At 39.7% G+C, this 122,905-nt stretch overlaps 1 protein-coding gene across 11 annotated transcripts; it reads left to right on the top strand.

Annotated features, from left to right (window-relative positions):
* Positions 1–2,038: 2,038 nt before the first annotated feature.
* FGD4 (FYVE, RhoGEF and PH domain containing 4) lies at positions 2,039–117,057 on the top strand. 11 transcript variants are annotated; one of them, XM_080553513.1, is made up of 18 exons: positions 2,039–3,231; positions 3,473–3,618; positions 72,264–72,428; positions 80,203–80,383; positions 83,018–83,504; positions 93,083–93,172; positions 94,918–95,063; positions 100,651–100,807; positions 101,954–102,092; positions 102,712–102,770; positions 103,374–103,520; positions 104,922–105,094; positions 107,891–107,921; positions 108,096–108,191; positions 108,600–108,725; positions 109,908–110,048; positions 110,822–110,962; positions 111,047–117,057. In XM_080553513.1, exons 1-18 carry the CDS (start codon positions 2,879–2,881, stop codon positions 111,302–111,304), a joined length of 3,036 nt encoding a protein of 1,011 aa, XP_080409639.1. In that variant the 5' UTR covers positions 2,039–2,878; the 3' UTR covers positions 111,305–117,057. The 11 variants fall into 11 exon arrangements, with proteins under 11 accessions (XP_080409639.1, XP_080409642.1, XP_080409648.1 ...); XM_080553516.1 differs by lacking the exon at positions 2,039–3,231 and adding an exon at positions 3,277–3,300; XM_080553522.1 differs by lacking the exon at positions 2,039–3,231 and adding an exon at positions 46,747–46,813 and having other exon boundaries at positions 3,554–3,618.
* The last annotated feature ends 5,848 nt before the right edge of the window (positions 117,058–122,905 follow it).

Raw genomic sequence — 122,905 nt, 5'->3', positions numbered from 1 at the left:
GAGGCCATAACCTGAAGCCAGGAACATAGACTGAATTCAGGAACAGATTTAACTGTAACTCAGATGAAAATAAAGATAAGCTCTAGCAGAAATAAAGAAACTTGACCAGATGCAAAAATAGAAAGAAGCGGTCTCAAGCAGTCAAAATCCAGTCTTCTGAAGGTTGTTTCCATTAGGAAAAGAAAAGGTTGCCACAAAGAAGTTTCCTGAGAGCCCAATGTTTTACATACAGAAAAAGTGAAGCATTTTACAAACTAAAGAAAGATTGACTTCAAGGTCCTGTTTCCCTGAATGCTCTGGTCATCCAGCAGCACAAATTGAATGGTTTCAAGCCCTTCACTTGCTCTTAAATTTTATTTTATTTTATTTTTTTTCCTGAGGCTGAAGCTTGCCAGCGCTCCTTGCCACCTTTTGCACCTCTGTGGGCTTCCATATGGTTCCTGTTGTACCTCCCACATGCAAATAGGTATAATTAAATGAGTTCTCCACCACTGCATTTCTCACCACCCTCACAGAAAGATTTAGAGCCAGATGGCCCAGCTATTGCCCACACTTGAATGTGGGTTAGCTGTGGGTTACCTCTCTTGCTATAGAGCAAAGGGGTATGTAACTCTTCCCACACACTGTCTAGGGTGGGAGGTCCGATGCAGGACTTTTAGTCAAGTAATGTCACATACTTTAAGCAGAATAGGCAGCTTTGTCTGTGTTTAAGCTTATTCAGTATTTTCTTTTCTCAGATCCTGTTTCCTATTATAACACTAAACTTTTCATCATTCAGGGTGATGTTTTCCAAGATAACATCTCTCTCTGATTTTTATACTTAGAAAGATGTTGTTTCTCTTCCTGACGTTGCCAGAAGTCTGTCTGTTTCTCCCCAGAGATGGAGAACATGAGAGACTGAGAGCAGTGTGTTAAAAAAGGGAAGGGCATGCCAGAAGGGAGGCCGGTTGTTACCATGTGGTAGCAGGCAGAACATACGTGTTGCTGGTGGACAGCAGTTCAGAGCCAGCTTCAACCAACTGGCCCAGGTCTGTGCTGCGGCTAACTGAGAGGGAGAGGGACAATTACCTACTCTGAGAAGCCTGTGCTGCACCACAGTGTACAAATGCTCTAAAATTACCACAAATCCACTGACTGCATGACTTCCTTCTATCTCACACTGTCACCTCACTGTATTACATACCTCAGAGTCCTTCTGAAAAAGGATTTGCCAAAGAAAATGAGTTTTTGCAGCCAATCTCCTAATGCTATAGCACAGAGTTACCAGGATTCTCTGAGGTATTCTCTTTTGTTCTGAGGTATTTTCTTTATTTTCCCAAGTCACATTGCAATAATTTACCACTCACTGATAACATCATACAAAACAAAGTTAATGTAGTTCATACCATTTAGGTAGGATTTGTGGGGTGTGCGTGCTTGTCCTTGTTTTTTAGCTGTTTTCCTTTCAGAAGCAGAACTCCATGTTTGAAGGGGCAAGCACAAAATTTAATAACAAGTGATAATTATGCCTGGCTAATGATTGGCAATTTGAGCAATCAGGTAATAACTTCAGTTGATGTCAGTTTAGTTATCATATATAACACAAACAGGGAAAGGTCTTCTATTTTCAGTCTCACTTTCCCATAAATTACCATTTTGTATTCTATTACTGTACTGGCATCTTGGACAACTTTGACCAAGTAACTTCTCCCTGTAATAGCTCATTTTCCTCCCATCAAATGAGGCTCATACTTGCCTGCTCAGTGAAGTGCTTTGGGAATTACTAATGAGAAATTCTCTGCCTTTCTTCTCTCTCCATGCTTAAATACTGAAGATTACTCAGTATGAGTCCAGATGAAGAATTAAGTGTGTGCCAGTCTTCTGGAACAAGATACTTATCTGAACAAGTTAATGATTGATCCTTACTACATATCCATTAACTGTACATAGCTAGTTTACAAGAACCTGTAGCTCTCCTGGTGCAATGAAGTCAGCAGGAGTACCTTCTGCTCTTCATAACACAGGTATAGTCATTTCCATATGCCCAGCCCAGGTCAGGTGACTGAAGTCAGGAAATAAATCAGTCTTTTACCTCTGAGTCACAGCTTCTTTGTATGTTTGCAAAAGGAAACCCCAGTGTTTGCAAGAACACGAAATCCAGGAGGTGATCTGACTACCTCATTTTTGTTGGACTTGAAAGAGGGGGCTGCAAGATATCGACCTTCTATTGGAAGAGAATGATTTCACTGAGAACAAAAGAGGAAGCAAGTAAGCGGCCCGACAGATTCAAAGGCTCTCATCCTGCGTACAACAGTCTGCGATTTTTCAGCTTCATGGTGGCAAAAGCGCAGACGTTCTGCTCTGCCTGCTAACATCGTGTCCCAGCTAAGCAGATAAATAGGGACTTTCCGACACTGTTGTGAACCTAACCGCAGCTCTCACACCAGCATAGCCTTCTGATTGCCTGTCTCGGCCTTAATTCATATTTACAGGGGGAGGCAAAAGCTTTGGCCTGAATGAGCTGTTTTAGATGGAATTACTATGAGTGCAAGTATTGTAGCTCTGTCCCTGGCATCAAAACTCACTCACTTTTCAGTGGTAGGATTGAGATGTCTTTGAGAATTTTCAAGAGGTCCCAGTTGACTAGGCTGGGTGTTAGGGAAAGGTTCTGCATCCAGAGGGTGGTCAGGCACTGGGACAGGCTGCCCGGGGCAGTGGTCACAGCACCGAGCCGCCAGAGTTCATGAAGCGTTTGGACAACACTCTCAGATATAGAGTCTGGTTTTTGGGTGGTCCTGTGTGGAGCCAGGAGTTGGACTCAGTGATCCTCGTGGGTCCCTTCCAGGTCAGGATACTCTGTGATTCTCTAATTTTCTCTTTAGAAGACGGGTAACACCTTATGGCCAATCTCTTCTACATACACCAACAAATCCCGCAGGAAGTGGACGTCCTTCTAGGGAAGGCATTTCAGAGGTGCCCAATGACAGAGGGCAGCAGTACGGCGAGAAGAGGGGAACACCTATTGAAATGGACACGGCGCAGGCGGTTAAACCCCTCAGCTCCCTGTCCCGGCCCCAGCTGGCAGCGGCTGCCCTCCCGCGGCGCCCACTTCCCCGCGGGGAACTCGCTCCTGCGGCCGGCGGGCGGGCGGCTCGGGGAAGTTCCCACACGGCCCCGGCCGGGCTGGGCGGCGGCCGCGGGCTCTCCGTGCAGCCGGGGGGGCCGAGCCTGGGGCCGGCGGCTGCCGGGCAGGTACCGCAGGCAGGGCAGGGCAGGGCAGGGCTAGGCAGGCAGGAGGGGAGGGCGGGGAGCGGCGGGCAGGTAAGGGGCCGGCTCAGGAGGCGGCCGCAGCCGCGGTGCGGGCGGGGGACGGAGGCGCTGCCGCTGCCCTGGCGGCTATGCCGGTCCCGCCGGACCGCGGGCGGGAGGGGCGCTGAGGACCCGTCGGCTTTTCCCTCACTCTGCCTCTCTCTGTCTCTCCCCCCGCCCCGAGGATGAGCGGAGCCGAGGGCATAAACTTCAGGCGGACGGCCATCCGCAGGAAATCCAGCCCGGGCTTCGCCGCCGTCTCCAGCGGAGCAGCGCGCACCTGCCCCGCCGGCCCCCCGCGGGGGGAGGCCGCCCGGGGGCCGCCGGCAGGTAACGGCCCCTATCAGCTCCCCACGGCCCCTGTCCCGAAGCCCTTCGCCCCGGGGACACGGCTGGGGGTGCCTGGCAGTGCCCGGCTCGCTCGTACCCCCAGCCCCCGGCCGGGCCGGGCTTGCCGCGGTGGTGAACCCGCTTGGTGCTTGTACCCGCTGTCGGGCTGCGGGAGGGCACTGTCGCGACCCACTCTCACGACCGGGACAGCCACCGCAGCCGTGGCTGCCCCTCGCTCTCCTCCTCTCCTCGCCCCTTTCAGTAGCACACCTGTGCCAGGAGAGTTTCACCTGTCACGCTTCACAAGGCAGCCGCATCAGCTTAGCGCAGCGCGGTTAGAAGGGACGATAAGGTCAGGCTGGTTGCAGGTGTTACGTTGGGCTGGCTGTAATAGTAAGCTGTCTTAAAATCCATGCAGGAATTGCAGAAAGTTTTTGCTCCTGAGCAGATTAATGCACACCCCCATATATACATTATATACATATATATGTATGCATGTACATGTATACAGCACGTGATCCTGCGATGTGATGGCAGTGAGCGCTCCAGCAGGCGTGACGTGCTGTGCTTGTGTCGCAGCAGCTTGGCTTTATGGATGTGGAAGGCCAAAGTGGACAAAACAAAGCCTGAAATTTCCAGCGCACGTGTGCTGTATTGCTGGGAATGACATCGTGTGAAATATACAGAACAGGATGTCGGGGGATGTCTTTTCAGGGATTCCCAGGCAAGAGGCATGCTTAATTTGAAAGTATGCACAAATAAGAACAGACTGTCATGGTGTTGTTCATAGTGTGCTTTATTTTAGCATTAACGTGTAATGGCCTTGGCCATGTGCATAAATACACTTCTTTTTTTTTATTATTGGTGGTGGGATTTTTTTTTTCCAAGGCTTCAACTGCATATTTACATCTGGAAATAGGAATTAGCAGCTGTATTTGTAGTTGGAAGACTTAATGGATTTCATCCTCCTGTAACACTGATCAATTTGAACAGGAGCCCTGTGTTTTGTGTTAATTTTTACTTTAATTTCATCAGGCTTCTGCAGGTGCTTGTCATTACCCCAGAGTTCTGAGTAATAATTTCATACAAAACTACAGTCCTTTATTGTTGCCCTTTTCAGCCATGCACACACTAAACCCACAGGTGATTGGTATTTATTCAGTGTACACACAATGCATAGTTTGTCAGTGTTTGTACAAAGTTCTTGTGATTTCTGGATGTCAGCAAGGTGCTGAGGACCACAACAGGAGCACCACACTTTTTATCAGGTGGCTTTGCATTACAGTAATGAATATCATAGTACTTCCTTGCATCATGATTGCTAATATGATCGCTAATATGAAAAAAGTAACAAAATGAAGAGGAGGAAATGAGGGTTTTAATGGGTCTTTGGCTCCTTACCTGCTCCTCTGGTTAGCAGTGACTACTGCGGAATGTGCTCCAGCACCCTGTAATTCCAGGATAGTTTCATAGCCTAGTTTCATAGCCTCTTTGTGGTCAGAATGCAACCTGCACCTGCTGCTGATAAAAGGTGATTTATGATTCTTGCCTTGATTCTGCAAGTACAAACTTTAATCCTCAGGTGCAACATAAAGCTGGGTGTGCTCTTTCTCCTGTTAAAAAAAAATAAAATCCAGTGCTTATGTTTTCTTTTCCAGCTTACAAAACACTAACTGGATTTTAAGAGGCCTTGTAAAGCCAGAGCATACCTTTGGCCTGCTTGAAATCCTTTCTGGAGAGAAGGAGGAGTTACTATAGACCTCAGATCTCCAGTCAGTCTCCGCCAGGTGTTGTGAAATACAGTAGTTATTTATGTTTTGCCTGAGGACTGGACTCTTATAGTTGTCTCAGGTCAGCATCTGACGAACAAGTGAAGAAACTAGGTGTATCACATGAGTTATTGTAGTGTATAAACACATTGAAAGAAAATCTGGATTTTGTATATGGCAAGCTTATCGGAGGTCTTCTCAGATTACTAGTGTGTTATTTAGTGAGAAGACTTAAGACCTAGTGCAGTTGCCTTACGCTTAAGAATGTCCTCACATCCTTTGACGTTGGCCTGGTGAAGAAGGGAATATTGCAGATTTTCTGTGCTGGGAGATAAGATCTGGAAGCAATTCCATTCATGGTGGTGTTTGAAAATGCCTTTAATGATGAAATGGGCTACTTAAGTTGTATCTTACGGCATCAGTCTTTTATTGTGTCTTGCAATCTAAGTGTCCAACTTCTAATGGAAATATCTTTCTCCTCTTCAACATACTATTGTCCAAATCATTCAGGTTCACTGTCATAAGCAAAATTGCAGTTGAGTTCTGTTAGCATTGAAGTTTGAAAAAGAATGGTGTGTTTAACTATCTACAGGACCTTTTAGAATTTTACACTAATTTAAGGGCTTGAACAAAAGAGTACTTGAATCTTCAGAGATACTTTGAAATGGTCAGGAAATGTCAAGGCTGATATCTGGAGACAGTTTAAAGAAGAGCTTTTGGTGGAGTTAGCATGATTATTCCCATCAAAAATGGATTATTAACCATTGGGGATTGATTTTTTTTGTCCTGTGCCGAGTTAGAATTCATAGTTGGTACTAACTGGAGCAAATCTTCAAATGCAAGTATGTGTTTTAACTCAAAATTAGCTGTCTGCCAAGAAGTAGGTGTAAGTTATTGCTTGCTTGTTCAGCACCTTTTGCAAGCCAACAGCTCTGCAAAATGTGAGCATAGCAGTACTTTGATACCGCATTGGATTAAACTGTCCTGGAAGGTTGTATATCCACTGATTTAACTTGATTTATCTGTGTAGTGAAAACAGTTCTGAACACAAGGACACAGTAACTTGCTTTCATAGAAATAAATAGCTTTTTTTTTCTTTTTTTCTTTTTTTTCTGTTACCGGTATATTCACCTCTATCCTTGCTACACATAGACTAGGTTAACTTCCTGTGAACTTCAGATCTTGCACTGGTTCCTTGGTTTTGTTCACTTAAATGCAAATTTACACCCTTTCTGGACTGTTTGTCCCATTCTCTGTTGCCTAAATACGCCTGCTGGCATTGTGCTGTACATTAGTGTTCTCAGACATTACAGCATGGTTCTTGGGAAGCTGAGGTAATTTGCATTCAGGACAGCACTCACTGTAGCAAGGTATCTGCATAACACTGACAGGCAAAAAAAAAAAATCCTGCTGCTGGTATTATATCCCTGCCTGTTAAATTGATATGATTTTATGGGATTATGTTAACAAAACTTCTTTAGTCCTTTGGGTTTCCTTCTTGCAGTATGAGATAGCTAAGTAAGACTGTAGTAGCATCCTGTTCTAGTCTGTGATAATTGCCTGCCTGGTTGATTTTCATTGTTGCTGGTTTTCTTTAGTTTAATTTTTGAAAATTAATTAATTTTGGACTATCATTCTCCTTGCTCTTGCCTTTGTGTTACCTGCTGTATGATGTTGACTGGTCTGCAGTGACTGAAAATCTGCTTGCTATTGAGTGTGTTCAAGGAAAACCTGTATGATCGTTAGGGATAATCCAAGCAATGGTTGGGATCTCTAGATGCTTTAGAGGCCACTGCAAAAAACCTGATTGCCTTGTATGCTTTCCTGGTGAATGCAGGGTTTTTGAAATCTTTCTAAAGTTGAAATACCTCAAGGAGAGCTGATACTTCACAATATTGAGGAAGGAGGGTGATCATATAGGAATTTGCTTCTAAATATTCCATTCCCTTCAAAAAATAAGGGAATGTAAAGTACAGAACTTGCACAGGAATACATTAGCTATTAAATTTCCCTGTTTGCTGTTATTAGACAACTTCCTGTTTGTGTGGGCCAAATTAAACTTGTGTGCCTTCTGTTGAAGTCAATGTGTTGTGTGGAAGGTGGCAGGAAATGAAACTTAGTTTCCAGAATATAATTGTACGGTTTTCTGAGTCTTTTCTTTTCCTTTTCTTCTCCTCCAAATATTTAGGATCAAGGTAAACCCTTTGAGTGCACAGTTCAGTTTACAATCTATCAGGAAAGTTGCTTGTCTCTATATTTTGGGTTGGCTTGGTGTGTCTGTTTTGCCTTTGCTAGGCAACATCTACTTTAACCAGTAATTTTTGTTGGTCTTGTAATACTGACTTCCTGGAGATTAGGATGGTGATTCCCCTAAATAAATTCAATTTCTTATTCACAACTGCTTGACTTGCTAATGGTTTGAACCACAGAGGGTTTCAAAGAAGAATTTGACAGGGGTTTGCTAATAATATAAATCTGCTCCTTGCTGGAAAGGTTTCTCTGGAGCGTACCACCCAAAATGAAAGTGCTGGTAAACACCATTCCTGAAGTGCTTTTAGGGATAGCAAAATTAGGAAGGTAATAGCTCGCATACATGATCCAGATTAGTTTGTTATACAGAAATCACAGGATCAGACTGCTTTTGCAGATTAAAAAAAAAAATGGTTTGGAGATTTTTGAATTGGAGGAGAACCTGCTTAGGGACTGTTATTTTTGGGCAACCAGTAGATCAAAAATATTGAAAAAGCAAGCTGTTCATACAGGAAAATAATGCTTTGCCCTTTGGTTGTTTTGTCCTTTGTCTGTCAATATCTGTGCTTCTTAAAACTGAAGTTGTCAGACTTTTCACCCACTTCTTAACTCGTGGTGATGAGCTATCTCATCTCCCAGCATTTCAGTCAAAATCCCATTCTGGGCAGTATTTTTATTTGATGCTGTTTGTCAGTATGTGTTGAGTACAGTGTGAGCTGTGATAAAGCATTTTAACTGCTGTATTTAGCACTGTTATGTCTTAAAGAAATGTTAAGTATTTGCTGTAGAAGACAAATTATCTTCCTGGCATGATGTATTTGTCAGAGGTAAAGGAAGGAAAAATACAAAGCAAATTATTTTAAAATAAGATTTTTTTTTCTTCCCTCTTCTATTTATCTTGTTAGTGGGTAGATTTTCTTTGGAACATTATTATCAATTCAATACTTTATGCCAATTACTGACTACAAATCTTGTAGCTGACACTCCTCTGTGAGGTGAAAAATGGCGTTCTCTCCCAGTGTGGGACACTGCATATAGTATTTCTCTTGAATGTAAGTCAATCTAGGATGTATAATTGCACTTAGATGATCGTAATGATCTCTTCCATCATGTGAAATCTAGAATTAAGCTTTGCCTCAAGCTCTTGATGGTAGAAGCGTTTTAATCAAATGTGTAGCTGTGGACGTCTTGATATATTCAGGCCATTATCAACAAACTTACATGCTTCTGACAAGGGGAGACAGAATTCTGTTCAGAGAGGGTATCCCAGAGCTATAGTTCTGTCAATCACCCAAGCAAATAAAAAGAGGAAATTGAAAAAGGATTTTTTAATGTTTTGTTGAAGTAGCTGCTTTGGAAGTAGCGTTTTAATGCAGGTAGCTTCAGCAGAAGAAACTACTTTGGAAATTAGTGTGGAGAAGGGAGTTTGGGGCTCTGTTGAAATGTTGATGTATGAAATAGAAATCAGACATGTCGTCTCAGTGTACAAATAAACAACAGTAAGGCAATACCAGAAGATGCGGAGAAATGAGTGGAAGCAGAAGAGGAGAGGGACTAAATTGCTGCAGTAGTTTGCAAAGCAAGAAATGTAAAGAAAGATGTATATATTTTTAATGAGTTTTGGAGCAGTTTGCCTCTGATTACACTGAATTTGATGAAATGGAGTTTAAAATGGATTAAAATTGGAGGCAAAAGACATGGAGTAGAAGCTAGGGCAGAGTGATGAGAAAGTGTTAGTTACGAAGTATTAATGCTGAGCGTGTCACAGATGTTAATATAAAATATGCTAAATAGCCTTGAAAGGAGGGAAAATGTGGTGGAACTCTAATCTGTGACATGAAATCCTATGATTTATTCCTGACTTCTGTATAAATGTTGTCTTGAAGCATAGATGATAATGCATCAGATTTACAGGTCTAGCCTTCTCTTCATGGATAATTAAAGGCATGGGCCCCCCTTTCAAATAGATGCCAGTGTACCCAGAGCTAGATGAATATTGGGGAGAGAAACTGTTTACTAGCAATTAAAAGTAATTTTGACTGATTCAGAGGCTTGATTTCTTCTAGCTTCATAAAATATTTGGCTTCTCCTTAGTGGAGTGTGTGAAGTTTCCATGATTCTTTTTGATTCTGTTAGTCACCATCATGACCGAGTCCTCCTGGTCAGGAGTTTCAGCTATACCCAGCCTTGTAGCTATGTAATGACGTGGTAACTACATCCAGCTACAGACTACTTGAAACTTAGGGAGTCTGAGGTGCCTCTGAGTGCTATTTGTGGTGCTGCAATACCAGGCCTGTCCCAGGGTTGCTGTGGGCAGTTGTCCTAGCTTAGTGGTGAACCTCTCACTTGGGTTAGAGTGGTGTGCTTTTTCTGGACTAGCTGGATTTTTGATGGAGCTTCTGCGTGATCTCTTTAGGGACCTTGCAGCGCTTGAAACACAAGTCAGTAGAGAATTTTCAAAGGAGGTGGAAGGTGTCCCTGCCCATGGCAGGGGGATTGGAACTAGGTGATCTTTAAGGTCCCTTCCAAACCAAACCATTCTATGATCTGTGATCTTTTGGTACGTCTTCTATGAGGTGAGAAATATCAAGATCTGGGCAAAACTGCAGACCTGAGAGGAGATCATCGTGATGGTACCCAGTGACTTCTGGAGGTAGAAGAGGGAGAGACAATGCAGAGCCCCCTGCTGATTCTGACCGACTGAGCTCTCTTCCCTCTGGGAAGTGTCAATTCTTTAAGCTCCAGCCCATATGCAAGAGAAGGGTGACTTTTTTCCCATTTGCTTCATGATTATATTGGTAACCTTTATTTTCCTTCTGGGCTGAGTCATTCAGTCGCTAATGCTATTTCAGTCTCCTAAGTTCTCTTCCACCACGGAAAACTGTTTTCTAAATCAAAAAACAAAGTTTGAGTCTACAAGAGATTTGAAAAAAAAAAAAACAACACCACCTATAAATGACCCAAATTGTAAAATTGTTAAATAATAATATTTGAAGATAAGACTCTCTTTAAATGTTTTGTCTGTATTAGAAGGACTTGATGTCAACTTCTTGCAGTGAATAATCAGACTATTTTTCCTCTTTGTGCTTACGTACTGTAGTTCACTGTTTTGTCTATGGTACTTCAGTTTCTAAGTTGAATATTAATATGCACATTATTTTTGTTAACATCAGTAATTGAGTTAGGAAATGAAACTTAATGGCTAATTACGTTCATCTTCAGAACTGGAGATTTGAGAATCAAAACAAAGCTACTGATACAGGAAGCCTAAGTTGTTTTGAATAGAGCTGAAACCCTTTTTTTTTTTTTTTTTCCAGTTGTATGCAATTATACTGCTAGACTTTCTTCAGAAGACTCTTGCCAAAACGCCCCTATTTTAATAGTTTACATTCCTTTTTAAACAGTCTGATACTAACTCTGGTCATTGAGAAATCACATTCCCTCTGTGAGGGTAGAATCCTCATAGGTAAATGCTTACCTATTTTAGCAGTTCTACTGTATTCAAGAAAGTTATGTGGGAGGACAGATACCTGGGGATGGTTTTCAAGAGTTAAGGGTCCTTTTAATTTGCTCTTTCAAGAAAGAGGGCTTTTATCTCTTTAAAAGAAAAGCTTAGAAATTCTCAGGTGAAAACAGGATTCCAGGGCAGTCTTTATAAAACATAAGATTTTGTGGTATAAACAATAAAATGAGAACTGTTGTTAGTGCATAAAATCATACAGCATTCATGTTTTGGCTTATTTTGCTTCTAAATGTATAACTGTGAATTAAGATGCATTTTAAATTTTACAGCAGTTAAGCTGCATCTACTTACCCTTAAAAATAGCTGTTCCTGTTAGAAACTGGAACAGCCATTCCTGTTCATTACTGCAGAAGCTTAAGTTGATTTTCATCAAGTTCTCCTGGTTATCTGGACCAACTGTTGCTTTGTAATTACCTTCACGTTTTCTTGAGTGACAAGTGATTGTGCAGTAAACACTGTTCTTTATAATTTATTAATGTACATCTGATCCAGTGGACAAATATGCTCGCCAGGCTTAAAAGTGAAGGGCATGCTTATGACTGAGCTGGCTGTTCACACGCTGTTCAGGGACTGCCACGCCAGGTCAGGGAGCAGAAGGTAATGGCACTAGGACTCTATTGCGGCTTTTGTGGTTGGGTAGAATGGAAGGATGTAAGCAAGTCAAAACACAGCAGTCCAAGGGGCTGGTTGTGCACATCACCTGTTTCAGAACTTCCTTATATCCTTCCCTGGACCCATATCAAGCCTAAAGGATACCTTCAGAATAACTCCGCTGACATGCAGTTGAAGGAGGGAGTTCAAAGTCCATCCTGTCTGCTCTGTGTAGCCAGCAAGAAACCTAGCTGATGTTGGCACGGGCTGTCCTTGGCGTTCAACCTCAGTGTTGAGAATTATCCCTTTCCCTTTAAGTGTTTATCTTTCTTACTGTCTGTGAGAGCTTACTGCTTGTGCACAGGATATACTAAAAGACTTTTGATGATAAGAATGAGAATGATACTCGCATTCAGTGCGTTAATAGGGAAGTTGAAATTTACAAGCCCAGATGAACTAGTTGGCTCTTCTGAGGGTTTTGATACAGCTTAAATAACCAAGTGTCTGTTGACCTTAAAACTAGGAAGTAATAATTCCACACAATTAATATCTGCTTACTTTTAACAGTATAATCTCTGTTTTTCTTATGTGGCTGACACTGTGTAGTTAACTAGGTTTATATGGGGTTGCTTCGGTTGTTTTCAGCAAATGCAGATGAGCTGCAACAGAAATGTAGGCTTATCATTTTAAACTCTGAATATTAGCTGTATTTTGAAATGAGGTACATAACATGTGAATCTTAGCACCGTGAATATTGTATCCTCTTTATTTCCTAAATGCCATTCAGCAGATGGGCTGAACTGGATCCTGAGTAAAACTAATTTTAATTGTGTTTTTTTTTTTTTTTTCCATGTAACTTACAAAAATGTTGAGATACAAAGGTGATAGGTCTTATATGCAGTGAAACCATTTAATCTTTCTCATTTATTTTATGATTTGCTGATTTAAGTATTTACATCATTTAGAAAACCAAAGATTATTTCTATGGATGACCCATGCATCTCAAATTGTCAGATTTTTTTTTCTGCACGTGGTTAGGTAGTGATGTTTAAAGGCATTTTCTCAGCCCTTATCGATTGCTTCCGCTCAGGTCAAGGCGACATGTTCAGCGTTCATGTGAAATAGCATGCGGTATTTGAAAACTGTGAGCCCAGCTGAGATCCTCCAATATAGGACATCACACAGCTTTCATAGTCTTCTAAAATTTCTTTGGTACAAATAATTTAGACTCTTATTCTTTAAAATCCATAGTTTTCATTATGGTTTTATGAGAGAATGTTAAAGTAGTCCTTTCAAAAATGAAAGTGATTTTAAAGCTGACACTGAGAAAAAATCCCCAGTGTCAGCAAAACTGCCTTGGTAGTGCTGCTGAAGTATCTGCATGGGGAACAAATCTGGGATGCAGCAGTTTAACTTAACTCTTTTCCAGGTAGTACATCTGGCCATGTCCTGAATATGGTCAAGTTACAGACTCCAACCCTTCACTTGTAGAGAAGTGAATGTAGGACACCGCAAATGAAAAATCAACCTCTGTTGTTCATGCCTAGTAAGTGTCATAAGTGCCACTTTCATTTCACCTGGAGGTGTCTGGGAGATATTCTTCAGTTCAGTAACAAATTACAGAAATTCTCTTTTAGAATAACATTTTGGAGCAAGTTTGCTGCAGAAAAAAAAATCAGCTTCCCTCTGCTGCCCTGTTGTGTAGAGTGCTATTGTTAACACCAGTGTTGGCTTAAAAAAAAAAATAAAAATAAAAATCTCACAATTTCCTTCCTTTGGTCCCTGGGAAGGAGATTAGAGAACTGAGCAGAAGTAGATAGCTTGTGCTCTTAGGAAACTATGGGGGTGCAAGTATTTAGTAGTTTTCTATCTCATACAGTGCTCGGTTCAGCTCTGCTATTGGAAAAGTACATACCAGAAAAAAAAAAAAAAAGCATACCTGCCCCTATCTGCTTCCCATATGTTCGTTATTCATGCCAGTAATATTCAGGCTGTCTGTATGCCCCATGTGCTACCCTGAATCTATAGTTTAGGATGAAAACGGAGAAATTTCTTTTCTTTCCCCCCCTTAAGAGATCAAAGTAGTTCTTTGCTGTCAAATATTAACTTCTGTTTAAGGAAGGGAAAATACTTTTTAAATGTGAAAAGTGAGGATATATCAAGCTTGACAAGAAGTGCATACTTAGTAAGATGTAGGTAAGGCTAACAGAGCTGGAACCTGCAATGCAAATAGCTGAAGTAACTGCAGTGTTACAGTTGGAGGCTTTTTTGTACACGTGCAAGGGCAGGTTGTTTGAAGTTGAAATACAATGTTGTTTACAGTGGCTAAGGGTGTAGAAGCAGGATCAGCTTTCTGATAAGGGTTTTTCCAGTTACAGTACACAAGGGGTTAGAAAAGCAGGAGCAATTTAGTAACTACAAGTCAGGAGAGTGGACTGCAAGCTGAGTGCACGGTGCTGAAATAACTCTTTACGCAAGTAATTTTTTCTTTTTAACTTTTCTTGGTGTGTGGGCTTACATTGGAAGATCTCTCTGAGAGAAGGCAGGAGAATTCTGATAACTGGTAAGCATGTTAAACTTTAAATAAAAACTGTTAAACTACTTTACAGCAGCTGCTAACAAGACACATAGAATAAAACTAGGTAATCCACTGCTAATGAAAAGGAGCCTCTGTTTTTACCATAGACTCTTCAGTTATACATATTCAAGTAGATAGAAGCAAATCGTCCATGTTTATGTGCAGATATATATTCTTCACGTATCTTTTTCTAGATGTGGATGTTATGCCACTGAATGATCTGTGGTTTATATTATCTGGGAGGTGTGATCCTTAACTGTAGCATGGCTCCTGTTAGTGGATTGTTGAGTGTTTGTTTGTTTTTAAACCCTGTTATGGAAATATAACCTGTTAAGTTAGAATTTGTCAGGAAATTGACCCTGCAGGTCAATTGAAAGGTTATAACATCTTAAATGTTATGTGAAATAAAGAGGCTTGTTATTCTTAGCTTTTTTCAAAATGTTATAGGAGACTTGCCACACCTAAACTTCAGTGGAAAAAAATTGGATTTTTTCCCCCAAAGAAGCATTGGGTTAGTGTTTACCCATTTGGGAGATGAAAGCAAACAAATATTACCTAAAGTTCCTGGAAAATAAGGAACACTGTTAAAAGTTAAAGCAGGAAAGAAAGAACTAAAAAATGTCATTAAGAAAATACAAACTTCTCTGAGAAGAATGTGTCAAATGCTAGGTGTCTGCTAGCTCACAGTGCTCCTATTGCAGTGGCAGCTGCAGTGAGCTGCTCTGCTGCCTTGTGGTGCTGAGGGGTATGGTTTCCTGATGCGTTGACTTTGTCACGGGCATTGCAGTATAGCAGTTTTTAAGCAGCTTTTGTTGGTAATCTAAAAATATTCTCTATACATAAAACAACAGGGCCATTATAATCCCTAATGTGATTTGATAGACCAAAATTAAGCTAAGTGTTTGGATACAGTTGGATATGGATATGTTTTGGGTTTAAATGTTTGGATATGGTTAATGCCTTCAAGTGTATAATGTCATTTTTTCAGACATTAAGCCTAGTTTGCTGTTCTTCATATTAACAAGTAAAGGGCAGGAACTATGCCTCTTAGCTGCTGTTTTCTATATTGCATTGGGTATAACTGTGTTGGCCATATATTTAAGGAGTAACAGGGAAAAAGACTGAAGAAATTGAGGATCTTCAGGGTTATCTGCCCTGTATGTTTAAATAATACTGCCTGCTTACCCTGTTAACAAAGTGGCTATTGTGCAGGAGGCCAAAGGTAGCAACCTGAGAGACAGTGAAGTTACCAGTTCTTTTTATCGTTGGCTTTGGAATATTTTCTATTGACAGCAGCGTGTAAGGCTAGTTAGTTTGTTTGTTTGTTTGTTTTTTCAGATAACATACAGAATTTAAGTAGAAAATGTTCATGCTTGTCTACGTACTAGAGGCAAACTGTGTATTTAGATGTTGAAGGTAATGGTTAATGTATATCTGGTGTTATAGGGTAACTTAATAGATTATAGAAAAGTGTCTGGCAGTCAGATTTTCCTTTCCATTTTTATTTTCCCCCTTCCATTAAAAATGTTGATGACAACTCACTGGGGACTTGCATTTGTCTATTGATACAGAAATCAAATCTAGAAATATATCAGGAGCCTGAAATACTTTCTAAAGCTAAAGTTTCCCCCTTTTCAAGTGGTTACTGTAGCTGTGCTTTTATCAGCATAGTGCAGTTTGCAGAATGCTCTCTGGCTGACCTTTCTGTAGGTGCTTTGACCAACAGCATCTGCAGCAGCTGTTGTCTTCCGCAGTCTTGGGGAGCTGGCACAGGAAGCAGCAGTTTCTGTGGTACTGGAGCCATGTCTGCTGAGGTTCTCCTCCTGTTGCCTTTCTTTGCCTCAGCACTGGGTAGAAAGAAAACAGGCTCTTTCTGTTCTGAACAAATGGAATGAATAATGAAAATGCAACAATCTCTCTAAAGAATGGTTGTCTCTTTTTTTTTTTTTAATGTTACATAGCATGATGAGATCCAAATACATATTGGTATTGTAAAATATTATCAAAGAATTCACTACCAAACAATTTAGCAGCAGTTGGGTTGCCTTTTTGAGTCTTGTATGATGGTTGCTGCAATGATTATAATGTGAAAGAAATAAATTGAAGATCCTTTTTGCACAGCATATTGATTCACTGAGAGATTTTTCTTAATGCAAGCTTAGACAGATTTGCTTTTTCCTTCAACTGATTGCTACCTGTGGTTATTTTTCTTTAGCAAAAACACCATATGAAGAGCAAAGCCGAGTCTCTTACTTTTTGGTCTGTATTAACTTGGAAAGTGATTTAAAAAATACATATTTTTTAGTATTAACCTGTTTCCTAATAAACCATACACACCTGTTTTGCATCTCCTGAGGCTGAAATGAAGGTAACTTTATATTCTGAATTTATACTTATGACAAGAATTTGATTTTTGAAGTCTAATGCTGAATTTTACCCAAGTTCTGTTAAGGTAATTTTAATATAATAAAGGTAATTTATATTTAAGTAATTTTATTTAGTTTCTTTGAAAACGTGAGTGCACACACAATTCAGAATTGCTATGTTGAAAATGTGAATATTCCCTATTAGTACATGGTACCTATGGAGCCTTAAAATGGGAGCAGCTGCCTATAGCCCTCTGTTGATGGAGATGGATAAAGCACTCGGTGAGGTCCACCAACATGAAGGCAAGACACGCGTTGAAGCCAGCATCGCTCTGGGGTCGACTGCTGGCTTCCAGCAGTGGCAGGCTCCTCTGGCCTGTGCGCCGTGCCCTGATTTAGCAGCAGCATAACTTGAGGAGCTCCTTAGAGGTGGTGAGGTCTTAATACCTAGTGAGAAAGGCGAGCTGGTAGCAGCATTGGTTGTATGCAAAGTGCTTGTGACCGCACTGAGGAGCATAATGGATGACGAAGGGTCCTATGACTCTGAGTGCTGTGGTCACCCCATTTGTCCACCATCAAATAAATCTATTTTGCATGCTTTCCTTTATCTTCTTTTTTCTGGGTCTTCCAATGAAGCACCTCACTTGGCATTGCTTGTAATAAAACAGAAAATGGAGTGACGTGGGAAAGAACTACACCTGAGACTAATGTTCATACGTTGACCTTGTTTGAAGTCTTTGAAACTCCTGAGTACTGGTTTACAGCCAGTAAACTGGGTTTAGTTTCTCTGAGGTTTAGTTTAACTGTGAATCTTTTGCAAATGTTCTGTGCCTGGTAATGCTACGATTCAATAGAAGTGGTCATGTTGACTAAATAGGCCACGTGATAAGAAAAGGTAAGGGGATTTGTACTTAATCAGCTCTATGTTTATTTCATATCAGGCCTGGTCTTTTTTCTGTTCAAGGTGAAAGTAATACAAACAGGCAGAACATAGGTTTGCTCCCTACAGACTTCATTTTTCTTTTTAAAAGATTTCCCTTCCACAGATTAATCTGTTTGGACTGTGTATATATTCAAGATTATACTTACATCATAAAATGGTTACATTTAGCAGTAGTTTAGCGTGTCAATTTTCTATCCTTAGTTCAAAGCCTGGAATGAAAACGCACCAATTTACCTTCATATTTCTTTCTTTGTGAGTGGCTAACTTGGAGCTAGAAATTAATGGCAAAAAAAATGGAATTGAGAATAGACTTTCTGTGGAGGTGGACAAAGATGATTACAGCTGGTGGAAGACCCTTAACCTTGTAGCATTCCTTCTGCTATGATCCCTATACTGTCCTTTTCATATGTGGATTGCACCTACTCAATTTTGAACAGGGAAACCTTTCTAAAACTGTTTTGCCTGCTGCTTCCATGGCAATAGATGTCTTTGCATTTGAACTTTTTTTTTTTTGTAATATTCTCCTCTTCCCAGGTTATAAGTACTTAGAAGTTCAGTGTAGTCTCTGAAAGGTTAGAGAATCCTGCTCTGAACTGCTGATGGCTGGCAAAATAAATTTGTCTCAGCATTTTTCTCTCCTGTCCTTCCTTTTTAGTGCTGAGCAGCATAAAAAGGAATGACATAATGGCTATATTTTTGGATATAAGAAGCAGACGTTACCCATTAAGTGTACTTGCCTCTGTATAAGAACATACAACCCACAGGACTTTTCTGTCCAGCTGTAGGCCAAAACGCTGGATCCTTTACTGTTTTGTGTCCAGTGTTAGTAAAAATATTTGTCCTGTGGTTTTGAATTAATAGTTGTGTGCTACTATGCTAAAGAAACTTAAAAATCATATTTCATCTGCACCAAGCATATCCTGTTGCCCACTTCAAAACATGGCTGGAAAATTCAGTCCTAGTTGTACTAAGTTATTGCACCAAGTTATCAGCTGTAGCCCTCAGCACAGGGATGGTAGATTCTGAAGATGCCAGGGAGCTCTCTGAGATAAATCATATCACACAGTACTGTATGATGATGAATATTGCTGGGCTGACTGTTACAGAAAACTGAAATGTTCTGTTTGTCCACAGACGGTAGATGCAGTTGTAGATTGGCTGGCTGCTGTGAAATCGCTGGTGTTTTAATTGAGAACTGTGGAGTGTTTTCAAATGAAATGGAAAAATGGTATATTTTAGGTCTCATTAAAATAAGTATTGGTATTTTAACAGAAAATTACTCATATTTTAAGCTTAAAAACAAATAAACCTGCTCTTGTACTGTTTTAGTTAATTGATATCTCTGGTATTGGACAAATAGGCATTGAAACTTTGTTGCTGAATAAACCACTCCAAAACAGTATGGTACACAAGATTAAAAACAATGTTTCTATATATATATTTTAGGGTGTTTTCACACCACAGGCTCTTAAATTAGAAAAACCAGAACTACCTGCTTCGTTATAACATTTAGACTGCTCTTGCTGATTTTGAGAATGCTTCAACAGCATTGTGGTGAAGAGACATCCTGCAAAATTATTGACCTTGTATGCTATTAGTACAAGATATTTCAGCTGCAGGGCTACTCCAAAACTGTTTGATATGATCTCACAACACTGCTTGTGAAACTGAGAAGAAGTAACTGGAAGTCGTAATGCCTTCTGTGCCCTACATCTCCAATGAAAATGACTTTGTCCTTTAACCAAACAAGTGGTGTAAGATGAAACATATTTACGGCAATCTTTTTTATATTTTCAATAGGGATGTCTTTTTTTTAAAGATAAACTGGCATTTTTGAAGATACTTGGTGGTCCTCAGATAGGGGTGATAAAAACAAACAAAAAACCTTATTGATGTTGGCTGAGGCTTTCTTACAGAAATAATAGGCAATGCTCAGTAGGCAACCAGCTCACTTTAAACAATGGTGAAGTGCAGTCTAACAAGATATTCTTTTGGTAGCTACAGTAGTGTGCTTTCAGTTCAACCAAACAGACTTTCATGTTCCCTTAAGTATCCACTGTCTGGAGTACATGTTAAGCATTCAGATTGCAGCAGTAAGAATGAAGGAGAAGTCTTCTGATATTGTGCTAAATGTTGGCATCTTTGTACGTGTCCCTAGATCAGAGCAAATTAATGTTAGAGGAAGTGTCAAAACATAAGAATAAAGCTCTCACTTTTCAATTGTTTTATGAATATACTGTTTTTTCAGAAATATGATATTCTGGTGAACAAAACCTCTCCCTCTTATTTTGGTCTTGAAAGCCACAAAAGGAAGTGAAAGACAGCGAGCCCTTCAGCATATAGGCTGTACGGCTTTCTTTCGTGTGAATATTGAGGATGCAAACAGGAAGCAAATATCATTTAGAAAGAACTGTGTTTTGACCCAAGCAGAAGAAACAAATCCATAATTCTTAACAAATGCTCTTAGATATCTTCAATGGTAAGTTAATATATTACTGTGATTAGATAAAAAATGCTTTAGATTAGCAAGGGTATGGTAGGGGTGTCATCATTTTTAACTGAGTTTCTTTTCCTAAAGCAGTCATTTAATGTAGTGAATGTTTAAGCGAAAAAATAGTTGTGGATTTCTCTACCTTGGAATGTTAAGGGGAAAAAAAGTTATTTAAACTATATTGTTTTTTGACAACGATGTTACTCAGAATTAAAATGGCTTTTTTAATTCCCGACTGTAGCTCATTAGGGCTGAGAATCTCTTTCTAAATAATAATGCATAAGGAAAGCATAAGTGTTTATCAGTGTGATTAAGTAGAGTTAAGAGCAAGGTTGAAATTATTTATTTCTATAGACAAGATGTTCTGTACAAATTTAATAGTTAAATAGCCTGGTTTTCTGAGGTAATGAGTTTGAGCTCTTTTGAAAACTGGTTCACTAATTTACAAGTCTAAATACTGGATTTGTATATTCTAACTTTAGGCATGCAAACTAACAGATTCAGGTACATAACTTGAAAGACTAGCATCAGTAAATACATGCCAAAGTATTGTGGCTTTTTGAAAATCTGAAAAGTATATTTTATCTATTTAGATAAATAAATAAGATTGCTTGTGTCTTTTCGGAGTGTTAAATTGCTAGTACAAGCAAAATCTGAACTGTGCAAATGGCATCTGCACACTGCTGAGATTTGTAGTGCAGTGAAAATGTAAGGTCTAGAATGCAGTAATTAGAGATGGTAGTCAATACTTGTTAATGAAGATGGTGCTTGTGATCCATCTTTGAAGGGAGAGCAAAGCAGTGCTGTCCTGCCTGTGGTGCCCTTACTGACCTCCCGCCGCAGCTGCTCTCTGCTTCCATGGCTCAATCATTGAATAATTGGCATGTTTCCTTTAAGAATAAATAGTCTGTTTTCCAAAAGTGGTGGAAATACTTTGAGAAAAATGGAAGACTTATGACTGAAAGGGGTATGTCTGGGTATGTAGTTTGTGTGCATAATTTCATGATTTTTTTTTGTAGGGTTTACAAAATCTGATAGCTGGCATTCACTTTGTGGTGTTTTTTTTTTTTTTTTTTTTTTTCAGTGTGGCTTTGCTTTTTGTTAAATAGATCAGTCTAACACAGGTTTTTACACCTTATAACCTGAAGGAAGGACACAGTCTGTGAACTGCTTGTTGCTGCTAAAGGATAAATGAAGTAAGAGGTGTTTGGCAAACAAGCGTTAGATATTCATCACTGAGAGACTGGTGCTGCTTAATTCCACTATCTGTATGGGAAGCCTATGCAACAGCCAGGCATGTTACTGCACTTGAACATGTGTTTTGTCTACTCCTCTATTTGTACAGTTCCCATGGGCTGTTTTTCTGCTTTTTCCTGGGAGGCCAACTTCTAGGAGGTGATCAGAAGAGTTGGCCTGTGACAGTAACCTCTTCTTTATTGTAGCTGTCAAAGCAAGTTTGCCAGGATCAAAGTTGATGAAATGGTTTCTCATAGAAAGGGAGTCTTTGCATAGTGTTTCTTTTGAGGCTATTCTAAATCTGGCTTAAGATGAAGAATATGTCATTGAGGTGTCTGTCATACTATTTAGTTCCACTGTTACAGGAGAAAGTACTAAAGATGGAGAGCTGTTCATTTTCCCGTAAAAGAGCAGAATGATTACTTTTTCCTTTTGGAGTAAGGTAAATAAAATAGATACCTTTGGGGAATTCCTTTATGAAGAATCTGTAGTTCATTGTAATCAGTTTTATTCAGGGTGAGTGCACTGCAGTGAGCAAGAAAAACTACTCAAAAAAACAAGTTCTACTTCAGTTTATCATGCTTGTTATGCTTATTAGCATGATTTGGTAGTAATCAAGGATGTTCTCAGAAATTTTTATAGCAGCCTATAAACACAACTGGTGATACAGTGCAGTACTCCCAGAGCAGCTACGTCCAAAGGAAAACGTCCCTTGCCTCTGCTGACCCCTGGGCCTGCATTGTTCTTGATAGCTGAATCTATTACTTGCAAGCTTACATTGATGTAGATTTAAAAAAAAAAAAAGTTACAGATATTTAAGATATTGTTCTCAGCATTGGGAAAGAAAATGACAATTTAATGGAAAAAGACTTATTGAATGTGACTTTTGTCAGGACTGCTCTAAGTTAATAATTGCAAGATGGTACAGTGACAGACTGCTGATGCTAATGGCGGTCTTTAGATTGTCAGCCTAATCCTGTGGACTTTTAGAACTTACTTGCTTTGATGTTTACAAGATGCCTACATAAACTTGTAGATGTTTGAACTGCTGGTGTGGTGAAATCACTTACAGACATGTATTTATCAATTGCTTTCTCTGTAGACGGCTTATGTTCTGATATTAGCAGAACTTTTTTGTGCTAAAGTTAATTAAGTGGGATCTTGATCTTAATGTGGAGGCTACTCCCAATAAACTTTCTGTGCTCATAGATAAAGTTTATGAATTCAGCCAGGCTGGAGCCACAGGAGAGGTAGTGTCTTTTGCACTGATAACATGACTGAGGAGAGAAGAAGGGATAGGAAGTTGAGCTTTTGACTGCACCAAAGCACTGGGAAAGTCCAAACCAAAGTTGAAAGCTGCAGTTTAGGCTTATTTTTCCTTCTCTGCCTCTCTTTATTTTTTCCTCCTCTCTCTGGTAAATCTTCTTGCAATACTTAACTTGAAGTGTAGCTCGGGCTTTGTTTGAGGAAATGTCAAAGCACAAGTCTTGTATGATTAAAGAATGAGCTATATTGGGTCTGTTTGTACTATATGACACATGAAAGGCCTTATTTAAATTTAGATGCTTCCTGTGCTGCCTTGGTGGAACCATGAAGTCCTTCTCCTTAGATGGGGTTCTGTATGCTTTGAAATAAGGAGGGAAGACAATGATGCTTTAAACAAGGCATTTGTGTTCTAGTAGAACTTCTGGGAACACGGAGAGAACTGATGTTCTGAGCAACAAATACAATTTTCAAGGGAATATGTTTGCTTAGAAGAAAGTATATTAAGAGTATGTTGCCAATTCCAGTTCTGAAAATTTTATGGAAGCCAGACATAGGGAGCAGAGGGAGTTCAGTAAATCCAAAGAACAAAGCATGGTTGACTGATACATTTATCACTGTTTCTAGATGAAGTGCTGCCTGTTGCCCATTTAAAAACAAGCAAAAAAACCCTTCCTGTCTTCCTAAGACTGAAACCAAAGCAACTGCATTCAGAAAATTTAAAAAACAAACAAAAAACTTATTTTGTGCCAATCCTATAGTCACTTGTTTTGTAAGGTTTACCAGATGGGGGATTTCAGAATTCTTAGTAAGAAGCTCCTATTACCAATGTGTTAATTTTGACAAAGGAAAAGCTTGTACAGGAGGGTCCTGCATTGCCCTAGGGGTAATGCTACTTGCAATCTGCAAAGCGGAGCCTTCACATGAGGCTTAAGCATTGCTGTCACCATGCTTCTTCCACACTTGCTTCCATGGACTGCTGGCTGCAGAGTAGAGTTGTTGGTGATGGGTACTGCAAGTTGGATAGAATGAGCGTGTATGCGTGTTTGTTTGTGTGCCTGTATGGGTGGGAGACTGATGATACACAGCCATCCAGAAAGGGAAATGAAGGCATATTGAGGGAGAGTAGACTGGAAGAAGAGAGAATAGAAAACGTTGTGTGTGAGGTGACCGGGTGAGTAGAGTAGGTAAGAAGGTAGACTGTGTGTCTGTTGTCCTTTCATTATAGGACCAATTGTCTCCTTTGCTTGCAATTTGCTTTGGGAGTGAATATATATATATATGTTCTGCTATGATTAAATTCCGTAGGTAATCTTTGCACACTATTACCAGAACCGAAATGACTGTCTTGTGGACTTCTAACATTCCTGTGTTTCTAACATATTTATACAGAATGAGAAATACGCCATGTTTGTTTTGTAAAGTGAAGTCCCGAAGAGTTTTGTTTAGAGACTTACAGCCCAGTACCTTTCAGTTTCCATACTTGGCCTCAGTTGTCACCAAGTTTTTCCCCATCCTATTGAAGACTGATGCGTGAAAGCAGCCCACCTGCTGGTTCTTTGGTGCTTCTGATAGACCTCCTGTCCTGCAGGTGGAACGGTGGCACCCTCTCTTGAAAGGTCAGTCTGGTAGGGTGGTTCTGTCAAGAGCTTTGAGACTAAAATGTGAATGATTCTTCAAAGTCAAAAGGTACGAAAAATTAAAACTCTTGTATAGATTCTGGCTCAGGTAAGAACAGATCAGGATTCTTTCTTTAATGATCTGCTTCGGGGCTTGCCAGCCATTGCTTTGTGCAGGGTGCTGGTTGGCTTAAAAGTTATTGTTCTTTCCTGTCTTCCTGGGACTCTTGGAAGTGCTTTTATCTGAGTTGCCTGCCATAATGCATGAAGTCCTAGCCTTGTTGTCCTTTGCCTGCTGCTGTGTCATCTGAGCCTCCCGTGAATTTTCATCCTTTTTTTTAGGATCCTGGCATTGCCTTGAGATAGCTCATGGTCTATTTTCTTTTTTTTCCCTCCATCAAACTGCACCAAAACAGTGAGATCTGTGGAGCAGAAAGACTGTAGTATGTAACACTGTAACTGCAATGCAAAATACTTCTGATGAAATACATTCTTATGTATTGGAGTGATTGTCCTAGGTATCGCAGAGAACAGCTTGTTCCTTTATGAAACTTGTCACTTACTTGATTTGAAAAAGTAAATGTTCCTCAGTAATGGTTTATCTCCCTGTAATAGTCAAAATGAAACCAGTGAGCCAATGGCAGTGTTTGCAATTTGGTTTATTTTTAAAACTTCCTTCTTTTTCTTGAATGTATTCCAGATAACTATGCTTATTTTCATACCTCAGGGAGCTACAGCCGGTGTCTGATAGATACCTCTAAATTAGATAAACCTACTTTCAACTTTCACTCTTTTTGACACTTGAATTTTTAAATGTCATTGGTGTAAATATATGTGTACCAAAGGAAAGCACCGGCTTAGAAACAGTTCGTTTGTCAAGGCTTTTTTTTAAACTGACCTGCACGTAGCAAATATTTTTTAATGTTGAAGTTGTTTTTTTTTTTTTATGCTCTTGAATGTAGTCAAAATGTACTTATGACAAACCTCTTTGATCGGCTGTTCAGTCTTTAGTATTTTCCCTTTCCTGCTGCGTCCCTTGATACTGTTCTTGAGGGTCAAGAAGGATTTTGAGGTTCCTGTTTTGTGGCCTAGTTTGTTCTGTAAGTAGAAAATTAAATGCGTGGTTGGCAGCTTTTTCAATAGGAAGTGTTTACAGCCTTAGAGATTTGTCTGACCATCACTGAAAGAGACAGCTATGCTGATCACTCTGAAACAGCAACGAGCTACAATAACCATGATTTAATTGTTTCTGTTGCGATAATGGTTCAATGCTGTAGTGAACTGTTAGATAGCACTAGAATTCTGCCTTTTCTTTGTTAAGGTTGTATGGTTCCATTTTCTTCACGGTTGTTACATAGGTAAGTTTTTATAACAATACTTGTCGATAGGCACCTAGTCTTCCTGGCAAATAATCACCTTTGATATGGAGTACCCTTCCCCACACACACAGGGTACTGTTCACCCTTGTAACTACAGAGGAACAAAATTACATCTGCCTGTTCCCTCAAAACTAGTAAATTTCAGATCAGTCAGTTGCTTCTCATTGAAGAGAATGGGCAGCCGAACTTCTGGCTACAATTTAAGCTGGAATAAATATTTCCTGGTTGTTTTGAGTGATTAAAGTAAGTGACAGCTGTTTCTTGGGGGGGTGTTAAAGGACATTATTCTATGCTTGTGGATCTGAATTTCTTCCTGCATCTGTCTTTGCTACACTTTTTCCAGCTGATGCTGTATGTGATGTATTTGAAAACAAGGTGCAGATGTTTTATAATGAATCATTTTGTTTTTGGTTTGCACACCTTTACATCACTTCTTCCTTCGTCATCTGTTTGATGGGTTCCTGTTAAGCTCTCACAAATATCACAAAAGCAATATACTCATCCTTCGCATCGGTTTTGGTATCAGTGCCATGCTTTACAGACAAATTTTTGTTTAAAAAAAATATATGAGAAAAGTCATACTTTATGTTTTAGTTGCAAACATACTGCTATGTGGGAAAAATCTTGTTACTTTTTCTTGGGTAGTTTTTGACTAGATTTAGCTCTTCTAAGTCCTAAAATAGTTGGAAATATGCTCATTATCAATGCTTCTCTAAAAATATTGAGAGCACATTGCTGAGAGCCTTGAACATGAATAATCTTAAAATACTGAGACAAATTTTGTATCTGCTGTCTTACCAGAAGCACTATGCGTTGCCCAGTAAAAATAGATTTGTGATAATATACTAGCAGCAACATTCTCAGTCTAGAAGTACTCTCCTTTGGAATGGGGTGTGCAGATCTGAATTCAGATCAGCACATGGGGCACTGGCAACTCTTTAAGTACGGATGTGAGCAGAAAAAAAAAAGGAACATTGGTTGCATTTTTGGAATAGCTGTTTTCATGCTGAACCTGGGAATTTGCAAGATGAATCTTAACCAAATTCCTGGTATCCTGGAAATTCACGGTCTTCTTCATGGAATTTTTCCTTACAAGGTCAGTATTTGAACTCCCTAATGGCATTTTTCTAATATACTTTTAGAACAGCTTACTCTTTAAACTTGGCAGAGGCAGGCAGCTGCAGCCCTAAAATGATCCTTGGCAGTTGACTGCTGCTTTCCCCAGCTGGCAAGTTTTCCTGTTGTTTTCCTTTTCCCTTTTGTGTCAGCCAGTTGATGATATTTGTTTGTTCTCTAATGGAGAAACAGTTTCCTCCATCCAATATTAGAACAAAGTCTGATTTTTATTTTGATTTCTGGGTCACTTTTTTTCTCATGTAGCTGCTTAAAAACACCACGTGTGCCATCCGGAATTGTGTGTGTGTTTTCCTTGGTTTATATTCCTTGTTTTAAAATATCTGAACAACCTCAAGTAGTTAATGATTGTTTTCTCCTTGTATCTTCATAGCCAGTGGGATTATTAAAGCTATGGTTACCTGCAGAGAAGTCTGCACAAAGAGTGAAGGAATAAGTTGAGGACAAAAAACCAAACAACAAAGAAAAACAACCTCATTGCAGAGCTGAAGAATTTGAACTTAGATTTCTTAAGGTAATTCAGTAACTTACTGTCAGGCTGTTCTCTTTTGTCGTGGAGTTTTGGCATTTTAAATTCACCATGCAGATGATAACACAGTAATTCCTTCATTAATTCCTATTTGGATTACAGTGTTTCCTAGTTCTTCTCATGGATAGCTTTTTGTTTTCTTGGTTCAGAGCATCACTAAGATGAGTGCAGATTTTTGTAAACTGCACTCTTGAATGTGAGGAGGACACAGTGGTGTGGTGAACTTTCTTCTTTATAAAGGATTAATATGTCCTATGCTACACTTCAGTTTTTAATGGACCTCATTTATCTCACAGAATGTGAAGCCGCCTGTCTGAATTGACAGATTTACTAAACTGACTTCTAAATGTTTTCTATGCTACGGTCTTGATCATCTATGACCTCATGTTTAGGCTTAATCTTTCTGTTGCCCCAGGGTAGTTATCATAAAAGTTATTTATCCCTGCCCTACGTAAACTATTTAAAAATTAATATTTAGACATAAGCAAAAAATTCCATGTCACTGAAGAAGAGTGCAGAAGTCATTTTTTTTCAGAGGTATGAACTGCATTGTTTTGTGAAGTATCTTAGCAGTTGTCTATTTATGTCACGTGGTATTCCAGAGAAATTGCTTATGACTTCAGCTAAGGTCCAAGGTTGTGGTGGTGCATGTCATCCATGGAACTTCTCTGCAAACTTATTTTCTGCAAATAATAATATATTGGTATTGTCATTGTTTAGGTTTTCCTGCTTCCTCCTGTTCCCTACCCCTTTCACCACTGAATAAAAGTCAAAGACCCCAAACATAAAATGTCAATTTGACATTTAGTGTGTCCATACTTTTTTCATGCAAATAGTTGTGCAATGCTTTTGTACAACAAAAATGTAAAAATCCTTGCCCTTCTATAAGGTTACTGATATCCAGCTCCTCAGTGTACCCTTTGGGAAAGAAACCCACCAAAGCAGTTTTGCAAGGTTCTTCTTGGCTCTTTCTTGTTTGTTTTCTTTCTGTCCTATACACAAACAGTTCAGGGCAGGAAAAGGCTTAAGAAACACAAGAAACTCAGCAGATGAAGTGTAATAGGTAACAATCACTGTTGATGTTATTATTATATTTTAAATAATATTCAGAGTAAAGTAATTTAGGATTATATTGTGGTATTTGAGTTTGGAGGAGGAGCCACCTTATCCTGCTGTGCTTATATTTCATGAAATATTGTTCTTTGGGTAGGGACAAGGTGGTAAGAGTGATTCTGGGGGTGATTCTGGCTCCCAAAGCAATTTCAGTCATTCTCTGGAAGACACTGTTCAGATGATAGGCTAGCCAGTTTACAGATACTGCCTGGAAGACAGGAAAACAGTAATTCCTTTTTCCTGGATTAATTCTGGGGCTGACGCTGTTCCATCTTAATGACAATTAACTAGCTGGACAATGGGAAGGAGGGCATCCTCAGCAAGTTTGTGGATGATATTGAATGGAGGCAGAGTAGTCGATACGAGTAGGGTAGGGATCCTGTTCAGAAGGACCTTGTCAGGCTGGACAGATGGATTGGCAGAAATCTCCTGCAGGCCATCATGGGCAAATAAAAATGTTAGTACCTGGTATGGATCATCTCTGGACAATAAGACAGGCTGGTGGTTGGAGAGCAGCACTGTGGAAAAATATGTGGGGAACTGGTGAAGAAGTTGTATGTGAGTCAGTAGTGTGCCCTTGTGGTGAGACAGAACCAACTGCGTTAGGTCAAGTAAAGTGGTTATTACAGTGATGGCTCTGTACCTATCAAACCAAACCTGGAGCACTGTGTCTGTTTTTGGGCTCCCTGGTGCAAGGAAGGTACTGTGAAACTGGAGCAAGTCCAGTGGAAGGCCCTGAGGTTATAAAGGCTGAAACATATGACATACTAGCTCAATACAACTGGATTTGTCCAGAAGAGAGACATCTACAGTGTTATTTTTTACTATTTTTTGACCCCTAATGGGGGTGTATGGAGATAACAGAGACAGCAGACACAACTGCAGCTAAGGAAGTTTTAACTGCACATGGCGGTGGGAAATTTGGCATCAGAGTAGTGAAATGCTGAAATGGGTGCCCATAACGAGCAGATACTTGGAAGTCAATTGGGAAGGCCTCGAGCAATTTGATCTAAGCTGGTTCTACTCTGAGCAGGGCATTGGACCAGATGAGCTTTGAGGTTCCTTCACAACTAAATTACTTCACAAACTGAGGTAGGGGAGGGAGGGACTTGAACCAGATGGGGTCTGACAACATTTCTTTGATCAACTGTTGTGATTTGGAGGTGGGCTTATCAGAGTATAGACGCCTGAATGCTTGGCTGAAAATATAAATGACCCCCAAAATACAGTAGTTTTCAATCTTTTTTTTTTTTTATTTAACTGCATTCAATAATACGCACTGGCACATAGAAGAGTGACTTGTCTTACATATGCAGGACAATAAGAACACATCTTACAGGAGAGGCTGTACTGAAAGTGCATGCATACCGAGATAGTCTTTGTCATTGCTGTTTTATTGTAAACATGAATTAATTGTGACTGCCTCCTACAGGAAAGAAAGAAGCACGAACTTCTGTGTCTTGCATAGCAAAAGAAACCGTACAGAGTGTTGTGGTAATATTTCAAGCTCTCTCTAGTCCGGCACCTTAGCTGCACAAAACTTTCCTCCTCCTCCCCCTTCCACATCCTCATTTTGTAGGGAAGTTATTCAATTATATATTCATTGAATATATCATACAATAGATGCTACTATACTTTGAGAGGCCTTCCTTCATCTTCTGGTTACTGTGATAGTCTGTACTGAAGGAAACATAGTTTGAATATAACATTCCTTCTTGAACAGTCATTTTTCCTTCTAGGTATCCTAGAAGGAAAGGTACATAAAATAAAATGCCAGAGAAGATGATAATGTGCTCTATGAGCCAGATCTTGCAAAAGGGGATTCCTCAAATGCAAGCAGCAAATGCTCATGTCAGTTATTTGGTGTCAGTTATTTAGTTATTTAGATTTTTGAATTGATTGCCCAACTTCAGGCATCTGCTTTGAAAGTGTTTTGTGAGAATATCACCACACAGATAAGTAATTTAGGTTCTGGAAGAGCTAAAAAGTCATCCTTTTTCCCCACCTGCCATCTCCATCCTGGTCATGGTAATTGATAGAAAGGATCAACAATCTATTTCTGACAAATGTCTAAGGCATATTGCAATACCATAAACCTGTGCAAGGCTCATGCAGAAAAGATTAAAGAAATCCTTGGAAAAGGCAAAACCAACTTTTTTCTTTGTGTGGTTTGTAGAGGCTTTATTATTAATAAAGGTGTGAGTGTAGAACATGGTGCTCTTCTAGGCTGTAGTATTTCTTTATGGGTGTAACTGATTTCAAAGTAACAGCGAGGATGAGCTGAACCATAGAAAGAGTAGGAAGCAGCTAAAGAGTAAGTAGCAGTGTTGGCACTCTAAAATAGTGAGTCAGAGCCATGGGGGAACAAAACTTTGACAAGAGTAAAGAGTTTTTGAGGTAGTTCAGCTCTGTGGACTATTTTCAGTTTTCTTGGCTCTTTCTGCATGAAAATGTTGTGTGCTATGACTGATTAATATAATTTACCTTTTTAAATCAAATGGATGCATACAGAATGTACAAGTGTAAGGACAGTCAGACACCGGCAACCTGATGTGACTTGAACGTGATTGCTAGGAACTGTGCAGGGCCTGGCTTGTTTACAGACACCTTCCTCCCCACCCTCACTTCCCCCAAAAAAAGCAGCAACAAGAGCAAAACAAACAAACAAACAAACAAAAAACCCACAAACTAACATCCTCTGAAATAAAAGCAAACTTCCTGGACTTATGAGCATGTCTGTGTTCTCCAGCTCCTCTTTTCCTTTACTTTCCTTGATTGCAAATTGAGGTGGACTGTATGAAGTTCATTTGTTACCAGAAATTCATGGGTTTTTTCTTCTTATTGGCTATTCTACTGAAATTGGATGCTGAGTAGATGAGTCTAAAATTCTGCCAAGCCACTGTTTCCAGAATACCTTGTCTCCTAGTTGTGAAGTAGTGTATAAAGCAACAGAAAAAGGGAATATTCATTCATCTTGGTTGCTTATTCAAAAAAAAAAAGGCTTATTGAATATAATTAAACTTGGCTATTGTTCTGTCTCTGGAAATGGGAGAGACTGTGGTGTGAACATAGCAACAATTCTCGGAACGCTCACACCATTTTTGCTTGTTTTCAGTTAGCATTTGGTAGTCTTCCTAAAATACAGTTCCTTAGCACACTTTAGTTTCAATATTGAGTGAAGATGTATGCTGTTGAAGGGGGAAGGGAAAATAGCAAGGATGTTTACCATCATGTACTGCACTTACGTAGGCTTACTGTGTATCCCTAAGAGAACTTCTCAGATCTTTCTGCTCCCAAATCTAAACAACGTAATCCCTCAAATCTCCAGAAATTTCTGAGGAAGACAGTATGGCTTCTTGTGGTTTACGGTGTCCTCATAGTCTAAATAACTATGACTGGAGTCTTTCAGCTATTACTTTAGCATTTCCTGAGTTCTTGGTGACAACAAAATAGTTGCATTTTCCTTTTCGAAATAAAATATTGAGTAGTCTCTCTCTCCAGTCAGTGAGCAACAGAGGTGTTTCTGCCAGCTGCTGCTTTATAGGAAGGTGGCAAATGCATAGAATGTATATTATGTGCAGAGGAACACACGGTCAGTTTGGCAGTGTCTCCCACTGCTTCTAAATTATGTGGAGTCAAATGAAGTATTTATGTCCATTTTTAGCATCGCTTTTGATAAATCCCAAATGTAGATGCCTCTGGTCTGACTCTGTCTTAAATTTGGATGTGCTAAATCTTCCTCTGAATTGAGGAGTAGATGCATTTTGGAGATTACTTGCTTTCAATCATGTAAGACTGAACTAAAAATCTATTCTGGGGTTTCCTTTCTGTCAGTTCTGTAGCTTCCAGGTATGAACGTCACAACTTATTAAAGTCTTTACTTGTTACAGAATAGATTGACTGATTAATAACTCAATCTGAAACGCATTAGATGAGAGATTTCTCTATACTGTGTACCATCATAGTACGGGATTACCTTAAAATTACATGATGATGGTTTACCGAAGCAATAGAAATAGGAGGAGACAGAAAAATTGCTGTTATAGGGTGCAGCCTTAATCATTATTTGTTTGTTAAAGTTATATTAAGCCTTCTATAAAATAATAAAAGTTAAAATGTATGGCAGTGTAACATATGATATAATGCTGTTATATTCTAGGTAATCATGGTCTGGATGAATAATTGCTCTTTGTAGACTGTCAGATGCAGTCACTCCTTTTGTTGATGATAGCAATCACTCTTAATCATTACAGGGCTTAAATCAAATGTAACCCTGCAAAACGAAAAGCAGAATTTTATGGTGGTTTCTTTAATTTCTGTTCAGATACAACTTCTTCCTGCAATTTCAGGTTATAGAAAGAAATAGAATATAAAAATTCACTGTCTGCTGTTAAAGTAGGAGGAGATTAGTAGAACAAACATGACCAAAACCGTGGCTATAATTCATACAGAACTTTTAATGACTAGCTACAGGGCTTGAAGGTTAGGAGGGTTTCTGGGTGAAATAGTGGATGGTGTTGAAGATGATGATGTTTAAACTCCAATTTGACTGGGAATGCTGAGGATCTTAGCTCAGCCAGTAGCAGGAGAAAATGGTTGACTTATGTTAGTACCATCAGATGGCTTTCTTAGTGAAGGCCTGTTAATAGACAATTCACAAATTCACCAGCTGAACTGTCTGGCTGCACTGTGTTATTGTTTCTCTTCTGTTAGACTGAGGTAGGTGTAGTGCATGCATGTGATGATGTAGCGTTGTCATAGCCATCTTCCTGGGACGGACTAAGCATACTCAGTGTGCTTCAGGACTGAGCACTAGATTCTGTGGTCTCCTAAAATTTCATCCATTCGTGTATTTCCTTAGTTATCTTATGTGCTGATCATAAAATGACAATTTTCTGAAATCCAAGTTTTCATACTTCATAAAGCAATAGTGCAGTACACACATGCTCAGAATGTTGTTTTAGCTGATAGTTCTTTCTGTTTTCAAAAACGAATTTGAGAAGATGGTACTCTAGTGGATGTTACTAGAGTCTTCTTATTTCAGCCTTTTCTGAAGTGCTCTGTTTTGTGGGGACCCTTACCATGTAGGGGGGAATTCCTTTTTGCAAACCTTTATCCATTTGTTTCTCTTCTTTACTGTACGGTAAAACCTCCCCTGGTGCAACTTGAGGCCGTTCCCTCTAGTCCTATCACTAATTATCTGCGAGAAGAGACCGACCCCCAGCTCCCCACAACTTCCTATCAGGGAGTTGTAGAGAGCATCAAGGTCTCCCCTGAGCCTCCTCATCTTCAGACTAAACAACCCCAGTTCTCTCAGCCACTCCTCACAGGACTTGTGTTCCAGGCCCTTCACCTGATTCATAGCCCTTCTCTGGGCACGTTCCAGAGCCTTGATGTCCTTCTTGTACTGAGGGGCCCAAAGCTGAACACAGCACTTGAGGTGTGGCCTCACCAGAGCAAAGTACAGAGGGACAATGACTTCCCTGGTCCTGCTGGCTACTCTGTTCCTGATACAAGCCAGGATGCCATTGGCCTTCTTGGCCACCTGGGCACACTGCTGGCTCATGTTCAGGTGAGTATCGACTAGCACCCCTAGATCCTTTTCCTCTGCACAGCCTTCCAGCCACTCTGGCCCAAGCCTGTAGCATTGCATGAGGTTGTTGTGACCAAAGTGCAGGACCCGGCACTTAGCCACGTTGAACCTCATCCCATTGGCCTCTGCCCATTGATCCAACCCATCCAGGTCCCTCTGCAGGGTCTTCCTACCCTCCGGCAGATCAACACTTCCCCAGGTAGGTGTCATCTGCAAACTTACTGAGGGTGCACTCAATTCCTTCATCCAAGTCATCAATAAAGTTATTAAAGAGGATGAGCCCCAAGACCAACCCCTGGAGAACACCACTGGTGACTGGTTGCCAGCTGGATTTCACACTGTTCACCACTACTCCCCTGGCCCAGCCATCAAGCCAGTTTTTAACCCAGCAAAGACTGTACCTGTCCAAGCCATGGGCTGCCAACTTCTCCAGGTGAATACTGTGGGAGACTGTGTCAAAGGCCTAGGTAGATTACATCAATAGGCTTTTCCTCATCCACCAAGAGTGTTGCCTGGTCATAGAAGGAGATGAGGTTGGTCAGGCAGCACTTGTCTTTCACAAACCCATGCTGGCTGGGCCTGAAATGAAAAATGAAAGAGCGCTAAATGCAACTTACATGATTGTCATATTTATGAGTTTTCTGATACTGAAAGGTAATAACTTACTGCTAGACATGATACTACTATGACAACAGTAGTGAGACTATAAGTGGAAGCAGCTTATACAAATCCTTTCTCTGTATTTATTTGGGTGTTTATAGTTCTTCACAATCTAAAACACAGAACCCCTTACACACAGAGTGACAGTCATTTTGCATAGCCAGAGTTGTCCATCACTTTCTTAATAAATGAGGGCTCTTAAACTCTTCAAGATGCAATTAGACTGTAACTCAGATAATGTGGGATAGAACATAGCTATAGGATTCTACTTATTGGCAGTACTGAGGCAAGTGAATCTTAACCTGTAAGGATTTTTTTTCTTTTTAAAGAAACATTTGCTCTGACTTATGTGCCCACTCGCACAATCTGCTGTTAGTCTGTTAGTGTGTGTTGAAATATTTCTTGTTGCGTGTTTCCTGGGATATGTCAGTGAGTTATGAAATCCAGAGCTTCCTTTTTTTATATAAGTTGACAATGCTTGTTCTAAGCCCAGTTTAAAGACTTCCTCCTAGATGGGCAGAGTTACTTGCACCAAAACATTGGAATGTAAGGAGTTCTGTTCATGGTAATGGCGTTCCAATATAAGGCATGGGTAGCTGTAAGTAGACTTCTCTTTTTGCCTTTTTGTTTTTTCCTTTTTGTTTTTAATAGCTCACTCTTTTTGATGTGAATTACTGACCTGGGGGATAGTCTCCGAAATATCTGAAAGTAAAGATATACATAGCTTTCTCATCCTGGCCTGTAGCTGATATTGGATCTCTCTTGAAGCATTGTAGGACAGCAGGAGTCAAATAGGATCTGTTCTAGCCTGTGATCAAGCTTCTCCTTGTAGGAGTGTGTTTTGTAGCCTAGGCGTAGTTTTTCTGCTAATAACAAGAAGAATGCTTGTTTCTCGCTGTCACTGAGGAAGGAGAAGTAATCTGTCAGTGTCCGAGGGCTTTGAAAACTGGGGCAGTTGCTCTGAATTGAACTCTCATCGCATGGATGAGCAGCAACGGAAGCAGAACATGAGAGCACTGATCAAAGGCAGCTATCACTGCAGTGAGAAGTAGAACCTCGTGACCTTCCTCACAGCACACGATGGGTTTCTGTTCAAATTTGAGCCTATTTTCTGTCACTTTTCTGCCTTTTCCTTCCTATTTTTCTGTCACACACAGTCTGGGATTAGTGATGTTTGCTGTGGGTGTGGGTTTGGGGGATGAATGCTACTTCAGCCCACCCACATCATTAGCTGGCAGTGTATCACCAAGTAGTCTCTTCTCTCAAACCTGAAATTTAGATAATACTTGTATCTACTGCTGTGCCTATATTCTAGCTGTTTAAAATGTAAACATAAGCTGAATAAAGAGTATTTCACTGTAGTGTACATATATAATGTATATGCATAGATATACATACACAACATTTGCACTATTTTGTATTACTTGAGGGACATAGAGATGCTGTTAAATATTCATCCACTTTGTAGTGGATGGTCTTTTGACCCAATGAGCTCATCAGTGTTTATAGCAAAGACAGTAAATGAAACTTTTAAGCTAAAAAGTTTTGATTCCAAAAATTTTTTTAGTGTGCAAGGTCAGTTTATTAGTTCTGTTCTGTATGTATCGGTATCAGTCACTATTAATTTCTTGGAAAGTATAGGGGGTTTGGGGTTTGGAATCTTTGTTTATATGTACATCTTGATAGATTTTGTTCATTTTTTTTTCTGTATCCTTATGTGTACTGAGAACTTTAGCATTAATGACGAATTATAAGAAGTCTAGATTTTTCAAGGAATGGGAGTGACCTGTGTGCCAATATCCTTTCTTTCCCCACATTATAGCAAATGAATAAAATCCCTGAAAGCTATTGCTCCCTCTTTGTTGTACTATATGTCAGTAGTAAAAGTACAAACCTCCATGATATCCTTGTCTCAAGCAAAATGCTGTACAGTAGTAAGCTATACTAAACCTATTACTTATATTGAAAATAATCTGAAAGAGATGACCTGTGTTTTCTTGCTGTGTGCTTTTAATGCTCTATATCTGTCATGGGTCTGCCTGGATGGAAACCCCAGCAGTGATCAAGACCCCCCAGTATTCTTCAGACTTGTTTATGTAGTCTCTTCCAAAACCTTCACTTCTTTTTTTTTTCCTCCAGCTGCAGAGTTGGTTGCTCATCCTTTTGGGAAGGGGTAGACTGCATTGGGAGTTTTGAGCCGTTGACACACATACAAAATAAAACCACAGGAATATTTTGGGTGACAGCAGTGTAATGTGTACTTGCTGTCAGCCTAAGCAGTACTGTAAAACAGGGTTGCTTTTTAAAAAAAAAAAAAAAAAAAAAAAACTCACTTGTGTAAGCTGGTATGGGATGTGGGTGGAATTTTTGGCATTCGGTGGTGTGGCTGTGGCAGCTACCAGTAAATCCTGCACTGCTGGTTTTCCTTGTGCTGGCAATGGAGCTGATCCCTGTGGGCTGGGATGGGACAGGGGACTCAGGACGTTCTCCGCCACGGCCTGAGTAAGTACCACAGCGGGTTTCCTAGGCAGCTGCCTGATATGTTGATCCGCTGGAGGAGCTTCAGGCGATGGAAAAGGAAGGTGTTTTTGTAAAAACTAATCTGGTGCTTTGTCAGAGGACTGTTATGGATGGCTCGGAGAAGTGTTTGTGTTGGATCTAGCACAGGTGTTTCTCAATCTTAGAAGCCTGTGACAGATCAGTGCCTGATGAGTTTGGAGAGGAATTTGAATGGAATCAAAGTGTATTATATGAATGCGTCTGCTAAATGCATTTTAAGATATTTTGTTTCCCTGGGTTCTTTGCCACTAATAGGTTAGCCACCTGTAATGGGCTAAGGCATGAGGGTGCTGAGGCAATATTTAGTGCAGCTTGAGCACCACTGCTCCAGCTGTACCTCAGATTGCCTCTGTGAAGCATCAGCTGAAGTTCTGCAGTTACAACGACTTATTTTCTTCCCAAGTTTAATTTCTAAAGAGCAAGAATGAGTTTTGGCGGGACTTTTCCAAGCCACAGCAGCCCAGCTGTCCTCTGGTTCCCATCCAGGCTTCTCAGAAACTCTTCAGTAAAGCCTAAGGAGAGAGGAAGGTCCCATGGCCATGCTTCCCACCCATGTGCTACTTGCATGTCTGTTCTGCTTTCACTGGGATCTTAACCGGTAAATAAAGAACATCGGGCAGAACCCCTGGGGTCAGCTGCTCCCCCAGAGCTGGTTTTAGTCCCACGTTGCTCAGAACCCCGTCCAAAGAGCCGCCTGTGATCTCTCTTCGAGCCTTGCATGTCTGAGCTTTGGCTGGCTTGGTTGTCAGACACTGAATGTGTCAAACCAGAAGGCTGCTGCTTTTCCATGGAAACGCTTTATGCAATTGCAGAAATAATCAGGCACGTCTGCTGGTTGCTGTGCCCTGTTGTTGGACCCTTCCAGACACCAAATTGAATTGTCTTACCTTGATAAACTGAGTTTTCAGCAAAAATCCAGTGCTGCTTTTGTCGTTCCTCTTGCTTTTTTTTTTTTTTGAATGCAGATGGATTGGAAAGTGTTAGTGTCAGTTTATTCTGTTGTTGTAATGTAAGTCCCTTGATGTTGTCTGTCCCTTTTCCCCTCTGTTCATGTACGTCTTGCAAAACAAGCGCCAGACCTCTTGCTTCTGGGTACCACCAGTATGAGCTGTCTCATGCCTTCTGTGTGCTAGGCCTGAGCTGCTGAGTCCTCTTCAGGGAGGCTGTGCTATTGTATGTTCTCCTTAAAAACTCTCACTTGCACTGCTTTCTACTGTTGATATTAAAATAATAATCATTGTTTATAGAACCAAACTTATTAAAATAACTGTTGCTTTGTGCTTAGCAATTTCCAAGAAATTGTTCTAATCTCAGACTTTTGGGTTGGCAAGTGGATTTTTTTTTGATTGGCTTTTTAAATTATTATTTCTTAATTGGCTTTCTATAAATCATATCTATAGATATGATTTGCTGTTGGCTTTAAAGAAAAAAGCCAACATCCGTCCCTACAGGCATATTACTAAATTGAAGACACAACTGATACAGCTCGGTGGGAGAGGTGCCTTAAAGTATTCGGAAACTAAAGAACTTGCAGATAATGGAATAAGTGTTTCAGTGTATTGGGCTGGTGCTGCTCTTAGGTGTTTGGAGACATAACAGTGGAAGTCGTGACTTTTCTTCTTCCGTAAAAAAAAAAAAAAAAATAATTTCCTAAGTTGAAAGCTGTGCTGTAGGACAGCCTGTGAAGGAATAATAACTTTCAGGCTTGCATACCAAATGCTTGTGGGTCACTAAGATGGCCTAGCGTGAGCTCTGTCCATGTTTCTTTGTTGTCCTTTAATGATAGCTGCCAAAAATAAACATCCACATAAACAGCTGTTGTAACCTTTGGAAGAATGATTTGCTGCAGAGACTGGAGACGGTCCATGTCACTGAACTGGTGAGAAGGAGTTAGCTTGTCTTCCTATTGTGAATCCTGCTTTTATAAGCAGTAACAGTTTGGAAGGGAAATGTTTATCACTCAAAACACTTAATCAAATAGTGGTCTTAACAACAAAAACAGTTGCTGCCTCTTCTCTCATCTCCAACATGTGCAGCTCCAAGTCTGTGGAGCACGGTGTGAGAAAAGAGGAAACTCAATAGTCTTGCTGCTTTTGTGACTTTCAGGAAGCATGTGCTGACTGGAAACCATGGGGTCTGGAAACACTTGGGAAGTAAGGGGAGTGTTTTATATCTGTAGAGGTGCTGCTGAGAAAGTACTTGCTGTCAGCAAGGTTTAATTCATTGCTTTCCTTCTGCAAAGTACAGTGGTACAATTTGGGAAGAGAGCCAATTGAGATAGGATTGGAACAGCATCACTGTTGCACAAAGGAATCTTAAAGGACCAGTGCGGGAGCCTTACCCCTTCTATGTTGATCACCAAAAATGCTGAATCTTGGAAGTTTTTATATTGTAGATGAGTAAAAAGAAAACTTGTGAATTTTGGCCCTTACAATTGCTTACACGCATAATTTTTTTATACTCTTAAAAAGTTAGACATCCTACTTCCCTTAAAGTGAACTTCCTCAATACTATATGCTGTCAAGTTAAAAGAAATGTATATATGTTATGTTGAAGGTATTACTCAACGATAATATACCAGACTTACCACTTACTATACCACTGAGTTTTTTCACAAAAGGTATTCCTCCTCTTTTGAAGCAAGTGTGAGAATTTAAAGTATGCTTATGCCTTTTAAAGTTATATGTTACATTCTGGTATGTTGGATAGTTGGTTTTTTTCCTCACCAAAGTTACAAATGTTCATGAAATGCACAGCTGTATCCCCCTGTTTAGAACATTAATTATAAAATTAAGTTCACATTGAAGAGTTAAAAAATTATCTTTCTTTTCAGAAACAGGTGATAGTGGATCAATGGTCTATTGTAGTGTTTTATCTCTGGCACTAACTTACGTTGACACCACTGCCAGGACTTACAGGGTGTTTTTAGTAAAACTGTAAAAACAGGTATGAGAAATGGGCAAAAGTTCAAAACCAAGCACATGTGAGGCCTGCTGTTGGTTACCTAAATTAAGTGGTTCGCTTTATAAATACAGCTTTTAGGTCTTCCACAGAGAATGGAGACTAACACCTGTTAAATATTTTTCTCAGGTTAATAACATACATTATTCTAAACTCATGTGATTGATTTTGGATTAATAGGTTTTCCTCAGTCAAAAAAAATCCTATTTAAATAACATACAGTTCTAAAATCCAGTTTGAGTCTCAGTCAACTTCAGTAAAATACCAAAGTTTCCATCTATCAGATGGCGTCTGGGACTGGAAAAAGCTGAAGTGTACATGGCGTCATCATTATAAAAGACACTCCCTTTATGGGATAACCTTCAATGAAATAAATTCAGGACACAGGATGTCAATATGTTGCTCATTTTTCATTGACGCATTCTGACTAAAACCAATTTATTACTGAACTCTGGCCCAGATGGGGCTAAAGAATAAAGGGAGATGGGTATGTTTCCTTTCCATCCTCCCATTTCTCCTCAAAAGCATTCTGAATGTGCTGTTTTCCTGTCTCTATTTCAAGCAGTTTAAATTAAATATTTGTCAAATATGCAGAGGGTTCTTTTTAATATTGCTGCACGTAACTTACCTATTGCTTCTACCAAGATTTATAGTGCCCCCTATTACCTTTTTTGTGATGAGCATTGCGTTTAGCTTGTTAAAACTGTTTAAAATTAGACTTAAGAATTAAAAAAAAATTAAGTGGATATTGACTGTTGTTGCCCTCTATTCTGCTAGCAATCCTTCTGTGGTGAGTACAACTAGTACTTGTAGAAGTACAGCTTGAGAAATTATGTCAGTGTCTGGAATGGGTTTTCTGACGCCCAAGTTGTTTGCAGTATTTCAGTAATGATTTTTTTAAGCAGTCAGAATTAACATAAATCTAAAAAAAATACTTTGCATGAGGTCTCTCCTTAAGGAAAAAAGACTAAAACTGAACTGGAACCTCGGTAATTTTGAAGTCAGTGTGTTTGCCAAGAACTGAAATTGCTACATTTTATTTTTCCAGAAATGCATAAATACATAAAATAGACAAATATATAAAACTCTTTTTTTGAGCCATGTTCTTTACTTTTAAGAGAAAAAGCGAGAAATGTTACGCGTTTCATAACGCTTAAACACTGAAAAGTTTTTATTTTAATATTTGGCAAATTAAATAGGAAATTGGCTTCCTTCCTTACATTATTTTACCTTTGTTGGCAGTGGATGAGTAGGATTGGTGCCCATACTTGATCAAGATGTTTTTGGTGATGTAAAAATGGCTTATTTAGAAGCAGAAAATGCATTGAGAGGTTTTTCTTCCATCTTTGACAACGTGAGAGTAAATGAAAAGTGACATGCACAGCCCCGAGCGCACACCGTGGTGCCGGGAGGAGGTGGGAGCAGCGGGTGGGAAGGAACGGTGTGAGGCACAATGATCTGATAGCCCTGGGGTGGGAGTTGGCAGACCCAGGTTTTCTTCCTCGTCTGTCACCTGTGAGTGGTGTGAGTCCCTTCCCAAGGCTGGGTGCTGTTTGGCTGCCAGGCTTGGCTTGGCTGTGGGGATGGCCCCGTGGGTGGGTGCAACACCTCACCAGTGGGGCTCTGGCCGCGATCATCGGAGAGGCTTCCAGCACTAGCCATGTAGTAGTGGGGTCTCTTATCAGTGTAAGAAAAACTTAACTGCGCTTGTGAAACAAAACTACCTTCCTTACGCAGTGAGGCAGAGGGAAACTGAAAATTTAAAGGGGGAAGAAAATCATTGACATCTGCTTGGAGTCACCCACAGGAACAGATGAGCTTCTTTGTGATGGGGGATTCTGGTGCAGGGTTTTGTGTCCTTCTGTAGGAACCAGTGCTGCCCTGCAGGACCAGCTACAAGATCAAAGGTGTCATTAGGGGAGAAATGAAACCATTTTCTTTTCCTCAAAAGAGTAACTTGCCAGGCCTAAGTTAGCATGTAGGAACTTGAAGTCCAAATTTGGCAGTTTTAAATAAAGTTACCCACAGACTTTTGACGCACTGTTAGTCATATGCCTTGCGTGGCTTCGAGAGCGAGGGAGAGAAAAGTTGAATATCAGCACATTCAGTCCATGGGCTACTGCACAGTATGCTTTTCACATCCAGGAGTAGGACCTTAAATATTTTGGGATGAGGTCCTGTACAACTCACAGGTAAGTAAAGCCTGTGTTCTTTTGTAGCTGTTCTTATTTTGTGGACAGGACTGTTGCTGGTTGGTCTTGAAAACCCACTTCCTTCTCTTCCCCGGAGGAGGGGTGTGGGAATCTGGCTACGTGCTGAGTCGGTGCACACCACTGCTGGAGTGCGTAGCGGTGTGAGATCTGGTCCGGTGAGAGCTGTGGTTTCAGGTACAGCTTTGAGGCCAAATAAATAAATAAAGCTTTTCCAGCCACACCCCCGCTGGCAGCCTGGATGCACAGCAGAGAAACAGCGTCTTCTGCCTGCTGAATCAGCATCAGCCTTGGCAGATGCAGGAGCAGATAAACCTCAGCAGCTGTGAGACCAAAAGCAAGGAATTGGTCAATTCTTGGTGGCTAAAACCCAAACTGGGAGTTTATAGGATGCTCTGGGAGCGCTGTTGCAGGGTCCAGGAGGCTCCCATTCAAGGCAAATATGCCTTCTTTCAGAAAATAATCTTGTTAAGGGGAAAAGTGCCCCCAGTTAATTTCTCTGAACCCTTCCATGCTTTATAAACACACGAAAATAATTGCTATCCCCGCCTCCACCTTAGCGTGTGCTTTACGCCCCTTATTCCCTGGCGTGGCACGGGCCCAGGCAGCGTCAAGGTTAAACCTGGCGGAGAGCTTTGTTAAGGTGCTCCGTGCCTGCCTGCGAAGGCAGGGCACCTGCTAGGCATGCCCAGTGAGCGCCGCGAGCTGGCTCTCCCTTCCTGACGGATCTGCGAGGCTGAAGCACAAAGAGCCCTTGTTGCCTGCTCCCCGGTAGTCTCCCAGTGCTCCCACTAGCTGGGAAGGACTGGTTACCATGGAGGCTGCCATCTGTTCGCTCCCCGCTGGAATGTGATTATCCGTGCTGGGTTGGGAACCGGCACAAGCAGGGGAGCGTGTGCTGGCTGCAATTATCTGCAATGGAGTGTGGTAATGGAAGGCTTGAATGAGCGAGCTGGAGCAGCACATAAAAGGATTTTGCCCAAACTGTTAATGGTTTCTAGCCAAGAGGAGTAAATGCGGCTTTTTGTAAGGTCAGTGCTAAATTCATAATGTGTTCAGTTAATTTTTAATGGGGGCGATGTATTTATGATTTAAGGACGATAGTACCATGGTAATAGTGCTTATTGTTAAGAGTGCAACGGGGAGGGGGGGTGGCTGTGTTTTAAAGATTTCTGTTTCTCTGTTTCAGTTCAAGCAGTTTAATTTGGGGTCATTAAAGTAGTAAGTCAGAACAATAACTGGTCAAACTGACACAAATGAAGCAATTCATATCTCTTGTCTTTATGAAATGCTGTTCGCTGCCAAATCCGTTTGATTTACATGCCTCTTCATGTTGATTGCTTTTTGTCTGAGTGATTTTTATTTTCCTTTGGATGCAATAAGTGTTTTGTTTCTCATACTGGAATGACGGGTGAGAGATGGGGCTGAAGCAGAGCCAGTGGTACAATAGACCTTTGGGGTGTTTTGTGCAGTTTGCTCGGAGGAAGCAGTGTAAGGTAAGCAGAATGCAGTAGCAGGTTTTTCACTCTTCGCTCCCACCCTTTGCCCCTGCTTCCAACTCGTAAACTGACCAAAAATTTTGGAGTCTTCCTCTCATATCGCTTAATTGCACCGAGACTTTTCACAAGTTTTTCAGGATGTTCTGCAAATATTTGGGCTGTTTTGGTGGGAGGATTTCATGGAAAGGAACGCAAATCCGAAGAGTATGCTTGTAAGGCTTTTGTGTCTTCTAAAAGCCATGTTTGTTATGGTCTAGGTATATTATTTTTTTTTTTCCATAAATGCACGATGAATGTTTGTGTGCAGTTCAAATTATAGTGTTAAACAAGGGGCACTGAAATTGACTCCTTAGAGCCCTGTTGTACACCACATACATAAAATGTTACAGCAGCAGATATTTTTAGTAGGGGCTTTCCCATTTCAAATAAAGCTCTTACGCTGCATCCCTTTTGGCAGGACTGCCATTTTTATTTGGTACAGGGGAGGATACTGCTGGAGGCTTTTAATTAACACTGTGTCAGTCCTAATTTTGCCCTCTGCTTTGTGCCCTTAAAATGTCAGTGCATTGGCGTCTGGGAGAAAAGTTCCCAATGTGGTTAATAAGTTGCTATTGCAACAGAGTTGACTATGACAAATTTTTAACCTACAAGAGGCTTCACAAGTCCTTGTGCCTAACAAAAGCAGGGGGGAGGAGAGAGGAAGAGAGGGGCTGAGTTTTTTTTTTTTTTTTTTTTTTTTTTTCCCCATTTCTTTGAGTACTCAGAACTGTTGGGTGTATATGAGGTTTTCTTATGCCCATGGGAGCCTGGTGTATGTGCCTGAAGTCCTTTCAGATGTTCCTTGTGCACGTTGGTGGAACTGGGTGAGTCTTCTCAATGCAGGCTGCCTCACCCTTGTGATTTAAAATATTTCTTTTTAACGCCTTCCTTCTTCAGAATTTAAGCATTCTGTTGCCATTGGAGCGGGTGATTTATGCCAAATGTGCTTTTAATGGGCTGCAGTGGACTTGTTCACACGTGCCAGTTGCACGTCTGTAATTGCGTTGTTAGAGAGAGCGTAGGGGGCAGATTGGCTTTTGTGCTTGGGAAGAGATCAGACTTTCACCCTTCAGAAGCTAGGCTGAAGCTTGCTGAGAGCCATCGGGAGGGAAGGGTAACCACCCCAGGGTTAGTTATCCTGGAGCTGGTGTGGGATGTGTTTCTGTTCTCTGTTTGGTTTCTGGTAAGGTAGCTGTGGGGCCATGGGTGGGAATTACTGGCTCATTGGCAAGTCTTCACAGAAAGCTATGATCATATTGACATAAAGGTAATGTCTTGTATACTCCTCCTGGAGGTGATTTCTCCTGATTGCTAAGCTGGTGGTGTGCTGAGAAGCTTGCTTTTCCACTGCCTTTGCTAAACCTTTTCCAAGAATAAACAGGGGGACTTTCCTCTTGGCATTCCCCAGCTCTGCTTCTTCTATTCTCTGACAAGCACTGTGTAAAGGTCCAAATGGTCTTGAGCAAACGATTTTTTTATATTTATTTCCTTTTCTGAATGGTTTATATGTAGCTGTTGAATATACATATTTTTTACTATTAAATTTTACTTTAGGTCACTGGGTCAGCTTTGTTTTGCAGATATGGGATTTAAAGACTAGACACTCTTTTAATCCATTTGAGCATCTGGCTTTTCATAGTGGGCATCCCATTTCCATGTAGCAGAGGAACTGTTAAATGTCTGTTTGAAATTAATTATTTTTTAAAGATTTTTTTTTTAATCTTTGGTGGATTATTACAATCAGCTCTGATGTTTATGCGTAATGCAAACAAATAAGGGTCAGTGTAATGTGCTACATGATCCCTTGAAGGAGATTTGTTCTAAAATACTGTCTTGGGGGCCAGCAGAGACGGTGATGTGTTGTACTCAGTAGTGGTATTATTTTAAGATGGTAAGCTCAATTTTGGTATATCAGCTCACAAAAAAGGCACTTTGAATGAACTCCCAACTGTATATAGTATTTAGGAATGCAACCTATTAAACAGTGGGCTTTTCATGATTTTGTTTATAATAGATATACATATCAAGCTTTCAGGGAGGCTTGTCACTAAATGTTGAAATCCTGAGTCAATATATAGGAGGCTGGCTTGCATATAAACGATCACAATTGTTTTCTTCAAACAGACAAGTCTTTCTGCTTTTCCTTCGACGCATGACTGTGGAATGCTGTTTGACATGACTTGCTTTCATTTATACATTGTCTTCAGGCTGCTACTTTGCAGAGCTTTTAAACATGCTCAGTGTTTGATTCACTTTTTTCCTGCCATTTACTGCTGTATTCTGAGTGTTAAAACAATAAAAAGCTGAGGGTCTGTACTGTCTCCTCACAGTACATTGCTATTAAAGCCTGCAGTTCCCCTTGAAGAGCTCACTGTTTTGGAAAGTCTGGGTGCCTGTTTACAAACTGTTCTCTTTGCAGCTCCCATGGAATAATGGAGTCCTCGGGGTACGGGATGTGGGAAGACAAACCTGCTGACACAGCACTGCCGCTCTTGGTTTGTTCACAGGGCCTTGCATCTTTTATGCTTTGTATGGGTGGAGACAAAATGCAGGCATTAACACTTTTTTGATGATACTAGAAATTGTTGTGCCAGATTTTAGAAAACATGAAATTTGTTGAATTGGTTCTAAAGCAGATCTCCATACTAAACCGGTGCAGTGAGGCTCTTCTTTACGCATGGCTGGATGTGAGAGGCTGGCAACGTGCAGAGTAATGACACACCTGTGAATTGGAGCAGTTTGTTTTTGGTGTTTTTTTTTTTTTTTCACCATTCTGAGGGTCTTGCATTTAGTAAAGACGTACATTTGTCCTGTCCTTTGCAGTGTCTCACTGAAGACTCTGAAGGCTCAGAGCTGTTCTGCAAATGACTTCAGAAAACATTCCTTCCAGGTAATCACTGCTCAGACTTGGCAGTTAGGAGGAGAACAGGGTGGGGGTAAATGACCGCGATCCAGCAAACAAATGTCTCGAAGTGGCATTTTTTCCCAAGGTGTTCAGTTCATCCAGTTGCTCTAAAGTACAAAAATACTACTTAGTCTGGTAGAAACATGAGAATTGTTTACTTTGTGATGAACATCTGAGCAGAGCAAATACTTGAGTACATTTGGGAAAGTGGAGCTCAGAACTGGAAGTGATGTGATGATGATGGTCTATCCCTTAGTCACTGAGAGGGATGCTTTTGTGTGTGGGCTGTATCATGTGAGCCTTCTCAGCTCATGACCTCTGCCTAAAGTCAGGATTGAGGCTTCAGAAGTCCTGAATTCCATTTTTTTTCTGTAGCTGGGGGACTTTGTTTGGCAGGCACTGAGTTAGTGCCATGGGCAGTGTGGTATGTTTCTGAGTGCTGTCGATCACAGCTGCTGTTGGAGTGGTGGAGGGAAGATTAGCTCCAGGGCTTGTGTTACCGCTTTGAGGAACAAGTTGATTCTGTACTGAGTTATTCCTGCAGGGCAGGACCTGAACTTCTCACTTGGAATTTTCCTGGCTCATGTCTCTTCCTCTGTCCCAGCACTGCTTTTGTGCTGCCACGTTCCTGCCCCGCTTCCTATGTGGGTTAATGTTTTTGTCATCCTTTTCTTAAGGAGATCATTGATGCTAAAGGAAATGAGTGAAGGCATGAAGTGTGCTTTCTGCAATGCAAAATAGTTTATGAAGGCTTCCCATATCATGCTTGCAGTAGTTACATTTAGACTGAGATCTATCACTTAGAAGAAATATTTTGATGCTATTTTTACTTTATTATTTACAGCATGGTTGAGTATTGTACAGCTGTTATTAAGCTTGCAAAATATATAAACTATGAACCCTTTCGATGAGTACCTTTCTTTTTTTTTTTTTTTTTTTAAAGATCCCATGCCACTTTTCTTTACAGCTTTAATAGTTCTCTGGCAGCTCTAAGTGCCAAGTTAGCTTCCATGACTAATTTTGATGTTGATTCTCTTCAGTAGCTCTTGTTCATGCAATTGCTCGGAGCCTTATTTTGCTGTTATGACTTGGACACCCACTGTAATGCAACTCACAAATTTTTTTTGTCCTTTTGGCTTGTCAAGATTTCTGTGTGTGAGTCAGTTTTAACTGTGGAAGCTGCTAAAAGCAAACTCAAAGATCACAGAATCACAGAATCGTCTAGGTTGGAAGAGACCTCCAAGATCACTCAGTCCAACCTCTTAACTAATACTAACAAGTCCTCCACTAAACCATATCACTAAGCTCAACATCTAAACGTCTCTTAAAGACCTCCAGGGAAGGTGACTCAACCACTTCCCTGGGCAGTCTATTCCTATTCTTCTATAACAGCAGATAGCTGCTATAAGCCAAAATAAAATGGAAGGCTTACTGCCGGAGTTAGAGCTTTATCTAAAACTCAAAATACAACACATCCCAATATGATGAAATATTCAGAGGTAGCCATGTGAGCACTGTTTGCATGCAGTGAAGTCACCAGTGCTGCACTGCTCTGTTGACGTTATGTTATTTTTGGTACATATTCTTTGGAAAAAAATCATCCAGGACACTGTAGACAAAACACCATTTTTTTCCTCATTTTACTATTTATTCTAAATGCTACGGCATTGCTGCTGGCATAAGAGGATGATTGCTGGTTTCATTTCTAATTTTTGGGGGGGTATGTGTTTCTATAAATCATAAATATTTATAAGTATTATAAAATATGGTCTTTCTAAACAATCAACTTAAATTTTCCAGACTTGTCTTATTGTTGATGATGGTCTGGTATGACTGAGAATACTCCAAAATGTTTCTACTGTTGAAAATTTACGAAAATTGTAAAATGTTTTTTTGCTTGCTGTTTTAGTACAGGAATAAAACTTCAGTTGGTAGCTGAGTTGTGTTTTTGTGTGTGTGTATACATGTGCCTTCTGTGTAACGTCCTCAGTGTGTGTGAATGATGCACAGAGATAACAAGTGTGATACATACTGCAATTTCACATTAGATGTTTTCAGTGTAAAACAATGCATGGGGAACAGTCATTATGGGAAGGAAAAGCTGCTCAATCCAATGTGATCTCCTTACAGTTCTTTGATACTGTAGTCTATTGATCGTGTTTTGATGTATGAAGATTTTCTTTGTAGGTCACTGGAACTGCTTTAATCCATGTTTATCTCAAAATTGGGTGGAATTTTAGAATCCCTTTCCATAAGAAAGGCAACGATGACATTTTACGGTGTATGTTTTATAACTGGCATCTTTCCTGATGCTAGTTTTTCTTGAGTTCATAAATAGCAGTAAAAGAACTGTGGGGAAAAGCTTATTGATTGCTTTTGTGTTAAAATAAATGATGAAAAGCTATTACCAGCTGGCTGATGAGGTCTGGGGTGTGGCTAGTAATACTTTAAAGAAAATTATAGTTTCATTAGTGCTGATGTTGTCTCTGAAGTATGTGTTTAACTAGCTGTATAACTTTGCTATGTAAAATGGAGAGTCATGACTGTCATTGATCTTCCACCTTTATGGTATCAAAAGCTGAAATTCTGTCACTTGTCACCACTGTCTGTATCATTACCTCCTTTTCTGAAACAATTTGGTTGGGGAATCCCTTTTGATCATTTTCCTTTGGACACTTGAATTTAGTAAGGCCAGATGGATTGGAAAAAAAGCAGCAATATGTATTAATGGCAGGAGCTAAAAAGACTGTGAAGAAGGTCCCAGTTTGCTGACTGTCCTGTAAGTACTAGGTTAGGCTGGTGTAAATATGACAAAGTCAAGAGACTAAAGCTGTTTGTTTTCTGGAAAAAAGTTACCCTGATGCCTTTTAGAATGTGATGGGGATGATGGAGAAGGGTGGAAGGGAAAGGGCAATACCACTGTGCCATCAGGCTTCTCTTCTCCAGAAAGCACGAAGTCAGAGTTGAGGTAGAACAGGTTGAAAATGCCTATACTGTTGCATATTCCGTTCAAGAAATACAAATGGGACTCAGGAAGAGACTAAATAAATTTGCAGTGAATATGCCTGTCAGCAGCTGTAAAACACAGTTGCACAAACACATCTGCTGACTCTGGTGATCCTAGACATCTGATGCATGAAGCCATGGAGATTGAAGGAAAAATCATCGTGTGCTAGCTGCCTTCTGATGTAGGTTACCCAAACATTTGCTACTGGTTCTTTTCAGACATGCAATATTTGATTGAATGATTTCTTATTTTTTTTCCTGGCCATCATTCGTAGTTCGTGTGCCCTTATCTGATCTGGAAATGTACTGATGTGTTCCCCTCTGGTGTCTATTGTGAATTTGTCATGCTGTTTTTCATTAACTCAAAGCAAGAATAATTAGTACTTTTATACTTAGTATCTGATGCTGCCCAAACTTTTTTTTTAACATGTTTATATGAAAGTTAAATCACTGTTACTGCATGCTGACCAGCTTCACTTGTGAGTCTTTCTACTGTCTGGATTTCTAACATGGTGGGGTAATTTTTAAGCTGAGGATGCAGCCTTTCACTAACTGCTAAATTTAAAGAAAAGTCTGTGTGCTGGTCTTTCTGGTTTGAATTATGTTTTTTCTGCTTGTTTTGCTTCGTCTTTTTTTTTTTGGGGGGGGGTGGGGGGGGATAGGGGTGGGTTTTTTTGTGAATGTGTAATGTGTGACCAAAAGCTAAATTAACTAGAAAATGAGTCTGTGTCCTTCAGCTGTTTTGCAAAGTTGTTAAATGAGCGATACGTTTAGTCTTTGAAGGTGAAGAACGATGGGTGGCACAACACTATTAGGGTAGGTTGCAAGCTTTTTCTCCTCTCTCCACTTCCCTTTTTCCCCATCCTTTCTTAAATAAGTGTGTGGGTTTCTGTGGTAGCAACTGACATGTGGTTCCCACCTGGTGAGGCATGAGGGCTGCTCTACTGGCCTCGCACCGCCGGCCTTTGTTAGCTTGGTCCTCCTGCCTGGCTGCCAACAGAGCGTGGTGGCAACTGGGACCATCCCCGCGGGAGGTAGTGGGGCCACTGGGGAAGAGACAGCAGCTGCGGTGCAGGCAGGGGCCTGGAGCCTTCTCCAGGGGGAAGGCAAGAGGAGGAGAAAGCAGCGAAGACAACGTAAGAAAAGGGAGAGATGCTGGGTCATAGGGTCTTTGCTTGGTATTTATTTACTGTGTGTTAGTGTAACAGAAAGCTATAAAGCTGCTATAAAAAGTAATTTCCTTGTCCCTAAATTGTAACACGAAGCTTTTCTCCCAATTTTGTAAAAAAAAAAAAAAAAAAAAAAAAAAAAAAAAAAAAAAAGTTGTAAGAAATAGTGAACTGTTAAGCCATTTTTTAAAACATGAGAATTAAACCCAGTTGATAAGCAAAGCCTTTGTCTGCTTCTCAGATATAAAAACAAAACTTATTTAACAATTGCTGATCTTAGTCTGCTAGAAAAGATTACTTGGAAGAATGAATCACAGATTCCTGGATTTTTGGTAAATATGGGAAATACTTTAAGTGACAGGAACACAGCTTTATATGGTTAGTGTAAAACATACAGTTGCCATAACAAATGCATCCCTTTTGTAAGCACTAATAGAGTAGATGGCAGTGATGTGGCACTCATCTGCAGTATAATTCTTAGTTTTTTGTAGAACTACAACCATTTAATTATTTATTTGGAGGGCTTTGTATTGCTTTTATGCTAAATTGCAGACACCATGATTCTACCATGACAAATGCTGTACAAATGTAGGACAAAAAAGCAGACTTTTCCCTTAAGAACTCCTATTACACGTCCTTTGGGCTTTTGTGCAGCCACTGGCTTTCCCTTTGGGGCACATGTTACAGCTGAGCTGGAGAGGGGGGAAAAAAAAAAGATGGAAAAATACTGCTAGTTGTTTTCTAATTGTGGCACAATAACTGCTCATCACACCTGCCTTGCTATTGCTTGTCTTAAACCCAAATCCTTGCACGTGAACCAGGAGAGCTGGAGGAGGGACTGGTGGAGTAGTTTTTGATTTCAGAACTGGGAGGGAGTGTCCTTAGAACAAACTTGTTTCTGTGTGGGCCGCAGATTCGGGATCTCTTATAATACTTCTCACTTGGGGAGGCTAGTCACCCATCTCTTTAAGGTACTATTGTTATTCTTTTTTATGGCAGTCCAAAATATCCATTTTTAGACTCCCTTCCCACCCAGCCCACTTCTGTGGACTTCTCTTTGTCCCTTTTCTTCCTGGTGGTCGCTTGTTTTTGTAGGTCACTTGCTGAATCTAGTTTGTTCCCCATCTTATTTTTGAATGGGGACATGCATGTATTGACTTGTACCATTTTTTCTTCCTTCCTCACATGCCTATGGGGCGAAGCTTAAAGGATGCAGCTTAATGAGACCTCAAATAACTAGGTTTGCGTACTGTCCACTCTCACCCTTTTTCCTTCTGTTGACACTGATGCTCATCTGACCAAACGGGGCATCTCAGCCTGCTAAGTTAACAGACCAATCCGAGAGAAAATGAGTATGTTTCTGGCAGATTAGTGAGCTGAACCAGCTTGCTTCACTGCCAGACAAGACTCTGTAAGGAGAGGAAGAGCAATATTTTTCATCATCAGCCACTGGCTTGATGTGACTGTACTCTTGGGATGCATGCTGATCATCTTGCCTTGCCTCTCTTGAGGATATCGGGCAATCATGCATGAATTTCATCCTTCAAGTATCCATTCAAGGGCCCTTGCCAACTCTTCACAGCTACTGCACTCGGTCATCATTAACCTCTGCAGTCCTGGGCAGCCCATTGCTGCCCCTGGGTAGGATGTCAGGGTTGATCTGAGGGGACAGCCTGGCTTGGAGAAGGGCAGGCATGTTTCTGCCCGCTGTGCCGTGCCATGCTGTGGCTTCCACCACACGCCTCTTGGAGCTGGTCAGGTTGTAGAAAACACCAGTTCAGTTTGCTAACCTGAAAGAAAACCCTTTGTTTTGCCTGTGGGGCTTTTCCTGCCGGGTTGCATTGCCTGGTCATGGGCTGGATGTTTTTGATAAGGGAGAAAATTGACTATAGCTGCAAAGTGGTTCATGTACTAGAACCACTAAATTGAAATGCAGCTGTAACATTAACCACATCCTTGTGGGCATCATCTCCCTTCCTTGGCAGAGAGGGGAAACTTCTGAACATCCATGTGGTGGTTTTCCTCATGTGCAGCTCCTGGTAGTTGGCTGCTTGACTCTTATACTCTTATTTTGTCGCCACATGGTGATCAAAGGCAGGAAGCCCACACCATGTCCCCCCTTACAGCCAAATGGAACAACAAAGCACGAGTGGCAGGACTATGCTGGGCTCTTGCACATTGCTTATTTAAGGTTATAACAAGAATGAAGAATTAAGGGCAGCACATGCAAAGGCTGAAGGAGAGTGGATTTTTCTGGGGCAAGGGTGTGTGGTGCCTTGCTAGCTAATCCCATTACCCTAAGAACAGCTGGGAACCAAGCAGAACACTGCAGACTTCTGGCAGGACCTTAGAAACTGTTTTGGCTTAGGGACAAAGCGTGCCTTCATTTTTGCCTAGGACCAAATTACTGTGCTTTTTAAGTACTTGGGTGGAAAGGAAAAGGGTGAGAGGTGAGTAACAGTGTGAGACAGCCGTATCTACCTTATGGGAACCCTGTGAAATGTGCCTGTTTGGTTGATGTGGTTTTAAGTCTCTTTTGGATTAACTGATTTATTTAAAGGTCTGTCACAGGAAGAAGAAAAAAAAAAGGAGGGGGTGCTTTCAACAGAGAGCACTGATGTATTGGAATTCAAACTGCTTGTGCTCTGTTCTGTGCTGGAAGGGATCTGAGGCTACTGATCCTTCAGGTGGGAGAAAAATCACTTTTTCTCCATGACTGGCTTGCAGAAACTGCATACCATATCCTGATGCAGTATTCTCAACAAAACTTTTCAAACACTCTGTGCCTGAAGTGAGCCTGCAGTGAGACGGCAGCTGAAGGCAGAGAGGCTGAACGTTGGGCTGTGATTCACTGTCACATGAGCCGATTTGTTCTCAGGGGTGTGTGGAAGTGTGGAATGCTGTCCATGTCACCCTTTAATACTTGGTTCAACTTTTCAGATTTCCTGAGAGTGCTCATGATAACGTGACTTTGTTCTCAATAACAGCTTCATCAAATTAAGAATAGTCAAAAGAGGCAAACGATTTGAGTCCTCTTACCTGCAAAATGGGGAAAATACTAAGGAAGCTTGTGAAGTTTAGTTTGCAGAGTGCTTGGAGGTGGAAATCAGAATAAATGTCCTATATTTATTATTAGTCATTTGTAAAAACTGTAGTACTGGAGTCATGAAGTCATATGATGAGCCAATACTTTTGAGTTGAGATAACTCAGTTTTGTAAAGTTAAACTACTTTACCATGCATGTGTGTGGACCAAAACTATGCTGGTTTTAGTTTGAATAGCTATTTTATTCATATTAAATGACAGCAGCTACACAGTGGTATGATTTTAATTAACCACTAATGAGAGCACTTTATTTAACTAGCTGTTCTCCATGCCACTTTTTCTGCTTTTAGAAAAATGTAATAAATGTAAATTTATTCTTCAGTTAACTTTTCTTTAAAGTTGAGGGATATGTTCTAATGACCAGTCAGATACAGCTGTGCCTCTTGTCAATGTGATTGCAACTAATATTTGATAATATGACATTAGGGTGTAGGTTGTACTTTGCACTGTTTCTGTTCCTATAGTAAGGAAAGCTGGGTATAAAACTCCTGTGAAACCAGGGGAATAGATTAATGAGATGTCCCCACTGTATCTGTTTTAATCTCCCCCAAATCCCCTTATCTGCTAGCTAATCAAACAGAGATAAAACAATTAATCTTCTACCTTTTTTAAAAAAATGGAGGATTTAAGTGTGTGTTTTGAAGTTAGGCTTTGGAGACTACTTTATACCTGTTTAATGTTGCTGTTCTGGAAAGGAAATTTCACAATGTCCTTAAGTTTGTGAAATTCCTTTTTTTTTTTTTTTCCCTGAGCAAATCGGGATCTGAGGTTGCTCTCCATGAGCTGTTGCAAGCAGTGAAGTCACCTGATAGGTGGAAGGTGGACCAGCCCTAGTCAGAGCTGGGATCTGGTGTGTGCTCCGTGCCTCCTGCTGGCACCTCAGGGATGGAGGAGAGCAGAATCTGGGAGCTCAGATGGCCTCCCTCCCACGCATCTCATTCTGCGGAGTCAGAAATAGCTGGGATATGTGCTTACCCGAAAAGGGAGACTTGGCAGCTTGTTTTGATTTTTCCCTGCCACCGCCCTGTGCTTTCCCTGGTCTGACCCCTCATCTTCTCTTACCTTATGGCGGGCAGTATCTCGTATTTCTGTAACTGCTTACCTGAATCAATTGCTTTTTGTACTATTTTGCAGCCTTTTCTCTTACAGTTTTCTAATCTACTGTGTTGCTTGCATGAAAATTGAAAACTATTGCTGATCCCATCTGAATTCAAAATCTGCCACCTATGTGCATCATCAATGTTTTTCCTGGGTTAGGAAAAGTGTGTCAGGCTGAAGGAAGATGGACCAAGTCTCACTGGCAGGTGGACAAAACAGTCTGGTGTGGAAAGCGGTTTGTTTCAAATATGGGATACCCAAGAAAATGCATTTTCTTCGCAAAGCCTTTTCTGGAGAGAGATGGTGTTCTGTTGTAGGCTTGCTTCATCTGGAAGCCCCAAGTAAGGAGGCAGTCTTCAAATTCTGGGAGATGAGCTTCAGAACAGAAATGTAACCTGTTCATTGGAGTTCTTAGTCTGGTCTCTTAGTCCCGCCTTTTATAAACTTAATCATTTACACACTGTTACTTTTTGTTTTCGTGGTGTATTGATGACCTGGGTGAATGAGATTTCTTTAATGAGACCAGGATTACTGGCTAGGAGTATCAAAGATGGTAAATTGCCATTTGAGCAGTTCAAAAATACATGTCAAAAACAAACAAGCAACACATGAAAGTCTGGGTTAAAGGGCTAAAAATGGATTCTGTTTAGTTTTCAAATCCATGTGCGCTGAACTTGCACCTCCTCATCTCAAGAAGAAAAATAAAACCAAAGTTTTGAAATAAATAGGAGAAAATAGTTGCTCTTACAGGTTTTGGAAAAAAAAACGAACTTTGACATCTGTACTAGAAAGGAAATAATTAGCTGCCCTCATCAAGAAAGCTGTCTCCTCAGTGAAAAAACAGATATTCATAACAACGGATTGTTTTGCAAGTGTATTCCCTGTAACCCTTGGTACTTGTCCTTCAGAGCAGCTCTGCGGTGGCGTGCTTGTGCGTAGCCTTGAGTGTGAGGATTAGGAGTGGACCTTGGTGGAAGGGGCTGCAGGGAGATGTGGTTTGGAGCCCTGGCTGAAGATGACCTCAGCTGCAGTGAATGAAGAGCTGGCTGCTGTATCCGGACTCATGTTATCCAAATTGACAGGGCTGGATTTAAATCCTGGTTTCTTTCTCCTGCTGGTATAAATGCGTGCCAGCCAGGGACCATGTGATCGGAGAGCTCACATGTGAGCAACAAGAAAAAATGCCACTTTCAGTAACTTCTCTTTTTTGTTGGTCCTTTCACTTTCTGAAAATTTGCATTTCACAATACAGAATTCACTGTAATCGCTTTGTGTTCTGCCCTTGGGCACAATAGCTAGTTTATGCCATTTTAAAATTGATTTTAAATAATTCCAGGGAGTCTTAATCTGTGCCAAATAAGCTAATATTTTCATGACAATTCCTTAGTGTAGACTTTTTTGTCCACTGCTCCAGTATTGTGTGCTGTGTTTATAAACTTATTCCTAGAATGAAGTATACACATTATACAGTGAAAAAAAATGTATTAGAAATGAGCATTGTGTAGTGCAAAGGGAGAACAAAGTCCCGACCACAAAAGTGCTCGAATTTGTCCTTTAACCTTGATAGTGCTTTATTTTCAAAGAGCAACGCAGTTTGTAGTGACAGAACTTTCATAGCGGCTTGAGCATTAGACAAAACAATTTATGGTCGTCCCTCCTCCTCTTCCTCCTCCCTTCTCCAGCACTGTGTAGTTACATAAGCTGATTTCTTTGTTTTTCCTCTTTAATAGTGAGCAGCAGGCTTCACTTCTTTCTCTAAGCTGACTGGCTCGCATGCTTACGTTTTTCCTCTTGAAACCGGCTGGCCAGAGGAGGAGCACGGTGTAACTGAAAGACCCAGCATGTAAACTGTCGGCATATACTGTACATCTGGCAAGAAGTCCTTTCTGGCAGCTTATAGGTCATGTAAATAGGATATATGTGAGCGTGCCACAGGGTTATTACCATTGTGAAAACAATTCCTCGTGCAGTGGTACTGAAATATATTTAAAAAAAAAATGTCTTCTGAACCAGGTAAGACTGAACGGGATGCTTCTGTTAAGCCTTAATCTCTTCAAGGCTTGGGGGTGTTTGTGTCCAGAGGCACAATGAGTTAAACTTTCTCGGGGGGTGCCTTGAAGCAAGTAAACACATTAAAATCCAGCTGCTGTGTGAGGCAATACAGCTGGAATGTGGTGGTGTCTTTTTGCTCTTATTCTGAGTAAATGAGATTGCAGTTGTTTGAGCTGTTTGCCTAGTAAATGTGCCACACAGGGAACTGTGTTACTTTTGGCTTGTTCTGCTGCTGCTTTCACCAGCTCGAGACTTTCTAAAGCAAATCAGTTTTGTGATATTTATTTCTACTTCTGGCTCGTTTGTCAGGTTCATTGAGTTCTATTCATAGCTGCAAGATTTCTATAGTGCACTTCTGTAAATCAGCACTGGCTCAAAGCACTATCTCTTGCATTGTTTTAGGAAATAGGTGTATGCTTCCAACGTGCTTAGCTTTTCTGGTGTGATCTTGCAATAATCCATTTAACTTGCACTTCTGATACCTTTAAAGTACAGGATTAGCTTCCAGAATAAAAGAATGTCATCTTGTATTACACCATGCAATGAAAGGTCTGGATTTTTTTTGCATTGAAAATATGTTTCTAACAATTTTTAAGAATACTATTGAAGTTGCTGCTTTACTTGAGTGCATTTTGGAGTTCTGACAAAAGTTCAGCTTAGGGTAAATTGAATTAAAATGGCTTATATTTAGCCCTAACTTCTGAACACTTTTAATTCAGTTCTGCACAGAGATACAGATGGTATAGGTCTGTGGAAGGTTTGGGCTCAGCGTGCTGGTTTTCCTCTTGAAAGCCCTCTGAGGGTGCATAGAGGGAAGGGAATGATTGCATGGGTGAGCTTGAGAGATTTGCTAGAGAAGCTTGGAGCAGATGCATGCAAATGGCTCTGCCTCCTGACCTCAGTGTTTGTGGGCATCTGATTTTTCATAGGTACAAAGAATACTTGTTTTAAAATCTTTCTATTGGCTCCTTATCTGTTTTATTATCAGGTTTGAAGTTGCCCTTCTCCCTTTAGATTTTGGTAACCACCCAACAGAATGGGCATCGTAACTTTCCTCCCACTTTGTATCATTATTCTGTATCCTGAAAAATCTACATGTGATAGTAGGAAACGTCTTTTTTTTTTTTTTTTTTTTTTTTCCCCCACCAGTCTTGCTCTTAGGAGCTGTTTTCTAGGATCTGTAATGCATACTATTTTCCTATAAACATAACACAAAACCCTCATAGATTTCCAGGAAGCTCAGTGTGGTGCTGTAAGTACTATTTTTGGTATTACAAGTAATCTTCACTTTTGCCCTTTGGCATGTTTTTGGCTATTTCAGTTTGACTTACAGTATACTTACGTATCACAGGGGCAGTCTGAATATAGAATACACTGGTGAAGCTGTGATCTCTGATTCTGAGAGATCAAATATCTGAAGAGCAAATGCATTTATATGTGCCTTAAGGTGACATAAAGTATACTGTCATACTGCTGTGGTATTTTTCAGGCAGTGTCTCTTTGCTCAGGCTCCAGTTAGAAGTTGCATGAAAGCAGTAGTGGACTGTCTTGCAAGTACTTGGCTTGAAGGGTGAGCAGAGCAAAGAGCAGCCTATGGAAGAGCATGTAGGGATCACGTAGCGTGACCTTTCCAGACTGGTATCAGGAGACCCATGTGCATAGACAGTATGCATAAAAACGGTGACACCAAGTTGTTCCGGTCAGTGCAGGTTTGAAATGGAGCGGGCAAATATCCCTTGACATTCCTAAATAGCACCTAAAAGACACATGGAGCTACTGCTTCTGCTGTTACTTGCTGGGGCACTGGGACTTGAAGGGACAGTGCCTCTTCAGGGATGTCAATTCTCACCTCAGTTTAGTCACTGCAACTGCAATGTTAAACATGCGATTGAGGGAGAGCATCCAGCTGCCTGACAAAAGCAATTCTTCCAAGTATTGAAGGCCTGTAACAAATACAGGAAACGTGTACAGTGCATCTTTTCTGGAGCTTTGACGTTTTTGAAGAAAAGAACTTTACAGCTTTATTCTTATTATTACTGTTCACTATAGGGTGAAAACGTCACTGAAAAACTCATTTCAAGCAATGTCATTTTGAAAGGTTCAATGTTACTGTGACCCACAGAAGTCACCAAAGAACTAGGTGTTCTTCATTAGCTCCATCACTGTGCTTTGCACTGTGACTGCAGGCCCCAGAGTCTTCTGCTGGTCTTTTCAGTGCTAGGTGCTATATAAACAGTGAAAGACGGGCTGGTGGTTTACGTCAGTGCTTGTAAACCTAGTGAATTTGTTGACTCTTTTCTAAAAATAGAAACTAGTCATGGCACACACATTTTCCCCATCTTCCCCCCCTGCCCTGGGTTTATGATCACTATAAGACGGAAGGATTAAATTGCTGTAAGGATATGGAAACCCAGAGCCTGTGTGTTTCCTTGCAGTATGACACGCAGTAATTGACAGGAAGAGGAGTAGGTAATTATCAAACACAATCTTTGCTTTATATTGTTGTGAAATATTTAACATACTGTGACTGCTCTCGCTTGTGAAGATGCCCATGCAGGAATGACCTGTCGCTTGCAGGGAGGGAGAGAAAGGAAAAAATAAAGGAAGGAAGCAACAACTGGGTGAGGTCATATAAGGTGGAGAGGGATTGGAGTATTGCCAAACTTCAGGTTATAAAAGAAACGAAATGTTTAGCCTTAAACAAATGTGTTTTTGTTTGGGTGGTTTGTTTTGATTAATGTCATAGGTTTTTGTTTGCTCTCTGTTTTGGAAGACTTTCATCCCCAACATGCAAGCTGTCAGCTCTTTTTTTTTTTTTTAATGAATATTTTGATACTGTTCTGATGCCAAAAAGTGAGGCTTTAAGGAAAATGATGAATGCTGCACAGGAGTCCTCAGGGTTGTGCTGCAGCTGGGTGAGCAGCTCACGTGACTGAATGGGTGGGTGCTGCCAGGGGGCTGCCCAGGCCCTCCCTGGGCCTTTCCCAGGCTTTTGGTCTCATCCCCAAGCCATTTCAGCTTGCTCACACAGCAGAAAACTAGTATGATACAAGCAGCATATTGTTTTCTTGTGGGGTTAGGTTGGCCTGGCAGTAAATCCAAAAAGTATTAGTGTTGGTAAGAAGTAAGCGATTGCAACTCAAAGGATGGTGAGGAAAGGAAGGGGATAAAGCTAACCCTTTTCTGTGGGGGTCATCTTGGTCAGTCTCCATGGTTTTATTTTTGGTTTTGAGCAGCCTTTTTTAGTCTGTCCTGAGGCCATAAACATTTTCATTTTCAGAATGTTTGCAAAGTGAAAGGTTGCACATCCTTCAAGTGTGTTGGACAAAACTCGAGTTGTTTTAAAATCATTTATCTTCAGGAAGTGTTGGTGGGTTTAATGTATTTTTACTTTATATGACTTTTTAAAAAGCATTTTCTATCCATTTGCTCATTTGAAGATAAGGAAGTTACTTAAACAATCATATGACTATTAAGCTTTTTGGAACAGGATGGTAAATATTCATCTGAGTCTGCAAGAAAAACATTTTAATTCTCTGAATTAAGTTTTAAGAGATGATATTTAAAATTCATCATATAGTAGTTATTTTTTAAAATATATTTTAAACGGGATTCTGGAAAAGAGAGGAGAGAGAAATAAACATTACAATTGTTCTCAGTTTGTATCTCTTGGCCAGTTCATAGCATAAAACATAAAGCTGTTGCAACCTGTTCTGATGTTCAAGAGGTGATTGCACTGATGGCAGGTCTGCTGAGCTGAAGCGAGCTCTGTGAACAGCAGCACAAACAGTAGTAATTTTTGGCAATGTAAGGCTAAGGCTTTATTCCCCGTTTGGATTCCAGGCAACATGTATTTGACTTCCTTCCGTAAGGATGATTAGAAACTGATGAGTTAGCGTGAAATGGTGATCTCTCTCTCTCTCTCTCTCTCTCTCTGTCGCTCTTTATAGGCAAGGCACCACATAAAAACTGGCATAATTATGGTAAGCTTTGAGGAGACAGAAAAAGGAAGGTCCCTCTTAAACAATTTCACAGGAAGGCCCTAAATGTACTTAAAGCAAGCTTTTTCTGGCTATTCTTACTTTTTTTTTTTTTTTCCAAACCAGGTCAAAAGCAGGAAGCACTTGAATTCTTGTGAAGTGTCCAGCTTTGGGTTCTTTATATTTCTGTTTCGGTGCAATGAGCCATTCCTAGGGAGCTGCTTGTTTTTCTGTGTCTTGTAGATGATGGTTGTTAATTACTTGGCAGGGAGACGGGAGTGCTCAGAGAGCCTGACAGTGGGCTGTGCACCGCTGACTTTGGGGAGGAAAAGTGTTCTCTGCTGAGCAGCTGGAGCACCGCACAGCTGTGCTGCTGATACGTATTTAAGGGACTCACAGCCACATGTTTATCACCCTCTTTATCACTGTTCTTTATCATGTCCATAATTTTAAATATACTTCAATCTTTCAAATAACAGAAAGTAGTGGCTGGTGTGCTGTTGTGGTGCTATTATGCAGTTAACATGCTGCAGCCTTTTCTTTAATTAGAGCATATTATTTTAAGTCTCGATTCATGTATGTTTAGAGAATAGGGTTTTGACACAAACACACACATTTCAATACCGTTTTCTCCAACAGTAACCCTTCAGAAGGGATTGAATGGAATTAACATCATCTAGTGGCTACTTGCCTCTAAAAAGAGTGCCTCGTCTTCCTTTCCCCTGTCAATACATTTGCATCTTTGCCCAAGTCCCAGTGCATCTGAGGTGACTGAAGGTGTGAATCTGGAAGAGAGTTAGTTGCTTTTTTTTTTTTTTTTTTGGCAGGATTACATTTCTGAGGGCTTAACTTTCCCGGCCTGCATCCTGTGGCTAGACGCATGCCAGCACTGATGCAAAGTGGTGGGAGCAGGCAGCCGGGAGGAGGGAGGGGAGCGGGTGGAACAACTCGTGTCAGTGCTGGCTGGCTCCTGGATGGTTTTGGGTTGCCAGATCTGGCCCGACACACTTACTGCCTCAGCAGCTGGCAGTGGGAAGCAGTTCCTGTCTATCAGTGATAATTTTATTGGCTTGTATTGCATAATTGACTTCTGTTTGGACCTTTGGCTATTATGCATTTCAGATATAATGCATATACATTCATACCTTGAAACTACTTAAATGCTATCAGAATGTATCTTTCTATCAGTGTGTTCAGATCTTCTGAAAGAATAGTTGTCAGTTATACTTTGAACCTCCTGTTATTAGATTTTTTTTTTCCTGTGGGTCTGTGGTATTTCTTTTTTTTATTTCTAAGCATCCTATTTCTAAAAATATTTGCCTAGCAATTCATCTTCTATCAACAGAAGTAGCTGAATGTATATCTTAAAGCATATGTGTGTTTTCTAAAATAGCTCTGAGTTGAGATGAATCTGAAACAACTGCATAGGTAACTGGGCAGAGAAGAAGAGGAAAATATCAACAATTGACTTGATAGGGAAGTCTTCTTAAGCAGTGTATAGTGAGCAAAATGGTGAAATTTACAGTTCAGTCTTATTTATCTTTTTTTTGAAAACCTGTAAGTATTTGTCAAACCTAAACACTATTGTTTTATAATAGCTTAGAATTTATAGAAGTGAATGACTTTTTTTAATTCTTTGAATTAGTATTACAATTGCATAAGTATATTCTATTATGACATCTTGAATAATTTCAATAGTTTGTACAAAATAAAAGTATCTGCATGTTTTTCTAACATGACTCCAGTACTGGAGGTGCTCTCCTTAATATGAAATGTTAGACTGCTGCTTAGTTATGGCATCCTGCTGGTTATCTTACATATAGTAACTGGAAGAAATTAAATCATCTTAAGACTCAGCAAATCAAGCAAAAGAAATATCTAGGGCTTAATGCCACAGCCCTTGTTCAGACAAGTGATTGTTCTGTGATCAGTGGGTCTGGTTATTCAAATGGGGTGTTGTCATTAAGTAGGAGGTCAGGATATTTCAAAAATGATGAGTGCTGCTGGTGTAAAATATGCTGATAACCTAAAATTCATTAAAAAAAAAAGTCACTGTTTTGTAGAATGGCTGGGGATCCATTCCTCACCTCACAGCTCTACAAGGAAAACTGAAAGGAAAAAATACTTTGGGAAAACTTGGCAGAAGTGCTTCATGCTAATCTTTTCTCACGGTAGGGTTCACCACAGTGGCTCTTAATGCAGTAGGAACTCAAGAAAGACACAAACCTTACTCAAGCCCTTCCTTCATCAAATGCGTGTGAAACTGTAAAAAGTTCACAAGGACACGGAGGGAAGCAAATGGCCCTCAGGTACAATGCTCACCAATTTTACCATGATTGCCACAGGGAAGAGATTGAAGGATGTAGTCAGTACTCTCCTGGGACTGTAAAATATTGCCATGTGAGAAGCACTTCTTGAGCTGAAAGTTGCTATCATGTATTATGGAACTAGCAAAAGACTGTGTTGACAAGGAGGGAGAAATTACCTGAAATTACCTGGTGTAGAAATGAGACAGTAACAGCAGAAAGCTGAATGTGGTGGTTTCAAGGATCAACTTACTCTGCGTTATCCTGGAGCGATGAAACTGCTGCTACTTACTATACACTTTTTATTATTTTATTTATTTATTTTTTGTGGTAAAGTCATCGTTTTTAAATACATGAAGCTTATGGTTTATCATTTGTAGGGTTACAAACCTTGGTAGCCTTTAAGTCTTGGAGATAGTCTTCACAAAAAGAAGAAAAGGAAATCAGGCCCAAATCACTTAAACAATATTGATACTATTTTATTAAAAACAAACTATGAAAAGTCTCCACAGGTAAAAAGAACACTGCTGCATATTTTCTATTTAGATTTTGGGCTTGATAATACATGTTCAAAGACCAAAGTGAAAATGAGTTTGAGGGACTGTTTTGTAATACAGGAACCCAAGTATTCATGTGAAAGAGTAGTTCTTGATTCCTGTAAACAGAACTCATTTTGCTTAGAGCTTTCCCTTCAATCATATGTTTTCTTCTGGAGATGTGACTTGAAAGTTGGTTGTCTCTGTTCATATGAGAAATCTCCAATAATCATTAAATAGCTGATTAACAGCAGCCATCACTAAAGCCGTTGTCCTAGTGTATATGAGTATAGGTGACTCCTAAGAGCCTTAATATAATAGAGTCTGTGTTTTTGGCCGAGGACTTAAGTCCTAAGCTACTACTCTCAAACCACAAACTGCACGTTGGCAGCATATTCTGAATTAGTGGTTTCCACTCAAGGGAAACGGAGGCGTGCTTCAGCCCAAGCTGGGCGGTCCTGCCTGCTCCCTCCATGCCCCTTCTCCCTTTCAGAGGAGGGAGTAGCAGTGGCAGGTTTCTGGAGGTCCTGCCATCTGGAGCAGTTGCTCTGTCAGTAGCAAGACCCACAGGCTTGCATTCTCTGCTTCTTATGATGGAGGAAGATGTAAGAGTAGAAAACCACAGCAGCAGAGGCCAGCAGTGAGGTTGTTGCATTATCTCAGAGACTTGCAGCTTCCGCAGCCCTCCACCGCTGTGGCCATCAGTAACCTCAGCTTCAGCTGAGGTCCTCCACCCCTAAGGTGCCTGAGCGTCAGTTTCACCACTGGTGTCCTCCAAAAACTGAGTGATTAGAGAGCAGTGGCACTGCAAGTCTGTCAACAATAGGAAAGTTGTGGTCCAGCAGGGGGAAGGTGTAGAAGATGGCGACTGCAGAGAGCCTTGTTCTCAGAAGGCTCAAACCGTGGGTACAGTTCTTAAAAGCTGTTCACTCTTCCTTTTCCTGTTTTATTTTATGTGACTAGTTAGCATTATAGTATAGCATATACCACTTGGACTTCTATCAAATTAATTTTGATTTTAAAGACTCCACATACTGCAGGTGGTTTTTTGACTTGCTTTGCATTCCCTTTCCTCACTTTGCATTTCCATATTCCTGACTCCAGAATGTGCCCTCTCTGATGAGGCATGTGTTGTATTCTCTGTTGTAATCTCTAATTGTCCAATGGAGAAACTGTAATGTTTTCTAAGGAACTTGTTTTTTGGGCTCAGCCCTGGAAAGAGCCATTTGAAGCCTTGTACAATGTTTTTTATTTTGTCGGAGCAGCACCAGCAATGCAAGTTATGTTATTGCGCTAATCCAAAATTTAGACAAATGTTAAGAGATAGTCACATTAATTGCTGACTTACTCCTTTTACTAAGACCACAGCAGATGCACAGGCCTGCTTGCTTGGAAATTACTTTTAGATCAGATCTCAAAGAACAGAGATCAGAGCCAGGAAGGAAAGCAGAGTTAAGACACACTGAGTATGCCTGCTGTAGCCAGCGCTGGCACAACATACATAGTGAATGTGAAATTCACCATTGAGTCCTTTACTTTGTGTTATATATAGCATCCTGAGACTGAGGTCAGGAGGTTATTGTTTTATCTTACTTGTTAGTATTTCGGTGTTTCCTTTTGAAGCTTAGGCTTTAAAATCTTAAAGCAGGTAAGCTGTTTGAATGCAGTGGCATCAAAGCTGGTAGCTCGGCAAATTTGGGCTCTTTAGTTGCAGTGACTGTAAGGCACTATTTCAGGCACAAAAATAAAAATTACTGTGGGAAAGACACATGGTTTCTCCCAGCCAGAACAACCATAAAGCTCGAGAAAACACGGGAAAGGTGACAGTGGCTGCTTGCGTCTCATGAATACCCACAAAACAGATCAGTGCAGTAACGTGTCGTCTTAGACCAAGCAGATACGGGTACGTATCTGCTTTGAATTGGGTTCTATCAAAAACACTCTGCATGACCCAGAGATTCTTAGAAGTGAAATTATTTCAAAAGAACTATTATTCATAATGAAATTATTTCTTATTAGAAAATTGTGTGTCTCACACGGTTGAACTTGCTGAAGTTTGTTTCAGTTCTATATTCCTGCTGTTTGTTTTCAGTGGCTCACGTGTGTGGTGTGCATACTATAATTTGGAAACCTCTGCTCTTCATTATTATGCAAACTAGCTTACCTACTAAGAATCTGAATGTTTTCTGGTTCCCAGGAAGTATTGTGTAGCAAATATTTGGCATACCAGTTTTGAGTTGAGTAATGTTTCACTTGTTTAATTTTACCATCAAATGTTGTGGTTATATTCACCATGTTTATTGAACAAAAGGTGTGGTATCGATACACTTCTTGTTTTCTACCTTATTTGCTTGCAGATTGATTTACTCCTTGCAATAAATGCTGTGAAAGGGAGGACAGCATTTGGTAATCCTAAGGATGTTTCCATGCACTGACATGAGAAATAATAGCCTTGTATGCATCACATCTCCATTATTCCCAGAAAGTGGTCTACCTTCTATTGAACTTAGAATATTTTTGCTTGTGTCTGGAGAATAGCTTTGTAAGAATTTTTTTTTTCTGGATTTTGCTAGCAAGTGTATCTGAACTAATACTTCACTAGAACTTGATCTGCATCTTAAGTTTTTCCAAGATTCCACTCTTCAAAGATAATTCTAAACCTTCTGATATTTGCCTTTTATTTTTTTTTGGCCAGCACCATACTGCAGAAAGAAAACTAATTTCTTCAGCTACACAGCCCTACTGACTTCAGCAAAAATTATTTTTCTCTTTTTACAGCATTGCATTATTAACCGCTTGCAGTATTTCAGCAGTTGCTCACCACAATAAACGCTGCCTGACGTTTAACCTTTAGAGCTCATCTGCACAGAACAGAATATCAGTGTGAAATTTTTGCACTGTTCTGAAGTTGCAACGCATTCACAAATCTGTCATTGCTATGATAGAGAGGGGACAATGTATCAAAACACAAATACATAATTAACTTTAGAGGATAGCATTTAATAGAATTTGGAAGAAGGTACATTTTTTGTTTGTTCTCATTAGAGACACTTGGATCTCCAGGCTTCCTACTCTCCTCCTCCATACTCCAGATTTTCAGATAGTTTTAGCTTATTCCAGGCTGTTATTCTTAAAACATATTTGGGTATGTAATTAGCAGTATATGCCTCAAAGTATTGTATGGGTTCCTCACAAAAAGGGCAAGCCTGTGAATAGTAGGCACTGAGTTACTAAAAACTTAATTTTGAGAGCAGGTTTGGACACAGTTGTGGGCAAAATCCATGACCTGATTTACTAGATTTCCTGCTCAGGCCTCAACAAATCTGCTATTGTAACTGCTTGTGCAAGAGTCCTTTGGCTGCTTTCTTCTTTGGACTTAGGAAACAGCTCATTCTTGCGCTGGCCCCACTATGGCTCCTGTAGCGTTCAGTGAAGCAAGTGGATGTTTGAATGAATCTTTTTAGTGTCACAACTACTTAATATTGTTTTCAATTTACCAGGAGATTGTATGCCTAGATTACTGTGGCTAAACTAATGCTTTAGGTAAAGGCTTTGGTAGGGAGAATATTAGCTGAACCTCCATGTGTGTCTGGGGGCAAGTAGGAAGGGTGAAGCTTTGCACTGATGTTACGCGAAAAGATCTACCAACATTATATCAAAACCACAATCATGATGGTAGGTATTGTTGGGACTTAATACACCAGGTGTGTATATGTAGTTATGTAATTTTCAGAGAAGTAAAGCTGGTTTTGAGACTTAAATTTTGCCTCCTGCCAGTCCCCAAAGAGTAACCCTTTCCCCATAGGCTTTGGTTACATCTGGAAATGTTGCATTTCGTGCATTCAGAATGTACAATCAAGAGTAAATCACAATGGCAGTAAAAATTAGAGGGGTACTGGAGCAGTACGGATGCAGGGATAAAAGCGGATATCACAGAAAATCTGGTGGTGGGATTATTTTCCTGAATTATTGTTTCCAGGATTATTTTCATGAAGCTCATGGAACTTCTGATGGAAGACCAATGCAATACTGAAACATTACTTTAACTTTTTGTAAATACACAAGTCTTTTTTTCATGTTACTGGCATTTCAAGCTGGTTGACTGTCTAAAATGTTCATGGCTCCAAGTTATTTTTAATTAAAATACTCTGAAAAATTAGATAATGCATCTCCTAGCTTCAGACATCTAATTTTCTTGCAGATGATAAGCAAAACAACTAAGCACTTATCAAACTTACTATGTTTGTTTTTCTTTTCTGTTAGTTATCTCTTCTTCCTCATTTACATTCTTGCCTGCCTCCATTTTAATTTTCTGTGCTCTTCAATGTATTTAATCATCCCCAATTATAACAAGCTGTGTTAGTCCTGTACTAGTGAATACAGTAACTGGCAAGTAGTATTTTGCTTATTGCATGTCTGAGTTCAGTTAAAATCTCTCAGTTATTATAATACATAAAATTGCAGAAATACACAGGTGTTTCTCTAATCAGATTAAAATCAATCGCAATGGGGATCTGTTTCAGCCCAGTAGAAACTGCAGGTTTTTGCAGCATATCTGGCTTTTTGCATATATAATAAAAAATTAAGTTGTACTTACAGAGCAATGATTGAATTTCTAAAAGGTAGACTGCTTTCTTAAATGGTCAGAATTGAGCAGAATTGCTTGTGGAGCAAACATTTGGTATTTTTGTACGTGCTGAAAATGATGTGTTTGGGTTTTTCTTAAAATACGCTTGCAAGTCTTTGTTATTAGATAGAAATACAGGAATATTCACTACAGATTTGTGTCACTTTTATTTATTTATTTATTTATTGCCTACATCACCTGGAAGGTAGTATCTTTCACTGGCAAGAAACTAGGGATTAAATTTCCAGGGATGTTAAAGTATGCTTTTCCTCCAGAGAATGTGACTACTCAGTTCTGTATAGAAGTATGGTGTGGCCAGATTTCATTTACCTTTTTCCATTCCAGCTTTACATATGAAGAAAGCTGAACGTATTTTGTTCATCCTGATGTGGCTATATTACTCTTCAAAACATGTGGCTTGGGGATGTGGAATGATTAACAGAATTACTTGTTTGAAATATGTCTTGAATATCTGTAGCGTGTCAATCTGCAGCAAATAAGTCTTCCAGACAGGATGAATCATTCATATAATGGTTTGTGCAACAGTAATGAATTTGAAGATGTTCTTCTTCCGTGCACTCGCCAAGCGTTGAATTGTTAGGAGTGTTAAACCAGAGTACATTTTAGGTCAGAATGCCTCTTGGAGTTTTGTATTATATCAGCGGTTGCAGAAGATCTCGCTGCAAAGAAGCAACCTCTTCTGTCGCTTGTATTACAGCGGAGGAGCTTTGAAAAATGGCTTTTGTGCATTGAATGCAATGAGCATGTGCTAGTCTGGTGGGTGGGTGGGTGGGGGGATGCTGACAACAAAACTGATTCTTAAAGCAGATCAATGTTTTTGCATCAAAAATTTGTTTTCAGATGTTCCTGGTTTTGTGAGACTTTGTGCTAAAGCTGTGTGTGTGTGTGTGTGTGTGTTAACAAGGCAGAATCCAAGCCTGAATATTTACTTTGAGGGACTGGGGTTGCATTTAAATGATAGACTTAGACTGAAGTAAGGACTCCAGCAGCAGGGCGCTGGCTTGCCCCCTGCCAGCTGTGTTCCTGCCTCTTCCCTTGTGCCAGCAGTGGTGCTGGAGTGGCCATGGGTTCACTGAACCCACCTGTCTAAAACGTAATCCAGCTTTCAGTTGTTTCATTTCTGCTGCTCATCTCAATGTGTGGTTTCACAATTGCTGGCGCTAGCCTAGGAGGAGGAGTAGCCAGGAGGAGAAGCTGGAGTAGTCGCTGACAAGGAGGGAGGAGTGGTAGGCAATAGAACTACCCTGTTCAGCAGCAGCTCTGTGTCTGGGTGAGTGATAGCCTTAAACAGGAGAAAGCACGTTGATAAAGTTGCGTGTGTAAAATATGTTCCAATTCTGACCCTGGCTGTACCTTGTTTTCTCAGGGAATTCGAATAATAAGGTACTATTTTGATGGCGATTTCCAGCCTTGGCCTGAACAGTTGGCAGTAGCAGTGCCTCTCACTGATCTGCAGTTGCGGAGGTGGAAATCTTGAAGTGAGCTGTCAGATCTGCAGAAAGACAGAACAGTTTTCAAAAAGCTCTAAGACATCATCACACTTTTCACCCTCACTGCAAAGTTGTAAGACTGATTTCTCATGTATGTTCAGTTGCCTACCTGATGTGTGGGATGTACTGATCCTGCCAGGAGTTTCTCTTTCTTAAAATTGTTTGTAAGTTGGGGTTTTCCAAATTGGACTGTGAACAGTTGCAATATGGCATGGATTTCTGGAGGAGAGGGAAACTCAGTCTGTCAGCTCTTTGATGGAGATGGGGAAGACTTGCTCATACAACCCACATGCCATCCTCTGGGTCTGTCCAAGAACTTTCAATACTCCAACCTACATAGGAGAGGTGGAGATGGCACTTAAGGTATATAATGTATATATCCTGGTGTAATAAGGAATGGTCTGGGATAGAGCTACCACTGTAGTACAAGACAACTTTTTGTATATGGAGATACCCAAAGAAGCACAGCTGAAGAGTTTGCTCCTAAGATCACAAATGTCTGGTGAGCGTTATTAAATTGGCCTTGTGGCTGGTCCCAGAACCTTTATGTTCTTGGGGTAACTGAATGAAGCAGAAGAGGGAATGGTGCTATGTTGCAGCCACAGGTGTCCTGCATGTGTTGTGATCCCAATACTAGTGCCTTGGTTGGGTGGGTTGTTGATCTCTTCATGGACCTTTGCAAGCCTCCATGTTTGTAGAAGGAGCTTCTTAGTGTACGGCTATTGCAGTCTTTAAAAAGACAATAAGCTTCTAAGAAATAAGTATTTGAAAATACTGTAGCAATCCACAAAGTATTGAAGAGTCTTTAAATAGTGTTAAGCAATAGCTGTGGAATCTCTTTCCACCGCTCTTTTAAGAGTAGGCTTGGCTGTTGCTAAGAATGGCTTGATATAATGGATTTTGCCTCGGGATAGGAAGATGCATTATATCAGCTCTTCTAGGTTCTGCAGACCAGTTGTTTTTCAGAAGACAACAGAGGATTGCCTTATGAAATGGTTGGCTGGGTTTTGGATTAGTTTTTTTGGAAACTAGCAAACAAAACCCCAATTGTACTTCATTTCTGCTAGTACAAGCAAGCAGAGGTAAAATGATGGCAAAGAAAAGCAATAAATTTAACTATTCAAACTCTACCCTAGTTATTTTGTGAAAATGAAAATAATTATGGCAACACTGCAAAAAATGAGAAATGGATTTTCAGTCTTCCCCTTGCACTTCCTGACAGAAAAAAAAAAAGTCGATTTTTTGATTCAGAGATGGAAGAATATTGACTTAAGTGAGATTTCTAGGTCCTTCATATAGTATTTTAAGTCTTTGATAGGGTTTACAGAATGAGTAACTTCCATGCCCACAAAACAAAATGCATGGTTTAGGCTTACAGAAGTACCTTTCTAACACATGCTTTTACTACAGTTTCTATTGTTTAGATATGTTTTGCTTTATTTTTGCATCCAGCTTTCTTACAAATAGCAGCATATTGATCCTCTCAATTAGAATGAATTCCGTTCTGCTAGGACGAAATGCAATAGAAGTTCGCTGGCTTTGTGCTTTGCTCTTTTTTTTTTTTACTGTCCGTAATAATTGCTCTGGCCTACAAAAAAATGACAATTAGCAAATTTTGGATGCTATCTTCAATAATTAAAATATTTTGAATGTATAGCATTTTGTGAACACTTTGGATACAGAAATAGAATGGCTGAACAAACACGCTGTTTTTTCAGTAGCTCTATTGAACAAGCACATTGACAGTTCAGATGGGAAGAAGTCAGAGATTGTAAGCTTTCTATAGGAGATACTAGGCTAGCCATGGTGGAAATATATATATATATATGTTTAATACATGCAACTCTTCAAGATTTAAGCAAAGTAATAAATTTGAGTGAAAGGTAAAGCTTATTTTTACAATAAGACACTCTCCAAAGTGAAGACAAGTATTCAAATGTTCTCTGTGGAGAAGTGTTAGCACTTAAAATGTGTGTTTGTAGTCATTCTACTTTGCATTTAATCCTGTTTCTAACTCTTGTTTTTTGAACATGTTTGTTTTTCAGGCAGCAGCATCTGTCCAAAGTCCTTAATACCGTCTAGATCTTGTCCAGTGAGTGCCACAGCCAGGCTAGTTGAGCAGAATGCACGCAATGAAGCGGCTCAGGGATTAAATGGAAGTGTGCCAGTCAAACAGTCCCCACGTTCAGCTTCAAATCCAAAGCCACAAGGTAAATAGTATCAAATACTTCAGTTTGGTAATTTGTTCTTCATCTTACTGTCAGAGAAGTAGAGCACCTTGGAAGAATTGTACTTCTTGGAGAGAAAATAATGGGGTAAAAGTTTGCTATGGAAATACAAATGTTCTGTAAATGCTTTGAATGGGTAGTTTCTGATGAAGTAATATTTTGCTGAGAAAGGTTCTCAGAAGAAAGATTGGACTTACTATCACAGTTTAAAAAATGGTAGGTGGTGCTTGCATCTCAATTATCTAGCAATTTGCTGTGCACTTACTGCCAGGCAGCAAGTGTGAAAGTCTTTCGGTGCCCAAGACGTGGCTAGTAGTTAAAGATGAGAAAATGTGTAAGTCCCTTGTTAATATTAAGCTGATGTCAGGGCTTGTTTTTCATACGGATTACCATTTTTGAGCTGGAAGGTTGTGACACTATTTTTGAATGAGATGGAGTGTTTGGCAAGCTGACTTCACAGCAGGGAGGAAATTCAGGACCTTTGAGATTCCAGCTGAGCTCAGTACAGGTAGGATTATGTGGAAAGAGATTGGAACTCGGTGCTTGCACAGTAAAAGCTGTACGGTATGTCCTGCAGAGTAGTAGATTGCTCTTCTTCCTGTCCATAAATAGCGTTTTCAATTTTAGAAGATAAACCTACATGTTGAAATTACATATCTAAACCTCTAACCATTTTTTATGTGGTCTTCTCAGTAATGTTAATGATTCTGCTGAGGTTGATCATAACACAGTCCCTGTGAGTCCCTGTTTTCTGGAAATCTCAAATTCAAAGAGAATCTGAACTGATGTCTTTTAGTAGCGATGTACAGTAGGAACTTCATCTCAAAAGAATTTTGAAGACTGATATCACGATCTTGCTCAGTGAATTGGATTCTAAGACACAGTGCTGATATGAGAGAAGCTAGAGTCACTTACAGAAAACTAGATCACATCTAAACCATGAATAGAAAATAGAATCATGTGGACTCATCATGTTGTGGATTTAAAAATCTGTGTATTGGTCCATGGGAAAATGCATCTTGAAGAATTTTGCAGTAGTCCTGAATTTATCTTAGAGTTAAGGAGGGGAAGACATTTTTGAAAAGCTTTGTTTATTTAGGGTGAATGAGAGCAAAATAAATCTGTTTTTTTTAATGTTGTTTATTATTATTTAACCTTTGATAAAACATTTTTAGTTTAGTGAACAATACTGGCAGTCATATGTAAACATTGCTTATCAGAGTGGTCTCTCTGCACCAGTTCCTAGGGCTCTGAAAAGCATTCTCCAGAGCTAAGTTAGCAAGAGACCACATGTTCTTCCCAAGAAAAATATTTTAGAAGAGAAATGGGCAATGAATAAAAAGATTTAAACTTTTCAAAAACAAAGACAGCCCACTTAGTATAAATTTCAGCTGTTAGATAAATTAGGCATTGGATATTATAGAACCTCATTCATTCAAGTCATTACACAGCTTTTGTTGCTCTTTTGTAGCCATGACTTCTTTGTTTATGCCTAAATTGCTTGCTCCAAAAGTGGCATAGCCAGGAGTAATGCTGTAGTCTAAGAAATGCAGCTGTGGAGATTCTATACAATAATACTGTCATAAATAGTATTTTGTGCATGCTCTATCCATGGGCCTATGTCTTTCTCTGTTCCTATTAAATGTGTGCTGCATATCAAAATTACAGAGTATTTTGTTTTGGCTTTTTTAAATTCAATTGAAGCAAAACAAAATAGAGACCAAATTGTTTAAGCAAACTAAATTGATCTAGTTTATTGGTTTAAATGTTACTGAGGTTTTTTTTTTTTTTTTTTGAGCAGCTATTAACGTACAGGTATGAAGTCATTTTAGTTTTATAGTAGCAGGAAATGTTTCTCCAAATTGTTGTTCTAGTCTTGCAAATACTAAATGTCCTTTTGTAATGAAAGGAAGTAAGATCACAGACCTGAATCGAAATGCCAATGTGTTTGGTTGCTGATGAATTAACTGTGAAATGACCTTCATCTAACCTACAAAAATGTATACAATTAAAATGAGAGAGAGAAAGAACACTTTGAAGTTGGATTATAAGTGGGGTATGGGTATTTTTAATAAGCTTAACTTTCATATAGAGGCAGAATGTCCAAAATCTTGCGCTTGAAATAAATGAACCATGGACTCTGAACGTGCTTTGCTTTGTACTTGGCCACTGAGCAGTAGTTTAAATTTTTGGAAACAGCTTTCTTAGGGCAGTTAGAGCAAGTGAACACTTTTTCTGCACAGAATCCAATATAAAATTCTTTCAAATTATTTTTTTTCCTGGCATTTCAAGGAGAAAACAAAGTAGCTGTCTGATACATTGATAGTAGGAAATAATAAAAAAAAAAAAAGGCAATTTTTGTTCCCCATTAATTCCTTCCATTAACAATTTAGCAGTTCATATGTCAGAGTTCTGTGCTAAGTAGAAGTTGATTCACGAAAGTCTGCAAATTTGGAATGAAAGCAGAAGGTGAAGGCCAGTTAGGGTGTTAAGTGAGGAAGCCTCGACTGCAGAGAAAAGCAGTCACAGTGTGTACCAGCTGTGAAACGCAGTGCTTTGCCTTTGCATCAGCGTGGTGCATTCTCTGATAAAGGGGTAAATCCAGACTGGAGGTAGTCACTGGAAACAGCAAAATACGCTAATGAGTTCTGGGGCAAACGTAATGTGCGAGAAATGAAGCAAATTGTTAGAAAACTTGACATTTGTGCTTACCTACAAATACTTGGGCAGCAATCTGGACCTAGCGATAGCAGACTGCATGTGGAGTCACATGAACGAGTTGATGCGTTTTTTTTCTAGGTTCTTCTATTCCATGCTTTTTGAACCTCTTTTATGAGCTTTATATGATGCCCAGTTATGAAGTATTGGACACTAAAACTGTTGTCTCTAGCAGCCAGTATCATTGTAGGAAGGAAAATCTGTTAAGTGTCAACGCTTCCTCAAAGCAATGAAGGATCTTGTCAGTTGAGGGCTGCGCATCAGTTGCTCATTTAGATTTTTCTAATGAGCACTTAGGAGTACGTGTGAATCTCCTGCTGATTCCAACGAGGCATCTTTGTTAGGGTTGGAGATGACGTGCTGCTCCAGAAGATGGCCTGGTGTGTGCTACTATGAAACTGTATGGACACAAACATTCAAAACTTGGTCAGCTGAAGTGCATTTACTGTGTCACATCAGTCCTGCTCTCCTTTCTCTGCTAATTATAAATTAGTCCATGGTTTCGAAGATATTTGGTGGCCTGGGCCCAGAAAAGCTGAAAAACATCTTAAAGGTGTGCAATGTATACTGTATTTTTCTGGCAAAGGAAACTTCTACAATTAAAGGTGAACTGGACTGAAACTGAGAGCCAGCTAGACTTCTCCAAACTGTATGGTGCCTTAAGAAACCGAAACCTGTAGCAATGTCTCTTTTAGCAAGCAAAATGCTCATTTCCAAACCTAATCTTCAGAAAGGAGATAAATGAATAAAGCGCACTTGAGTGTTACTGGTTTTATTTCTTAATATGTTTTTGAAAGATACTTGTTCTGACATGATATAAAAATGTGGAAATGTACATCCTAAAGAGGAGCTGACATTTTTCCTCCTTCTGCTGAGTCTAGGTTACTGGTTATTTTGTACTGTTCTTGCTACTGTAAGTCTTTAGTATCTATCCAGCTGTGCTCGTTTGATCCTCATGAAGGTGATGGAGCACGCAAAAAGACGATGAAGATGACTCAGCTGGGAGAACTGTAGTTGCTTATCACAGGAACTGTTTTTATATTTTCATTGAATTAAAACGTGGCAGCATTTTTAACCAGCAGAATTTAAGTGCATAGAGGGTGAATGAACATGCGTTCTAAGAGAAGTGATAGACTTTGCTAATATGCCTTCTTGTCAGCAGAGGTTGTTGCAGCTATTGAGCCATTTGTAGGTGCCTCAAATTACCTCCCATCTCCTTATGCATATGCCAAGTTGAATGCACAACTAGGGACTACAATTTAAACACTGATTGTATATTTTGGCTAGCACAATGCAGTAGCGGCTACCTGAGTATACTAAGGGGTTTTCTTCAGGCAGAATATTCTGTTCATATCTCCTAATAAGCTCAAAATTCTACAGTGTAGAGACAAAAGTATTTATAGATTTGACAGAGCTCTGTATTATGCAGTATATTAAAATAGGCCAGTCTTTTCTCATTTCTTTTCTTTAAGATCCTTGCTCTGTGAACTTTGAAAAATAATCTGATTAAAATAAAACACTTTAGAAGTACATTGAGGGAAGAATTAATGGAATTTGTTTTCTGTAATTCCTGTTAATAAGGTTGACCTTACAGGGAGGTTTGCAGTGCTTTTTATACTATTGTGCTTTTCTTTTCATTGATCTTGTGACTGTCCTTTCCCCACTGTGCTATTTCTAAAAGTAATAGTAGCAACAGCAGCAACTGATTATGGGAAATGCTGTCTGTTAGATGGTAATAAGAAATAAAGAAGAAAATAACTTGCACTGGGGATTTGGTATGTCTATTTGGTTTGTGGTTCTCCTCTGAAGACGTCACAGGAATTTTTGATATACTGGTTTTGTCCAGTTTGACCAGAGATTCCTCCAGCTTACCCTACTGAAATATTATGTTGGTATTTTTCTTTCCTTTTTTTCCCTTAATAATAGCTATGAAAATGTGCAATCCCTTCACAGAATGTCCTAGAATTTGATTTTTGTCCCAAGGGATCCCCTACAAAAATAGCTTCCAACTAATTCTTTCTGCTTTATTAGTAGACACTAATTCCCTCAAGTTTAGTAGCTTTAATATATCCTTGTGAGGATATTAACTTATGAGATGTACAAAAGAATTGATGTACAAGTCCATTAAGTAAGAAAATTCACAGGACTGCGGCCTCTACACAATGAGTTGCAAGAAGTCTTTCTATAAAGAAGCCTAGTGCTGGTCAGTAAACCCACCCAACATCCTCTTTCCCTTTCGTCTCCTACCCTGGGGAAATGGCAATGCCCACGCTCAATTATGTGGCCTGCTTTTTCCCAGCCCACTTGTCTCGCATTTTTCAGCTGTCCCATCGCCTTTGTCAGCGCAGTAACCTATTCAGTGCTTTGACAGTTATGTGATGCTCGTTGGCCTAATTCTGCCACACATTCTCAGAGCTCCCTGGGAAGACGGAACGTAGGAGAAACTGTTCCACAGCACTGCAGCTGCGGGTGAGCAAATGTACACAGCCCCACAAGAAAGGCTTCAGTTAGCACATATACTCGAACACTTACACAATTTTATATTCTGTTTGTTTCAGGATTGTGTTGTAATTATTTGAAAATTACAGTATTTTCAGTTGTCCTTGCTGCACTGCATCCTTTCCCAAACTTCCTTTTTTGCTCGTTTTATCAAATAGGAACAAAGCTTAAGAGAACCGAAGGTACACACATACACATTAAGTAAACTGATCTACAAGGACTTCTTTTCTTCTTCCTCTATTTCATTTGTCCCCAGTTGTAGTTGATATGATTGAAGTCTAAAGCTTTTTGTGGTACTTTCGTTTCTTCACAGTGTCCCTCATGGTACTTTTCAGACTGCAGTTATCACTGCAATCTCTCTCGAGTACAATTTAGTTATCGGATGCACAGATAAGTGTTACCTCCTATAAACTTAACCTAAGGTAGGAGGTGGAAAGTCATCCTAAATCAAGTGTCCCTTCAAATCTATCATATTCTGTGATAGTATATTTCTAAGAATTTATTCACTACCACTTTCAAGTGTTGGTTGGTGGGATTTAAGCTAATTCCTATGGCACAGTTTTTTCAGGGTGAATCAGGAAGCTGTTCTAGAATCAGGGATGTGACAAACATGGCTTTTTCCCATCCATCTATTGTGCACCCTGTAGCAGTGCTTATTGGTCTGTTGTGTAACTTGTGTGTGATTGCTGATACACATTCTTACCTCCTTTCCCTTGTGCATGCTCCCTGGCAAGTCCCAGGTACCCGCTGGAGGGTCAGGCTTTGTGGTACACCTTCATGCAGTGCCTTCAGCGTAGCAGTCGAGCCCAAGGAGCGTCTGCTGCCACAGGCGGTGACTTGTCTTCTAGTCACTGCCATATTAAACACTGGCTGATCGTTAACTATCTAATAAGAGCTTATGGTAGGGATGTGGGAAAAAATTAGAAAAATGAAAAATATTTTTGGGGAACTGGATTTTCAGCAGTATAAATAGACAAAGGTTCACTAACTCAAGAAAGCTTGAAGCTGAAGACGAATATCTTTTCCACTGACAATTATCTTTGAAGTAATGAGGGAGAAGGTAAAGAATGAGAGCATCGACGGTTAGGGGCAGCAGTTTAAATCTCTCTTGGGAAAAGACTCCTAAGTCCCACAACATGCCTAGATCCTATGATTAATTCCTTTTCAGGATAAAATCTATATTTATGGAGGCAGCATATGTGCTTAATGCAGAATACCAAAAAAGAGAAGGAAAAAAGGGGGGGGGGGCAGCTTTTTAGCTTGGCAAGTAGCGTGTGGTTTGGCTTCCACCCAAGAGATCATAGAATCATTAAGGTTGGAAAAAACCTCCAAGATCGTCTGGTCCAACCGTCCCCCAACCACTGCTATCACCCACTAAACCATGTCTCCAAGCACCACGTCCAGCCTTTCCTTGAACACCCCCAGGGCCAGTGACTCCACCACCTCCCTGGGCAACCCGCTCCAATGCCTGACTACTCTTTCTGAGAAGAAATGTCTCCTCATTTCCAACCTTAACCTCCCCCAGGCACAACTTGAGGCCCTTCCCTCTAGTCCTATCACCAGTTATCTGCAAGAAGAGGCTGACCCCCAGCTCCCCACAACTTCCTTTCACGGAGTTGCAGAGAGCAATAAGGTCTCCCCTGGGCCTCCTCTTCTCCAGACTAAACAACCCCAGTTCCCTCAGCCGCTTCTCACAGGACTTGTGTCTCAGGCCCTTCACCGGCTTTGTAGCCCTTCTCTGGACACGTTTCAGAGCCTCAAGGTCCTTCTTGTAGTGAGGGGCCCAAAGCTGAACACAGCACTTGAGGTGTGGCCTCACCAGAGCAGAGTACAGAGGGACAATGACTTCCCTGGTCCTGCTGGCTACTATGTTCCTGATACAAGCCAGGATGCTGTTGGCCTTCTTGGTCACCTGGGCACACTGCTGGCTCATGTTCAGGCAAACGTTGACCTCCCCCTCCCCCCCAGATCCCTTTCTTCTGCACAGCTTTCAAGCCACTCTGCCACAAGCCTTTGCAAGCCATTGCATGAGGTTGTTGTGGCCAAAGAGCAGGACCCGGCACTTAGCCATGTTGAACCTCATCCCATTGGCCTCTGCCCATTGATCCAACCTGTCCAGGTCCCTCTGCAGGGCCTTCCTACCCTCTGGCAGATCGACACTTCCCCCCAACTTGGTGTCATCTGCAAACTTACTGAAGGTGCACTCAATTCCCTCATCCAAATCATCAATAAAGATATTAAAGAGGATGGGCCCCAACACTGACCCTGTGGGAACGCCACTCATGATTTTTGTCAGCTGGATTTAAGTCCATGCGCCACCACTGTGGGCCTGGCCAAAATGTAACAAGATGTCTGATACCACACAGCACATAAGTGTATGAAGTTCCTGTAATCATAAAACAGCTTGAAGGTTAAGTAAATCAAAAAGACTCTCTTCTTAATTACTGTGATAAATTCTTATGCAAAAAATCTCTTATGTGTTCTGGAAATTCAAAGAAACAACTCCTGAGTGATTGATCACTGTTACTGTTGTTTGCAGTGCCTCCAAAGCCAATTCATCTGCAGAAGGTATCACCTGTTACATACCAAACCCCTAGGCATAAAGCTTTATCAAGTCAGAAGCCAAGAATGGAGGAAGATACACCTACCCCTGTTCCTAGCGTCACAAAGGAAAAGTCCAGTAAAGTGTCAGATCTCATCCATCGTTTTGAAGGAGGCAGGTATGTGGTATAATTTTAATTCCTTTGTAGTTCTGTCATGTGTGGCTTAACATTTAAGTAGCGTGTAAATAATGTTGATGGTATGGTGGTGCTCAAAACTATCCCTGCCAGAGGAGCTGATGGCAAAACTGCATGCTTTGAAATGGGGCGAGCCAATTGTATATGTGGTCTGTACAGGGCTGTGCTTCTTCATGAGGCCCTAGTCTTAATTTTTCTTTAAAGTGAGAAGACAAACACACACACACCCCTTTCAACATTTTTAAAAACATCCTGAAAAATACAATGATTTGAAATAAGTGCTGATTTAAGAATGAAACTTTGGAGCAAATCCTAAATTATCTTGTTCTCACAGGAAAAAAAAATCACTTTTATAAACAAACAGAAAAACTGCAAATCCTGGTTTTCCTTTTATACTGACTTAACCTCTTCAGATCATTTATGTGGAGAGCAAACATTTTAGTGGATGCATGCTATATGAGTTACTTGTATTGATATGGCATGCATCCACTAAACTGCTTTGTAGTACTTGGTGATTTTAGTGGAATATCTTGATGTTCCTTAGTTTTTATACTGTATTTCACAGGAAACACTTGGAACTTTGAAAACCAAGAGCTAGAGTGAGCTCTACATTCATGGAATAGTTCTATTTGTGTGTCTTTTAATTGGATGCATATGACAAACATTATAAGCTCTGAAACAGGAGTTCCAAATATATCTACTCTGTACAAAGAAAGTGACTTTCCAGAAATCCCATGACAGGGAAACAGTTCAGGAAACGGTCCAGTGACAGTGGAGTGTTACAAGTTTGGGATATTACTTTCTTCTGTTTCCTCAGGATATTGATGTTTTGAAGGAGTGGCCCCTAGAGGGCTGAATGCATGATGTACAACAGGTCATGTTGTAAGGAGCCAGAGTATTAAAATTTTCATTGAAAGAATGCCTCCTCAAGATGGGGGAAATTTAATCCTTTATGCAGAAGCAGCTAAGCTATGCAAAAGGAGGTTTGTTTAGTGGAATAGAAAACATTTTAGAGCTTTGTCTGCAAGAAACTTCCATCATTAGCCACAGGCTTAATTGTGCTGCTGTCATGACAACTGCCAAAAGGTGGGAAAAAGAAACTAGTGCAGCACTAGAGGTCCTGTGAATTTTATGACTAGTTCAGGTCTCCAGTCCTGTTATCACTTTGTTTCCCAGTCTTCCTTCAGAGAATTATCCAAGTCTTTTTAACAACACAGTGTCACTAGAAAAACAGTTTTACCTCTTTGATTGTTCTTCCTAGTGGCTGTGAGCTATCAAAAAGTTCTAGAATAAAATACTTACAATAGAGCATGCTTTATTGCTTTTGTTTGGTTTTGAACTCATCTGTAAGTCTGAGCAGTTACATTTTCATTGCATCTGTGGAGGTGGAGAATAAGAGGCATATAAAAGACTTTCCATAGAATTCTGACTTTTTGCAATAAAGGCAGATGTAAAGGCATCAAAATGCACCCCCGAAGGAATTGAGCTGCCTTTTGGAATTTCTCTGTCCTTAGAAATACTGCCTTCTGTGTTATCAGCTTTTTTTTTTTTTCTTTTTCCTGAAAGAGAACTTCTTCAGTTCAATGTGTCCTCGTGCCAATGAGCTGTATGTTTGTTTTTGCTAGCCATGCCTGCTGGATTGTACAGAAATTCTTTCAATATTATGCAAATAAAGGAATCTGTGAAGAAAGCACTGGAAACTTTTTTTTTTGTAGACTTTACAGGCATTTTGTTTTGGGGAGAAGTTGAGTAGATTTTTGGCTAACGTTATTCCTAATGAAATTAGTGTACACCCAATAATACCTCTCCAGTGATAAACTCTCTTCAAATCTCTGATCTCTGCTGATGAGAAACTTTCCTAATTAGCATGCCTAATTCTGGAATGCCCTGCTGTGGCTGGGGAAGGAGTGCACGTTTTGAAAACGTGCTCAGCTCAGAGAATGTGTCTTCCATGAAGGTCAACTTCACTTGTAATTATTGGTCTTCAAATGGCTAGGTAGCATGTTCATGAATGACAAACTGATCGTCGAGTATGATAACATGTTTTCGTTAGTCTGTACAGTTCATAAACATATAGGCATGGGAGAAAGTTAATTAAGCCACTTTACTGTATGCATGCAATGGAAAAATGTCAATGAATTATAGCTAAGTTTCTCAGCATTTTGGGAGTGCTTTTTTTTTTTTAAAAAAGAAAGAATAATTTCTGCACAACAATGAGAAATGATTTAGTTCTTTTGTTATATGATGGAAGAAAATGAAGCTAGTGTAAGATATTTTTCAAGCTACTTGTATAGAAGTTCATAATATACTTATAGTATTTGTATAAACTGTCCTATAAATAAGGAGTAAACATACATAGAGAGATGAGGATGTAGTCAATCAATATAGACTCCAGGTTTTCACTAAGAAATGCATGTTATGCTTTAATGGAAAAATGCTATTCAAGTCTTGGTGGTGTGAACTTCCTAATATTAATATAGGAAGAAATGATTTGGAGGAACTGTTTATATGGTCTAACTGTCCTATTTCCCTTAATAGTTGTTTAGTTATTTTTTTCTTTTATAATGCCATGTTTAACTTTTCTCTCATCTGTGTTTTGCTTGTCTGGTGTCATAGCCCATTCAGTCCTAGTGATTTGAAGAAAGATTCCTCTGTTCTCAACATCTCTAAATCTCAAGGAAGATATGGATCAACACCATCACCTCAGCCAAAATTCCCCTCCCAACAACTGCTACAAAAACAGGGAAACAGTAATACCAACAAAACTCAGGTTGCACAGACACACACAGCCAACGGTGTACTAGCACAAGACCAGATGGAACGTGAGGACAGGAGGATACCTGACCATGGCTCTGCTGTGTCCACCCCAGTTCCAGATAATTCAATCAACAGCAGCTTAATAAATGGCGAAAGAGTAAGTACGTCCAGAGAGTCATTAGAAACTACAACTTCCTGTGAAGGACAGATACTTAACAGCTGCTACAGGACTCCAAGCGGTGATACACTGCTCCCGTCTGACAATGAAACTCTAGAAATTAATACTAACATGGAGGAAGAACCAAATGAGGAAATCAGCAAACAAGATCAACCTATAGAAACAAAGGTAAAGAGAGAAGTTGTTTCTTTCTTGCGATATTGCTGCTCTGTGTATTTTCTCTAGACTTCTATTTATAAAAGTAAGCTTCATAGGGCAGGTCAGAAAGCTGAAAATCTTCTAGTTATTTTTCCTCTAAAATTTATTACTGTAATTTATTATCTAAAATTTATTACTGTTTCCTCATTATTTAAAAAAAAAAATTATTTAAAAGTAATCAGCAAAATGTCTTAAACTACAAAAAGAGAGCTGAAAGTTTGACTGTCCAGTGGCAATTGCTTCTGAAACAATCTGTCAAAAAAAAATTGCAATTTGGAAAAATTTTCTTGGTGTTGGTAATTTTATGTTAACCTGTAAAATGACACAAAGCTAGAGCAGAGGCTGTGCCACCAAAAGGATACCAACGTTTCAAATGTGTTCAAAGAGGTTAAAAGGAGGGGTGGGAGGGGAAAGGAAAATTTTGTTCTTACATTCCCTCTTCTTCCCACCTCCTCCCCCTAAGTTAGGCATCGGAGGGTTTGAAAAAAAAAAAAAGTGAAACTGAAATATGTGTACATGTTTAGCACTAACTGTGAGGAAGGAGTTACTGGCATATACAAAATAAAATTTCATGCGTATTAAACTGAAGCAAAACAGGGCTTCAGGAAAAACTGTCAAATGGATCCTTAACTTAGATGTAGTTGTCAAATCTGGAAAGGCAGTGGCAGTCTGCTAGTTACCAGATAGAAAAGAGATTCAGAGAATACTAAATATATGCTTTGTTAGCAAGAACTATAGAACATGATGAATTTGAGCTTCCTCATAAGGAAGGTTTTAAATTATTAAGGAAAGTAAGTGGGTGGAAGAAAATCTGTCTTAGAAAAATTAATTGCTGAGAAAATTTGTGAAATTTCCCCTTTTAAATGTTTGATTATGCAGTTTGCCTTCTTGTACAGAAGCATTCATGGCCAGTGAACATCATCAATAGTTTCAGTCAATCTTTGCTCTGTGTGAGTCACTGCAGAGGGTCTGGGCTGGCACCTTCTGAGCCCTGCTCTTCTCCACAGAACTAAAGGGGAGAGCGGCTAGCTGAACATCCCGTTGTGTGTTGCTGAGCACTGCTAAATCTGTTCTCCAGTTGTCATGTGTACACCTGCATGAGCCAACTACAAAAATTCAGGGAGATTGTGGAGCTGGAAATGCAGGACTACATAGCTTTGGACTGCATATCAGTGTCTTCAGAGAATCATAGAATGATTTGGGTTTGAAAGAACCTTAAAGATTATCTAGTTCTGAACCCCTGCTATGGACAGGGGCACCTCCCACCAGACCAGGTTGCCCAAAGCCCCATCCAGCCTGGCCTTGAACAGTTCCAGGGGTAGGGCAGCCACAGCTTCTCTGAGCAACCTGTTCCAGTGCCTCACCAACCTCATAGTAAAGAATTTCTTCCTAATATCTAATCTAAACCTACCCTCTTTTAGGTTAAAACCATTACCTGTTGTCTTATCACTACAATTCCTGATAAAGCGTCCCTCCCTCTCTCTCTTCTATAAGCCTCCTTTAAGTACTGGAAGGCTGCTATAAGGTTCTTCTGGAGCCCTCTCTCCTCCAGGCTGAACAACCCCATCTCTCTCAGCCTGTTTTCATAGGAGTGGTGCTCCAGATCATTCTCATGGCCCTCCTCTGGACTCACTCCAACTGGTCCCTGTCTTTCCTATGCTGGAGGCCCCACCCTACTCCAGGTGGGGTCTCAGATCAGCAGAGTAAATGGGGTGAATCACCTCTGTTGACCTGCTGGCCACACTTCTTTCAATGCAGTCCAGGAAACAATTGGCTTTCTGGGCTGCAAGCACACATTGCCATCTCATATTCAGGTTTTCAGCCACTACTACCCCCAAGTCCTTCTGTGTAGGGCTGCTCTCAATGCAGCCGTCCCCCAGCCAGTATTCATGTTTGGGGTTGCCCTGACCCAAGTGGAGGACCTTGCACTTGGCCTTGAACTCTCAAGCCTGTCCAGATCCCTCTGGACAGCATCCCTGCCTTCTTTGGTGTTAACTACACCACTCAGCTTGGTGTCATCCACAAACTTTCTGAGGGCGCACTCAATCCCACTATCCATGTTGCTGACAGATATGTTTAATAATACAGTCCCAATACAGACCCCTGAGGGGCACCACTTCTTGCTGGTCTCCACCTGGACGTTGAGCCGTTGACAGCAACTCTTTGAATGTGACCATCCATACAAGTCCTTACCCGCTGAGTTGTCCATTTGTCAAATCCATACCTCTCTATGTTAGAGACAAGAATGCTGTATGGGACAACATCAAATGCTTTGTACAATTTAAGGTGGATGATATCAGTAGCTCTTCCATTAACCCCTAATGCTGTACCCCTGTTGTAGAAGGCCACCAAATTTATCAGGCACAATTTGCTCTTAGTGAAGCCATGCTGGCTGTCACCAGTCACCTGTCCGTTTTCCATGTGCATTAACAGAGCTTCCAGGAGGATCTGCTCCATGAACTTCTTATACAATTACTTTGCTGTTTTCATTTACAAAACAGCAGCATCTCTCCAAGCCCTTGAATTAGGTTAACTAGGGATCCTGTATGTACCTGCTGAGGATAAATTCTGTATCTAGGAAAGATGGGACACAAATTTACATGTATTACAGGGTCGTGCCAAGAAGGTGCTAGTATGTGGGTTGGGGTTTTTTTGTTTGTTTTTTGTGTTGTTTTGTTTGGGCAATTTGTTTTTGCTACTAATGATTAAAAGTAATTTTCATGTAAACATAAATCTGATAGTGATTCGGGGTGCCTTTAACATGCCACACCTTTCATTATGTTTCTGTCTTATGATCGGTAATGCCTGCTTCCCTTCTTTGTGCCAATAAAGTGCTGAATGCTCCGTGGGCAATGCTAAGCTTGAATCCAAGTTGTGCAGTAAGGTGCTGGCAGGATTTTTCAGGAAAAGGCAGAGATGGGAAGCATTTACGTTGTCATATCCAGGAAGGAACTGAGCAAATGGTTGGAGAAAATGTGATTGGGAGCAATCTCATTAAAGTGTCTTTGACCTGCTGGGTGACCAACAAAAGTTATCTGGCCTGTATTGACCAAGAGCCCAAGTGCGAGGCTGTTACTAGATGTACTGTTTGTTGATGTTAGAAGGGTAAAAAACAAAACAAAACCAACCACAGAACAAGCCCATGTAGGATAACTCTTAAGACAGCGTCAGTGGAGAACTGGATCTATAAAAACTGAATTGGATGATAACAGCACTTTCTGAGATACCAGTACGCTTGTGGTGCAAGAACATCCTCTTTAATGATGTTAAGAAGCATATCTACCATAGATTGATCTGAGGGCCATACTTTACAAAATAAAACACTAATTTAGATTAGGGTAATGCAATCTATAGATTGAAATGAAATTGAGTTTGAAGTGGCTGCTGCCATGCCATCTGGAGTATAGGAGGGGAGGGTGCTGAGGAACAAGAGAGGTCTGATAGAGCTCTAAGCTCTTACTGTGTCCAAGTAGGCATTGGAAAGAAACAAGAGCATTTAGGCAGGTTGTAGATTTTACTAAGCACCCTTATTGTCAGTAAAAGATCTTAAAACTGAGATGCAGTTGAGTTGAAGTTGCACTTCACTGAGTAACAGCACCTTTCTGTTCTTTTTAATTAAGCAAGCATGTGTGTAGGTAAAATTGAGTGAAAGCAAATAGGAGTAGATGCATGCAAGTCATAGACAAATTTTAAATTATGCATCTGATACTTATTTTGGTAGCAATGTGAATGAAGTTTCTCGTCTCCTGTATGCCATACTTCCTAATTCAGGGAAGGCTGGTGCAGCCTCACTTTGAGTACTAGTTGCAGTGCCAGACACCACAGTTTATAAGGACATAAAACTATTAGTGTGTGTCCAGAGGAGGACTACGAAGATGATGAGGGGTCTGGAGGACAAGATGTATGAGGAGCAGCTGAGGCCCCATGGTTTGTTCAGCCCATAGCAGAGCAGGCCGAGGGGAGGCCGCATGGCGGCCTGCAGCTCCCTCACGAGGGGAGCGGAGGGGCAGGCGCTGAGCTCTGCTCTCTGGGGACAGCGACAGGACCCGAGGGAATGGCATGGAGCTGGGACAGGGGAAGATCAGGCTGGATGTTAGGAAAAGATTCAAGAAGCATTTGGACAACAGACGTATGGTCTGATTTTTTGGTGGTCCTGTGTGGGGCCAAGAATTGGACTTGATGATCCTTATGGGTCACTTCCAACTTGGGATATTCTATGATTCTTTAAGTCCACTGCTGGAAAGGGTGAATTAAACCAGGGAATGGTACAAAACCGAAGCAGAAACTGGTTTTTAGACCTGGAAGAGAAAGCTTACTTAGAAGTAATGGTGCTCTTACATTTTCTACCCCACCTCCTCATCACTGTAGGTCTGACTAAAGTCAAATTCTTGCAGGTTCTGGAAAAGTTTAGGTGAAACTAACTAAATTCGACAGTGATCTGAGACTTTTTCCCCAAATGAGCAGACCACAGTATGTATTATTTCTCTTATTTATTTACTGTATTAGTCTGAAAGTCACAAACCACAAATACCACAAGGAAAAAGATGATTGAAAGTTAAGTTTCCTGCCTTGCAGCAGAAGCACCTTCTGTCATAAAATTTGTTTTTTCTAAAATGCGGAGGCTGAATAGTACAAGAACATCCCAATCAATTAGCTTCCTGAATAACATCTTGTGAGAAATCTGCTACTGGAGTTAACTGCAGGCAAGAAGACAAATGCTTCTGTATTTGTTGTGAGATTTGGTAGGGAATGGGGATATTGACTGCATGCATGCCATAGATGGAGAAGAATCCATTGCACATCTTTATTAAAGTATTTACTTGATAGCTCCTTTTAATGGCCATGCTGGGGGCTCTGGTGTTTCAGATGCAAAACCTGGTGGAGGTCATGTGTTTCTAAAGGTAAGGTGAAGGATTGATTTAAATAGGGTGAAACTTTTGTGCTATGTTAACTTTCTGCCAAGAAACGTTTAACTGTTGCAATTCTTGAGTAACAGAGAAAGTAAAATCCTGGTTCTACATTTTATGTTCTTCTTTAGCAGCAGTAAATCATGAACAAAGCTGTATATCTTTAGTACCCAATATAAATATGTGTAAATCCTCTTGAAGAATTGCCTTTTTAGGGTTAGTAGGATCTTCGCTGCTTATCTTGGTTACTATGCAAGAAACTCACAGATCACTTTCATAATAAACTGTTGCGTAGAGTTAATTTGTCAGAAGGTGGTGGTAATATTCAATAGCTCATGGAAAATTTAGTGTTTAACTTGATTTCAGAAACTAACTCAAGAGATTAAATGAAATCTTAAATTCTCATGGAGATTTACATTTATTTTCCCAATACTCACAGAACAAAGCTTCAGATCAAGAACCAGCCATGACACAGATGGTTTTAGGAAAGGAAAAACCCACTCTCTTACTTTACACCAAACTCAGCATTTAAATCAAACAATCAATATCACACAATGTAGATTGAATGAGTTTTGCTTATATTTTACATCTCTCACCATATCTGTGTTTCTCAATATATTATTGCAAAGCCTGTGGGGTAAGGGCTGTGCTGTGATAGGAGTGAATCATAAACTGCATCACTATCGTGTTGGTAGGTATAGTTTTCTTGACAGGAGATGGTACTTGGGAGATGGTATAAAGTCATCTTTAAATTAGTGCAATCTGTGCAGGTTTTGCACAAGATGCAAAGAATTCATATCCTCAGCAGCATTTTTCGTACCTCATCTAAATTTGAGAGTTCAATTTAGGTAGAAATTATTTGCTTTCATAGAATGGTTTGGGTTGGAAGGGACCTTAAAGATCATCTAGTTCCAAGCCCCCTGCCATGGGCAGGGACACCTTCCACTAGACCAGGTTGCTCAAAGCCTCATCCAGTCTGTCCTTGAACACTTCCAGGGATGGGGCATCCACAACTTTAAGGTCTTAAGCATCCATAGTAATTATATGGATGCGCAACTTTGTACTAAAGAATAGGCAGCTAAGCCCAGGTGAAATATGTAATTTAAAAATCCTATCTAGAGATACAGGTTTGCAGTCCTGCCTGCATGAACTTTGTCAGATGGTTGGATAGAATGGAAAGTATGGTTTGCTTGAAATTAATAATTTTTAAATACTTTTAGCTAATAACTTATCCAACCAGAAAATATCTGTTTCAGGTCATTAGAAAGGTCAGTTTAAAGATATGTCACAAAACTGTCTAATTTGCAATTTTCAAAGGTTAGTTTTTGGAGGACAAATTGAACTGAGAGTTCAGTTCATCTGCAACCATTAGAACAGTAAAGTTTTAATCAACTTTATCCTTTCATTTGGAAAAGAGTAATGCATTCTTTTAAATTAGGTGTTTAAAAAAAATGCTTTGGTATTTTTGATATGGTTGCATTCTGCTTTACAGTAGATCTCAGGAACTTAATGTTACCTTACGCTTCTGATATTTTGATCAACGGTTGAAATTCAGCCTCTAGTTGAATATTCTCTGTATATCACTAACCATTCCTGGTTGTTTTTATATTTTGAGTTGCCTTCTGTTTAGGGTCATCTCATAAGTTTGAAAGGTTCTCCCCAAATCATTGAGCTGTGCTTGAAGTGAGTGGAGTATGTATTCCAGGTATACTTTGTAGTAAATTTTTATCTCAATCTGTTTTGTTAACTGCAGAGAATCCAATGTAAATGCTGAATTACTAAAAGCATAAAGAAGTCCTATGAGATACAGAAAATACTTCCAGTAAAAGTGTGTCCAGTTCTTTCATTTCTTGTGTCTTATTATCTTGCTTGGGAAAAGAGATATGTGCATTTATGGTTATATGCTGTGAAAATAAACCTTGACTTGTAACTTGAAACAGACTTAAAATTCCCTTCCACTGTTAATGATTAGATATATTCATCAGATTCATCAACACTGAAGTTCTCAGAAGTTGAATACTAACATCATGTTTTTCTTTATTTTTTTTTAAGTTTCTTTGAATATTTTTTTCCCCATTTATCTCTACAAGGTATTTCTTGAACAGCTCCAATAACTAACAGCTATGTCATTCTAACTGTCATAAGGTATTTTTCAGTATTTATTTCCAAATAATGTTGCAAGACTTACTTTGCTATTCGGAATAGCCCCATGCAGGGCTGCAGACCCTGTGCCTCTTCTGCTCTGCCTGCCCTGAGCCCATAGCTGTATCCACTCCAAACAGCAGGTGGGTGCCCAAGCTGAGGGCAGAGGTGCAGCAGAGGCTTCACACATCGCTTCTACTTGGCACAATGATGAATCTTTTTATCAAATGTAAAACTTGAGAACTATGGAACTGGACTTGTTTCACCCCCTGCATTCAGGACAAGTGGCAGTCATTTCCATCAAAAAAAAACTCAACAGGAGATGGATGCCACTACTAGCAAAATAGCCTGTGACCTGTTGTTTCCAACAGGAAGGAAGCTGGAGTTGACCTCATTGAAACCAGGTGTTTTTCTTCAGATAGGATGCTGGAAGGGCACAGAAGTGGGAGAATGAGAAGGGAGAGGGATGGAGCTAGCAGGAGAAAACACAGTTGGGAGTTTTTCTAAAATGTGGACAAATATTGAGATGTTGCAGTGGGAATCTGAAGACTTCCATAAAAGAAAAATAGCAATACAGTTTTCTGTTATTCTTGCACTGATCTAACCCTGTAGGTGAATGTTCGTATGCTAGAATAAGAACGTGCCACTGTGATTAAAAGAGAACTCATCCGTGGTGTGTGTTTTCCCACACAGAAGATTCCTGAGTCAGGTAGTGACTGTAGAAAGGAGACCGAGGTTCAAAAATTATGACGATGTGTGAGGGAGGTACTGAAAGGATGGAAAAGCTGAGGGGTAAAAGGGTTTTGTCCTGGCTCAGGGGTGAGGATTGAATGCTTTTTCTGAATTGCTCATTTTGTATATTTTTTGAGTCTGCTGTGCATGATTTTTCTCTCACCTAATTAGTTCACATAATCTTCTGAGAACTGTAAATCGATTCTGTAGCAGTGCTTCAGGGAGATAGTGGGTTTTAGCAAAAAATAACAATCAAACAAAAAACCAAAAACCTGAAACATACATACATGCAGAGGAGCCAGTAGCCTCCATGGTTTTGTGCCTCAAGCAAGTCCACGTGTAAAATTCCTTGCAAATGACTGCACTAAACAGCATGTTGGAGCTATAACTGCAAATCCTTTAGCTCTCTGCAGTGTCTCTTGACAGCACTTAAAATGCTGTTCTGTAGGTTACTGTGGTTGCTATGTGGATTGAAACATTTAATGAACAGCTTTGAAGTCACTATTGAAAGCCTGTATTTAGGGAGGGAACTTGCTATGTAGCAGTGTGGCTGTTAACTCTGAAGATCAGAGTTGAAATGAGTTCAGATCTGGAATACTTGCTGAATACTGAAAGGTGAAAAAAATGACTGTTGTCCTTTACATGAAAGCTCTGTACTTCATTACTCACTATTCTGCGAACAATCTTTATAAATAAATGTACTTGCAAATGTTTATCTTGCAGAAAGCAGTATGCAGTTTGAAATCAGAAATAACTGTTTCAAGATCTCTCTACTTATTTACTTATTTTTAAGTATTTCTACAATTTGTCTAGAAAATTCCCACTGTCCTATAAGCTCTATTTGGACATACACTGCCACTTACATAGTCAGATTCAGATAGATTCAGATGTCATTAAACACAAACACTTTTCAACATGACTGCTAAATCTAGAAGAAAATCTTGTAGTGGAAGAGTCATTTTGTTGAATTTGACACTTGTGAGCATGAGGCATTTCCCTAACATTTTAGTATTTTAGAAGGGTGCACTTTCATTATTTTGAAACAACTCAGAATTTTATATTCTAGCATACTAAATTTAATATTGAAATTTGAACAAACATTTTAGGTTATATTTAGCAGAAGAATCAAAAATATGTTTTGTGGAATGAAAAACTTTAAAGTGAAAATTTTCCTTGAGAAGTAAAAATGGCTTGTGTAAAGAGCTAATGAGGTAGCACTCTAATTGCAGCCAGCAATGCATCAGCAATGAGTGTATCGATGAACATAAAACATTTTGCATGGTATTTTTCAACAGTTCTGGTATGCAAAGAACAGTCAGTTCAAATAACTTTCCAAATGGGGGCGGGGGAGAACACCAACTAATTCCATCTGTTACGTTTTACTCTGCAAATGAGTTCTTCCAGTGCTGAAAGGTTGGTGGTACTTGATTACCAGGATGTGAGCTGTTCAGTAGGGAGTTTGGGCTTTGGCAAAGATCCCTGTGCAAACTGAGAAATACTAAATAGTTTAGGCTTTGACTTTCGCTGTGGAGCTGTTTGGTTATTATTTTTTTTAATCCTCCTCTGACTTTTATATTTGTTGGTTGAACTGGTAGAAAGCTTGTATTTTCCAAAATAGGGTGATTATTACAAAATGTGAAACTTGGTTTTCAGATACTTTTTGGACTCTGAGGTAATCATAGGTAATCACATATGCTTTTGAATAATTTTTTTAAAGCATTGTTATGTTTCCTTCGGTATTCTAAGGGCTCTTCTCTTCTCCCTCAGGAGACAGATGAACAGAAACGTCACAAAATTGCCAGTGAACTTCTGCAAACAGAAAAAGCCTATGTTAGCCGACTTGACCTCCTAGATCGGGTATGTTTCTCTTTAAATTGTTTTTATTTTCTTGCCATTAATTCACTTGAATGGCTGTGTGTGTGTGTGTGTGTGTGCGTATTATGTAAAGGAGATGGTATGCTTTTTATATTTTGCTGACCTTTCCAGTCAGTCATCTGTGGTTGCTGCATAACTTTGCCATTTTTTCTAATTTAAGAACACTGCGCTTTTAAAAAACGCTTTAGAATTTTGTGGCTATTAATGCAGTATCTTGTGTGTGCATGTAGACTTCAACATAAGCAGTAGATGTGCAAAATCTGTACTAGCAGCCAATCCAACAAAGGGGATGAATAATGTTGTCCTCACTCATTTCTTGCTGCTGTTGGACAAGAAAGAGTATCATTTTATAATACTGATATTGCTTGCCCACGAGCAAATTAGTAAATCTTTCAGGTTTGAGCTGTATGAACAGCATTTCTCTTCAGTGCTGAAGAACCTAGGAAGATGCCCATTGTAAACTGTATATGCCCTACTTTTCTATTAAACATTTAGACCAAACTCTGTTAAAGTGAACAAAAATTCCTCTCTGCAAGGGAAGGGTTGAGTTCTTGTGCTCTGTAGAATCAAACTGATGTTTCTTAATGCGGAAGTCTGGGAAGGGTTGTTATGCTTCTAAATAGGGTTAAAAAGTAAGTAACCTTTATAGTTTCCAAAAGAAATTTCTCAAAATTCTCTAATTGTCCTATCAGAGATGGAGCAAAGTAAGTCTATTTTAAATAGTAAGTGAAAGCGTATGGCTTTTTTGTGTTTCTTTTAAGACAGTTTATCTGTCTCAGCTGGGATTATCAAAATTTCTGTCTTCAGACTCTTTATTTCCCCCAAAACCCATACCTAAGCTTCTGAAGCCCTTTCTAGGGAGATGCAGTCTGCTCCTGTTCACCTGTGGGAGAGAGACATGGACCATACATTCCTGTAAACACTGGTTCATGTGGTGTGCATATTAACAGCTGCATGTCTCTAGTCAGTTTGTAGCTATGTCTAATCAGATATAGACCACTGATGGGGAGATTTTTATTATTATTATTTTTAAGAGACTACTGTAGTATTAAATAGCCCAATCAGAACTGGGACCATTTTGCACTTTAAATGTTATTTGGGGAATATTCAGTCTTCCAGTCAACGTCAATTTTAAAAAGTATAAGCGGCTACAGCATACATATAATCATAGAATGGCTTTGGGTTGGAAGAGACCTTAAAGATCATCTCGTTCCAACCCCCCTGCGATAGGCAGGGTTTCCACTCACTAGATCAGGTTTCTCAGGGCCTCATCTAACCTGGTCTTGAGCACCTCCAGGGATGGGGCATACAGGTGGTTGAGCTAATGGTAATCAGCCATCATGCTCACTGGAGAGAAAATGAGAGTGAACAACACAACTGGAGGACTGGGAAAGCTAAGATCTAACTCTTAAAATGCTCAGAATGCTTGCACTCAGACCAGAGTGGTTCTACTTTGGTTTGGCTTTCCTTATGTCTGTTCAGCCTGCAGCTCTTTTTCTGTCTCAAAAGAAAAAAAAATGGGGTGTAAGGGGAAGAGTAGCTTTTAACTTTTGATGAGGGAAAGATAATAAATAATTTTTAGATAATGAAAGATAATAAATTATTTTTGTAATTACCTGCCTATGTTACTGAAATATTATTCTTGCCCTCGTTGGTGTAGGAGGAGGTGGATGAGTCTTCATCCAGTGATAAAAGGCTAATAGGTTTTGGGTTCTTCTATATTGCAGGTATTTTACTCCAGACTCCTTGAAGAAGCCAACAGAGGTTCCTTTCCAGCTGAAGTGATTAACAAAATATTTTCTAATATATCATCAATAAATGCATTCCACAGTAAATTCTTACTTCCAGAACTTGAGAAAAGAATGCAAGAATGGTAAGAGGTGATTCACTGGTTAATAATCTGCTAAAATAGCATCTCTAGGAACTGTTACAGGCTTGAAGTAGGGAAGGTGCATTCATAATTAAGTGCTCCAGTCCCAGGAAGCACTGTGGGTAGGAGAACATCTGCTCTTCCACACTCTTCATGAGGAACTGACTCAGCAGAGGATTCGCATCCCTTGTTCAAACTAAAGGACATCTATCTCACTGAAGCTAGTGAGATTGCTCATGATTAAATGCTTTGCTGAATTAGAGGTTCACACTAAAATTATGTGCTACCTGACTAATTCATTGCACATAATACAAAATTGAGATAAATATGCACATACAATAAAATTGAGATATATAACATATATATGTTTTGTGCTGCCTTTGTAGCACAGTAATGAAAATAGAATTGTTCAGTTGGAAGGGACCTTCGAAGATCATCTAGTCCAATAGCCTGATCAATTCCGGGCTAATGAAAAGTTAAAGTATATTAATGAGGGCATTATCCAAATGCCTCTAGAACACTGACAGGCACAGGGCATCAACCACCTCTCTTGGAAGCCTGTTAGAGTGTTTGACAGCCCTCATGGTAAAGAAAATTTTCCTTACGTCCAGTATGAACATCCCCTGTTGCAGCTTTGTCCTGTTCCCTTGCATTTTATCATTGGTCTCCAGAACAGTAACCTTTGCCTGCTCATAGCTTGAACGGGCATATGCTTCACTGTGTAAAAAACTGGCTGGGTGGCTAGGCCCAAAGAGTTGTGGTGAATGGAGTTAAATCCATTTGGCAGCTGGTCACTAGTGGTGTCCCCCAGGACTCAATACTGGGGCCAGTTCTCTTCAATATTTTTATTAATGATCTGTACAAGGGGATCAAGTGCACCCTCAGTAAGTTTGCAGATGACACCAAACTAGGCTCAAGTGTTGATCTGCATGAGGGTAGGAGGGCTCTGCAGGGTGATATGGATAGGCTGGACCGATGGGCCGAGGCAAACTGTATGGGGTTCAACATGGCTAAGTGCTGAGTCCTGCACCTGGGGCACAACAACCCCATTAAACACAGTAGGCTGGGGGGAAAAGTTGCTGGAAGACTGCCTGGTGGAAAAGGATGTGGGGGTTTTGATCAGTAGCCAGCTGAATATGAGCCGGCAGTGTGCTCAGGTGGCAAAGAAGGCCAATGGTATCCTGGCATGTATCAGAAATAGTGGGGCCAGCAGGACTGAGGAAGTGTTTTTCCCTCAGTACTCAGCTCTGGTGAGTTTTGGGTGAGTACTCAGCTCTGTGTTCAGTTTTGGGCCCCTCACTACAAGAAAGACGTCAAGGCCCTGGAGCATGTCCAGAGAAGGGCTATGAAGCTGGCGAAGGGTCTAGAGAACAAGTCTTATGAGGAACAGCTGAGGGAAAAAGCCCAGAGACAAGGAGGCTCAGAGAAGTTTTCCACTCTCTAAAACTACCTCAAAGGAGGTTGTAGCAAGGTGGAAGCTGGTCTCTTCTCCCAAGCAACAAGCAATAGGACAAGAGGAAATGGCCTCAAATTGCACAAGGGGAAGTTGGGTTGGATATTATGAAAAATGTCTTCACTGAAAGGGTTGTGAAGCGTTGGAACAGGCTGCCCAGGGAAGTGGTTGCATCACCATCCCTGGAGGTATTTAAAAGACACATGGATGTGGCGCTTAGGGACATGGTTTAGTGGTAGACAGACTTTGCAGTGCTAGGTTAGTAGTTGGAGTTGATGGAGGTCTTTTCCAGCCTAAATGATCCTATGTACTATTGTGCGGTATCTTTGTCCTGTCTTGATGTATGGGATTCTGGAGATGCTATGGAGATGCTCAAATACATGTCTATTTCTGGTCTATCTTATTAAACTGACCAAAAAATAAATAAATTCCAATTTATTGCTGCTCCCCTACCCTTTTTAGGAAAAGGGGACACCTCATTAAAAAAAAATAAAATTATATTGTTTTGACCCATTGTTTCATTCTTTTTTTTCTTTTTTTTACCTCAGCACCTTTTTGGCTCCTGTATTGCATGTTATCTAGAGTTTATTCTACTGTTTATCCAGATATCCTTTCCAGTTACATATTCATATATGACCTTAATTGTCAAAAAAATCACACAAAAATTAAGAAATAGTACCTTCTTGTGATGTGAAAAAATCTCTGACCACACAAAGGTTGATCTAGATAACAAGGTCTATGTCTTCTGACTCTGTAAGATAATTCCTCTTTAAAATGATAATTCTTTAAAATAGAATGTTTACTGTGCACAAATTGTGGTAGTCCTGTACAATCTGTTATGCAAGAAAGTAAATAGAACCTGAGCATCATGAAATACGACAGAGTTTAAACCTTAATCATATATTTCTTGCAGAATAACCTCATAAGGTTAAATTTGTCGTCTTCTGATCAATTGAAAAATCTGATAGGAAATAACCCATAGATTAAAATAGAGTGTATACATATGAAAAGTTGAGTTTAACTTATTATAATGGTGCTTAAAAAGCAGCACACACTACATTATGTCAGTGCTGTGTATATTTGAAATGAAATTTGTGATGAACTCTGAAGATCTTGCTGTAGACACATTATAGAACACAGGAGATGGGTTGCACTACCTTATGTATTTGCAAAATGCTACATTGCACACGAATGACGTGTGTATAGTTAATAGCTTCTGAGGTTTAAAAGTTCTTTTTGCAGATGAGCTATGAATATTGGTGCAAAACTACTAAGTTGCATTGCAAGCAACTGCTTGGAAACAACCTCTGTGCTGTATGTGAGGCAGCTTGTTTAAATGTCCTTTAAAAATTATGCTTTGGGAAGGAGTTAGAAGAAGAATGGGTGCAGCTGAAGACAATGATCTCTGATCATTGCTGGGAGTAATATCAGGCATAGTTTTCTCTGCCCATCACCAGGTTCTGAATTTGTCTGCCACAACAGACTCTGCCAAATACAGTTTGCTTTCCTCAGCAGTCTCTTGATAGAAAATACTGAAATATTGGTACTTGTATGCACTTCTAAAAATTCCCATAAAAAAAAAGACACTTTCCCTAAGTTGTGGTTGGTTTCGAATACTTGAAGTAAAAATACATAGTTTTTGAAACCGGGAAAGCAGAGCAGAACCAGATTCTGTTTTGGAAGAAAAGGCAGTGTGTACCTAAACTTATCTGGTGGAAATGAAGTTGTCTGGTAATGGCATTTTGAAGGAGCTGAGCAACAGCTGGAGTTGACTATCTCTTTTACAACATATGGCTTGAAAATAGTGCAATATAGTTCCCATGAAAAAAACGAAACAGAGCATACCAGCAATTTCAAGTCAAAATACCAATCTAAATCTGTCTTTTTGTACCCAAGGATGACCAATAGCAGATAGCTGGGGAAGCATATAAGAACATGGTGTGATATCTTCTCTAGTTTTTTTGTTGTCGTTTGTTTGTTTTGTTCTTTTGTGGACAAATTATTTCACTCTTTCAACACAAAATTTTAGACTAGCATTCTTGGGCAATTTCAGAGCTGACCTATTTGTGTGATTTTGCTTTGAAACTTCAACTTTCAATTTTGTTGGATGCCTGTTAGCTTGTATATCAGAAAAGAGACCAAGCAGTTGTTCTGTAATCACCTTGTCTGTGTTAATTTTTACAGACTTTTGCTTGGCTTCCTTTCAATCGTAACAGTTTTAAATACAAATCACGATTAGCAAGTCAGCTATTTCATGCTCCAGTTTTTTAGAAGGCTTAGGTGAATACCGTTGTGGTCTGATAACACCAAAATAGGAAGTGTTTCTGTACCTACAGAACAATGCTAAGTCCTATTTCTTGAGCTATATAACAGTGCCCTCTTTGTTTCCTGATAACAATGCACTGCTGATTTGGGTCTATGGTAATAGTTCTCTTTTTCCAATCTGTCTATCCACAAGAACAGTAACAGCCCTAGACCTGATGTCATTTAGTATACTTTCCTGTTTTTGCTTATGGTGTGTCGCGTTTAAATATGTGAAGAAGAAGATATCTATACTTAAAAGCTGATCATGGGAAGATGCCGTTCTAAGAAGGTTCTGCTTTCTCTGAGTCCCTGTCTTTCAATAGCTCTTCGTGCTATGTGGACCTTGTCTAACCTACCTGAAATAAATAATTTGTTTTCACGGCCTGAATCTTTGGACATAGAAGAAAAAAGTAAAAGTGAAAAGTAGTGAAAGTTTTGAATCTTCATAGTCAGTGACAATGCAGTGCTCTGTGTAAATGAGCAGTCATAGGTATCAAAGGAGCAGGCATAGCAAATGGTTCCCACTTTTAAAAGTTTTGATATTTTCTTGTAATGTCTTTCTAGTAATAGTTATGAAACATGAAGAAGTATTCATTTTTTTATACAAATTGGCGTAGATACAAAGGATTGCCACAGTCTTTTCTGCTTTAAGCTTTTAATGGCAAAATCTCATCATCAGTTTCATCATCACTTACCTGTGAACTTTAGCAGAAAAACCTTAAAGTCTGTTGTGCTTTTTTTCTTTTCCAGGTGACATTTAGAAATGAATTCACATTTATTTCAGTGCTGTTAGAATTGACATGATTTGCATTTTATTTTCAGCTTAAAAATATTCTGCTACATTGTGTTAAAATGACAACCTAGAGAAATAGAATTCAGTGAATTTGGTGGCTATTTGTTTTGAATCGCTAGCTTGCATTTGAAAGTGTGCTTGAATATAGAGACTGGTGGAGCAAATACCTGAATAAAGGCTGGAGAGCCTCAGTGATTTCAGAGACTAGCTTCTCACCCCATCTTGTCCCCTTCTCTGGTTACAAGGTCCAGTGGTAGCTCTGCCAGGTTTTGCACAGGTTGTGTCTTCTGCTCCCCTGGGCACAGCTGCAGCTGGGCCAGTCCTGCCAGTATTTGGTATTCAGGTAACTGTTCCTTGCTGCACAGCTTTTTGCTTGGAACAGGAGTGTTTTAGAGTAGCTTTTGGAAAATATTGCTTCACTTCAGGCCACTACTGCACTGTTGATTTCTGACTTTTAGAAACATAGAATTGTAGAATGGTTTGGGTTGGAAAGGCCCTTAAAGATCAAATTGTTCATCTCCCTTGCCATAGGTAGGGACACCTCCTGCTAGACCAGGTTGCTCAAAGCCCCATCCAACCTGCCCTTGAAGTCTAGAGATACTAAGTTTCTGAAAGTCCTGAATGCATGTATTTATATAGAGCATGGAAGGAGAGCTCTGTGGTATGGATTTAGTCCTCAAATAAAAGGACTGAATAGCTATTTAGAGGGTAAAGTGTGGTCAAAAGAATATAATGTAGCTGTAAGGAGCTGCAAATAAAATAGATTAGGCTATGTTTTGTAAACATCGAGTCCCAAGGTTTTCATTATAGAAAGTTTTTCTTTCTTTAGTGCTCTACATGATCTGTAATGCTTACACATCACCAGAGAGGGTGCAAACAATCTTTTAATTCAGGTCAGTTTTAATGGTTTTGTTGGAACTCTACATGAGATGATCCCAAGCAGAATGATACTCTTCTCTTCAAATACTTGGAACTGTTTGATAACCTTGCGCAACTTTTCCTTCCTGTTTGCTCTCAGATTCTGTCCTTTTACTTTACAGGACTGATACCCCCAGAATTGGAGACATTCTGCAGAAGTTAGCTCCTTTCCTCAAGATGTATGGAGAGTATGTGAAGAATTTTGATAATGCAATGGAATTGGTAAAAACATGGACTGAACGGTCACCTCAATTCAAATTAATTATTCAAGAAATTCAGGTAATTGGAGAATAACGTAGATCTCCAAGTAATACTGGCATATATAAAAATGTATAGGTTTGTGGGTGAAAAAAGTATTAAGTAGAAAATTACATATTGAATCCTTTAGACCTAAGGGTTGCTTTTATCCAGATCGTGTTGCCTTCTGTTTCTCCTTCTTCCTTCATGTGTGCACAAACACCCACACAAATCCAAACTTTCCACTGCAGCATAGAGGACCTATGTATAAAGGTTGAAACATGAAAAGACTAAAAAATACTACATTTTGTCATAGACACCAAAAACAAATAAATAAATAAAATGATGTATTACTACAACTGTAGGTCCTTGCACTGAATCCATAAACATTTTGTTGGCTCATGCCATGCTGTTATGCAGAACAATAAACTTTGGATGTAAATCTGAAATACTAAAATGCTGAGCCACAAAAGGGAAAAGAAGTTAACAGCAGCACATCATTCTTCGCAAAAGTGTGTTTTATACCCTATAGTGCTCCCTGTAGGTTTCTGTGTGAATGGCAAGTATGTATCTTCCTCCTGCAGACTTTTCATCTAGAAATAGGGTAAGATATTTCTGCTTAAAATTTATTGCAGAGTAGGGCATTCCGATTCTAAGCCAAGGAAGGCAACTGTTTGTACTTCAATGTAATTGTTTAATTATGTATAAGATCGTGGAAACGAGCATATATCTTAAAATGTTTTTTTGGGGGGTGGGGTGAGGTACATTATGTATAAAACTCAGAGGAAGCATTCTCTCTTCACGTAGATAAAATACACTTTATAGCCCACTTAAGAGACATTTTCTAATAAGTGATCATGAACTGTTCATAATAACACAATAGTCATTGTCTTATTCTCAAAGTTATTAAAAAACAACGTTAAAATACATTGGAGTTGGAGTTTTTTTGGTAGGACTTTTATTAATGTGTTTTACAGAATACTTAGGAAATTCTTTTTACAATTATTTTTAGTAAATAAATTTCCAATTATTTGTTTTGGTAAAGAAGTTTTTGTATTTTCTTTTGGAAGGTCTGTCATGAATGTTTCAAAATACATTATTTATGTTCTATCAATCATTTTTATTTTACTATATTCTTGTAAAATAATATTTTTACCTACTACATTGAAATATGTTTACAATTTTTAGAAGGAAAAAGTGTGTGGAAATTTGACATTGCAACATCACATGCTAGAACCAGTGCAACGCATTCCACGCTATGAGATGCTTCTAAAGGACTACCTAAGGAAATTGCCTCAGGACTCCCTAGACTGGAAAGATGCTGAAAGTAAATATCTTCTAGTCAATAAAATAGCTCTGATAAGATATTAACAAGATGATACTGTAAATTAAACCTCTTTTCAGGAAAAATAAACTGAAAAGCAAAACCACTGTGAAAAGAATGATAGAATTTCTTCAGTGAAATTGAAGGATTATTTGGAAAAAAAATGTTTGAATAGTGGATGAAGTTAGCACAAAAACTGTAAAGCCTTTAGTTATGTAATACTCTAAATTTATATTTTTAGAATAAGTTTTCCTTTAGTTTTGGAGTTATGCCTGGGATTTTATTGTTTTATTTGCTTCAGGGTTGTTTAGGAGCTGTGTTTTTGTTGTTGTTGTTTGCTGTATTATTTTGACATGTATGTCTCTTATTTGGAAAAAAGTGGATTTGTGCTCATTATTGTATTTATAAGCTCCTGCAAGGAGAAAGAGAAGTCTATTTTCAATTCTTTTTCCTCTCTACGTTTATACAAGAACAGTTCAAGCTATTTCGGCCAATCATTCAAAACTTACATAAAAATTGCAAGCATCATTTTGTAGAATGATCCATTTTTCTGTGTAATATAAAAACGTGTAAAAATGCAGCTTTTTGTCTTTGCGTTTTTTTCTTTCTTTCTTCCATCTAGAATCTCTGGAAATTATATCCACTGCAGCAAGTCACTCAAACAGCGCAATAAGGAAAATGGTAAATGGTCCTTGTTTCCCTGTTCATTTTTTCAAATATTGTATTTGAAAAGTGAAGCTAGGAGTGTTAATTGCAATTTTTTCCTAAAATTGCAAAAATTGGTTTCATGGGCCCAAGTGATTGCTCCTGCTCAGTGTATTTATATAGCTCCTTGGAATGATAAAATTTGTCATGGTACATAATTCTCACATGTTCCAGGTTGAATTAGCTGACAGTCTTGAACTCTTAACCTTGTCTCATCTGTCTCTGTCAGTGGAAGGGTGATTGTAAAGAGTAGTTACTGTTTCTCTACCATATCAGGCTGACATGATTGGTACTTCATTAAGTATTTTGAAATACCTAATTGGTATTTTGAAATTTTGTACAAGCAGTGATGCAGGCTCTATATATACCTGCATTTTTAAAGTTTATCATGACATTTCTAAAAGGTGTATCAACTAGGTCAGTCAGTCTACATGGTTGACCGTATACACCAGGTATATATATATGTTTATCAAAGCCGACATTCTCCAGACTTACACGAGCCCCTGGCATTTAATTTAAAATGCATGAAAATCTGTGCTGTTATTTAATAAACTTTATAATTGTATTTTCGCTGAAAAGGAAAATCTGAAGAAATTGTTAGAGATATATGAGATGCTGGGAGAAGAGGAAGACATTGTGAACCCTTCCAATGAACTGATAAAAGAAGGACAGATCCTTAAACTCGCAGCTCGCAATACATCTGCTCAAGAACGGCACCTTTTCCTAGTAAGTATAGTGATGTGTTTTAGCAGGGGTGGCTGTATGTCTTTCTAGACTTGAAAGAACTGCCAAAGAGAGAAGGAAATCATCTTCTAGTTGATGCCAATGATGCCTTTCTTCTAGTGGTATTCGAACTTGAGCAAAACCTATACTGCTTGTAGAAAGGCTTGAGAACACTTTTCAGAACAGAACCAGTGCCCAGCAACTCACTTCTAAATACATCTGCTAATCATAAATGCAGGTTCTAGAGCATGAGAACTTTGCCATTCTCATAAAAATGAAATGTAGAAGCTTAGGATTTTGATCCTGATAGATTGGAGTCCAAGTATGTTCTCGTGATCCTGTGGGAACTTACTGTGGCAATTCATCCTCTTGTCAGGTGCCTTATCTTGTTTGAGGTGTAACAAATTACAGCAGTATGCCCTTACAGCTCCCTTGGAAAAGGTTTGAAGTAGTTCATTGCTTGTGGTCCTCTGGCATTGCATGTCTTCTGGTTTTTGAAGAGCAGTAACGAATTGTTGAGGTACAATTCCTACTTACCTGTGCTTCAAACAAAAGAAGAAGTCATGAAATAGTAAAATATCAAATGGGGCTAGACAGCTGATTAAAATGGTTTGTGCTTAACATGAGAGGTGACAAGTTTAAAAGGGATTTAAATGAGGTGAGTTTCTCTTTTTTCCATCACATTTTCTCAATATTATTTATTAAAATGTGAGAAAATTAAATTCTATAGAGCTAATTTAAGAACTGTGCTTCTAGGCTGGCACTTCAGACATTTAAATAAAATTTAAATAAAATTTAAATGTTCTATTCTTTAATAGGGAATATCTCATTATACTGCTCAGGTATTTTTTTTCCTGTGATATTGAGAGTTTCAGTGAATAAAAGCTGTAAGACCAGAGTGCTCATTCTTCTTGGAGAAAAGACAAATATTTTTGTCAAATAATATTAGTTACAATTTATACAAAACTAAATAGGTTTGGTACAGGGTCTATATAAATTTATACACTGACAAAAAGAATTATTACTGTGCAGTTTAGAATAGTTTCTGCAGAACTGAGGCATGAGAATGACTTTTCTAACAAAAGATTTAAAATGGTATAAAATATCCTTTGGAGCATAGTTATGATAAAGGTTATGAAAATTGCTGCATATACAGAGCAATTATTCTTATATCCATTGAGGCTGGCCTTTAATTTTATTTCTAAATCCTATAACAAAAAAATCAGACATTGTCTTGCATTAGATGTTTGGTCTTTTCATATATCAGCTAAGCACAAATGAACCTGCTTTCTCACCGACTGAGTTCAGCTTTGTGATATTGTCCAGCTATCAGTAGAAACTGGCTGTCATCTGTGTTTTCATTAATGCAAAGCAACGTGTGTTGTTTTTTTTTTTTTCCCCTAGTTTAACAATATGTTGCTCTACTGCGTCCCCAAATTCAGCTTGGTAGGATCAAAGTTCTCAGTTCGAACCAGAGTTGGCATAGATGGTATGAAGATTATAGAAACTCATAATGAAGAATACCCACATACTTTTCAAGTGTCTGGAAAAGAGCGAACACTGGAGTTGCAGGCCAGGTAAGAGAAGTCTTTTTATCTTTTTATGGAAGATTAAATATATACATGCAAAAGAATGGAGTGATGGATTTGGAGAAAGATGGACTGGGCTTCATCTTAATATTAGTGTTTTGAAAATAACCTAGGCAAAAAGCGTAAATTATCAGTCTAAGAATCTCTTGGAATAGAAGATGTATCTACAAAGTATAGTGCGTTATCTTGCTTTGTTGAAATATCTAAGATAGTTGTGAGTGGGCTACCTGGAAAATTGAGATCAGTGTATCTAACTAATACAAAGACAATCTGTCTGGCTTCACCAAGTATTGTGAGATGCTGAGTCTGATAATATGGGCAGCGCTACTACCTAAAACACCTTGGTACCTAAAACACCTTGGTACAAATGGATCTGTTCACCTCTGGATGTGTCCACCCAACAAAACTCTTCACTCTGGTAGGGATATGTCTCCAGAATGTAGTTCTCTACAGTGGTAGATGGGCACCTGCTTATCCTCAATCATTTTTCCAGTCTGCTTGTTTTCCTCTGATCCCCTCACCCTGGAAAGCAAGTTCTTTTAGTTCTTGGGTCCTTTTTTTCCAATTGCGCTCTTCTGAATGGTATTTTCTGATTTCGTTATTAGTCCTCTTATCCTCCTCTTCATGGGGGTTACCTTCCTACTACTACTTTTTGCATTGCCTAGACTAAACTTCCCTGTCTAGGTTACCTGACTTCAGATAAAGTGGAGTGCATTTTTACAACCACCTTCCGTGCTGGAGCTGCTTGAAGATCCTATTCTTAGCAGTTGAGATCTCATTGCAGAGAGACAAGGATTAAAGAAGCAGGAAGATGCCTGTGGAGGTTACAGCTCTGTGACAACACCATGTATTTGGGGACAAACCTTAGCTTGCTATTAAACTAAAGCTTGCAAGCTACTTTTCTTGATGAAAAAATACTCAGCAGTGAATGCAGAAATATAACAGCAAATAGCAATTTACTTACACTATAATTTAATTAGAAACCCAATGCAATAGAAATATGCAATTTGGAAAATGACAGGAAAAAGCTTTCCATTCAAATCTGCAAGACTTCTGGGATATGTTTTTTGCTATCAATCCCATCTGCTATAAATTGCTGCATGCTATTTTGCTAAATATTTGGCAAGCTCTTATGCCACACATCCATTTCAGTGGTGAAAGATTGCATCTTGTTGTACCATTTGTGAAGTACTTTTTAATTGGAAGAAAAAAGCTACAACAAAGTACGTTTATTTTGGTAACGTTTCCAAATTATCAGTAATCTAATTTATTGTATTCATTTATTTTAAGTGTGGTAAGATCCTGTTTTTGTTTTGTTTTATGAATATTTTTAGAATGTATTGTCTGTACAAAATGATGAAGCTATAAATACCAACTGAAGTCTTATTAGAGTAGATTAGATTATTCAAGTCTTGATTAATGCATGAGTATTTTATGTACTCTGTACTTTAATGTCCTGAATTCATGAGCTTCTATTAACTTTGTTGTAATGTTGAGTTTACTCTTAAGGATTTCTTCACTAGTATACTTGTATTTATTTTTCAGAATACTATTTGAGTACATTTTCAATCAGTGGTTTTAAAAAGCTGGTAAATTATTTCTTTGAGAGGTTGCTTATCTGATATGATTAATAGCTTGGCTTTTGTTTTTTAATGTAAGCAGGTAAGGAGAACTACTTTGGCTGTGTAGACAGTTTTTCTGCCTCATGTACAGATGGTAGGTGGGAAGGGGAAACACTTTTAAAGCCAGTAGAATCCTAAACAAGTTGCAGTAATTTTGCAAAAAAACATGTTAGGAGTCATTTTCATTGAGATATTGTAGAAGTTGTCTTTCATATCCTTTGTAGCAATCCATAGCAAAATAAAATTCTGCATGTCAGATAGTGTATAGCTACAGAAGTATTTTTTCCACGTTTTTACCCAGGGAGACTGCCGCTTTCAAAAAGCCAGATATATTCTGGTACTGATTTTCATCTTTCTGACTTAAAATTTACAGATAAACAGAATTCATTACCAGCACTGGCCAGTAGTTTCTAACAGTGCTAACACTTGTGAAATAAGATGCCTTTCTAAAGACTTAAATGTTGAAGTCCTACTGGTGTATTTTATAAAGAAAGCTATTGTACAAGATCAGAGTTTAAAATATTTCCTTCAATGTATCTGTCTTACATATCTCATCTCTACTTACTGTAAAGTCATCTGAAATCCACCCTTATGTATAAAAAGCAAAAGATGGCTGTTTGGTTTATAGTATTAAAGCAGAGTTTTCCTTTTGTTTAAATTGGATATTTTTCTTGCCACTGTATACAGTTTTAAATAAACCAAAACAGTAAGGAAATTATTTGGGGGTAAGGGAGGGAGTAAGATTGAAGAGATATTTAGGAAAAATATATGCTAGTATGTGGACTTAGTGCATGAAATGAGAGAAGAAAAAAAACATGTACAGCTAAATTTTCCATTCTCATCTTTTCCTTTCTATCCTGTTCTTGGGGGGAAAAAAAAAAGTGTAACAATGCAAATACTATTACTACTTTGAAATGTATTTACATTTGTCTTTGAACTTGAATTTAGTGCTTAGTAGTTGAAGCCTGCTGAAGCCTGAAGTCATGCTTTTTGTTGTTGTTCTGTTTTTGTTTTGTTTTGGTTGGTCAGTTAATGATTGGTATTGTCTTTTTCTGAGTTTATGAGAATTACTTCACAACATTGGCTTTTGCAGGAAGTTGTTGATAGTGAGATTATATTTCCTGAACTAGCTTTGGACTAATATGTCAAATATTTCTTTTAGTTCTGAACAAGATAAGGAAGAATGGATAAAGGTAAATTCATCTACATTCTTTATTTTTTTAAATGTATTTTCACTGAAGCAATCAAAAGAGCAATATCCATATTTTCTGGCTATAGCTTCCCTCTGCTAATCAATAAATGGTCGGAATGCATAGAGTCCATTCTAAATGTAGTATGTTTGAGGAGGTTTTCCATTGTTTCCCTAGGCGCTTCAGAATACTATAGAAGCTTTTCAGCAGCGGAATGAAACTTTCAGAAGTGCTATTGCTAAGGAATATGAAGACACGCCTGTAGAGGTTTCTGTAAGTTGCTTTTATTCCTTTGTAACCTTCTTAGTGGCCATTTTGTTCGTTAGTAACTGAAAAAGAGTTTGGCAGAAACTTTGTTTTCAAGCTAATCATTCTTAAAGCAGAGGAATTACAAAGTAGTCATTGGTAATTGTTGGTAATTGTTTTTCTTCATAATGCCAAACCTTATAAATGAGCTTCTTTTTTTCTTGAAATGTTTAACAGAGTTCCCTTTCATTCATGCATAATCATTTTTGACTGGGTTCTTTGTTGTTTCTTATATAGATTTCAAAATGCATCTAGAGCTGTCTTGTGCCATTTCCTTTCCAGAGGAAGAACATAATTATTTTATAAATAATTACTTATTTCAATTTGAAGTACTGCACAAATAGCTGTTTTTATCCTCCCTCTACCCCCCGTCAGAATGCTGAGCTTGGGAAGAGAGCACCGAGGTGGATCCGAGACAACGAAGTCACCATGTGCATGAAATGCAAGGAGCCCTTCAATGCACTGACAAGAAGGCGGCACCACTGTCGAGCATGTGGACATGTAAGTGCCAAACCCAAGCTGCTGTAGCTGGTGAGCAGGTTGGGGAATGAATGTGTCTAAGCACCTAGTTGATTTCAGGTGGCTGTTTGTGAGGCTACAGTTTGTTGCTGTGCTTGTGGCTGAAAGCAGAAGCTGTGGACAGCACACCACAAAGGATCCTCTGTCTGGTTTAGTTGGCGTAGTAATTTTGGCGAAGTAAGTTGCAGCAGAGAAAGTGCACATTTGTGTAAAACGTCCCAAGTACCTGGACAGACTTTGCTGTTACTTCTGAGTGGCTTCAACTGATTTCAACAGGTTCAAGACCATGTTTAACTAGCATAAGCCAGCATTATCTCTGGCAGCATTGGCTGCCTCCTGATCCCATTCTGCTACCTCCTCTCTGCTCTTTGCAAGCAGACCATGAAGCCATGCAGTTAAAACATTTTCATTGGGTTATCTATCTTGGAGCTGTTCCCAGGTGGGTTCAGCGTGCAGTTGTGTGAACATGCCTGAGGTATTAGGGAAGGAGAGAAGGTTAGGATGAGGAGAGAGTATTACTGCTGCTTTCCATGTGTGATACTACATTAATGCATTAATGTATGTCACTTTAAAGTGACTGTGTAATAGTGGTATGACTTAAGACTTTTCAGAAGTTAATAAAAGAACAAATATACTGTGCTTCCTTTTCTTGACATCCAGCAACTATACCTTTCTCCAGTAGATGGTAGTGCAAACCCAGGTTTAATTTTTTCTTGCAGGTTGTCCTGTATGACTTCTATGTAGCATTTGTATGTGGTGTGAAGGTTTACTGCATCCACAACTCTGCTTTAGCCCTTTGCAGGACACTAAAGGCTTTTTTAGAAGCTCTGAAATATTCGTTATACAGGTGTTATCTGTTTTGTTTGTTTCCCAGATTTTTCTACCTTAAAACGCCTTTATTAATCTTAAGATCACACCTTTCCCCTTTTTTCCCTTTTGGCAATTTGGACTCCTTTTTACTTCTGTTGGAGTAGCACAAATTTGGAAAATTGTTATTTTCAGTTAAGCTATTGTTGACATAATAGTCAGACGTTATCTTTTTTTTTTTGTATAATTGAACAATACGTTACTATTACATATAATATTTCAAAATTAAATTCTGTTTTTGTGAAGTTTTGTAAATACTTACAATTTATATGTTTGTAAATCTTTTTTGTTTTTAAGGTGGTTTGCTGGAAATGTTCTGACTATAAGGCACATCTTGAGTATGATGGCAATAAATTGAACAAAGTTTGTAAGGACTGCTATCATGTTATAATGGGTTGTACAGATAGTGAAGAAAAGAAGAAGAAAGGCATCTTGGAGGTATGTCATTTAAAAAATACCATATGAGCATAGTTGCCAATAGTCTGGGCTCATCACTAGGTGAAAAAATGGTAGCATTCTTGTGGGGCTTTTTTGTGTTTGGGGGAAATACAAGGTGCATAAATCAAATTCATCCCATCTGATGGGGGGGGGGGCGGGCAGAAATGATGTAAAGGAAGTAATAAAACATAATCATTTTGTATTCTTCATGTTCTTCTCAGGATCACTGTTTAACCCAAGAAGCATGTCATTCTGTTCCCAGATTTTTAAGCAATTCACTTAATGTTCTGTCTAGAATTAATACTTGCGTTCTTACACCATCCTTAGAATGTCTTTGCATTGGATCCTGTCATAGTATTTTGACACTAAAATAGAGTGGTAGTCATGTTGGATAGCTGGTAGCACTTCGATGCCTGACTTGATGTTACCTTAGAAATAAAACATTGCTGTAGATGTGAACATACAGAGAAAGGCTAGCTGTGGTGGGAAAAGTGAGATTTAGAGACATCTAGAAGTATATAATCTCAAACTACCAGTGAAGGAAAGAACAGAGTACACATGTGTAAGAGAACACATTGTGACGTTATGTATGTAATATATAAATATTCTCCATAAATACAGTCATTCATGATCTTATTTGCTCAAGTTCTTTTGCATACATTATCCAAGATTTGTCATGAATGGTGGTGTATTTCAGGCTTTCTGGTCTATGTGTTTTACCCTTTATTTAAGGAAAGCTTATTTTCCTTTTTATGCTTTATACCATCTCCTAGATTGAATCTGCTGAAGTCTCTGGAAATAGTGTCATATGTAGCTTTCTTCAGTACATGGAAAAATCAAAGCCCTGGCAGAAAGCATGGTGTGTTATACCTAAACAGGAAGCTGTTGTGCTGTACATGTATGGTGCTCCACAGGTATGCCAAGAGGAAATGTATAGTGAATGAAAGACAGTAAGCAGATTATTTGCTTGTTCTTAATCAGGAATTTCTCCTTCGTAGGATGTTAAAGCTCTGGCTACAATTCCACTTCTGGGCTATGCAGTAGACGACACCCCAAGAAGTGCTGACCTCCCACACAGCTTCAAACTGACCCAGTCGAAGTCTGTGCACAGTTTTGCTGCAGACAATGAGGAACTAAAACAGAAATGGTTGAAAGTTATCCACTTAGCTGTCAAAGGTGAGACACCAGAATGTCAAAATGAACTGCAAGTAAGTTTAGAAGAACAACCTGAATCTTCTAAAGTGTCGGAATGCTGAAGCTCAAGAACACATGCTATTTTTTAAAGATTTCAATTGAATTTGTGGTTAACCTTTTGGCTAACCTTCCTTTGCTCAATCAAAAAAAAAAAAATCTTACTACCGTACACATCTTAGCACTTTATGTTTGGGAAAAATTCTGGTCTTTCTAGGGATCTTTTTCTTATATTTATGTTTTGTCAATGAAAGTGATGTACAGGTCCATTTCAGAGACTTTTTAAAAATGTGAATGCTATTAAAAATACCTACTAACTTTACTGTACTGCTTGTTCGTTGTTATGCATTTTTTTGAAAATTGCTATTTGGTTCATGTTTGCTACTTTCTTTAAGAATACAAATATTGAAGCTTCCTACTTACATATTAGGACTCGCAACAGGATAAAAGATATACCTCCACATTTCCCAAATAGATCTGTAGTTAAATATACAGGGATAGTTTGGTTTAATGTATGTAGTTTATAGATCGAATTCCACAGATCTGTACATATGTTGTATTCATTTGTTTCTTTTTAATTAAAGTAATGCAAATTGCTTTTACAGGTATATTGGCTTTTAAAGTTTCAATTTATCAAGGAAACAACCTAATGATTTTCAATCTAGAAATGAATACCTAAAATATGATAAAACATATAATATATGTACAGTATTAAAAATGTACAATACTTGATTTTTGCTTTGATTTCATGAGACTGGGTTCCTGTTAGTGAATAATTTATTTAAAAAGCATGTTTTCTATTTGAAATTAAACACAGTCCTAAATTAACAAATACTGTTCAGTGATTTGTTTTAATAGCTGACACTTAATGATCTCGATATTTTTATGCATTAAAAAAATAGCAGTAACATAAGTGGCATGCAGTGGACAAATAAGTTCCAGTTTTGTTTAAAGGAGTAGTAGCTTTTCTTCAGTGTCCTACCGCTGTAACCTTTCAAGAGTGCAGTGTGTGGTTTGAGATAAGTAACAGATTCTGTTAATCTTCTGGGAATTTGTATTTTCACTATTACAGTTATTGGAACAAATGAACATTTTGAACCTAAATATCCTAATTGTTGCAGAAGATTAGATACTGTAATACTTATATAAGACAACAATCTTTAAGGATTGCTATTGTAATGTGGAGCCTGCTTTATATGCATTTAGTATGAAGTCTGAACCTGCAAATCTCAAGTTGCATTAATTGAAATTATTTGCATTCCACTTAAAGGAATTAGGACTTGTGGGCTTTACAGTGCTAAGTCTGTTATGAACTTCCATTCTTATGAGGGTTTTTTTTAATCCATAGAGGCAAATGACCTCCTTAATTTTTTTACTGTAACATCCTTGGATGAAATATGGTAAATACAGAGGTGTAGTGATTGACTATCAAGTAGATAAAATCATTGCCATCTTTCCCTTTCTGACTCCTCAAAGGAAGGGAAATATGAAACTTCTGCAATCAACGTCTCATGGGAACATTCAGGAGTCTTACTTCTCAATATAGCTGCTATCTGTGTTTTCAATCATGTCAGCATGAGGAGCTCAGGCTCAAGTCCAGTTTTGTTAGTAACATGAGGACAGATTTTTTGTAATGAGATTTCCAAACAAAATATTCACTGAAGTCCCACTTCACTCTTTTTTGCAACACTAGGAATAAATGCTCTTTTTAGTTAGCATTTAACAAAGAAAGGATTGTTGAAGTAAGCTCTGTTTTTTAGCATTATGCATGCGTAAGTACACAATGTCTGCCACTTTTCAATGAGAAGAATGTCACAACTTCATTTTAGTGGCCTGTATTTTGCTCTCACCTGCACAAATCCAAAATTTATGATGGCCTTTAGACTTCAAAGCTTTACACTAGTGTTGCTAATAATCAGGACATGGCATTGCAGAGTACTAACTCTACAGCTGATTTTGTACATGTCAGTTCTGAATTCTTCCTTGGGTGCTCTGTGTGTCCAGATTACTTTGTGTATAACCCTAGCATCACTTTTATCTGATGTGCGGGCTCTTCTATTGTTCTTTAAGAGATCTGAAATTACCTCTACTGCCAGCTGTATTTACCTTTAGTTACGGGCAGCATAAGGTGTTTATGATTCGTGTTGGCAAGTTCCATCAAATCTTCACCTAGGTGTCCCTAGCTAGTACAATGTGTCTTGGCAAGGGATAGAGTAACATTCAGATAGGCAGGAAGAACTCTCCCTGGCTAATTTTCTTTCCATGGTCTGCAAAAGTGGGTATCTTCTAAAAGAGTCTGCAGTGCACTTGTGGGATCTAGAAGATTGTCTCATTACAACCTAACATATTAAAAACATTACTTCCTATGTTCAAGTTGTTGACTGTGAGGGGAGAAGTTGCCTTAGAGGAGACCCTAGATAAGATGGACTGAGTTGTACTCAAAATAATATGGTGGTATGATTGCTGTCATTTAGTACATTCTGTTTTCTAAGCTCTTGAAAACTTAACTCTGAACTAAGTAGGAAGACCTTTTTCAGGCTAAATGGTTATGAAAATGATTACTAAATGATTAGAAGCAGCAATTTCTGGGCTGCTTTATTGTTATAGTGGTATTGACTATCTGAAGCTGCTTGAATGGTTTCAGCATGTCCCAGAAGAAGCTCTCCATGTGGACATAAACAATGTGGAATTAAATTATCATTAAGAGTTATTTATTTGGAGGTTGGCCTCATATTTGCTTTTGGCAATTAAAGTTAATGTGTGATGGGATATTTTATTTACTCCAGAAAAAATTCATTCATGTTCTCTTAATTGGTTGGTCAGAATTGTTCTCTTCTGAGTCAGGATGTAATGGCACTCAAACGTATGGTTCTGTGTGTATCTCGTAGGAACAATATGTACCACTAATATTAAAGATCAGAAGATGGAGAAGTTCCTTCTAGATTTAACCACCCTGACAGTTACTCCATTCTTCACAGATCAACCCCCCCCCCAAAAAAAAAAAGCATTCAAATCTTTTTGTTTAAAAAAATAGTATTTATTAACATAAAGCTATGCTTATAAGGAAAAAAAAAAACTATAATTGTCCATTCATCCACAATATATGAATGTATGTGAGTGGCTCTGCTGCTTTATCTAAACTTTGTGATTCTTGTGTTCAATAAATGCTTGTTTCTCAGTTTAAAAGTGGTAAGCCTACAGCACAATTTAAAGTAAATCAAGCAATATTGTGTGCTTTTGTCTGTATTTGTCCAAAACAATGGCTTCATTTTATCATTATGTTGGTTTGAAACATAAAAATACATTTTCAAAAAGAGTTGTTATTTCCCCCCCCATTATGGAAAAATGGTGTATTGTGATGTCTGTATGTCTGCACCATTCTTCCAGGTCCTCTAAAAATTGTTTTCAGGCATCAGGTTGGTTTCAGGCATCATGCTTGGTTGAAGAGCTACTGTAAAATCTATAGCATCTATTACGTTCAAATCCCTTTACATTTTGCTTATTCTAAAAGGAATTCCATTTTTGTGTGCAAAACAGATATTGAGGACAGGAAACATTCTCTTCTATTTGGAGTAGAATATTAAACCATTTAAATGCATGTAATATAGTGGCACCTTTTTATGCAAAACCATCTTCAAGTGCTTTATAAATCTCAAAGATTCTAAATTCCTTTTATATAAAAGCGTTTTTATTCTTCATATTTTTAAAATGTGGATGAAGCTGAGCACTGATTTAAATGTAGAATAAATACACTACCACCTGCATAAGTTTTAGATGAGGTTATAAAATAGATGTATGTTCTAAACAGTTCCAAGAGGAGTCAGGAGAAAAAAGAAATATATATATAAATATATATTAAAAAAATGAGTGCTAAAGATGTGGAAACACCTGACAAGTTCTTTGGGGTTTGTTGTATTTTTTTAAATATACTTCCAACCATACAGCTAGTTATAAAAACTGGCCAGCTTTTCATTTCATGGTTAAATAAAATGAACAGTGGGTAGTGGTTCCTTATACTGAAGAAAAAGGCTTTCAAGAAAAAAACAAACATTCCATGTAGAAATAATTCTAAGCAATAAAAAAGGAGCTTTCTCCATAAATATATTTAGAAATCTTTAGGTGGTGTAAACTATCATACATTTGCTGGGTCTATTATACCTGCAGTGATTTAAATTCATGTAGAATCCGCCTTACATTATATAAAGACACGGGTGGCATATGAAGATTTTTCCACTTAGAGTACTGCTGATTTACTGTGTCTCATCTGGAATCACAGTGCTCAGCTGAACCTCAGAGCAGTTTCACCTGGAGATAGTTGATGTGGGTGGGAGTGGGCATAAACAGCTGGAAACAATCTGAAAGTAAGTGATTGGGGATGAGACATAATTTTGTGGAAGAACTGACTATCCTTAAGATAAATCTGTTGGTGAAAGGGGGATCAGTCTTAGACTGTGATTTGATTTGAAATCTGAAACAAAATATGTGGAGTTATGTTTTTTCTTCAGTCTGTGGCCCTGTTGGTATGAAGAATGTACCTACCTAGATGGTTCTGACCCATAGGACTGTAGCGAAGCATGTTCCTTGGATAGGAGTTTTAATCTGCTAGTCAGATTGTTTCCTAAATCTTTGTCCCTTAATGGAACATAATAGTAACTTAATGATTGTATATTTATGTGTGTATATATATATATATATACACACACATTCATCTGTGTGTATATGTATATATGTGTGTGTGTATATGAGACTATTATTCAAATGACCTATTTCAAGCAGTATTTTACAATTAAAAATATGTACTGAATTCAAAGTATAATCTATATTGACTGTGTTGAGTATGCTATTCAGGAGAAAAAAAAATCAACAGAATTAGATCTATTTTTGTGGCATGTTTGCTGTTTAAGACTAATTAAAAGCAAACCAAAACAAACTAAATTCAATAAGGTGTTCAGTCTTCTTCCTCTAGAACCTAGTGATGAAATTTATTCCCAAATTCATCCATGACACTTTTCTTCCATCCCTTCTTCCTTACACAAGTGAATGTAGAATGTGTTTTTTATCTAATAAAATTTCAGCAGATTTCTATTCATAAAACATATTTTCAGCCACTGCATAACACCAACCTACTTCATTTTATAGTTCATCCTTTGTAGATTCAGTAACTGTGGTGAAAATATTCAGAAAGGGGGGTGGGGGGGGAGCTGTGTGAAAGCATTTTTGCATGCATATGGCCTAATATTTTTAAAAGAGAAAGCAGATTTGTTGCATATAAGGAACTGTTTGCAATAGAAGTATTGGTTGCTGTTTTGTTTTGTTTTGTTTTGTTTTTCCTGTCTCTATTATTTCTATAGTAGGTTCTCTATTCTGCAGCCCTCCGAGCAGATTAATACATTAATTTTAGTGGGAGCTGGATCAGCTGTAATATGACATCAGAATTACAGGCTATGCACTGTAATTCCCTTTCATTATGAAAAAAAAAAAAAAAGGTTTTAATTAAGAAAACAGATTTTTTGTTTGTAAAAATACTAATATTTGGAAGAGGTGTAAATTTGTTCTGGTTTTTCAATAAACTGAAGAATATTTAAAGGTGAAATTTAAATGCCATTCTAAGTTGTGCAAGTGTAAGTGGTCATTTTTACAGTAAAAAAATACATGAATGTAAAATAGTTGCAGATATTGTACATATTTTCTGTAATATATGTATATTTGGTTTTAAGGTGGGTGGAGAATTGTAAAAATGAAGCACTTTAATTCCTGTTGAGTACTTAAAACAAGAAAAGAAATTTGTATCCTGTAAAATAAAAACATTAAATAATTATTGCTGGCTGGTTATTTTTTGTTGTTGTCTGGTTTGGTTTTCTTTGGGTGGGGAGAGGGAGATTTGTTGTTTGTTTATGCAACAATTAGCACCTGGCTAATTAGGCACCTGCAGCCAGACAGCAGCTTCCAGCAGAAAGCAGAACCGGAGGGCAGCCCCATAGAGCTGAGAACAACTGGGCCCAAACTCAGCCAAACACATCAAAGGGCAGGTTTTGGGGGTCTGCCTCGGTAACCTCCAGGTGCTGCCCCAGCTCCAGCCCAGCTGCAGCCCCTGGGACCCCCGGGGTTATGGGGCTGGGGCTGGGGACAGGGATGGCAACAGGGATGGGGCTGAGGCCATCTGGATGCTTCCCCATTAATGCGTCATGGCAGAGAGGATGAAATTGAGAACAAAGCGTGCAACTGTGGAAGAAATAAAGCCTATGGGGCTCAGGGCAAATGTGTGCCAGAGGCTGCCCATATGTAAGAAACAGCTGCTGCCATAGGATCAGCACAGCACGCTTCCCTCTTGCCCCAAACCGGACTCTCCAGAAGTTTTTTGAGAAGTCACTTGGTTCACGCCGTGCTTCAGGTCCTTATTTGTAACAGAAGGACTCTCTATTTCTAAAGCAGGGGGGTTATGAGGAGAAGAGGGCGGCAAAGCGGGAGAGGAGCGGGGAGTGGAGGCCCCTGCCCTCTGTCGTGCAGGGTCTGAGGGGAAAAGTGAGGGGAAATGGAAACATCAGGGTGCGGTTGGGCCTCGGGATGCAGGACCTACACCTCCTGCCAGGAATAGACGTCCAAGGAGAGGACAGGGTGCCGTCATGAGGTGTTTGCACTAGAGGGAATGGCCTCAAGTTGTGCCAGGGGAGGTTCAGATTGGAAATGAGGAGACATTTCTTCTCAGAAAGAGCAGTCAGGCACTGGAACGGGTTGCCCAGGGAGGTGGTGGAGTCACCATCCCTGGGGGTGTTCAAGGAAAGGCTAGATGTGGTGCTTGGAGACATGGTTTAGTGGGTGGCATTGGTTGTAGGGGGATGGTTGGACCAGATGATCTTGGAGGTGTTTTCCAACCTTAATGTTTCTGTGATTCTCTGTTACACTGATGAGAGGCTAGAGCCTGAGCTGGAAAATGTCATGTGGAACACGTGGAACAAGGTCTTATCAGGCTGCAATTTGCAAGGTCCTGCAGTTTTGCCACCTAGCCTAAGCCATAAAGGTGGCCTAAAAGAAAGCTGGAGAGGGACTCTATCAGGGAGTGTAGCCATGGAACAAGGAATAAGGGCTTTGAACAAATGGAGGGGAGATTTAGATGTGATGTGATGTGAGGAAGAAATTCTTCACTCAGAGCATACAGCGCACATGGGAATTAGGGCTGAAGATGCACCTTGCTACTGTTCTTTTCTGTAAAGAGTAGAATGAAATTACCTAAAAACCAGTGTTAAAAATAAAGCTACGGGATGGGATGGGAGGTGCAGGGCAGTCCCTGTGGCTGAGGGGCAGCCTTTCTCTCTGGCAAGCCAAATTGCCCGGGGGAGCCAGCCCCAGAAAAGGGGCCCTCAGCCCCCTCAATCCTTGTCCTTGTCCACGTGAGGGCGTCTTCCAGGCCGCTCCCAACACAGCCGCCTTTGGCCACTCATGGGCCACTCCATCACAGAGGCTTGCTGAGGTCACAGTGGTCATCACTGCCCCACCTTTGCTGCCAGCCCTATAAAACAGGACCCCTGCAGCCAGCCCACCACTCGCTCAGCGACTAGGTCCTCTGAGAGCCAGCGTACACGGCAGGAAGGGGATTAGAAGCAGCAAGGCGAGAGGCGGCCCTCCTCGGTGTGACAGGACAGCCATGCAGTCCAAAGTAGCACCAGGAAGGAAGGCAGCTAACGAGAAGGAGATGTGTCATGGGCGGAGGGGTAGTGCCTGCAGCACAAGAGACACCAGTGCTCGAGGGACCTCTGGCACCCAGCCCACAGACACATATAGGCGGTACCGCTGGCACCGCAATGACGCGGGGAACAGGCCGCCCCCTCAGCCATACAGCGACAGGGGGCCTGGGCCTTCCCGTCGGTGCAACAGTGGTGTGGAGCCCAGGTGGGAGCATCAGGAAGACAGCTGTGGGGAGCAGAGGCGTGCCCATGGTCCAGAACCCAGTGTGGGACCCAGGCATGGCCGTAAAACAGATGGCAGCCTGGAACCCATGCGGGAAAATCAACCAGACAGTGGCATGGGACCTAGGGGTGCAACTGGATGACCCCCTGGTTCGGCACCCTGGCCTGAAAACATTCTGGACAGAAGGCATCCCGTTTGGGCAGTCCCAGGCAAAGACTGGCTTATTCTTCTGCCTAACACTGTGGAGCCCATGCAGCTGAATCCACCAGAAGATGTGGAGGAAGCAATGGAAGTGGATCCACCTCTGCCAGAACAGAGCTGGGACTACCGTGGCATGTCTTTGCTCTCTGCCATCCGAGAGCACCAAAAGTGGCGCAGGAGTGCCCGGCCAGCTCCCTGCTCGTCATCGCTCAGGCTCCATCCCAAGCATTAGCTTGGAGCCGCCAAACACCATGGACATCCCGCAGGCTTACCTGCAGGCTGTCCCGGCAATAAAGAACTCTTGCCTATTCTCAGGGGTTGTGTGAGTGCTTCTTTCCCATCCCCCAGCCCTTGTGTGAGAGGTGGCATCCCTTCTGCACAGAGACTCGAGGAAGAGCACGAGAGAGGACCCAGCTTCCTTCGGGCTGCTGCGCTGGGGTGACAGGAGGAGTCCCCTAGGGCCACCATGCACCTTTAACATTTGTGAAAATAGACTGAGGGGTGAAAATAGTAGTGGCTAATAGAGGTGGCTAATTTTGTAGATTAGGAGTGAGTTTCTATAGCTGAGTAATTGGTAATGATAGACATGGAGAAGGCTGAGGTACTCAGCAACTTCTTTGCCTCTGTCTGCACTGGTAGACGGCCTTCCCAAGTCTTTCATTTCCCTGAACCCGTAGATGGAGGCTGGGGGAGCAAAGTCCCACGCACTGTAAGTGAAGAGCAGCTTCGACACCACCTGATGAATCTGAACAGGTACAGGTCTATGGGACCTGATGACATGAATCCCAGGGCCCTGAGGGAACTGGCTGATGGAGTTGCTAAGCCTCTCTCTATCATAGCTGAAAAGTCCTGGCATTCAGGCCACGTCCCTGGTGAGTGGAAAAATGGAAACGTCATGCCCCTACTCTTCAACAATTAAAACAGAGAACTGAACAAAGAGCACTGCTGTTCAACAATTAAAACAATTAGGAGACATTTCATCTCAGAAAGAGTGGTCAGGCATTGGAATGGGTTGCCCAGGGAAGTGGTTGCGTCACCGTCCCAGGGGTGTTCAAGAAAAGCTTGGACCTGGTGCTTCAGGACATGGTTTAGTGGGTGACATTGGTGGTAGGGGGATGGTTGGGCCAGATGATCTTGGAGGTCTTTTCCAACCTTAATTTTGCTATGATTCTATGAAGATAAAGTGACGGAAGCACGGATCTGTGAGAGCTGCTCCTCCTGCTTGGGCTCTTCCCAGGGTGAAGCTGCCCTGACAGCAACACCCCGTAGCTGTACCCGCACCCGGGGATGCACTGCTGCATTGGTGTGAAGGCCCTCACTGGAGATGGGTGCAAGTTTCTGGAGACTGAGGCTAAAAAGAAATGAGATATGCAGGGCATCCACGCACTAAACAACAAAAGTGATGGGAACCAGGGGCCTGGCTGGTAAAACGTTAGCTCAAGCTGCTCAGGACAACAGTCATCTTGTTATACCCTCTCCCAGCTCACTCTGGAGCACAGCTCTCCACAGGGGAGTTGGTACTTGAGAGGAGTTTGGAAGTATTCCTGCAAAAAGGACAAAGCAATGAGCAGGGATTGGCACAGGGATCTGAGCACCGCTGCTGACCCTGAAGAGCCAGTGGCTAATTTCTTAGATTAGGAGTGAGTTTCTATAGCTGAGTAATTGGTAACGACAGACACAGAGAAGGCTTGTTCCACTGTCACAGTGGGATGGAATCTGCTCCTCTCACCCTCTCCAAGTTTATATCTTGGACTGGGAAGACAAAAAATCCAACAACAGCAGTCCTTCAGAGTTTAGATCCAAATTTCTGTAATGGTGGTGGTAATATTCCCTCACGTGACCAGGATGCTGTGAGAGTACTTTATGAGCAACCACCATAGAAAAGTCCAGAAAAGTTCATTGTAGCCCCACATCGCTCTTATGGGTAACTGAGCTCTGCTCAGAACAACGGGGAGGAACAAAGCACTGAGCAGGTGCTCAGTGTCATCTCAGGTAATGAATTAGTGTCCCCTCTCCCTCCAGTTAACTCTGTTCCAAAACCCTTGTTTCTCTCAGGTTAAGCACAATGCAATGCCTTCTAAATGGAGACAAAAATAACAAAAATTTCCTTAAAATGTTCTTTAATAAGAAGATGCAATTATGAAATTCAGACAACACAAAATCTATAATCACAACTCGTACTTAATTCCTGTATGTCAGCGGGCTTAATAAGCAGTGATATTTCCACTTGGTATCAAATTGTTGTTATCAAGTACAGGGTATGTACTCGATAGGCGTCATCTCCTCTGGGTCTTGGTAAGAGCCTGACTAATACCGTCTCGTTACTGCAGAATTGTTCCTGGCATTGTGTGAGCTTCCTGACATGGGAGAAATGCCATGCCTGCCTTTGGTAAACAGAGTACTCGGAGCTTGTTTTCTTTAAAGAGATTGGTCTGGAAGGTCCTGTGGTGACTCTAATAACCAAGAGTAGGGATCCTTGTGATTATGACATTTTTGTCTTGAAGGCTTTTACACTCTGTCTCCTTGGCCCTATGCACTAGACAGATATGACAATGTTAAGCCACATCAGACCCAGATCATGAGGTAAACCAGGATACACCCAGAAGGGTTTATTTGATTAAGATATACTCCACGACTGCATTTCCATGTCTGTCTCAAAATTATAGTGCTCTAGCGTCACGAGAAGGATGTGCTACCTGCTCTCTATCTCAAACTCTTACATTGCTTTATTAAAGCATATTTTTCAAATGATTTTTTTTATTTAAAGTCTTAAGTTATGAAGAATCCATCACATACCCTGATAAGCTTTGCATATGCAAATTTGCATAAGCAATATTCAGTTTTTGTTGTTGTTTTGTTGGTGGTTTTTTGTTGTTGTTGGTTGCTTTTTGTTTTTTTTTTTTGTTTGTTTTTTTGATGATTTTTACAACTAGTCAGAACTCACATCACCTCCAACCATCAGGATCTCATCAAGAGAATTCATCAAGAATTTCATCCACCAAATCTCAATATGTTTTTGTTTACTTCATGAAGAACATCTTCACTAGCAAAAGCATTTCCTTTTGGAACAGAGCTTTAGCTAGGAAGCTAGGGTAAGACTTAGTGGGTTGTGGATGGAGGCCTAGATCCCAAAACTCCTCACATGGATTTTTCTCACCACCACCACTCTATTAAACTTGAAGATTCCACAGTTGTCTACATTTGGTTCATGCATTTGCAATATTAAATTAGCCAATGGTTCAAGAAACAGAGATGGTCTTGGGAGCAGAATCCAGGATTACCCTCTCTCCTTTCTTTGGCCTCATGCTCTCTTCTGCCCCTTCCTACTCCTGCCTCAGAGCCAGGCAGTCTTGGCACTCTTGCATAGGGAACATGGAAATGAACTCTCTCTTGTGCCTGTTGAATAATGAACTTACATCTCTGATTTCATAAGCTTGTGTTCTAAAATAAAGCAGTATGTTTCTGGTCACTTTTGAGCATGTTTTAGCATAGTATGCCCAACTCAGTTTTCCAAACTCCACATGAGGGAGCCTGCTTCACAGAAACAGATTTTAGACTCC

This window comes from Anser brachyrhynchus (genome assembly GCF_964034855.1).
Source record: "Anser brachyrhynchus genome assembly, chromosome: 1".
NCBI lineage: Eukaryota > Metazoa > Chordata > Aves > Anseriformes > Anatidae > Anser > Anser brachyrhynchus.
The sequence above is the reverse complement of the archived record's forward strand: the minus strand, read 5'-3'. Positions and strand labels throughout refer to the sequence as shown.

What these genes read in the sequence shown, in the direction of transcription:
- FGD4 (XM_080553513.1), top strand. Translation starts at nt 2,879, where the DNA reads ATGGCCAATCTCTTCTACATACACCAACAAATCCCGCAGGAAGTGGAC. An exon ending in ATCAACCTATAGAAACAAAG is followed by an intron (nt 83,505 to 93,082) that starts GTAAAGAGAGAA and finishes CTTCTCCCTCAG; the next exon opens with GAGACAGATGAACAGAAACG. An exon ending in ACATGTATGGTGCTCCACAG is followed by an intron (nt 110,963 to 111,046) that starts GTATGCCAAGAG and finishes TCTCCTTCGTAG; the next exon opens with GATGTTAAAGCTCTGGCTAC.